Source organism: Leuciscus leuciscus, assembly GCF_965113295.1.
Source record: "Leuciscus leuciscus genome assembly, chromosome: 9".
Lineage (NCBI taxonomy): Eukaryota > Metazoa > Chordata > Actinopteri > Cypriniformes > Leuciscidae > Leuciscus > Leuciscus leuciscus.
In genome coordinates this window covers 8,734,985-8,879,163 of record NC_138733.1, presented here as the reverse complement: position 1 = coordinate 8,879,163, position 144,179 = coordinate 8,734,985, and the positions used below count along the sequence as shown (strand labels likewise).

The window sequence follows — 144,179 nt, the reverse complement described above, 5'->3', positions numbered from 1 at the left end:
TTTTGCATTATTACAAAATTAAGGATAATTTTTGGCTTCAATATCTCGCGGAAAAAGGATTTTCCCCTAGCGTAAGATATCTTACGCAGTACTCGGTCCCTCTTCTAGAGAGAACCGAGGTTGCGTTAGTAACCGAGTACGTTATTACCCATGTTAAGGGAACAGGTGGAACTAATATATGGAGCATGAGTTTTCCCCTGCTGAAAGTTACAAACCATTTTTCATTAATCAGTGATGTGGGGAAGGGTGCAGAACCTAGAACTATTGTTTTGCACTTTTTTTAGTGGTAGAGGCAGAGGATGGCGAGGTCTTACGCCCATGATCTCTACACGTCCAGCTCCAGAGGCCATACTGGAACTTGTGCACTGCTCGTGTAAAAAAACAAATTGTGTTAAGGGTAGATGCACATGTAAACTGCATGAGCTGCCATGTACAAACCTCTGTCAGTGTGTAAACTGTGACAATAAGTCACTTGAAGATGGCTAGGGCACATGTGTGCATGTATGAACACATGTGTGGAGTGGTGTTTGTGTGCTGGCTACTCCTGCAGAAGTAAATCTGTATGACATGTTTATGTACATTATAACTCTGCTCTGTTTGATAGCCTATGTTCTTTGATAGTTATACTTGTAACGGAGTTTAAATAATGCTGTTAAATTCATGCATTAATTGGGAAAACTCGACATTGGCTGTTGCGTCCCTTGCATTTGCGTGCGTGATATTAAGGGCGGAGCTACGTCACCACCAGCTAGTGATGGGCAGATCGAGGCTTCGTGAAGCAATGAAACAGTTGAACCAAATGGTCCATATTGTTTCGAGGCTTCGAAACAATCCGACACCCGTCTCAACGGTGACACCTAGTGGTCACTTGTAGGTGTTGATCTGAAACAACCTTGACGAGCCATTAAAAAAAAAAAATTTTTTTTTATTATTGTATTTTTCTAATCTGTGAAGCTTGTAACCTATAGGCTCCTCACTGTGCATAATGTTATTTTGGTCCTGCAAAATGAATATTAATAAAAGAAATCAAGCCACAATGTCTCACTTTTTTAGAGATTTTTATTAAAAAATATTAATTTCTCTGCTGTGGAAGGACTTAGCCTACTTCTTTTTTTACAGATAATTTCTACAGCCTTTGAAAAAATCCTCTCACAAGGGACACTTGTTGCTGGCATGCAAAGATATTTTTTAGCTAGGACATACAAATGAGGAAAGATTAGGCTACTGCTCTCTCTTTCCAGTAAGTTAGTGGATCATGAGTTCTGGGCAAATACAAAAATGTCAAATTCACAATACACACATCTCACTTTATTTGGGGTTTCTAAACGGAAATGCTCCCACACCACAGATGTACGGCATCTCTTCTGGGGAGCCTCCATTTTATCTATCTATCCAAATCTATCTATATGAATCTATCTATGTATCTAGATATATATCTATAATCTATGTATAGATATAATCTATCTATGTATCTATATATGTATCTATCTATAATCTATGTATTTATGTATCTATAATCTATCTATAGCCTATATGTATCTATCTATTAATCTAGCTGTCTATATATATTTATATCTATGTATTAATGTGTCACTATATGTATACTCTGTCTGTCTCTAGCCTATCAGTCAATGTGTTGTGTAAATTTAAATGTAAGCCTAAATAGCCTATAACTAATCAAATCGCACTGTCACTATATCACCAAAAATCCGCTATCTCAAAGTCAAACTCCTCTCACAAAAACCCACGAGGTCAATATGCGTTGATTTCACTTTTATACAGATGCGCGATTGTGTGGTCTGTTCCCGACCGTGTCAATCAAACGCTGATTCGGCGGACCACACCTGATGAAACACTTAGTGAAACACTTCGAGGCTTCGTTTGGCCATAGTCACGTGACATGGGTGTTTTGAATCACGCTTCGGATCAGTGTTTCGAAACATCTGCGCTTCGGGATCTCGCAAAGCTTCGGAACGACTGTTTCGCGTCAGCCATCCCGAACTCTCGGTCGGTGAGCAGCTGCTGCTTTCGTTGATTACTCGGTCAGACCTGGATTCTTTTATATCTGCCTGTTGAATTCTTAAATTTTGAGCGAATTTGAGTTGATATGTCAATGAAGAACAAAAGCGGGAATGTGAACGGAGGAAGGGGTCGTACGTGGTCTGTAAAAATACTGGCGATATCAGGTAAGAAAATTTTTTTCAGTCCTTAACAGTCTAACGTTAGGGACACGGGTTACGGTCATAGGCTTACTGCAACCTCATAAAATAAATAAGTTATCTCTGTGTGTGTTTTTGTACTGCTTCACCATTAGCATGTATTTCAATGTAAGTTAGTACCATCCGACATTGCTGTGTTTTGTTGTTGGTAACGTTAACTTATGTGTTTAATGTTGTCAACTAACGTTAGTTTAAAAACGCATGAGAGGTAAAAAAAGCGTGGGAATGAGTAAAGTGGTAAAACCGTCATTTATTCGTTAGAAGTTTACATAACCTCTTCAAACACTGATAACGATATTGAAAAGATATTTGTTTAATTTTTTTTTTTACATCAAGCATTGGAATAAAATATTTATCGGGGGAGAACACCCAACAGAAAGACCCATTCACCAACTACAGTATTAGCTGCTAAGTCAATTTTACCCACTGTTCGAAAACCTACACTGGGATTAATAGTAGCCTATTAAGTATGATTTTCATCTTTAAAGTAAGACATTTAACGTTACTGATAGAAAGTCTGAGTAACTTTTTGTCCATTTGTCTTTCTTCTGCTGAAGTGGCGCACTGAAAGTGGATTCATGTCACCTTCATCAGTCCTTTCTTTAATCACTGGAAACCATTAAGGGAAAGACCCTCAGACGTGTCATAATAGGATAAATGCGGCTGCAGGTAAAATTATTTGATGGTTTGATTTTGGTGTACCATTTGGCTTTTTTGTGTGTGCTTCCCTTGCTATGATACACATTTCTGATGGGATTGCCATGCTTTAAGTGTATGTTTACATTTTTAATCATGTAATACTAACAGTCTCAAAGATGACATTACTCAGTTCATGTTGTGTGAATGTTATTATTGCCATAGGCAAACGTTTTTACAATTTAAATCAATTTTAAGATTGTTTAAAGGAATGGATTTTTTTTTTTTTTAAATACTGCTTTTTAAGGACTTTTCATTGAATAATTTCTTCTTTCCTCCCTTCAGATTCTCCAAGGATCCAGCTGATTACTGGCAATTTGGTGGAGGATTATTCTTTAGCTGCTACATTGCACTATCACTTCTGGTACGGATTCATTGGCCTTTTGTGTTATTTTTTGTATTTTACTTGATTTAATAAATTACTTTTAATTAGTACAATGTATGGTTAGGATTCTGAATTAAAACAGTGTAATGTTCTCCACAAATATTATCAGAAATATATAATTGTTGAAACAATATAAACCTGCATTGAAAGATATAAAGAACAACAGACCTCAACCCTCTCAGCTCAACACCACAATTTGTTGATTTCTTCATCTGTTTTAAGGATGAAATCATGACCTTATGATTATAGTAACCGTAACTGACACATGGGAGTAATAGCCTATTACATTTTTTACAATTCCACCTTGGGGCTCTGAAGAATTTCTTGTGTAAATGTACATCTGAATACATAAAATATGTGTTTTAGAATGGATAGTGTTGTATACTTTGTTTTCTACCCGACAAATTTAACTGTAAAGTGAAAATCTTGTACATGATTTATTTTGTATTCAGTGTTTTCAGTTTTCAGTGTTTTTGCTTTTATTTATAGGATTGTAGCAGACAGCGGGCAAGAAGTGAAGAGGAAGTGATGGCATCGGAATGGACCTCGAGCTGGGACTCTGTCGGAGCACTGCACAAGACTCACATTTTATTGAGAATTTAAAAACTAAAATAGAAACTAAAATAAAATTCTTTAAAAAAGAATACTTTACATTTTAAATATTAAATGTTTAATTTAAGGGTTACTGTAATTGAACAAAAACTGTCTTTAAATATTCCATTTAGATGTTTACTTCTACAGGTTTTTAACATTACTTCGAAAACGCTGCAAGTATTTTTAGACTTGTTTTTTCAGAATAAAACTTGTTTTACAATCTTGAGCATGTGTTAACTCATTAATGTGTTTAATTAAGCCATTGCTGCCAGTCATTTGACAGTTAACAATTTTTAGTGTACAGTATGGACAGTTAATCACAAATTCAGTCAGCATTGTCATGACTCATGTTTCAACTGGAAACTAGGTTGTAATTGAATGTAGGGTAGACTGGGTACAGTTGAGACATAGGTACAGTTGAGACACCTTTAATAACTTGCGTTCGCAGCAAGCACAAGTTGTGATTTTTGCTGTGCACATGCGTATTAGTGTCCTCTTTGTTTGTGGGAAATTTGAACAGTGGACGCATCTCCGATCCGAAAATATCGGGTAAAGTTTTTTTTCTAAAGTAGGACGTTCACTTCACCATGCACTCTCCACAATGAATAGCTTATTATCCCTATATGACTGTTAAACATAACTGGTATCACCACAAACTTTATTCTGTGCCCTAAAAACTGGCATATTTCATGGTATTGTGTCATGCAAGGTAATTGCAAAATCTAGAGAAATGTGCGAGGTGGCCAGCGGGGTATAGTTGAGACACACGTGTACCAACTGTACCCCCGATAGAGCTCTATTAGGAAACACACTGTTTAATTGTTCAGTGTTATGATAACAGGTTAAAGGTCGTAATTAGCCAGCATAGGACGCAAATGAAAATAAAATTTGATATTTGTGATATTTAAACTGTGTATTATTAATAAATATTGTTTAATATCTTGTTCCTGCTTTATAAATTTTAACCAGTGCTAATTTAAATAAAATGAATGAATATAAATGGTTGAATAAACAAAAATGTTGCCCAATTGTTATTTTCTTTATTTGTCTTTATTTTTTATATTTACAATGAATGGTAAGTTATCTTTACATCATTAAAAATGGGTGTCTCAACTGTACCATGCACTGTCTCAACTGTACCACATATGGGTACAGTTGAGACAAGGTTGAGACAAAAAGCACCTTATTTTTATTAGGTAATTGTGGAAAATATAAACTACTTGTGGGTATTATTGATTGATAATATCTTTGTCTACAAGCTAATGAAATGTCATGTGGCATGCCATGTGGAAATTCACTTCTTTTCAGTATCTATTTTTTGTGTGAAAAATCAAAACGCAAAAAGTGTCTCAACTGTACCCAGTCTACCCTACAATTGTATTATCCCATGATGAAAGGTAAGACGGTGAAACAACGTCACGATATCAACGTTGCTTCAATTTGCTAAATCGAAAGGTAATTAAACGTTGATTCAACGTCGACAAAATACCATAACCCGAAAGGTAAGAGTGAAACGACGTCGCGATTTCAACGGTGAATCAACGTTGTTTCTTCCGCGGTGAAACGACGTCACAATATCAACGTTGATCCGTTTTGCAAAATCGAAAGGTAATTCACCGTTGATTCAACCATGGTACCTGACGTTGTTTCAACGGTGAATCAACGTTGAAATGCCGGCTGGATATGTTACTACAAATGATGGCTGTGAATAAAATATAATATTCAGAAGTAAACAGTGTAGCAGAGTACAGGGCCGCGGGAAGAGGTTTTAGGTTGGGGGTGCTGTTTTTTTTTTTTGGGGGGGAGTCACCACTTTTGAATAAGAAACAATATCAAGACTATAAAACTCCTCAAAAAACGCGCACACACTCAAACCTGACTGCACATCACATTTTTGACTCTATTGATTCATGCTTTTATTCCGGAGTCCCTTTTATTTTATTGCTCCGGAGTCGCATATCAGTCACAAAATGCGCCACGGGGAAGAAAAAAACATCTATAGCCTAAGTCGCACTGGACTAAGTCGCATTTTTTTAGAAATTTATTTCACAAAAAATAAATAAAAAAATGTTACAGACAGTTCTCCGTTACGGACGTGAGCGCTCTAAAGTGGCACTAAAATAATGTTTTAAAACTTTCACAGAGACCTCAAACTGAAAGCACAAAGTCTGTCTTTAAATTTAATTTCGTTTTGTATTAATTGTATCTTAATTTTAATCGATGTTTCATCAACAAATTGTCTGGATTTAATAAGAAGTAGCCTAAATATAGGCTATTAGAAAATAAATAATCAGGATACGGAGGCGCTGGCGAACCTGGAGCTCGTCTCATAATGAAACTCAGCGTTGGCCTATAAGGAGGTAGCCTATTGCCTCACAGACCTGAGACATATAGATAGCTTGAAATGTCTACTTTTAAGCAGAACAATTCAAAACGAAAGAAAACAGACTGCGCTGCTTATGCAATTCGTATGAAATGTGCATTTCTCTCTGGCGCTGCGAAGATCGCGAGTCGTCAACTTCATCTGTCTAGCCGACACTGACATAAAAAATAACTGTTTTATTAGTAAACAATTAAAATGTCTCCTGCTATATTTTACATATTTGCCTGTTCCTTACAAAACACTGACAGTGGGGTTTTTGACGTTTTTTTTTTTTTTTTTTTGAGCAGCTGCGGACAAATTCTTTCGAAACACAAACACACACAATATTACGTAACACTCAGCGCTTATGTTTTAAAAAGATAATTTAACATATAAATAACATTTTTTAAATAGCCCACTTAAAGTGTTTATTACAAATAAATGACTAAATGCTAAAAATTTATACATTTTAATGAACAAACATATGCGTTGCATTTACAATTCTGTGAAAACAGGGGGTGCTGCAGCACCCCCAGCACCCCCACTTCCCGCGGCCCTGGCAGAGTATGTCAGAATGTTTATTTTTAAACCACAACCTTCTTGGGGCTTCTTCCCAGCAAACACAGAACGTTCCCCTAACGTTCCCGTTTGGTTCCCATTTGGTTATTTTTTTGGGAACCAAACAAGAACGTTCTGGGAACGTTCCCTGTAGGTTATTTTTAGGATCTATGTTTATAACATTAAGGGAACGTTCCCAGAACGTTCCCTGTAGGTTATTTTTAGGTTTAAATTTATAACCTAAAGAGAACGTTCTGGGAACATTCCCTGTAGGTTATTTTTAGGATCTATTTTTATAACTTTAAGGGAACGTTCCCAGAACGTTCCCTGTAGGTTATTTTTAGGTTTAATTTTATAACCTAAAGAGAACGTTCTGGGAACGTTCCCTGTAGGTTATTTTTAGGTTCTATCTGCATAACTTTAAGAGAACGTTCCCAGAACGTTCCCTGTAGGTTATTTTTTAGGTTTAATTTTATAACCTAAAGAAAACGTTCTGGGAACGTTCCCTGCAGGTTATTTTTAAGTTCTATTTTTATAACTTTTTATAACCTCCAAATCCGAGACCATGGTCCTCAGTCGGAAAAGGGTGGTTTGCCCACTTCAGGTTGGTTCAGTTCCTGCCTCAAGTGGAGGAGTTTAAGTATCTTGGGGTCTTGTTCGCGAGTGAGGGAAGGATGGAACGGGAGATTGACAGACGGATCGGTGCAGCTTCTGCAGTAATGCGGTCGATGTACCGGTCTGTCGTGGTGACGTCCAACCAAGTTTTATAACTTTAAGGGAACGTTCCCAGAACATTCCCTGTAGGTTATTTTTAGGTTTAATTTATAACCTAAAGAGAACATTCCCTGTAAGTTATTTTTAGGTTCTATTTTTCTTAAACCAATTGAATGGTTTGCAATGTTTTGTGCTTTAACACCATTTATCAAATGCTTAATTACATGACCATTATCAGGCAGTAGATAATGCCTAAGTAATCAATAACTTTGCTCATTGGTAGGCAGTCTTTTTTAGTTAATTATTTTTAGGTTTTATTTGTATAACCTAAAGAGAACGTTCTGGGAACGTTCTCTGCAGGTTATTATTTTAATATCACTTAACAGGCAGATTACCAACTGACAACGTCGTCAGTACGGTCCCCTAAGGTTATAAGATAACCAACAACGTTCAGATCTATTCGCAATAACTTTTTATTAATGATATTTTAAATTATGTTATACATTTTAATTCTATATGTTTATTTAAATGCTGCGTGACTTTGAAGTGTTTTAATGCGCATGCGCGTAATCAAACACTGGAGCGCGCACGTGAGCTGCGCGAGAGCAGGTGGAAACCAGAAACGTCATCAACAACTGACAAACAACAAAACTCCCGTCTGTCGCTGTTGGTTTCACTGCTTTCAGGTAAGTTTAGTCAACAAAATCTCACAAATAATACACACAAACGTCCCTGACACATTTCCTACGTGTATTTGACACGCTTCTGTTGAATATTTACTTTAAAGAAATGGTTTTGTGTCTTTGAAAAAGTCCGTTAGCATCTAAGCTAACCGGTTTCAGAAGAGAACGTTAGGCCTAAGTTACGTTAAGTTAAGGTCTTATTTATGAAAGTTTGGGTTTTTAAACACATATTTAGTGTAGATAACAGTTTTTTATAGTTTTGCTGGTAATTTGTCAATGGGTGATTGGAAGTAAGCTAATTTATTTAACCTAAAAGAATGCACTGTATTGTTAACTTAATCAGTGACGTCACTTAGCAATATTGCTAAAATGTGATTTCAGAATAGCGAGAGAGAAAAAAAATCCTCTACAACAAGGGGTGAGTTATTGTTTAATCATGATAATAATTCCATATGCATTTATTTCACAATATATTATCTTAAGATTTTTATATATTTATCTTTTCTGCATTTCACCTCTGTTCTAGCTTGGTTCCTTTTATTAAACCAATCCCATGTAATATTGTTGGCTCTGTGACAAATAGCTTGTTATGTTCCTAGATCATCATGCTGAAGGCCTGCTGCACCCCCTGTCCAAGACAATCTCCATGGCTATGAACCATATGACTAGTAAGCAAAACCACCTCAAACATACAGTGCACTACTGTTCAAAGGTTTGGGGTCTGTAAGATTTATGCTTTTGAAATAAGTCTCACATTTTAAAATCATTAACCCCAGGGTTTTTCAGTGAGATTGTCCTTGAGAAGCCTGTAGGCTAAATAATCAGCTAAATAATAGGCGACTAATACAATATTATAATGGTCATAGTTATAATAATAATTCATTTAACTATTATGATAACATGATATCCAGATCATTAGTATATTTTATTTTATTTCTTTAGGTCTGTTTTGAATTATGTTGGCCAATGAGACTGACACCATACTGTCCAACTCAAAGGTATTTATGTATTTGTATGTTTTTTTTTATTGATCAATACTGAAATTCTTTGTACTTTTAAATGCTGAATGTGGTTCAGGGGGTCGACAACTTTAGGCAGTTATTTATCACAGATATCTTGGGCAGCTGTGGCTCATACTCTTAGCCTTTAAAAATGTTTGAATTGATATCCCCAATGCAATATCAGGGGGTAAATATATCATTAGAGTTCTTAAAGTTATGGCTTTGCTCTTGTTACCAGATGAGATATAATCCCTATTGTTTGGCCCTGTGATTCTTCAGGACAAGACCTTGATGCCATCCATAGTCAGTAGATGAAGAAGGTGAGTTTAGCCCATCTTGTCAAAATGCCCATCTTGGCGAGTTTCCTCGTAAACAGTCTTGTGTGTTTTAAACAGAAAGAAAACAGATGCGTGTCATTTATATTAGGTCTGCGCATTCGTCTTAAAGGGACAGTAGCCTAACGCAGTGGTTCCCAACCTTTTTTTGTCTGAGACCCCCTTTTTTCCAAGAAAATATTTTAGGGCCCCCCTTCACATTTAATGATATTTTCGCTCCTGTAAGCTTGCAGCAAGGATGACAAAATATGTTGTTTTCAAGCAAACGGTATGTTTACTATAAACAGATATGTTTATGCACAAATAATAGCCTATACTATTGAAAATACAATAACAAAAACATTAGTAGGCCCTTTGTAAGCCTATACTTGGAGTAGCCTATGAATTTGCCCTATTTTAAATGCAATAACAAAAATATCAGTATTCACACTTGTGTGTAGGTAAAAAAAGAATATATAGGCTATTACTACATGACTTCTGTCTGGGGCCTCAATACTTGCATGTTATTTGTGAGGCTTTATCAATGTGAGGCTTTATTTTTTAGGCTTTTGGCGCTATAGCGAGCGATAATAAACTTGCGTTTATTAACAGAATAATGCGTCTTTCGGAAGAACATTGTAGCCGGAACTACTTCTCTCTCTCTGTGTGCGTCTATGACGAGTCACGCAGGTAGTGGGCTACTCCGCAGCGGCAGCGATCCGAACCAGGGTAAAATAGTCCCAATGTAATCACTTGTTATAGGTGTACCATAGTGATTCAGGATAAGACAAAAACACGGTTTGGAAAATGGATTCATGATGAACTCGCTCATTATCAAAATTTTTTGCAGAAAAAAGTTAAGGACTTTTATTTAATGCAAATTGCTCAAAACTTTTCAAAATATGACGCGACCCCCCACAGAGCTCGCTGAGGCCCCCTTGTGGGCCGCGACCCCCCTGTTGGGAACCACTGGCCTAACGTAGCCGCAGCTGTTTGTGTCGCCAATGGTGATCAAACATCAAAAGAGAAAATGACTTGTAGCTTTAGCAAAGATACATTTAATTAATTTATAGTTATTTTATTTTTACAGTGAAGACTTATTTTACATTTTGATAATTCAATTTCTGTACCTGATGTTTTCAGATTTAACTGAAAAACATAATGCACTGCTTATTTCAACTGTATTTTTCTTCTATTGTATTTATCTATGCTTGTTATCTATTGTAATTTTCTATGCAGGTTCACTCCTCTACAAAGTCCCCCCAATAGGGGTTATGCGGAGCGCCCAGCGGTCGAACCGGAAAGAGGTTTAAGCATTTCCGCTTTTCACTTCTGTACACATCTGCAGCGGTAGGTGATCTCGGTTTACTGTTCATTTTCGCTTATTACACTAAAATTCTTATTTCTGTTTTAATTAAAATGTCTCGAATGCTAAAATATCAGAAAAGGGAACATCCGAACAGCAGTTTTTGTTGTGTGCCGATCTGCTCTATGTCGGGGAAAATGAGTAGTACAGAAGTACAAATAGGTTCTGTACTCATAAAGTGACATCAACATTTGCGTCAGCAGTAGCATTCGCCATCAGGCAAATGTTATTTAAATAAACTCCTGATGTACTTACAAACTTTCCAATGCCTCGTTTAATGAGTACAGAACCTATTTGTACTACTGTAGAAGTTTGGTACCATTCTGGGCATTATTAGTGGGGTAATTTATGAGATACAAACCTGGAGCCGCGCATGCACTAAACCATACGGCTGATATCTCTAAATAAACTCTAAATTTTTCAATATTGTGCAGCCCTAATATTGAGCATATCTTAAAGTGAACTTGGAATGATAATTTGTGTTACCAGATGAGATGTATGTATGATAGATTTTGAACTGTAATATATATTATTTTTATTTCAGGTTTTCTGGGATCCCAGCGGAAGGCATCAAGGCATCAGATGTTGGCCTGGACAGATATTCCTGTAAACTACACCGACCTTTGCTTTTGCATGGATGACTGATTATTACCATGTTCTGTGAGGGCATCATTATAGCAAAACTGAGCACCTGTGACAGTGGAATTTGTAGGTGTAAAGTCACAGAGATAAAAAAATAAATAAAATTGATAGTAGTTTCAAACTTTTTTTCTCTTTCTCTCTCATAAACAACACAGCAGTTACAGGTTTTCAAATTCTTCATTGGAGGTGAGACTTATACGTTATATGTAGAGCGAATTCGCAGGTCAGAGTTCACTAGACTTAAATATTATTTTCTCTGTTTTTTATTTGACTTCAGAGTTGAAAGTGGGCTTAAAGGGTACATAGGCTTAATGGGTATCCTTACTCCTATATAAAACATTCCTTTTTTGATTTGTAGTCTGAAATAATAAATAGTGCAATATAAATAAATGCAATGTAGTGTTTTCAAATATATAAATTTTTCTATACACATTGATGCTGAAATATCTGAATAAATACACGAGACCAGCAGTGCTCGTGCTCTCATATCTCCTACAGCTTGTGACACACAATCCCACCTCACTCTTTTCATTTGCTCAGGATGAATATTAATGCCATTACAGGGCTTGAATTTTGGCATGGGATTGTGTGTACATGTAACGTGTTGTCTTTTTATTTTCTTGTTAAATTTGCAGATGGTGTTGGGAGTTTAAATGTTTTGAGCAGAGTGAAGACTGGCACATTCATGTATATTGTATATAAATGAATACTTTTTCAACTTTTTAGCCAAAGTTATAGGCTACAGTTTGCAAAAAGATAGTTTTAATTAAAATGTTTGTGCAGTTTTATTTATTGAAATATTTTCATGTTTGAAATATTACATGTAAATTACTGTTCCTGAATACATTTTGCTAACGCTGTTTTTGATGACTTATTTTAGGTTGATAATTAAACAATGAATCAACAAAAACATGGATTGTGTGCTGATTTATTTAATACAAACTGATTGATTTACTTATTAATGATAGTTTCTGTAAATTCAATTTATTGTAATATATTCATAGGATTTTTAAGTGTTTGAACAATAAACAATGTAGAATATGTTGTTTGTAGACCTATAATTTGTGTACAGGCATATCAGGATGTGTAGACATTAGGAGAACGTTCCGAGAACCTTTCGGCAACGTTACGGGAACGTTCCCCTAACCTATAGGGAACGTTCTATTAATGTAAAGAAAACTTTCCTGGCTAACCAATAGGGAACGTTCTTGGCAACATTCTGGGAACGTTCCGAGAACCTTGCGGGAACCTTTCGGGAACGTTCTGGGAACCTTTCGGCAACGTTCCCCTAACCTATAGGGAACGTTATATTAACGTAAAGAAAACTTTCCTGGCTAACCAATAGGGAACGTTCTTGGGAACGTTCTGGGAACCAAAAACTAACGTTCCCAGAACGTTAAATTGTTAGCTGGGGAGCAAGTTAAACAGCGCTGTGTTACCTTACAAGTTGTGGTTCCCAAACTTTTTGAAAGCATGGCACCCCTTTGTAGTGGTTTTTTTTTTCACGGCACCCTAACCCAATTAAACTAAACGAACATATGTGCATACATACAATTATATCCAGATGAACAAACAACCAATGAAGCATAAACAGCAGCATGAATTTATTATGAATGCATTACAACAGACATAATATGAGGCGAAATAACCCCTTCAGATGAATCATCAGTCCATTAATAACTGGACACACGTCAACAGACTGATTTTAACCAATAAGGCTACTGTATGTGAGAATCATTGGAATAAAACAGATTTAAAGATACTTAACTCTTTAAATAATAATAAACAACTCCAAATATTTTTGCATATGTTGGTGTTTTGATATGATTTTAAAATATGCTGTAAACAGGGTTAGCCTATTATAGTTTTGCATTTTTTTCATTAGTTTTTATTTTTATTTCGTTTTGACTTTTTGTTTTCAAATTCAGTTTAGTTTTAATTAGTTTTTAAAGTGGGTTTGCTAGTTTAGTTTATTTTTTATTTTTTGAAAATGCTTACCGGTAGTTTTCGTTTAGTTTTTATTAGTTTTAGTGTTAGTTTTAGTTTTTTTTTTTTTTTGTAATTTGGGTTATTTGTCAGGGGCAAGATTCAAAAAGACATAATGACATAACATTATTTAATATTTGAATCACAGCTTATATAGTGTTTTGACATCGACAACCACAACCAAAAAGTGCATTTTTCCTCAAACTTGCGACTAGTTAACTTTCTAAAGAAGGCGCAATCGCTTCTCGGGTCGACAATAACACACTGACAAATTTATATTCAGAATTAAAAATATTTTTATACCACTTTTTAATGTGTGATTGTGTAAAGGTGTTCACGAGATAGAGAGACCAACCTTTCGCGAACTTGCTTTCAACGTTCTCATGGAGACGCGGTGTGCACGGAGGGGAGGAGCTGTGTGTGTGTGTGTGTGTGTGTGTGTGTGTGTGTGTGTGTGTGTGTGTGTGTGTGTGTGCGCGTGCGCATGTGAGAGACGCATGAGTGACAGAGAGAGCAGGGAAAGGAAATGCAGCTGAATGAATACGCTGCGTGTTTTAAATAGCGTTTTTTCCCACCTAGTTTTCGTTTTTTCGTTCGTTTTCATTAACGATTATAACCTTGGCTGTAAAAGGTTATTATATGGTACGATAGTTATTTTAGGCTGTTTAAATTGGAAAATAAAGCTGAGATTCTGCGGCACCCCTAGCCAGTTGTCACGGCACCCACTTTGGGAACCACTGGTCTAATACACTGACCTGTGTGAGCACTAATACAGCACTTGCGTTTGGTAGAATGAAATCTCCATTCCTTTATATCCGTGGGACTCGCGTGTGGCGCTGATATCATGATAAAAACATCAGTGTATTCACTCATCCATAAACATTATTAGATCCATCGGCTTGACGACAAGTTCCATAATTCCGCAGGAAATTTTGCGTCATCAATTTACGCCTTTGTTATTGTAAGAGGTTAGCGACCCCCAGCGGTGAAAATTTTTACATATTGTACCTTTAATATATTGCATAATACAGTTACATTAAATTATCGAAGTTGAAACATAGATCGATTGTATATATGAGTAATCAATCACAACGAATTATAATTCTTCATTCATATATCAATTGTCTTATTTCAGATCAATTATGAGATAACCCTTAATGGAAATTAATTTAGCTATGAACAATCTGTTTGTCCAGCAAACGGCCATAAGATTAACTTATCAACTTATCAACAAAGTTATCACTTCTTATAAACTCCAAGAAATATCAATTTTCTGGCCGTGAACATTAATTTTCCTGTGTTTATAAAATTAAACTACTCAACGTAGTAAATAATAAAAGCTTTTGTAGCTAGGATCAAAACATTTCATTGACTTTGTAATACGAGCATTTATTCAGAAGCAATCATGAAGATAATGGTTTTAATAACTGCAAAACTAATAATACATCGAACTACAATTCACACAGAGTAAATACATGCATTTACAACAGAAACAAACAAAACGAAAAACATTACAAACACGAATTAAAATGGGATGAGAAAATGAGAGAGAGTGAGAGGAATGAGCGAGCGAAAGTGAAAGCAAAATAGGGAGAGAGAGAGATCACAGTATGGCAAAAATCACAGACCAGGTAACCTTTGAGAGAGACAACAAGAAATCACATCAATCAAATCAAATCAATACTTGCTTATGGTTCTCTTTGTATTTGCTTGAGGAAAGAAGGCGCGTGTGTCGTTCTTTTGAGCAGCGTGCGTGTGTTTCCTTAAGAGCGGGGCGTGCTTTTCGTCTCTTCCGGGCGAGCGCGGTCGCGGGAATTTAAAGGTCCTTTGAAAGCGAAGTTAGGCCTACTAAAGAAATAATTCAGGCTAAGTTAATTTTCCCTCGTAGATGGAAATGAACAAAGGAGAATATGAAAATAAAACTTAGTAAAGTAAAGAAAATTCTCTCAGACGAAGCGCTCGTGCGTGTGTCCTTAAGGAAGAGGAGCGCGGTCGCGGGAATTTCAAAAGAGTCTTTTTCTTTGAGTTGAAGTTGCCGGCTACGTTCGCTTCACTGAACGTAGGGAGAGTCCGAAGACGAAAAATAAAGAAAAGACTTAAAGAAAAAGAAAAGAGAAACGGAGAACGCTCCCTAAACGGGAGCCATGGATCTTCTCACTGACGAAGTGGGTTCGTAAAAGTGCTCACTGAGAAACTTCGGTGTCAGTCTCTTATGGAGAAGATGGGTTCACGCCTACTTCGCGTACGTGAACCAATCACCTTCAGAGATTGAGGAGATGGGATTGAGCTGTTCGGCTTCCAGAAATATGAAAGGTGAAAAATAATGCACATTAATGCATTCTGCTATCGGAATTCGATTCCGTTAGATTTAGAGAATTACAGAGATATCAGACACGTCACATGAAGATTGTAGGAATACGGAGTTACATACGATATGCATATTACAAACATTTTAAATTGTGTGATTAACACACAATAAAATTGTCAGTACTTCCAGTATGGCATGTGAAGACATCTAAGCACAAAAAGGAATACATTTAAAACGTACTCGGTTACTAACGTAACCTCGGTTCTCTCTAGAGAGGGAACGAGTACTGCGTAATATCTTACGCTACGGGGAAATCTCTTTTCCGCGAGATACTGAAGCCAAAAATTATCCTTAATTTTGGAATAATGTAAAACGCGTTGCGGCAGCATGCAGACATAGGCGAAACAGCTTGCGCGCCTATTAGCTGCTCTGCGGCAACTGCAGCAGCCTATCGAAAGGCCCCGTTGTGACGTCAGCTCCAATGAGGGCGCTTCGCGCCCACTGCGTCACGTCCCGCCGAAACGGGCGTGGCCTTGGGCTATAAATGTAGCTCGAGAGGCTGGTATAGCTGATTTTCATCTCTTCAGCGGAGCTCACGCATCGCTGGATCCAGAGAGAAGAGGCGAACCATCGCCGGAGCGAACCAGAGCGTGTTGCAGGCACGGCAAGATACGCAGTACTCGTTCCCTCTCTAGAGAGAACCAAGGTTACGTTAGTAACCGAGTACGTTCTCTTACGAGAGGTTCTCTCGTACTGCGTAATATCTTACGCTATGGGGAACACAGTGTAAAACGCTGTGCGTGCTGAGATCCAGTACCAAAGTCCCAAGGGCAGGTGCCCGGGGCCTATATAGCACATGATCATCATGGGACTCACAGAGAGTCCAGGAAGAGGGGCTAGAATAGCATCATTCCTATAATAAATAGCATCCTATAAGGAGCAATTATATCAATAGTGTTTCACACACAGCCAGGGCGAAACTCGGCCTAGTCTGGTGAATGTTATGGGTCTTACACACTGCCCATAGAGCTGCACGATCGATCAGCGAGCGTTGCTCAAGCAGTTTCAGTATTCTGGGCCGAAAACATCGGGGCAGACAATACCGATTTAACAGACTGAAAGCAGCTTAGCCTGTAAAGCGGGAACCTCTAGGTTATAAAACCTTATAAATGTAGACGGGGAGGCCCAGCCTGCCGCCATACATATATCTTGTAAGGCAATCCCACTAGACCAAGCCCACGATGAGGCCATGCCTCTTGTGGAGTGCGCTCTAACACCTAACGGGCACTGCAGGCCCTTAGAGGCGTAAGTCAGCGCTATAGCGTCGACTATCCATCTGGATAGGCTCTGTTTCGACACGGCTAGTCCCTTAGAACGTCCGTAGAACCAGACAAAGAGCTGCTCTGTCTGTCTGAAGACAGATGAGCGAGACACATAAGCCCTTAATGCCCTGACCGGGCAAAGGAGGCTGGCGTCCTTCTCCTCAGGGAAATCACCTGAGACCTGAACGGTGTGTTGAGGGATTTAGGAACGTACCCGTGCCTCGATTTGAGTATGACTTTCGAGTCATTTGGCCCAAACTCCATACATGTCGCGCTCACTGAAAGCGCTTGCAAGTCCCCAATACGCTTCACTGAAGCGAGAGCCAGAGGAAATACTGTCTTGAAAGACAAGTGTTGACCACTGATTGGATCGGCTCGAATGGGGCACCTTTCATGGCCTCCAAGACCGTGGAAAGGTCCCATATGGGAACTGAGGGAGGTCTGGGAGGGTTTAGCCTCTTAGCTCCTCTAAGGAAGCGAATGACCAGATCGTTCCTTCCAAGTGACTGGCCAAGCGTTGGTTCAGTAAACGCTGCTATAGCCGCCACGTAAACTTTGAGCGTGGATGGGGTTCTGCCCTTGTCCAGTAGCTCTTGTAGGAAGGAAAGAACCTCCATCACCCCACAATCTGGGGGTGATATGCCACGGGCTGTGCACCAGCCAGAGAACACAGACCATTTCGAGGAATAGAGCCGTCTCGTAGAGGGGGCTCTAGCCTGCGTGATCGTGTTTAGCACTCCCTCCGGGAGGCTAGCGGGTACCCGTTGATGGCCCACACATGTAGGGACCAAAGCTCCGGGCGAGGATGCCAGATCGAGCCCCTGGCTTGAGAGAAGAGGTCCCTCCTCACCGGTATCGGCCATGGGGCAGTGCTTGTCAGCTGCATCAGAACTGGGAACCAGGCCTGGTTCGTCCAGAGCGGAGCTACTAGTAGCACTGAGCATCCGTTTTCCCTGATCCGCTCTAATACCTGAGGTAGGAGCGCGACGGGGGGAAAAGCATAGAGAGGGCAGCGGGGCCAGACGTGGGCCAGCGCGTCCATGCTCTTGGAGAAAAACTTCGGACAGTGAGCGTTTTCTTGAGACGCAAACAGGTCTACTTCCGCTCTGCCGAATGTCTCCCACAGCAGCTGGACTGTCTGTGGGTTTAACCCTAAAACCGTATTCTGGACAAATGTGGGCAAAATAATGTTGATTTATTTTAAAAAAATACTTCCCTTGATCTGAGCGGTACAAGACTTGGCCACTTTTCCTAAGTTTGCCTCCTGAACACACACAATTTTTTTTGACTCAATTCTACAATGTTAAGTGGGTGAAAAAAAAAAAATCCTTAATCTTGTATTTGGGTCAAAAATGGGCACCCATAGAAATGAATGGGAAAAAGTGAAAGTGAAAGTGAAAGTGACAGTGACAGTGAAGGTGAAAGTGAAAGTAATGTAATTTAGAGAAAAACTGTAATTTAGAGCATTCTTCTTGTTTTTTTGTAAAAATAAATCAATAGATCCAATACAATGCATATCTAACATACACACAAATGAAGGGCTGATCCTGTACAACATTCTCATCATGCCAAAAACTCACACTCAAAAAAATAAGCATAATTTACATAGAAAATATGGTACTTTTTGAAGTAAATAAATTCAAAAATACCCCCAAATAAAAAAAACACACCATAAATGGATAGACAAAATTTTATCGAAGACAGTGATATAACATTTATAATAAATAAAAAATAGGGTCACATCTGAGTCCTCTGTGCCCACATTGCGCTGAGCCCAGACCAGGAGGCGTTCCGTCAGCCTGTAAAGGTTTCAGGACCTGATACCTCCTTGGCGATTTATATAGGCCACCACTGACATGTTGTCCGAACGGACCAAGACGTGGTGTCCTGCTATCTGGGGACAAAAGCGCCTCAGCGCGTTGTCGACTGCTATCATTTCCAAGCAGTTTATGTGTAGAAGCTTTTCCCGTTCTGACCACTGACCAAAGAACGGCCTGCCCTCGAGCAGCGCTCCCCATCCCGAGGTGGAGGCGTCCGTAGACACCACCTTCACACTCAAGGAAGTCCCCAGGCTTACACCTGACTGGTACCAGTCGATCGCTTTCCAAGGTTTCAGGGCTGAGATGCATTTCTGATTGACCTTGAGGCGAAAAAGACCGGAGGTCCACGCTCGGCGCGGCACTCGCGCTTTTAACCAGAACTGTAGTTGGCGCATGCGAAGCAGACCCAGCTGGAGTACTGATGATGCTGAGGCCATGAGACCCAGCATCCTTTGAAACTTTCTGAGCGGGACTATAGCGCCGCAGCGGAAGGTTTCCGTCATGCGCTGAATGTCCAGTCTGCGCTGTGGCGATAGCTGAGCTGTCACAGACAGCGAGTCCAGTTCTGTGCCCAGAAAAGATATTCTCTGACTGGGAGACAGTGAACTCTTCGCCCAATTGACTTTGAGACCCAAGTTCTCGAGATGTTCGAGTAGCATGGTCCTGTGTTCTATGAGCTCTGAGTGAGTCTGAGCTAGAACCAGCCAATCGTCCAAATAGTTCAAAACTCGCATTCCCCGAAGTTTCAGGGGAGCGAGGGCCGCGTCCATGCACATCGTGAATGTACGGGGTGCTAGGGACAGGCCAAACGGTAGGACTGTGTACTGATATGCCTGGCCCTCGAAGGCGAATCTCAAAAATCGCCTGTGACGTGACGCTATTTGTATTTGAAAATACGCGTCCTTCAGATCTATTGACACAAACCAGTCCCCTTGGCGAATTTGCGAGAGGATTTTCCTGGTTGTGAGCATTTTGAACCGGCGCTTTGCAAGCGCTTTGTTCAGCTGTCTTAGATCTAGAATGGGTCTGAGACCCCCGTCTTTCTTCGGTACCAGAAAATATCTGCTGTACAAACCCCCTTCGCTCTGAGCTTGAGATAAAGGCTCTATGGCCCCTTTGCTCAACAGTTTTGCAATCTCAGTTCGAAGTAGATGTGCTACTTCCTTTTCCACCGTGGTTTCGATTCGCGCCGCGCAACTGCGGGGGCGTCGAGCGAACTGTAGCGAATAGCCTCTTTCTATAATGTTCAGCACTCATTCTGATACCCCGGGGAGCTTTGCCCATGCATTCGCACGAATAGCTAGGGGTTGAATGAGATCTGGGCTCTGGCCGCTACATAGTGGCGGCCATAGAGCTTCGGTATGCTGTAACATAGACGCCGCATCTGCAGCGCGTGAGGCGGGGGGCGCGCTGATCACAGCGGGCAGCCTGTCCGCGCTCGACTGTCCTTGGGCGGATAGCTGAGGGAGAACGAGCGGGGGGGACCCCGTGGGGCTTGTCATGTCTGTGAGTGAATGTGGGCGTATAACCGCGGGCACATTTACTGCACTGAAAACACCGTCGGCCTGAGCTGATTGTATGTGTGTTGGTTTCGTTTTTACAGAAACCGAAAGACATGCAGTGTGTAGTGTTTGTGGGCACTGGATCGTGGGCACGTTCACTAATGCACAACCGACATGAGTCGATTTTATGTGCGTGAGCCCTGTGGGGCGGGCTGTGTCTGTGTGTAGGAATGGGCACTGGGCAGCGGGCTTTATCTCAACCTTCTGCCGGGGCCCACGTGGGGGGCGGCGGCCGGCAGAGCGAGAGCGCGGTCTCGAGTCTCGGGCCTGTCGACGCTGTGAAGCGGCAGCGGTGGGCGGAGGCTGAGGCTGGGAGCTTCGAGCAGACGGCTGTTTAGAGCGGCCTGTTGCAGAGCTAGCGCGCTTCGGCAGGAAATGCTTCATGGCTTTGGAAGATCCAAAGAGACCGGCAGGAGAGATGGGGGCGTTGAGGAACGCAGCGCGCTCCGAGTCCGGCATCTCAGAGAGCGTCAACCATAAGTGTCTCTCAGCAACGGTGAGGAGGGGGTGTTTCGCAACATATTAATGGCAAAGGTATAATTACACTCTATTTAGCACAAACAGGGCTACCATAATATGTGAGCAACATGCATGTACATGTTTGTATTTTTGAGAGAATAATGTTTATGCATGGTTATTGAAAAAACTAAAAACTAAAGTTTCTGAAATAAGGCCACAAAACACATACTAAATACGTGACAATAAGACTTTTGACTAATTGATGTCTTTGCCTAGAGTTTTTTCTTCAAAATGATGTGAAAATCATCCTGCCCTTATCATTCACATAACACAATACATTGATTTAAATCTTGTAAAACACTTTTTGTTTGTAAAGGCAATATGCGCAAGGGGCGTCAACCATTCAACAGCATCATGCATATGTAGTGGTTCACACCTCAGGAGACAATGGGGCCCGCATACTTAATGAGCCATTCATTCAGGTGTGTCACCTATAGCCACAAGAAAGAATGCAAGAGCAATATATATACAGTATATATATATATATATATATATATATATATATATATATATATATATATATATTCTACCAAATTGGTTCACAGTTGGAAGCATGTCAATTTTTTTTTTTTTCACAAATTTTGCTTGCAAATTGTATAATATCCAAGGAAAACATGTCTATTAATTGTGCAGTTAATTCTCATACTGTATTTTCAGTTTTGGAATATGTATCCTCTCCCCAAATTTGTCAATAATAAAACACAATAAAAACTATTTAAAGAAAATGCTTATATTTACCTTTTAAAATTTGTTTACATCTACCTTGTAAATATATATTTTTTTATTAAAAAGGTTACAATTACAACAACAATTGAAGTGTAATCTTTCTTTGTAAAAACTAAAGTATACATTTTATCATACATATTTCAAACTTCGAATATAGCCTACATTGACAAAACATACTATATTTAACATATTAGCAAAAATTGGCAAACAAAAGCTTATTTGAGGTGGCAGATATTTTACAGTAAACATGTGTAATCTATCCAAAACTAATCAACGAAATGTTGTCTTTCATATGTCTGTAACATAGGTCTTTCGTTTTTATTATAAGGAATATAAATGTTAATTTGCAGTTTAATACGTTGCTTAAACAAATACATTTTATTTCAACATATTTCAATCGATTTTACTCAGTATAGCAAAATAGTTTGCTAAAAGCAGATCATTTATTCACACACAGAAACGCAATTCAAATTTAAACCGTCTTTTTGCGAGTTGTGGTAAACAGCGCATCTCTGCGTTCATTCATTTACACAGAAACGCGATTTACTTGAGAATGAAAAAAAAAACTTACTACATTATTCCATCCGTTGCTCCTCGAAATACCAGCACTTCTGAGGTAAGTTTTCCATTATTATTATTCCTCACAGCGCTGCGAGACAGTGTAGACGACTACACTTATCTGAATAAACTTGATGTGTTTTCTCGAGCTGATATGTGGGCGTTCACAGTTTGTATGGGATCGTCTCAGTCATTTGCGTTTGAATAGCGCGCGCTCTCCGTGGGCGTGGCCGATTATAACGTAATGAGATGAGATGAGCTCGACTGGAATCGCTCTCTTTTAATACAGATTTCACAAGATGAGGATATTTGTTTTTTATATAAATTACTTCATTTAAAAGACGAGAATTCAAGCTTCATGCCTGTGTCTTTGTATGCCTGTTTGACTGAGTATTCGCTCAGTTATTGTTCATTTTCGGACGCGTTTCAGAATGGACTTCACTGGCAGAGAGAAGGCAGAACTCGCTTCGTGTTTATTTTTCTTTATTTGGCAAAAAGCACAACACTTTGTTTTTATTGTGAGTATACACAAAAATAATACACATTTAACAGAATCGATTGATGTATGAAACTCCTATGGAAAATCAAAGTCAACAGAGTATTTATGAGTTTCTTTTACATTGATAAAAAAAAAGCGAGCTGGTATCGCCGGCGATACCGTAGACCTCAGGGGGTTAAAAGAAGAGAATTCAAGCTTCATGCCTGTGTGTCTGTATGCCTGTTTGACTGAGTATTCGCTGAGTTACAGTTCATTTTCGGACGCGTTTCAGAATGGACTACACTGACAGAGAGAAAGCAGAACTTAAAAATTGTGCCGTTTAAAAGGCTACTGATGTAGCCGAAAACACTTAAGATCAAAATTTTGTCTTCTCATATTATTTATATATATAATATATATATTATATTACATATTATATATTATAGACTTTTACAAAACAGAGAAAAATCTGACACTGAGCAGAAATATTTAACACACATAGTATAGCCTCATATAAATATACTTGATATACTTCATACTTGATATGCAAGATTTGCAGTTGGCATTAAAATACTAGACTTAGGCTACCCGAAGAGGAACACTGCAGCTGAACTTGAACTTTAGTCAAGAGGTTTTGGGTTCTAATCCGCATTCGTATTTATTTTTTATTTATTTATTTTTAAACCGATTATGCTCATCAGTGGTTGTTTATCAAGCAGGGACACTTTGTGTGCATTATATTTTGTGATTTCACCAGAACGAATAGATATGAGGCGCTGTCTAGGGCTTAAATCGAACTTCATTCACGCACACATAAAACGCTTGCATACACATATACTAAGTAATCACACATACATGTATACTGCTGAATGCTCCAACTATATGAAATGCACAACGTAACATCTCCAAAATGTTAAATACCCTTTGACTAGTAACCAAAAGTCCAAATCATAGTCTCTGCTGCACCAATTCAACTGATATAAATACTAGTGTAGAACATTGCATAGAAACCGTGTCTATTCCTCGTTTAGTGAGATCAAATAATAAATCTAATGCAGGATCTAGGAAAAATCTAATTGTTATTAAAACAGAAAATGTTGCTATTAGTAAACAAAAACTATTTCTAAAGCTAGGTCTTCTAAACATTAGATCACTCACACCTAAGGCAGTTATTGTAAATGAAATAGTCACAGATAATAGCTTCGATGTACTTTGCCTTACTGAAACCTGGCTTAAACCAAATGATTATTTCGGTATTAATGAGTCTACTCCTCCTGGATACTGTTATAAGCATGAGCCCCGTCTGATTGGCCGTGGCGGAGGTGTTGCAACCATTTATAAAGATATTCTAAATGTTACTCAGAAAACGGGTTATAAGTTTATTTCATTTGAAGTACTTGTACTAAATGTTACGCTCTTAGATGTTAGAAAAACATCCCTATTATCTCTAGCCTTGGCTACCGTATATAGACCGCCAGGGCCTTACGCTGATTTCCTAAAAGAGTTTGCAGATTTTCTCTCAGACCTATTAGTCAATGTCGATAAAGCATTAATTGTTGGAGATTTGTCCAATCCTCCCATCCACCATAGATAATTTCTCAAATTGCTTATCTAATCTGTCTCAGCTTCTGCCTGAACCCAAACAAACAGATGAACTAGAAGAACTAACTAGCACTATGAGCACCATTCTCTCTAGAACATTGGATGTGGTTGCACCTATTAAATTAAAAAAGGTCAGAGAGAAAAATAAAGCACCATGGTATAACAATACTACGCATGTTTTAAAGAGAGAAACCCGTATTTTAGAGCGTAAATGGAAACAAACTAATTTAGAGGTCTTTAGAATCGCGTGGAAAGACAGTATGTCACGTTATAAAAAGGCCCTAAAAGCTGCCAGGGCTGAGCACCTCCGCAAACTAATAGAAAACAACCAAAACAATCCAAGGTTTCTATTTAACACCGTGGCTAGACTAACAAATAAACAGACGTCACCCGAACAAAATATCCCGTTACAGTTCAGTAGTAATGATTTCATGAACTTCTTCACTGAGAAAATAGAAAGCATCAGAACCACAATTATAAACGTTCAATCTTCAATCGCGCCTTACAATTCAGCTTCAATTATCACCCCGAAAGAACAATTACAGTGCTTTACAACTATAGAACAAAAAGAGTTAAATAAACTTATCACTTCATCTAAAACAACAACATGTTTATTAGATCCTATACCAACTAAACTACTGAAAGAAGTGTTATCTGTAGTGGAAGAGCCTATCCTCAATATTATTAACTCGTCTTTATCTTTAGGTCATGTTCCAAGAACATTTAAACTGGCAGTTATAAAACCTCTCATTAAGAAACCACAATTAGATCATAATAATCTAGCAAATTATAGACCCATTTCAAATCTTCCATTTATGTCTAAAATATTAGAAAAAGTGGTGTCCGCTCAACTGGGCTCTTTCTTGCAACAAAATGATATCTATGAAAAGTTTCAGTCTGGATTCAGACCGCATCATAGCACTGAAACTGCGCTCGTTAAAATCACAAATGATTTACTTTTAGCTTCTGACCAAGGCTGTATCTCAATACTAGTTTTACTTGATCTTAGTGCTGCGTTCGATACTATAGATCACACAATACTCTTAGATCGACTACAAAATTATACTGGTGTTCAAGGACAAGCACTAAGCTGGTTCAAATCATACCTATCTGACCGCTACCATTTTGTCTATTTAAATGGAGAAAAATCGATCATAACTCCAGTAAACTATGGAGTGCCGCAGGGATCTGTATTAGGCCCTCTGTTATTTTCAATATATATGATGCCACTTGGAAATATTATAAGGAAACATGGAATTAGTTTCCATTGTTATGCTGATGACACTCAAATATATATTTCATCACGGCCGGATGAAAACGCTACATTTTCCAAATTGACAGAGTGTGTTAAAGATATAAAAGATTGGATGACGCGTAATTTTCTTTTATTAAATCCAGACAAGACAGAGGTAATACTTATCGGTTCAAAAAACCGCCCACAAAACCTCGCACAATACAACTTTAACATCATAGGATGTCCTGTTACTTTATCCTCTACAGTAAAAGACCTGGGTGTTATACTCGATTGCAACCTGTCTTTTGAAAATCATATTTCTTATGTTACAAAAACAGCCTTTTTCCACCTTAGAAACATTGCTAAGCTACGTAATATGCTATCAGTTTCTGATGCAGAAAAGTTAGTTCATGCATTCATGACCTCGAGACTGGATTACTGTAATGCTTTATTAGCTGGTTGTCCTGCATCCTCAATAAACAAGCTACAGTTAGTCCAAAATGCCGCCGCTAGAGTTCTTACGAGATCAAGAAAATATGATCATATAACACCGATTTTATCATCACTGCATTGGTTACCTATAAAGTTCCGTATTAATTACAAGGTATTGCTACTGACTTATAAAGCCCTAAACGGCTTAGCTCCAGTCTATTTAACGGATCTTCTATCGCCCTATAATCCATCGCGCTCTTTGAGATCACTAAATTCAAGGCTTTTGGTCATACCTAGGATATCCAGAACCACCAAAGGAGGGAGAGCATTTTCACATTTGGCTCCAAAACTCTGGAATAGTCTTCCTGATACTGTTCGTTGCTCAGACTCGCTCTCTCAGTTTAAAACTAGATTAAAGTCGCATCTCTTCAGCCAGGCATTCATATAATCCTACAGTTCAAACTACAATCCGGCCTCTATCCAATGCCAGAGGAGAACTGGCCCCCGACTGAGCCTGGGTTCTCCCAAGGTTTTTTTTTCTCCATTAAGGCACCTGATGGAGTTTTAGGACACCATTAGGTCACTTGATGGAGTTTTTCGGTTCCTTGCCACTGTTGCCTTTGGCTTGCTCAGTTGGGGATATTTTGGGGATATTTAATTTAATTTTATCAATCAATAAATTCCTATTGAAACAAACTTTGTTGTATTATTTTAATTTAATACTGTGAAGCTGCTTTGATGCAATCTGTATTGTGAAAAGCGCTATACAAATAAACTTGACTTGACTTGACTTGACATCTAAAGTCGCTCACGCACACACACGCAAACTCTACACACACGAGACGCGCGGAACTCTCCGCGCACATACTCATCTGAGACGCGAGCACACACACACAAACTCTCCGCGCACATACTCATCTGAGACGCGAGCACAAACACACACACACACACACACACAAACTCGCGCACATACTCATCTGAGACGCGAGCACGCACACACAAACTCTCCTCACACATACTCATATAGACGGCACCTCATAAATAGATCGATCTCTGCAACGTATTGAAGTGCGCGTCCGAGTGAAGAAAGTGCGGTGTGCGCGAGCCACAAGAGAAAACACTGTATCCGCACCACTGATCGAAGCGGCAACGAGCACTTTGATGACTTGATTTAAAAAACACAGTTCAGCGCTAGATCGTCTCTTATTTAACAAACGAACTAAATGAATGCTCTGCTGGTTAACTGGAGATGTTTTGTTATTGGATCATTCGTGCCGCGAGATGTTTTATAGGGGGCGGTGAAAAAAGTCAGGCACCGAAATCAGGCACCGAAAGTTTTGTTCTTATTCGGTCTCGTTACTACCGTTTACGTCGGAACCGGTTTCGGTACCCAACCCTATCACACACACACACGTCAGTGTGATCACTGTGTGTCTATGTGTCTTCAGTCTCTGTAGCGACTCTTTATTCACCATCAGCTGATCCTGAGGAAACTGAACTGACGTCTAAACACTGAGAGTCCTACAATAAAACACACAGACAGACACATATGAGTATGAGACATTCCTGAGTCACATCACATCTGGAGATCATTTCAGGAAAACACAGCCAGAGATATTAGTATATTCATATTACAGCCAGAGATATTAATTAAAAACTGGAAAAGATTAATAACAGCAAATGATAAACAACTGTCACTTTATCACGTACACACACACACACACACACCACGTTTACATGCAACCAAATAATCTGTAAGTAATCATTTTGACGGCTCGGACTGAAAAGCCTTCATTTAAAGACTTTAATTGAATGAGCTCGATCTGAATGAAATTTCGATCGGATTGGGTGGTTTATTCCTTTTCTAATCCGATCGAGAGGACATGTAAACACTTGATCAGATTGAAAACCCAATCTGGAAAGTACTGTGCATGTGCAATGACGTAATGACGTATGATGCGTACGAGCTGTTGTAGTTGTTGAATGAAGTGTCATGAATGACCAACACAATCTCAGACCTGTTACTGAAATGGGTCAATTTAAAGGCTTGAAATAAAAATATACTCACAGTAGAGTAATGTCTCCAGTTTATAATGTGGATCATCCTTCAGATCAGAGAGCAACTTCACTCCTGAATCTCCTATTTTATTCCCAGACAGATCCAGTAGTCTAAGGTGTTCAGGGTTTGATCTCAGAGCTGAAGCCAGAGCAGCAAAACCTTCATCTGTGATGCCACAATCACTCAACCTGTAGAGAACAATGACACACTTCACTCTCTCAGTTCAGATCAGATCAGTTTAGCAGTGAATCCATTATTAAAGAGAAAGTTCAAACTTAAAGCACAAATTAATATGTTTGATGGATCATTAGATTGAGATCCAAAATGTCACATAAAACATCATAAAACATCTAAAGTATCATTCAATCAGGAAAAATAATCTCTTATTTGCACTATATTCAAATCCAGTCTTGTGCAAAATCTGCTTCAATAAATGACACTATTCACAACATGGGCTAGTTTTACTGTTACTTACTAGATCTGTATGTAATATGTATGAAGTGTCAATTAGTGTGTGTGTGTCTGTGTGTTCATTTTATAAAATTAAAAACAATACTTTAGAAAGTGTCAATGCAGAAATATGAACATAATTAACAGTAATAATGAATCCAGCATGTTCTTCATTTCTCAGTTCTGACTGTGTTGAGCTCGAGTCTGTTTAAAGTCAAGAGACTGAAATGTTGAGTGTGTGTGAAAGTGTGTATTTCAGTGTGACTCTCAGTCCTGCAGTTTCATGTTATTGAGGATCAGCTCATGTGTTCAATCATTTACAGCTCAATAATCTGAACTCACAGCAGCAGAAAGAGGCTGAACACTTCAAATATACTTTACATTGTGATTCATGTGTGAGAGTCAAATATGATCTTACCACAGTATCTCCAGTTTACAGTGAGGATTCTGTAGTACATCAGACAGCAGATTCACTGATTCTCCTATTTTATTCCCAGACAGATCCAGTTCTCTCAGGTGTTCAGGGTTTGATCTCAGAGCTGAAGTCAGAGCAGCAAAACCTTCATCTGTGACGCCACAATCCCTCAACCTAAGATAATCAAACAGCATAATTTCAACACTATCAAATAGTTTTCCAACAAATGTCAATTTCAATATAATTTAACAATGTAAAATTCTTATCCGAGGTTCATGGTCAAATGTTTCCATTTACAAAGTGTTTTTGCAGCGGTAAGAAATGTAGCCAATCACAGACATGTTTGCTGATCTCTTTTTTGTTCAGTGCCGTGTTCTTCACGTTCGCGAATCCTCTCATTAACAAAAATACAGATTTTCTTTATGCAGTGTAGACAACTGTTGTTGTTTATAATGGAACTTTGTGAGATTGTGAACTGAGATGAGTGACAGCTTTATAATATTTGTAAAGGGAGCGCTCTTTCGAGACTATACATAATCCATTGAATAAAAGTTTAGTTTTTCTTGCTGCTGAGAGGACCGATGGCCAATTACACGATGCAAAACAGCATGTCAAAACAGATACGCACAACAGATTAATAGAAAAATATTCATATCAATATATTTTTTAAATTCCATTCCAAATATTTGTAAAAGTAATGACTTGTAAATAATCTTAAATGTCTCATTGTACATTGCTATTCTTGTTATGTAAGAGTCATTGCTACACATTAAATCTGCACTTACTAGAGAACCATCACTAATTTCACATACACAAATGTTTCATTTTAAGCTAAGCTAAACATCAAGTAAATGTTCTAATAGTCAAATTTAAATGTATGACTCTGCTATGTAAACCAACTAGTAAACCTGAATTATTTATTCATACACATATTTTCTGACTTTGTTTGAATGCCTTAAGGAATTTTACATTGTCACGGTTTAGGAAACACATCAAATACTGACCACTGAACTCTAGACAACATCTGCAGCACTGAAGATTTATGAACTTTTATTTTCCTGATGTTTTAACAGTGAACTGATTGTTCTGATTGATACTTACTGAACTGATCTGGATTCTTTAATCACAGGAAGAAGCTTCAGAAGAACCTTTAGTTTTTCAGTTTTATTGTCTCTTTCAACAAAATCATTAATATCAAACTTGTCCAGCTTCTCCTCTGATGTCAACAACACAAAGACTACAGCTGACCACTGAGATGAAGAGAGTTTGGCTTCCTTTATTCTTCCAAATTTCAGATAATGTTGTATATCCTCCACTAGTGAATGATCACCCAGTTCATTCAGACAGTGGAACAGATTGATGGATTTCTCTGGAGAGTCAATGGTCCTGATCTTCTTCTTGATGTACAAAACTGTTCTCTTATTGCTGTCAGATCTGCTTGTCTGTTTCATTAGTCTTTGTAGGAGAATCTGATGAGACTCCACTGACAGACCCAGAAGAAACCGCAGGAAAAGATCCAGATGTCCATTTTTACTCTGTAGAGCCTCATTCACAGCTCTCAGATGCAGCTCAGATAATGACACATGTTCTTCTGGTGAATTGAGCTGAAACCAATCCTTCATTTTAGACCACAAACTCTGTTTGGTGATTGAGTCAAACACATTTCTGTTGTTGTTTGTACAGGAGAGATGCACATATAGAGCCGCTAGATGTTCCTGAACGCTCAGATGAACAAAGCAGAAGACTTTCCCCTGATACCAACCAAACTCCTCTCTGAAGATCTGAGTGCACAATCCTGAGTAAACTGATGCTTCTGTCACATCAATGCCACACTCTCTCAGGTCTTCCTCATAGAAGATCACATTGCCTTTCACAAGTTGCTGAAAAGCCAGTTTCCCCAGTTTGAGGATCATGTCTTCATCAGTCACGTTCTTCTCATAGTCCTTCTCATGTTTGATGTTGGTCTGAAGGATCAGGAAGTGTGTGTACATCTGAGTGAGAGTCTTGGGAATCTCTCCAGTCTCTGCTTCGCTCAACATCTTCTCCAGAACAGTGGCTGAGATCCAGCAGAACACTGGGATGTGGCACATGATGTAGAGGCTCCTTGATGACTTCAGGTGTGTGATGATTGTATTGGCCAGACTCTGATCACTGATTCTCTTCCTGAAGTATTCCTCCTTCTGTGGATCATTGAAGCCTCGTACCTCTGTCACTCGATGAACACACTCAGAGGGGACGAGATCGGCTGCTGCTGGTCTGGAGGTGATCCAGATGAGAGCAGAGGGAAGCAGATTCCCCACAATGAGGTTCGTCAGCAGCACGTCCACTGAGGCTGATTCACTTACATCACACAACCTCACATCAATCTGAAAATCCAGAGACAGACGACACTCGTCCAGACCATCAAAGATGAACAAGACTTTATATTTGTCACTGGATATTTCCATTTCTTTAGTTTCAGGGAAAAAGACATGAAGAAGATCAGAAAGACTGAGTGTTTTGTCCTTCATCAGATTGATCTCTCTGAAAGGAAGTGGAAATATGAGCTGGACGTCCTGGTTCTCTTTCTCTTCAGCCCAGTCCAGGATGAACTTCTGCACAGAGACTGTTTTTCCAATGCCAGCGACTCCCTTTGTCAGCACAGTTCTGATGGGTTTGTCTTGTCCAGGTAAAGGTCTAAAGATGTCATTGCATTTGATCGGTGTGTCCTCTGTTGCTGCTCTCCTGGATTGTGTCTCAATCTGTCTTGCCTCATGTTCATTACTGATCTCTCCACTCTCACTCTCTGTGATGTAGAGCTCTGTGTAAATCTCATTCAGAAGTGTTGGGTTTTCCTGCTGTGCTGTTCCCTCATACAGACACTCAAACTTCTTCATCAGATTTGATCTAAACCTGTTGAGGACTTCATGGCTGTAAAATAAAATACCACAGTATTAACAAACACAATGTCTTTTTTTAATCATATATTTTGTTGAAATGTAATACCTGAGATCAGTCTGTGAATCTTCACTCTTAAAATCTACTGGCTGAATCATAGACGTGTCACTCCTCATAGACACACAGCTGGGCTCTGGTTCTGATCTCTTCTGATCAACGGAACTATAACAGAGTTCAAAGTTAAACATATTTGCCATATTCAACATATTACACATCCATTTATCAATAAAATAATCACTCTTCATGATTATTTAATTTACACTTATTACAAAAATTGTACATTGAAATGAATCTCTCTGTGTGAGCAACACTATACTGTATGCATTAAAATATTACATTAAAACATTCTTCTTGTACATTGTTTATATCTTGTAGAATATATTACTGATAATGATCTGATAATATAAAATTCCATACTATAATCATATTTTTATAGAAATGAAGTACCTGAGATCAGTCTGTGTATCTTCACTCTTAAAACGTAATGGCGGGTCCATAGACGCATCACTCCTCATAGACACACAGCTGGGCTCTGGCTCTGATCTCTTCTGATGAACTGGACTATAACATAAAAAATAAATAAAAAAATTAATGGTGATAAATCTGATCATATTTTCAAATAAGTTCTTAAAAGGTATTTTAATAATAAAAAAAACTGGCTGGTCTAATGGTTTTCAATTAAATTAAAGTAAACTTAATAAAAACATCATCTTGTCTATTATTTAAAGATAATTTAATCTGTAAATTTATTTCAAATACCTGCATCCTGGATAAAAATCTTCATCCCTGGATGTTTGAGTTTCATCCATGATGAAGCTGAACAGTTGAAACTGAATCTGATCTTCACCACTGACTCTGAATGGACATGACAAACAATAATTCAGCTAAACGGAACCTGAGATTCAGAGAAACAGGATCATGAGAAAAGTTCACTCGAATACTCAATGTTAGTCGTATATTAACACAAATGCTAAATAAACCACAGACAACACGAAACAATGAAAGCATGTTTTGCTCTAAAATGAAAAATATTAAACACATATAAAATAACGAATATGTCCTTTAGGGGAAATAGGCTAATATTGGTCTAAACGCGGAAGTCACCCGTAAAACGTCTCGAGGCCTGAACACTCACCTCGAAAAACGTTTGATCACATTCAGATTTACGAAATCCACCGCCGTTTCTATCAAGTAGTTACACGTAAATTCGTGTTTTAGCTTTTATGAAGGTGTCCATTACACACTGAATTTGATACTCAGTATGGAATCGATTCTGGCTGTTAAAATGGCGAAACATCAACTCATTTACTTTCACTTTTTATATGTTGCGCGCGCTCACAGTCCTGCACGTGAACGGCAAAGCCAGATATAGAGATCTCTATGAGAGCTGGTGCACGGGTTCTGTTCCACGACTCGGTGTCAGTCAGGTGTCGTGTCAGTGTGTCGCGAATCTCGCTGTAATGTCAGTGGCACATGAGTCATTCCACGAAACCGGTACGATTTGGACTTACACATTTTTGGATTTTTTACGTATTTTCTGAACACCCCACAACATTAATTACATATTTAACTTCCAGAAAAACATATTTTCCCACCTCAGGCATCAAATCCCTATTATTATTGGTAATTATTTTAAGATATGGGCACTATTAGTCCTCAATCCCGTTATGGACACTATGGGAGCTCTCTGAATATGATTATAAAATATATTTGTAATGAAATCAACATTTTCCTATTAATCATATGTCCTTCACACTAATTCAGTAATTGTAAATGTAAAATTTACATATAATTTTACACTTATGCTATACTAAAGCCTGAAATGGGCACTTTTTGTGACAGCAACCTCATCATTTTTGATCAAAGATGTGGCTTAACTTCAGAATTTGAACTAAAATCAGTATTATTATGATTGCTCTGAACATTTCTGAACAAACATTCAATTACTTATTCATAAACGTAAAAAAATAATTCATAAAAATGTAGGTGTGACGGGGTTGAGACTAAGGTAACAGGGTTGAAGTTGGTAACGGGGTTGAAGAGACAAATACAGCTTAAAGTAACAACATGTAACTTTTCAACCTTCATAATATATTTCCAAGACCCTTGTGATAGTACATCGACTTACAATAGGTTGAATGAGACGTCTGCCAGAGCCTGACGGGGTCTGTATCGCTTTTACTGGCACTATGTAACTTCGGGGTGCGGGTAGTAACCAGCGCTCAAAAAGAACTACAAAATTCGACTGCTTTACGGCATACGTCACTTCGCCCACCACTTCCTCAAATGTGGCCAACCAGCGCGTTTGGTTTCGTACGTCTGTTTTCGTCATGGCTGAAGCAGCAGCGAAACGTAAGAAGCCAAAGGTTTTGTCGGAGTAGAGTCGGAAGAGGAAAAGGGAGAGTGATAAACTGAAAGGCAGGACGAGGATCAATATTGGTCGAGCGTTTGCTCGCTGGCGTGAGCTTATGGAGGAGGAGAGTTACCAGACCGATGCTGACTTGGCCGTCATGCTGTTGAACTAGTAAGTAACTGTAAATTGCTTGCATACTATCTATAGTTTTTCTAATCTGTTGTCTGCCTGGCTACGTTACGGAAACTATCTGGTCCTCCATTTATTTATCTTCATGAATCAGCTAGTAGATGAGCGAATTATCAATCTGGTAGCTAGTAAACACTAACATGGTAGTTTTAGATGGTTAGGATGCTATCGCTATCATTCTCGTTCAGATTTGAGCATTGCAATCGACATGCAAATCGCAAATGTTTGAGTTAAAATGTTTAGTCTAATAAACATGTATAAATTATGAAAGGGGGAAGATTAATATTATCATTGCCCATATGAAAAAAACCTGCATGCTTCATATACAGTAACCGTAAATCATTTTACGACAGCGGTAATGGACAATTCCGCTTCCAACCTGTAGGGCGACCGCAGAGGAAAAGTTCCATGTTGTTGCTTTAACATATACATAGTTGTTTTTTATTCAAATTAACTGTAAGATTTTCTATGAGCACTGTATTTCATTATGTAACCAAGAAAAACAACAGGTATAAATTGCAATTGCAACTCAGTTTTATTAACCCGACTGCAGGAAAAACAACAATAACTTAGTATAGATTAGAACATTATAAACTGACTAAATAGGTCATCAAAATAAAACATATTACTTGTGTGCTTTTTTGATGTGTTTGTGTGTGTGTGCGCGAACATGTTTTTGTTTGTTTTATTGCATGTGCGCGCGCTTCATGGTAAAAAAGTGACGGGGTTGTGATTTTTTGCTCTAAATAAGTTTTAGTTCTAAAAGAAGGTGGTAACTTGCCTGTGTCTACACACAATGTTGTTCAGAAGACTTCTATGATGTTACTTGCTGTTATTGATGTCACATAAGGATCTGTATGGAGTCAATATAGGGCCATATATATCTGCAAAATAAAACAATGTTTTGCAAACAAAAAATATGTTTTGCAAATAACGTGGGGGGAGGGGTCAAGAGGTTGGGGTGTGTACAAGGGACGAAGGCGCGTCCCTCTCGTCGTAACGTCATCAGCGCGAGCCCCAGACAGAGTGGATCGATCGAAATGGCGGAGCAGAGACATGTGGTGCTGCGTTCCAGTCCAAAATTGTCATGCCCTTCACTCGCAAACTTCCCTCCGTTAGAAATGTGTCTGAGTGCGGTCCGCCTGGCTCTGATGTCATGCTGACCTATGTCAAAAATCTCTCGCGAGCGCAAGGTGCACGTGTCGGATTCTGCAGTCGAGCGCAGTTGCTCTCCACCGACTGCGCTGATCAAAAGCACGGCGGGAAACGACTTGCTGACGACACAGCTCATTGGTTTAAACAACTGTGATGTATTGTTCTCTTTTAAAATGTTTGATTTTAAAACTCTAATATCAGGTTTTATGTGTATATGTTATGTGTGAATATTCCCAAACTATCTGACAGTGCGATCTCTTTGGGTTATGCAATTTATTTTTTATAAAAAAATAAAATAAATAAAAACACATATGTCTGTATTAAAGAAAAAATTATTGATAAACATGTATTTGGAATGGAATTAAATAACAAGTAGCCTACTTTGGGTGTCTTGTTCATTTTATTTATTTTCGTATAAAAGCAACAGAACTTGAGCCCCATTGGAGCTCATCTGTATTGATTTCTGGTCTGCTGAAGATAGGAACAATAAATCTGTGGATGTCTTGGTAATTACGGATCATTTCACCAAGTTAGCTCACGCTTTTCCTTGCCGAAACCAATGTGCTAAAAGTGTTGCTAAGAAACTGTGGGATGGCTTCTTTTGTATCTATGGATTTCCCCAGCGTATCCATTCGGACCAGGGAGCAAAATTTTGAGAGTGAGCTGATAGCAGAGCTTCTTGATATTGCCGGTGTTGACAAGTCACGGACTTCCCCGTACCACCCAATGGGGAATGGTGGAACTGAAAGGTTTAACAGAACGTTAGGTAACATGTTGAGATCGCTTCCACCCGGATCTAAGCAAAAGTGGCCACAGTTGGTACAAACAATGACATTCATGTATAACTGCACTGCCCATGAAACAACTGGGTTTGCCCCTTTTTACCTGATGTTCGGGAGGGTGCCGAGATTACCTGTTGACCTTATGTTTCAAAGCGTGCTTTGTGATGAGTCAATCTGTGATTACAATGACTATGTTCAATCTCTTGTCAGTGATCTAAAGTCTGCTATGGCGCTGGCCCAAAAGAACTCTACTGCAGAACAAAAACATCAGTCTGATCAGTACAATAAGAGAGTCAAAGGATTGCCTCTGTCAGTTGGTGATCATGTTCTCATTGCCAACAAAGGCTGCAGAGGTAAACGGAAGCTTGCCGATAAATGGGAACCCACCATGTATTCCGTTGTTGCCTCCAAACCTTCACTGCACATTTACAAGATCCGTGACAAATCTGGTCATGAGAAAGTGGTACATCGGAATCTATTGTTGCCAGTTAACTTTCTTCCTTTGCCTTCAACTGAGTTTTCTGTTGGTGAAAGTGCTAGTGGTGGTCCTTGTTCCACACCTTCTCAATCTGTATGTGATGTGGTTGAGTCAACCTTACCTGTCACTGATGATTTGTCACATGCTGAGTCCATGTCTGTCATTTCTCACATTGCTGTTTGTGATGATGATCGTACTGCTTCTTGGGTCTCATCCCATTCTTCTCAAACTGTTTCTGAAGCACAAAATGAGTTTTCTGTTGACATTGACACTGTAGCTAGTGCCTTTTCTACTGTTCCTGTTCCTGACAGTTCACGTGATCCTTTGGTTGACCATAACTCTGACGATCGTTACACTACCAGGTTTGGTAGAGTACTTAGACCTGTTCGTAGGCTGATTGAGTCAATGGTTCAACTCGAAACCTTACTTGGTGTGGAGTCTGTATCTCCTGTTATTCATGTATAGGTTTGTGTATAATATTACACGATCTCTGGTAATACATCGCAACCAAAGTGTAATCTTCTCTATTTTGTGTATATCAATCCTGTTTATGTACCTGGTCTGAGTTTTTCAAAGTGTAATGGGCACTTTGTGTATGCCTACAAAATGTGTCGAAGTTTGGCCAACTTTCTCCATATTTGTATCCCTTTTGGTTGGGTAACTTCCTATGTGGTGTCTTCACTGTTTTTAAAGTGTGGACCATGTAATTCAAGTGACCAGTGTTTTATTTGTTATACTCTGAGAATTTTGTGTGAATTCTGGGGGGTGAGTGTAACAGGTACAGAAAGTGTTCTGTTAAAACATGTGTATTGATTGTTATAATTCTCACAAAATGGTTTTTCATATATCTGGTGTACCTGCCTGAATGAGCATCTTTCCCCTTTAATTGCTGTGATGTCATCATGAGCCTACATAATTTCCTGTTTTGCCGCCGCCTCTTCCTCTTGGCATTGTTAATGCATGGAAGAGGTGGGTTATTTTTGGCTCCTGCTAATCCTCATTAATCTTTATTTTAATCATTGCTTTTATGTCTATATCTTCATTGCAAATTATGTGTATTATGTTATTTTACTTACCTGTGTGGTTATTTTTGTCATTTTGCCCAATTTAAGTTATATTTGTGTCTTTGGCCTATATGTGGAGATGAAAAGCACATGGTAATTAAATCTACGTCACATTTGTTTTGTAGAGCAAAATAAGGGTGATTGTACTCAGAGGCTGCTTTTATTTGTTTTACATCAGGTATGTTTTCTCTGTATTTGGCTCTTGGCATTGTTAATGCATGGAAGAGAGCAAAATAAGGGTGATTGTACTCAGAGGCTGCTTTTATTTGTTTTACATCAGATCTCAGAGAGTAAAACCCAGTGAAACCGCCGCCTGTTGTCCCGTGTCTGTCTTCACAACGCAGAAAAGTGATTTTATAACTGGTGTCGCGAGCCACCGGTTACATGTAGTTAACAGTGAGTGGTGGTTTCAGACATTATTTTATTAAAGTGCATTTGTCAGTGCCGCACTCGTACTGACTCTTATTCTGCCTGACAGAAAGAAAAGCTTGTAGCTTACTGAAGGTGGAGTGGTTTGACCAATCAGATGAAAGGGGCGTTTCAGCGCCGCCCACGTGTGCAAATGAATCAGGGTATCTTCCGTCCATTTCATTTCCTATTTGAAATGAAATAAGCAGAAACGAGAAACGGCGCCTTTATTCGTTTTTTCGTTTTTTCCAAAAAACGAAAAAACGAGATTTCGGCTTGATTTTTCGTTTTTTTAGTTCACGGGCAAAAAACGAATAAATGACTTAAAAATTCGTTTTGCACATGTGGACGGTCATGAGGCGCCCCTGTCAGCCGATTGGTCAAGAAAATCTGAGCATGTGACGTCATCGGTAGTTCCCCAGGTTTATTCAACAAAATAATAGTCCTATGGCTCTGCGTACCGCATATTAAACTGTTCAGGGCAGGTCCTGGGCTTACTTATGTGCAACTTAACGCGTTTCAGAGAAATATTTATATATCAGAAATATTAAATATTAATCTGCACCCAGACGGTTTTATTAGCTGTGCGGAGTTAAATCTGTGTGGTGAAGCACATACGCAGCAGTCATAACTCTTCTTTTAGACAATACGCTCAGTTTTGGACAAGGGGTGGTTATTGCAAATACTGTAATGCAAAACTGCTGATGGTGGTGGGTACCGCGATGATGGTAAATAAAATTGTACTGTAACTGTAGCTAATCATAGCTGCGAGAGCGAGATGATTGACAGGACGATAGCGGAGGAAAAAGCGCAAGATTTTGTTAGTAAAGAAGTGAGTTTGTCTTTGAAAACAACAACAACAACAAAAAGTTTTAATAACAGTGTTAATTTTAAAGGGACATTTCCAAATATATTTTATTTATTTGTTAGCCTATGCTGTTGTTATTCTGTCTTAATCGTTTTGTTAATTCAAGTTTAATACTATGCCGGATTTTTTTTTTTTTTTTTTTTTGTAGCCTACTATTTTATTGTTGTTGTGTTTTCATTAAAAAATAACAATGAACCGCATTCGTTTGAAAGGTTAATCCATAGGTCTTTCATTTACTTGTGTTATCTCATCCGTCTTCTTCTCTTTGTTAATAACGAATAGGCTAATGTTAATTAAAATTGTTCAAAGAGTGGAGGAAGATGTTGTCAAACATTAAAAAAATCTAAAATAAGCGCTATATGCTGAACGTAGCCTACCCTCGTGCACTGTTCGATTTCCGTGTAGGCTACTTACGGAGCGGGTCCAATTGACAAATTTGGTCAAATTGTTTTTTTAACCATTTTTTAAAACCGTTTTCTTTTTATAAACAGTGTAGGCCTACTGACTTTTTTTGCATCCTTTTTTTTTTTTTACGTTTTCATTTTTTCTTATACATTATATTATACTGAACAATTCAATGTAGCTGTATGAAAATAATGTTGACTTTTCCTAAGTTAACTTTCCCTTTAGTTTCCTATAGACATAGTTCCCTAGTTTCATTCATTTTCTGTATCTTCAACAACATTTTCCTCAATCTCTGAAGCATCCTCTAACTCGGAAACATCTTCATCTGTATCAGTATCATCAAAAACCTGTGCAATTACTTATTTAAATGTCAATTTTTGGGAGCTCATTTTTCCTGCTGTCTATGTCAAAGTCTTGTGCCACACTAAGCAAAATTGTGGGAAAGCTCATTATTCACTCACATGGGAGTGAGAAACAAAACATAACAAAAACATACATCAAATAAATGTTTTTTATTCATTTATTGGCTCTGTAAAGCTGCCTTTGAAAATCATAAAAGGTTAAAAGCTAGGTATTTCAGATATCTTGAATATAGAAATGAGAGCTTATTTGTCTGACAAAGATTTTCATCTGTAATTTGCAATTAATTCTGAACAACGTGATTTAGCTTTTTCAAGTGTGTTTGGATAGGGTTAGATCACTTTTAGACACTTGCACTTTAGAACTGGAGTTGAAGTGCCCTGTCATACAAACACACGTGTCCGTACAGTTGCATTTTAATAGCTGAGGGACAAATTGACCCGGGCGGGAACATCACAAATGTAATAGTAATTTTGTTTGTATGTCAACACACATCAGCATGTAGAAACTTTGCATGCATGATCATGATGATAAATGAAAAAAAGTCACAAAATACCAACAAACAAAGGTTTAATATTATTTCAGGTAGATTGAAAAAATAAATGATGGCTCATTTTTACCATCTGTGGCTGACAAAATATTTTTCTGTATTAAAATAAGTGTGGAAAAGCTAATTTTAGCTTCATAAGGTTGTAAAAAAACAAACAAAATAACAAAATATAACCAAGCAATTTTATTATTTTGGGTCAGTACATTTACATTTACATTTAGTCATTTAGTCATTTAGCAGACGCCTTTATCCAAAGCGACTTACAAATTAGGACAAAATTCAGCGAGTCATCATAAAGAGGCAAAAACAACAACAACGCAAGAAGTGCTCAAAATACAAAGTTCAGGTATTATTCAGAGTTGCATTTTTTTTTTTTTTTTTTTTTCTATAAGGTTAAGTGCTCACGGAAGAGATTGGTTTTTAGCTGTCTTTTGAATGTTGTCAGGGATTCTGCATTCCGGATGAGGGTGGGGAGAGCGTTCCACCAGCATGGAACTGTGAATGAGAATGTTCTGGAAAGTGATTTTGTGGCTTTCTGTGATGGAACCACGAGACGTCGCTCGTTGACCGATCGTAGGTGTCTGGTAGGGATGTAGACTCGTAGGAGTGAGTGAAAGTAGGAGGGAGCTGAGCCTGTGATAGTTCTGTAAGCAAGCGTCAATGCCTTGAACTTGATGCGAGCAGCGAGAGGTAGCCAGTGCAGAGAGATGAACAGAGGAGTGACGTGGGCCCTCTTGGGCTCAGTAGCCTACAGTTGCATTAGAGTGTTAAAATGTTTGGGTCAAATTGGCCCGTGAACATCAGGAACGTAGCCTAGGCTACTATAGTAATTTTGTTTGTATAGGCTATGTCAAAACACATCAGCATGTTGAAACTTTGCATGTTCGTCATGATAAATGAGAAAGTCACAAAATATCAAGAAAAAAACCATAGGGTTAACAGTATTTCCAACAACTATGCCAATGTTATTTGCCCTATATATGCTACCACTAGGGTCTATTTTTCGCAAGTATGGTATTTCCTTTCACTTTTTTGCAGATGATACGCAAATTTATTTGCCTATGAGTAAAAACCTTAAATCATCATTGGATTCCCTTAAAGTATGCTTACAGGAGGTAAAAACTTGGTTGTCAAATAACTTTTTACACTTAAATGAAAGCAAAACTGAGCTTGTCTGGTTTGGAGGTCCTGCCTTGAGTGATCTTCCTATTTTAGGAGAACTGTACCCCTATTGTACACCAGTGGTAAAAGATCTTGGGGTAATGTTGGATTCCTCCTTAAAGTTTGAAAAACAGATAAACTCAGTGGTGAAATCTGCTTTCTTTCATTTAAGACTCGTGGCAAAGGTGAAGCCGTTCTTAACTAAAAAAGATTTAGAGGTGTTGATCCATGCTTTTGTGTTTTCAAGACTGGATTATTGTAATTCATTATACACTGGTGTCTCCCAAGCATCTTTACGTCGGCTGCAAGCGGTACAAAATGCTGCAGCCAGACTTTTGACAGGGACCCGTAAATATGATCATATCTCTCCTGTTTTGGCCTCCCTGGGCTGGTTGACCATTCGAGATAGAGTTGATTTTAAAATGCTAGTCTATGCCTATAAGAGCTTAAATGGACTAGCTCCATCATATCTTTCAGAACTTCTTGAGGTCCATAAGCCCTCTAGATCTTTAAGATCTGCTGAGAAAGGAACTGTGCTGTCTGTACCACGCACAAAATACAAGCAACGGGGTGATAGGGCCTTTGCTGTAGTCGCCCCTAAGCTATGGAATATGCTACCACTTTATATTAGGTCTGCTCCGACTATAGGCTCTTTTAAAAGCCTTTTGAAAATTCACTTATTTCATATGTCCTCTTTAGGTGTAGAGGGATGAGCTCTTGTGCATCTATGTTTTACTTTGTGGATTTTAGTGTGATGTTGTTTTATTGTGTATTTTATTTTTTATTTCTATTTTAGAATTGCTGTTCAGCACTTTGGTACAACTTATTGTTGTTGGAATAGTGCTTTATAAATAAATAAAGAAAGAACTAGAAAATCTAAGGGTTCTTACTTCTTTCACACCTGCCTCATTTAGTTCTGTTGAATCGCACTAGAGTTCGTTTTCCCCCTTGGTGCGGTTCGCTTGGGCAGGTGTGAATGCAGCAATCGCACTCGGGTGCGCACCAAAAGCGGTACGCTTTCAAACGAACTCTGGAGCGGTTCGTTTGTGGTGAGAACGTGATCCGACCTCGAACAGACCCAACTGCCAAAGAACAGGCTATGATTAGCTACAGTTACAGTGCAATTTTATTTACCATCATCGCGGTACCCACCACCATCAGCAGTTTTGCATTACAGTATTTGCAATAACCACCCCTTGTCCAAAACTGAGCGTATTGTCTAAAAGAAGAGTTATGACTGCTGCGTATGTGCTTCACCACACAGATTTAACTCCGCACAGCTAATAAAACCGTCTGGGTGCAGATTAATATTTAATATTTCTGATATATAAATATTTCTCTGAAACGCGTTAAGTTGCACATAAGTAAGCCCAGGACCTGCCCTGAACAGTTTAATATGCGGTACGCAGAGCCATAGGACTATTATTTTGTTGAATAAACCTGGGGAACTACCGATGACGTCACATGCTCAGGTTTTCTTGACCAATCGGCTGACAGGGGCGCCTCATGACCGTCCACATGTGCAAAACGAATTTTTAAGTCATTTATTCGTTTTTTGCCCGTGAACTAAAAAAACGAAAAATCAAGCCGAAATCTCGTTTTTTCGTTTTTTGGAAAAAACGAAAAAACGAATAAAGGCGCCGTTTCTCGTTTCTGCTTATTTCATTTCAAATAGGAAATGAAATGGACGGAAGATACCCTGAATCAGTGTATCATTCGTTCAGTCCTTTTTTGAATTAATATTGAATATAGAAAAATTAGAAAACGGTTCCTTTTTCGTTTTTTCATTTTTTACAAAAAAACGAAAAACAAGAATTCAGCTGGATTTCTCGTTTTTCGTTCCCATTTAGAAAAATTAATAAACAGCTTGAATATTCGATTTCTACACGTGGGCGGAAATTAAACTCCCCTTTCCTCTGATTTGTCAGCCATAGATCAAACTGTTCCGTCATCAGTTCTGCACAGCAGAATAAGAGTCCTCCGTTGTGCGGATTCTTAACGTATTTATTGCAACTACATTTAATATTTTTCTCATCAAACCACCAGACTAACGAATGTCTCGACACAACCCGTACCGGGGAATAGACTAGATAGGGCTTTCTTCTGTGTAAATATAAATTCACCTACGCTTTGCATCAGCTGGCTATATGGGCAGGGTAAATGACGGCTGTTAGCCTATCATTGTCGCCCTCGCCCAGTAATAAAAAAAAAAATTATATATATATATATATATATATATATATAAATTAAGATATAAATCAATATAATTAGTTGTAAATTAAATATTTTTAACTCTAATACAAAAAGAAAAGAATAATGCATTGACTATATAATTGGCCTATATTAACGTTAACGTATAAACTGTCATTCAGACTGACTAGCCTATCTAACAACTGGAGAAGTTTTATGATGTAGGCCTTGTGTTTTATTAAAATGTATTATTTATATCTCTAGGATGCGCGCTTGTGCGTGGCGCGCCGGGTCATGTTGAGAGGGAAACACGCGCGTCACATCGTTGTAAAAAAAAGCATATTCATAAATAGTGTAAAAGACCGGTAAATAAAATACAACATTAACATTATAAACACTATTAATAACATAATATGCGTATTTTAACGAGAAACTGAAACTGTACAGAACAGAGCAGACGTTGGTTTCGGGCATCTCTCATTCGTCCAGTAGCCTATCCATATTTGCAATGTAACATTTGGATGCTAATTAATAATGTAAAGAAGGCTTCGTAGGCTACTTCATTCGAGTCCCAATATAGGCCTACACGTAAATCAGCATCTTCATAGCAAGGGAAATTAGTTTGGAATGTCAACAGACCAATTAAGAAGAAGAACGTTTTATATGTTTGGTTGACTGTGTTTTATTTTAATAACGAACAGGCTGCGACAGTCCCGACATCACTTGGATGTGTTGCTCAACAGGGGATTACTGTCGTTTAATACTCTCATTCGAAACAGTAACATTTATATGTCTATTTGTGTACTTTCAAAATGACTACAACATATCATGCCTTTGAAATTATTATATAAGAATAATTATTATTATAAATGATTAGGCTATTATATTCTTTCTGGCGCACACCAAAAATTAACCAAAATAGCCTACAGCCAATAGCCTTCGTGGCGCGCCTATATATTTTTGAAGGTCAACATTAAGATTAATCACAGCGTGCTTCATGTTAAAAAAAACCCCCGTGACTTGACTTTACAATCCGGAAAATAGCTAATTATTTCACGGACCCCCTGGCACTTGAGAACTCCTGGTCTACACAGAAGAAAGCCCCATCTAGTATATTCCCCGGTACGGGTTGTGTCGAGACATTCGTTAGTCTGGTGGTTTGATGAGAAAAATATTAAATGTAGTTGCAATAAATGCGATCCGCACAACGGGACTCTTATTCTGCTGTGCAGAACTGATGACTGAACAGTTTGATCTTCGGCTGACAAATCGGAGGAAATGGGCGTTTAATTCCCGCCCACGTGTAGAAATCGAATATTCAAGCTGTTTATTCATTTTTCTAACTGAGAACGAAAAACGAAAAATCCAGCTGAATTCTTGTTTTTCGTTTTTTGCAAAAAATGAAAAAACGAAAAAGGAACCGTTTTCAAAATGTTCTACTTTCAGTATTAATTCAAAAAACGACTGAACGAATGATACACGGATTACCCTGATTCAAATGAAACATCGAACCCATAAACCGACTTGTAAACCATAAACGAAAAATGAAAAATCAAATTTTTCGTTTTTTAAACTAAACTAAAAAACGAATAAACGAGCAGGTTTTCATTTCTCGTTATTCCATTCCAAACAGGAAATGAAATGATCAAAAAGTACACGGACCCATTTGATGTCTTGATTTTGTTTTTGGGCTCTACAAGAATAGGTTTTCATGCTTTCATGTTCAAAAAACACATTCTTTTTCCATATTCTTCATTGTTGCAGCTCCTCTCTTCCCAGTTTGTCAGAAACGCTCCGTTTAGTTCGTGTCTATTAAGCCCCTCTTTCTGAAAAGAACACTGCTCTGATTGGTCAGCTGGATCAGTGTGTTGTGATTGGTCAAGCGCTTCGAGTGTGTTTGGGAAATGTCCCGCCCCTAACCGCCAGTTTCAACACATTACTAACTAACTCAACCAGGCTCCGCCCCTTTATTCTGCGTATTAATTATTTAAATGAGGATTATTGTGACGTGTTCATTCCCAGAAGAAACTCAAGACTACAATGGAGGCGTTTCAGGAGTTCAGAAACAGTGACACTGATATAGAGAAGAACTCAAACATGCTCAAACAGTAACATTACACACTAAAGAAAGATGAACATGGAAAAATCATAATAGGTCCTCTTTAAACTAGGAGTTTAGCTTATATCACCATAACATACAGAACAAATGTTCTTCTAACCTTCGAGCAGCCTCCATTTTTACACGCCGTCCCAATTTTGACCTCACTTCCTTCCTCTTCTGGATGTCAAAAAGATGCACATGTCAGGTTTTGCATGAAATGGTCAAGTAACTAAATAAAACGAGAATGAATCTAGAACCTCCTGCAAGTTTATGATGATGTAACGTCACCTTTCTCTTCGAGCTGAGCGGCGTCTGCGAGTCTGAGTTTCTCGAGCGTTTGGTTCAGAGACGGGGAGACTTTCCTCTGCAGCTCCACCAGCGGCTCCTCAGCGCTGAAACAACATTTATAAAGAGCTTTATACAATACAGATCCTTTCAAAGCAGCTTTAGCAGCCATTATAGCGATGATGATGATGAAGAGGAAGAAGAGTTACCTGGGTCTCTGGATGGACTCCAGTGGTTTGGGAGCCTGGATGATATACTCATTAAACCTGGGTTTCAGATCCTCCAACTCTTTCTTCTCTCCTGAGACCTTCACGTCTGGTTTCACGGGTTCAAGCGGCTTCTCGCTGTTATGAGGACCTTTAGTGCAGCCCTGACAGAGAACGAGACATAAAACAGGAAACATTTGCATTCATTTGCTTTATCTCAGTGACAGAATTCATGGATATCGAAGAGATAAAGGAATTTTACATGGTTGTGATATCGGTTAGCAACGGACAGTTTGAGAATTAAAGCACACCAATGCAAAACAGAAAATAGTTGTTCTCTCTCTTTTCTTCTGAAGAAGCATGAGGTGTTTAGACACCATCAAACACAAAAACACATTTATTTGCGTGTAAAATGATCTGCTGAGATCTGAGAATGAGACACTTACCGCAATACTAAGAAAATCCGAGAAGTCTGTTGTCCGTCTCTTACAACACGACCAACCCTGAAGAAAGCAAGAGATAAAGAAAGAAAGAGGGTTGATCCTCTGCTGATCCTGCAGCCAATGAGATCGCTTGCTCAACATTTAAATGGTCTGGTTGATTGTTTGCTGTAAGCTGGTCCTGAAGTTCCTCTGAACACCTCCACCTCCCCAGCTCCACCTGCCTAGATCTGCTACAGGATTTATGTATATTATTTATGCAGCAGCCGCATATCTTACATGATCTGTGTATCTATTAGTAGTAGCGAGTCCATACTTGCTCTGTAACAGTAATAATCAACAGCAGTGTAGCAGATCTAATCCGCCAAGACCAAATACATTAACATTACCATATTCAATAACATACTAAACCTATCTGAGAGTTGTCATGATTGAAATGATTTTACACTTAAAACACTTAGAATCACGTGTAACATTATTATCCAATCACTTATTTTAACATTTGTGAATGATATAATCATTAGTGTATTATTGTTATTTTTTTTACATTACTGTTTTTTTTAATTCATTAATTATTTTTAATATATAAAAATTATAATATATAAAATAATATATTCATTATTATTTTTTTCTTCAATATATTTTTCTTGAATCAGAGTAGCTGAACCTGAATGAGGGAGCAAAATCCAAGTAAAACAATGTTTCAAGGATTTTCTGTAAATTTTTTTCTTTTTCTCATGAAAGTTCAAGAAAAAGCTCTATTATAATTACATAAAACAATATTAACAAACATTACATGCATGTTTGTCAAGCAGTGTCAGCGTGGCATGTGATCACAAACATCAGTTTAATATATTAATCATTAGTATTTAATAATAATAATTAATATAATAAGTATGTATTGTTTCAGGAAAAAAAAATAAGGCAAATAATTAAGTTATGTGACATTTTCCTTTACAAATAAATGATTTTTATACATTAAATAATGTTTGGTGATGTTTTATTATAATGCAGTCCTTAAGGATAGCACATAATTCATTGAGCTCTAGTAGTGGATGCAGTGCTGTCCAGTTCACAATAACACATATACGTGACCCTGGACCACAAAACCGGTCACATTTTTTTGAAATTGAGATTTGTACATCATCTGAAAGCTGAATAAATAATTGATGCATGGTTTGTTTGGATAGGATAATATTTGGCTGAGATAAAACTAATTGAAAATCTGGAATCTGAGGGTGCAAAAAAATCAAAACATTGAGAAAATTGCCTTTAAATTGTCCATTTATTTCATTTCATTTTTATTTATCTCGAACAATCAGCAAAACAAAATTTTAAAACCACAAAATACAACCCAAACAGTCAGAAATTAATAACTATATATATATATATATATATATATATGGATTAGTTCGAGAAGGAGCAGGCGGAAGCAAATAGCTTATTTTAACCTGCCCCTTATTTCACAAAATAATATTATCACAACTTAAATAGATGTACAAATACCACATATAATCTTTCAGGTCTTACAATAAATTACAACAATACAACAATATACAACAATACCTTTAAATTACAATTCCATTCCTGAGTTTAGGTCTATTCATTTCTGTATTGGTCAAGTAATGATTTCTTTAATCTATTTTTGAATTGAATGATATTATGGCTCTGTTTGATTGTTCAATCCGTTCCATAAGGTGACCCGACAAACCGGAACACACATGCTTTTAACAGTAGTTCGCACACGAGGTTGTTTGAACACACAATGTCCTCTTAAATGATATCCCCCGTCTCTTTCATGAAATATCTCACGTATGTTACAAGGTAAGTTATTTTATTTAACTTTAAACATAAATTGTGCAGTTTTGAATGTAACAATGTCCATAAATTTCAACAAATGTGAATTAAAAAACAGATGATTGGTATGCTCATAATACCCGGTGTGGTTTATCCTAATTGCTCTTTTTTGCAATGTGCAATTTTTTTTTAAATTGCTTTTATAGGTATTTCCCCAAACTTCCACACAATACAACATATATGGAAAAATAAGTGTGCAGTTTAGAGTATGTAATGTATGTCGGTTCAAGATGTATCTGGTTTTGCTCAGTATACCAATACTCCTGGCCATCTTCATGCACAGATATTTTATGTGTGGCAGAGTTTATGGTCAAGTACAACACCCAGAAATGTATTTTCAATTGATTCGTTATCAATTACTATTTTAACATCTGTATTAATAGTGTGATTTCCAAATATCATGAATTAATGTTTGCGATTGTGCTGTATTCACTCACAAAAATAAATGTTTTATATATTTACGGTAGGAAATTTACTAAATATCTTCATGGAACATGATCTTTACTTAATATCCTAATGATTTTTAGCATAAAAGAAAAATCGATAATTTTGACCCATACAATGTATTGTTGGCTATTGCCATAAATATACCCGTGCGACTCGTGACTGGTTTTGTGATCCAGGGTCACATATTAGTAGTGTATAAAACAGCTCGAGGTTACTTATGTTTATGTACCCCAGAATATTATAAGGATACTGGTTACAGGGCACATGTTATATTATTATCTAAAGTTTAGATTTTAAACTAATCAGAAATCTAACATAAGATGACAGAAATCCATTTAATATGCAATATATAGACTGAATATCAGGGTCATATGCATTATATTCTAAAAAGAAAGCTTATTATTTCTATTAACAACACTGCATATTTCTGACTCAGTTGTGTTTCTTACAACACACAAGAAACCAGAGCCATGCATGCTCTCGTTTGGTCATTGAAACATATGAGTATGAAGGTAAATAATAGATAGCGCGGAATACAAATAATAAGTAACACTTTCGATCATGAATAAACTTTGTAACTAGATTAGTGTAACAAACACTCACCCTCCGGATTGATTTCTGGATCAAATCGCTGCCCGCACTCATATCACTGTTTCTTTGTTGTTGGTTTTAGAAATACTTGATACATCAAGAGGAATATGATCGAAATTAACATTGCATTAGTAATATAATATATAACATTAGAGTGTTTCACCATCTACATTGTAATCAATATCTGAAAATTTGAAACAATTCAAAGCTGCTATTTTCAGCACTCATTTTCATGAGCCATTACTATAAAACAAGAAACTGGTGTGAAGTCACACACACATCAGTGTGATCGCTGTGTGTCTCTGTGTCTTCAGTCTCTGTAGCGGCTCTTTATTCACCATCAGCTGATCCTGAGGAAACTGAACTGACGTCTAAACACTGAGAGTCCTACAATAAAACACACAGACAGACACATATGAGTATGAGACATTACTGAGTCACATCACATCTGGAGATCATTTCAGGAAAACACAGCCAGAGATATTAATGAAAAACTGGAATAGATTAATAACAATTAATTATTAATTAATTAATCAACAATTCTCACTTTATCACTCTCTCTCACACACACACACACACACACACACACACCACATGCAAACAAATAATCTTCTAGTAATCAGATTGATGACTCGGACTGAAAAGCCTTCATGTAAACACTTTAATCGTATGAGCTCGATCTGAATGAAATTTCGATCTGATTGAGTGGTTTATTCCTTTTCTAATCCGATCGAGAGGACATGTAAACACTTGATCGGATTGAAAACTGAATCTGGAAAGTACTGTGTGTGTGCAATGATGTAATGCCGTATGATGCGTACGAGCTGTTGTAGTTGTTGAATGAAGTGTCATGAATGACCAACACAATCTCTCGGCCTTCAGTCCTTCTTTCAGACTCTCATCCACAGGCTGTTTCGGGTGCAGGTACGGGTGTTTTTACTGCGGGATAAATATAAGCAGCACGGCACAACGGGTCATGTGCTCATTGTCTCCTAATTAGGACCCGACCCGTAATATATAAATATTAAGTCTGCGGTTTAAAACAAACAAACTGCTATTCATGCAGTGTGTGCATGTCAAAAACTCAATTCTGATTTGAAACTTGTGACATATAAACACACACATCAACCCGATAATTTTATTTATTGTTCATGTAAACACTACGTTTGGATTCATCAATCGGAATTAATTAATTCCAATTGAAACAAAAGTTGTGCATGTAAACATGTAAGGGATGAAAATATTCATATAGACCTAGCCTATTCATAGATCATATTCACATCTCAGAATTAAACTCTTATTAAAAACAATTTACAGAGACTAAAGTGGAGCTGAATTATTATCTTATGAGACCTGTTACTGAAATTGGGTCAATTTAAAGGCTTGAAATGAAGATATACTCACAGTAGAGTAATGTCTCCAGTTTATAATGTGGATCATCCTTCAGTTTAGAGAGCAACTTCACTCCTGAATGTCCTATTTTATTCCCAATCAGACTCAGTTCTCTCAGGTGTTCAGGGTTTGATCTCAGAGCTGAAGTCAGAGCAACAAAACCTTCATCTGTGAGATCACAATAACTCAACCTGTAGAGAACAATGACACACACGTCACTCTCTCAGTTCAGATCAGATCAGTTTAGCAGTGAATCCATTATTAAAGAGAAACTTAAAGCACAAATTAATATGTTTGATGGATAATTAGATTGAGATCTAAAATGTCACAAAACATGATCATAAAACATCTAAAATATCATTCAATCAGGAAAAATAACCTCTTATTTGATTAAAAGTCAGTCTTGTGTTCGGTCTGCTTTAATAAATGAGACTATTCACTACATAGGCTAGTTTTACTGTTTTAGATCTGTACTATGTAATATATATGGAGTGTCAATTAGTGTGTGTGCGTGTGTTTTCATTTTACAAAATTAAAAACAATCCTTTAGAAACCGTCAATGCAGAAAGATGAACATAATTAACAGTAAGTATGAATCCAGCATGTTCTTCATTTCTCAGTTCTGACTGTGAGCTCGAGTCTGTTTAAAGTCAAGAGACTGAAATGTTGATTGTGTGTGAGTGTGTATTTCAGTGTGACTCTCAGTCCTGCAGATTCATGTTATTGAGGATCAGCTCATGTGTTCAATCATTTACAGCTCAATAATCTGAACTCACAGCAGCAGAAAGAGGCTGAACACTTCAAATATACTTTACATTGTGATTCATGTGTGAGAGTCAAATATGATCTTACTCTAATTTCTCCAGTTTACAGTGAGGATTCTGTAGTACATCAGACAGCAGATTCACTGATTTTCCTATTTTATTCCCAGACAGACTCAGATCTCTCAGGTGTTCAGGGTTTGATCTCAGAGCTGAAGTCAGAGCAGCAAAACCTTTATCTGTGACGCCACAATCCCACAACCTGTAGAGAACAATGACACACACTTCACTCTCTCAGTTCAGATCAGATCAGTTTAGCAGTGAATCCATTATTAAAGACAAAGTTCAAACTTAAAGAACAAATGAATATGTTTGAGGAATCATAAGATTGAGATCTAAAATGTCACAAAACATGATCATAAAACATCTAAAGTATCATTCAATCAGGAAAAAAATCTCTTATTGGCACTATATTAAAAGTCAGTCTTGTGCAAAATCTGCTTTAATAAATGAGACTATTCACATCATAGGCTAGTTTTACTTAGCCTGACTACGTCAGACTTCGTACTTCCGCTCAATTTCATTTAGCTTCTGTACTCAGTCTGAGACAGCGTCATAGCTTTCCGTTTTCCTCCGGCCTGAAAGCAGCCGGGCCAATCAACGAACAGAGGGCGGGCTAAGAGCCGTGACGTAGACGCTGATTGTACCGTGGATGCGTAGATTTACTTCACATAATCTGCAGAAGTCGTTCACAGCCATGTTCACTCCGGTATTTCGCTCGATGGTTTTGTTTTCGCATCATACATGTGTTTACAGTGGAAGTTAGATGCGGCTGAGCATGCGCATAACACACGCCATAACCAAACGTTATGTGATTGGCTTACGGGTAACCAATGATTTTAAACTTCAGACAAGCGCCCAACACTTCAGACAACACACATCATTCCAGGAAATCGGTCCGTGTACGTTTTGATAGTTTGTTTTCCAATTTGAAATGAAATTTAGTTCACAGGCAAAAAAACGAATAAATGACTTCAAAATTAATTTTCCACATATGGGCGGTCATGAGACATCCCCTTCCGCCGATTGGTCAAGCAAATCTGAGCATGTGACACCATCAGTCGTCGCTCAGGTCTGTTCAACAAAATAATAGTCCTCTACTATGGCTACCACTTCTTAAACTGTACAGGGCAGGTCCTTGATTGGGCTTTCTTCTGTGCAACTTAATGCGTTTCACAGAAATATTTACATCAGAAATATTAAATATTAGTTTAATACAGCCTGTTTTATTAGTACAGCCTGTTTTATTTAGCTTTGCGGAGTTAAATCTGTGTGGTGAAGCTACGAGCGGGAGAGTCCAATACAGACCAATTATGTCAGCAGTCAGAACTTTTCTTTTAGACAGTATACGCTCCATTTTGGACACGGGATGGTCATTGCAAATACTGTAATGCCAATTGGCTGAGGGTGGGTACCGATGATGGTGAAATAATTTTTTACTGAAACTGTAATCATAGCCGTGACCCGCGAGAATGAGACCGATGATTGACAGGACGATAGCGGAGGCAATTAAAGGCACAAGATAACTTCTGTTAAAATAGAAAAAAAAAGAAAAAGTGTTTAATATAAATGTCTTTGTTTTATTGTTTTTGTAATAGTGAACCACAAACTGAGCCTTCATTTTAAAGGGCAATTTCCAAATATATTTTATTTATTTGTTATAATATGGGTATTTTATGTCACCCGTCTTATTAGTTTGTTAATAGTATACGCATATAAAAAAATATTTTTTTTCCTATTTTATTATTTTTTCATAAAAAAAAATATCATAACTTATAAAAATCTACAGAAGACATTAAATAACACTGGGGTTTTCATAAGTTAACTAATCAGTGGGAACATTTCCTCACCGGCACAACCCTATTCTTAATGTTGGCTACATGTTACAGATTTAATCTTGAGCACATAACTTTAAAGACTTCTTAACATACCATTACACTCGGTTGAAGAGTCAAGAAGGATGTGTTAATTTACTGTAGATTTCAATCTGTCCTTAGTTGGTGACCCAGTGTAATTATAATACAGCATAAATAAAAACAAACACACATAATATGTATGCCTATAGGCAAAACAAGACAAAAAAAAAAAAAAAAAAAAGTTTGTTTTGTTTTTGTGAACTTTTATCCCCCACCATATTTTTTCCTGGCCAGGGGTCACATTCAGCACCCCTACTTCTAATGGTACTAACTGTAATTTTCAGTTGCTTTTCCTCTAGATCACTTTACAGTGTGATGAATAAAACTTTCTTAAAGCGTGTTGTATATCACCACAGATTTATTGGCACCCTTCTGTCTGTGTTGTTGTCACGGATGGAACAGGAGTCAGACAGGTGGTAAGTGAAACGTAGCTTTATTAACAGAAACACAGAACCAGATGGAGATATGGTGAGTATGCAAGCAGATGATAATCAGACAGTAACTTAACTGAAAAAGAATCAGAGTCTCTGTTTCAGATGGCGGCTGGAAGATCTCAGGAAGAGGGCTGATGACTGAAGAAGGCAGACAGAGCTTCGGCTGTAGACAGAAGGCGGCTGAATCTCAGGTGAGTAGCGGGTAAGTCACATAAGAGAGTCTCAGTGTCTTGTAGAGACAAGACCAGACAATGAGTGTGAGATGAGGAGCTGAATATAAAGGGTGGTGGAATGATGAGATGCAGGTGATGATGATTAGTACTCCGGAGATGATGAGCGAGGAGGAGTGAGTGAACGAGTGGGAGGAGTGAGTGAATCTGGTGGAACCCTGACAGTTGTATACTGTAATAGACAATTGTCCTGCAAAATGATGAGGTTTTTGTAAGAAAAAACGTTGTTGTTTTTTATTTAATTCAACAACATAAGAGGCTTTAGGCTGTCTGATGAAATCTGTATGTAAGAATATTAATATTATTAATAAAGTAGGAATATTGATATAATTTCTTTCCCTATTTACTTGATGTGTCTCCCAAAATGCCTGATAAATATTTAAGTCCTGGTGTCCTCTACAGTGGACATGTAAAATCGATTTCCTGTTTCGTAACAAAGTCATGTGTTGATTTGAAACCCCATGACATTTTCCTGAAATGTTGATTTGACAAACAAGTCAGATGTAAATAACAAAATATCATATTTCTGTAAGGGTGTTAAATTTGATCACAAAATTAATGTTAGCCATTTTTAAGACCAAGGAGAGGGAGTGGTCAAAACATTTAGTATCTCTGAAAAGCCCTGATTTAAAACAGTAAGGTCTCAGAGAAATGAAAACTAAATGTAATGTCCTCCTCCTCATCCCCTGGTTTCAGTCTAAGACTTGCCTGTGAAACTGGGCCCAGCTGGAGGAGGAACTAGGCCTAATGTATAATAATGCAATGGGTCAATAGTTGTGGGTCCTGAGAATGCCAAATGTCTTGCGTTACAAGTAAAAAGTGTAATAATGCATAATAATGTATTTTCAACTTCAGAATCATGAATATTTTCATTCTGGTGTCACCATTGTCCTGATCATTACCAGCACTAAGCCCAAGCCTATTAATTTTGACCCCCAATATAATACTAAACTTAGCATTTTAATAACCAGTATGTTTTTTGTTGTTGTTTTGTTTACCTTTTACCAGATGTCTTTGAGTATCGCAATAATATTGTATTGTTAGTTAAGTATTGTTATATGTATTCCATCGTGACATGAGGGGATCATTACACTCCTAGTAACATTCATGTTTGACATCATAATCTGTAAGGGACACTGACTTCATCTGAAATGAGACGGTTCATACTGTATTAGATGAAGTACCTACTGCTTCATTGTTAAAACAGTACGTTCTTTATGGTATGTGTTGGTGCAGTAAGAATACATTAGACATGCTGCATCCGCCTTTTTTATTTCATTGTCATGTGACCCATATATAGGGGTGTGCGATATGATCTTTGACCGTGGGCGATTAAACTGTCTCCCACGATCTGCTTTTGAAGAAATATCATATTATCGTGCCACAGTGCTTTCTGCCAGATGCAATTCTGGCACCTCCATCTCAACATACTGTACAACGTGACACATTCACAGATGTTAAAGGGTTAGTTCACCCAATAATGAAAATTCTGTCAGTAATTTCTCACCCTCACCTTCGGAACACAAATTAAGATATTTTTGATGAAATCCGAGAGCTCTCACACTCCATAGGCTTCTATGTTATTGAAACTTGCCGGCCCAGAAAGTTAGTAAAGACAATGTTTGAAATAGTCCAAGTGACAAGGCCATTAGATGGTGATGAAACCCTTTAGACTGAACATGAATGTGCATGATGCCATTTTCAGAGTTTTATGTTTTTGTTTACACTGAGACTGCATGTTTTCAAAAATGTGTACATTCAAAACGGTTTTCAGGCACCCAAAATGCTGTTGCTGTGTAACGTAACGTGTGTAAACAGCAGCAGGTCAAGCCGGAGCCTGCTTTCATACCATGGCAGTGCTTCAAGCATATCAGGCTGACATATCAGGCTCGAAATTCGAAAGCTTCGTCGGGCCACAGATTTATCTCTCAGGACTACTAAGGAGACCGCCAGAGCAATTGGGCGGTCTATGGCAGCCCTTGTAGCCACTGAGAGACACCTCTGGCTTAATCTGGCAGATTTAAAGGAGAAAGATAGATCTTTTCTGCTGGATGCGCCTGTCGATCCTTCTGGCCTCTTCGGTGACGCTGTTGATTCAGTCGTCGAGAGGTTCCAGGAAACTAAAAAGCAGGCAGAGGTGTTCAAAAAATGTCTCCCTCGCCGTGTCCAACTCCCTGGGGCTGCTGGGCGTGAGCAGCCCCAGCCGTCTAGCTCCTCATATCGCTCACAGCAAAAAGAGAGTGTTGCGTCTCGTGCCCCTCCGCAAAAATACTGGAAACAGACGCAACACTCTCAGCCGAAGCCTTCTAAGCAGAAGACGGATCTGAGGGTTGTTCTTCAGGCTAAGAAGGCTTCGGCTCAAAAGAAAAAGTCCTGACGCCATGGGCGTCAGACCAGTGAGGGAAGCGCCAACTTCTCCAAAGTCTCCAGCGAGCTCCTGGCGCAGTGTCAACTGCGTTCCAAAAAAGGATGGAGGGTTGCGTCCCATACTAGATCTTCGTCGTTTGAATCGTACAGTTCAGAAACTCAAGTTCAAGATGCTGACACTCAAACAGATCGTGACTCAAATCAGATCCTAGGACTGGTTTGTCACGATAGATCTGAAAGACGCATACTTCCATGTCTCCATCCTCCCTCAGCACAGGAAGTTCCTGAAGTTTTCTTTCGGGGAAAAGAATACCAGTATCGGGTGCTTCCATTTGGTCTAGCTCTATCACCCCGCATATTCACGTAGTGCGTAGATGCAGCTCTGGCCCTGCTCAGGCTGCAGGGTATACGCATTCTGAATTACATAGACGACTGGCTGATTCTATCGGAGTCAGAACAGTTGGCGGTTTGGCATCGAGATGTCGTCCTCGCTCATATGCAGAAATTGGGGTTGAGGCTCAATGCCAAGAAGAGTGTGCTTTCTCCTGTACAGAGGACCACTTTTCTTGGTGTGGTCTGGGATTCGGTCACGATGCAAGCCGTTCTATCGCCCGTTTGAGTAGCTGCTATCCTCACAGCCACAAAAGAGCTAAAGCTAGGACAGTCACGCACTGTGAAACAGTTCGAGAGACTGTTGGGCCTCATGGCATCAGCGTCCAATGTGATACCCTTTGGCCTGCTGTACATGAGACCTTTGCAGTGGTGGCTCAGGACCAGAGGGTTCTCTCCGAGGGGAAACCCACTCCGTATGATCAAGATCACGCGGCGGTGTCTCCGCGCCTTGGTTATAATAATAATAATAATAATAACTTTATGTTGTATAGCGCTTTTAAAAGTCAATTCTCAGAGCACTTTACATAAGCATAATTAAGATAGATAAAATAGGCATAATAAACACAATACAAAAAAGTATTACAAACAATTTTACAAACCTAAAAACAATTTAAAAATAAGTATCCAAGACATTTAGTAAACCCATAAAATACATCACATAAACAACCACAAAAATCACATTTCACCCAAATGCTTCCTTAAAATAATAAGTTTTAAGGGATGATTTAAAAATTTTCAAGGATGGTGCATTTCTAATTTCGGAAGGCAGAGAATTCCATAACTTTGGGGCAACTGAAGAGAACACCCTATCACCCAATGTTTTTAGGTACGTTACCGGAACAACTAAAAGACCAGCATCGTCCGAGCGAAGATTACGTGTTGGAATGTAGGGTATTAAAAGCTCAGAAAGATATTGAGGAGCAAGTCCATTTAATGCCTTGTAGGTCAACATAAGAATCTTAAAATCAACACGAAATTTGACAGGTAGCCAGTGCAAGGTCTCTAAAATAGGTTTTATATGATCTCTATGTCTTGTCCTAGTCAGAATACGTGCAGCAGAGTTTTTATCTGGAGGAAACATTGGTTCCTGTCCCAGAGTCCGGTGTTGGGAGCTCTTTGCCATCGAGTTGCTATCTCGACAGATGCTTCCCTCGCCGGCTGGGGAGCGGTAATGGAAGGCCGTTCAGCTCAGGGTCTGTGGAGGAGTCATCATCTCTCTCGGCACATAAATTGCCTGGAGATGATGGCCGTCTTCAATGCATTGAGACATTTCCTCCCAGACCTGAGGGGCCATCATGTGCTCGTTCGAATGGACAATACATCGGTTGTCTCTTATATAAATCGTCAGGGGGGTCTGTGTTCGCGTCCAATATGCAAACTGGCGCACCAGATCCTCCTATGGTCCCAAGGGAAAATATTCTCTCTGAGGGCAGTGTATATTCCAGGGAACCAGAATGTAGGAGCAGACACCCTGTCGAGACAGGGGCTGAGGCCAGGGGACTGGAGACTCCACCCCGAGGTGGTGGAACAAATTTGGGAATTTTACGGAAACCGAGCAGAAGTGGATCTGTTTGCATCTCAGCACACAACGCACTGTCCACTTTGGTTCTCCCTTACTCACCCAGCCCTTCTGGGGCTGGATGCTTTGGTACAGACGTGGCCCCCTGTTTTCCCCCTGTTGCTCTGCTCCCAGGAGTTTTGGAGAGAGTTCGTCAGGATGGGATAAGTCTATTGCCTGTAGCACCATGCTGGCCGAGTCGAATTTGGTTTGAGGACCTAATTCATCTCCTAGACGGGCCTCCCTTGGAGATCCCGATTAAGAGAGACCTTCTGTCTCAGGCAGGGGGCACAATATTTCACCCCCGGCCAGAGATTTGGAAACTGTGGGTTTGGCCTCTGAGGGGGCCCAACTTATAGAGAGTGGTCTCTCAACCGAGGTTGTTGAGACCATTTTAAGCTCCAGAGCTCCTGCTACGAGGAAACTGTATGCACTAAAGTGGAGAGTTTTCACTTCTTGGTGTCACCAGCGTCAGTGGGATCCGGTTAACTGTTCAGTTAATACAGTACTTGAGTTTCTACAAGATTGCTTTGTATTAAGTTTATGTCCTTCCACACTTAAGATATACGTGGCGGCCATTGCGGCTTTCCTCGCCCCAGTGGGTAATACATCTTTGGGTCGAGACCCCCTGATCACTCGTTTCCTTCGTGGCACCTTGAGGCTGAGGCCCGCAATTTGCACTAGGGTGCCGGCTTGGGACCTTTCGATAGTTCTAGAAGGCTTATCTGGGGCTCCCTTTGAGCCCTTAGATTCGGTTTCATAAAAGTATCTTACATTCAAGACCATCTTTCTGCTAGCTATTTCATCCTTCAAAAGAGTCGGAGACCTTCAGGTCCTTTTGGTATCTCCCACCTGCCTTGAGTTTGCATCCGGGATGGTTAAGGCTTTCTTATACCCTAAACAGGGATATGTTCCTAAAGTACCTACCAATATTCAGAGGCCTATTGTGTTGCAGGCTTTCTGTCCTCCTCCATTTACCTCTTCGGACCAGGAAAAGCTGAACCTTTTGTGTCCAGTGCGAGCACCGGACACTTATGTTCATCGGACTTCTTCGTGGAGAAAATCTGATCAATTATTTGTCTGCTTTGGATCACCCAAAATAAGTCTTCCAGCTTCTAAGCAGACAGTTAGCAAGTGGATAGTTGAGGCTATTTCTCTTGCTTATGAGTCCTCTGACCAGCCGTGCCCTTTGGTGGTCAGAGCTCATTGCACTAGGAGTATAGCGGCCCCTAAAGCCCTATTATCTGGGGTTTCTCTCCAAGACGTTTGCGATGCGGCGGGTTGGTCCTCACCGCTCACATTCGTGAGGTTTTACAGCCTGGACCTGGATGCTGCCCCAGGGTCTCAGGTGCTTAGTGCTTAAGTGTTAGTTCTGACAACATGCTGACACTCAGGTATTTGTAAGTTTGGTGATTTAGGTATTCTCATTCCCAAAGCATCATCGACGCATCGCGAGTTCTCTCGAAAGGGAACGCCTCAATGTTACGACTGTAACCCTAGTTCCCTGAGTAGGAAACGAGACGATGCGTCGCCCTGCCATACTTCCTACATCCCTGTGATCGACTTGCTTCGGCAATTTCGAAGCTAATGCCGGTTGCACCGGATGCGCTTTTATCTCTTTGTGGTCATGACGTCACCCGCCCGTGACGTTCATTCTTTCCATTGGACTAGTTGACATAGATGCTTCAGACGCAATCACGCTGGGGGCGTTCCAAAAGCGTACGTCTCGTTCCCTACTCAGGGAACTAGGGTTACAGTCGCAACCATGAGACGTTTTCTACTTTCTAACCACGATTGAACCTGTGGTGAGCTGTTTTGGTGTCCATAATTCCTGGAAGAAAGTGAAATATACAGTGCAAAACATGAGCAACAGCATCACTGAGGTTGCGGGTGTCTCCAGTGGCCTGGACGCAATTAAAAATATGGTTTAATTTTCAATGCAGTGTCCTATTCTGTTCTTTGAAGGTTCGATATGAAAAATGCCAAAATGTTCGAGCTCATGCTTAATTGTTTGCCTTACTGTCCTCTGAAAACAAACAAAAAAACAACGTGTGTATACTAATAAGACGGGTGACATAAAATACCCATATTATAACAAATAAATAAAATATATTTGGAAATTGCCTTTGAAAAGGCTCAGTTTGTGGTTCACTATTACAAAAACAATAAAACAAAGACAAAGTCACTTATATTAAACACTTTTTTATTTGTATTTTTTTGTTAACAGAAGTTATCTTGCGCCTTTAATTGCCTCCGCTATCGTCCTGTCAATCATCTGTCTCATTCTCGCGGGTCGCGGCTATGATTACAGTTTCAGTAAAAAATTATTTCACCATCATCGGTACCCACCCTCAGCCGATTGGCTTTACAGTATTTGCAATGACCATCCTGTGTCCAAAACGGAGCGTATACTGTCTAAAAGAAAAGTTCTGACAGCTGACTGAATTGGTCTGTATTGGACTCTCCCGCTCGGCGCTGTCTAGCTTAGCTTCACCACAAAGATTTAACTCTGCAAAGCTAAATAAAACAGGCTGCTGGCAGACTAATATTTAATATTTCTGATGTAAATATTTCTATGAAACGCGTTAAGTTGCACAGAAGAAAGCCCAATCTAGCCCTGTACAGTTTAAGAAGCGGTAGCTATAGTAGAGGACTATTATTTTGTTGAACAGACCTGAGCGACGACTGATGACGTCACATGCTCAGATTTGCTTGACCAATCGGCGGAAGGGGGCCTCATGACAGCCCACATTTGGAAAATGAATTTTGAAGTCATTTATTAGTTTTTTGCCTGTGAACTAAAAAACGAAAAATCAATCCGAAATCTCGTTTTTTCTGGGTTTTTGAAAAAAGCCATTTTCTTCTTTCTGCTTATTTCATTTCAAATTGGAAAACAAACTATCAAAACGTACACGGACCGAAATCCCTATGGGCATCATACTATCTGTTGCTGAATAAACAGAAGATTGAAACGCTTTGATTTATTAAATGTTGTCTTTTGTTGGACAAGAGCAACAGCTGGATAAATGCTTCTCATGTTTGGAAAGATGTTTGATGAGTGTTGCTTTTTCAAATGCACATTAAAATCGACTCAAACTCACAGTGCTTTCAGATGGAGCAGCGTTTACTACTGATCAGAGCTGTATGTCACTGACAAGCTGCACATAATAAATAATCACAGCTTTTGCGATTTCACAATAGCGATAAGCAAAATCTGTTTAAGCGTTATTTCATGTTAATTGTGATTAATCGTGCAGCTCTATTTGATATGTTCACCGACAGCCGATTAATGACCGTTGCAATCAAATTTCACCTCCGACGAGATTCTGACAGTGTCTGAAGATTTGACTCTCAGTCCTGCAGTGTGACTTCTCCTACGACAACCGTCACATTGTCTTCGTTTTTCAAGACAAGCCATGACCAAAATAAACATTAGAGATTTCTGTAGCCACCATTTCAATCCCGCGTGTAACGCAGCTCACGTCACCGAACGTGTCATTGATTGATGATGTAAAACATGTTCAATCATTTACAGCTCAATAATCTGAACTCACAGCAGCAGAAAGAGGCTGAACACTTCAAATATACTTTACATTGTGATTCATGTGTGAGAGTCAAATATGATCTTACCACAGTTTCTCCAGTTTACAGTGAGGATTCTGTAGTACATCAGACAGCAGTTTCAGTGATTTTCCTATTTTATTCCCAGACAGATCCAGTTCTCTCAGGTGTTCAGGGTTTGATCTCAGAGCTGAAGTCAGAACAGCAAAACCTTCATCTGTGAGATCACAACTCCTCAACCTGTAGAGAACAATGACACACACTTCACTCTCTCAGTTCAGATCAGATCAGTTTAGCAGTGAATCCATTATTAAAGAGAAAGTTCAAACTTAAAGCACAAATTAATATGTTTGATGGATCATTAGATTGAGATCTAAAATGTCACAAAACATGATCATAAAACATCTAATTTGCACTATATTAAAATTCAGTCTTGTGTTCAGTCTGCTTTATTAAATGAGACTATTCACTACATAGGTTAGTTTTACTATTACTTAGATCTGTACTATGTAATATATATGGAGTGTCAATTAGTGTCTGCGTGTGTGTGTGTGTGTTTTCATTTTACAAAATTAAAAACAATCCTTTAGAAACCGTCAATGCAGAAAGATGAACATAATTAACAGTAAGAATGAATCCAGCATGTTCTTCATTTCTCAGTTCTGACTGTGTTGAGCTCGAGTCTGTTTAAAGTCAAGAGACTGAAATGTTGATTGTGTGTGAAAGTGTGTATTTCAGTGTGACTCTCAGTCCTGCAGGTTCATGTAATTGAGGATCAGCTCATGTGTTCAATCATTTACAGCTCAATAACCTGAACTCACAGCAGCAGAAAGAGGCTGAACACTTCAAATATACTTTACATTGTGATTCATGTGTGAGAGTCAAATATGATCTTACTCTAATTTCTCCAGTTTACAGTGAGGATTCTGTAGTACATCAGACAGCAGATTCACTGATTTTCTTATTTTATTCTTAGACAAACTCAGTTCTCTCAGGTATTCAGGGTTTAATTTCAGAGCTGAAGTCAGAGCAGCAAAACCTTCATCTGTGACGCCACAATTACTCAACCTGTAGAGAACAATGACACACACTTCACTCTCTCAGTTCAGATCAGATCAGTTTAGCAGTGAATCCATTATTAAAGACAAAGTTCAAACTTAAAGCACAAATTAATATGTTTGATGGATCATTAGATTGAGATCTAAAATGTCCCAAAAAATTATCATAAAACATCTAAAGTATCATTCAATCAGGAAAAATTATCTCTTATTTGCACTATATTAAAATTCAGTCTTGTGCAAAATCTGTTTTAATAAATGAGACTATTCACAACATAGGTTAGTTTTACTGTTAAGACGAGACACTGCAGGTGAATAGGGTACATTTTATATTACAATTTACAATTTAACTTCAATTCCATCCTACTTGAAATCCTCCACAATTATCCCCATACCAAAGAAATATAGCCACGGATAGCCTCAATGACTATCGCCCTTACACCGATCATCACAAAGTGCCTTGAGAGGCTGGTGTTGCACCACCTGAAAACCTGCCTCCCCTTCACCTTCGATGAACATCAGTTTGCTTATAGAGCTAACAGATCAACTGAGGATGCAATAGCCATAGCTCTCCACAATGCGCTTTTTATTGATTATAGCTCAGCCTTCAATACTATCATACCGGACATCCTCTTTAGCAAACTCACAGATCTGGGCTTTCCTTTACTCACCTGTAATTGGATCAGGAACTTCCTGACGGACCGCCCTCAGATTGTTAAACTCGGTCCCCATTTCTCTTCCACCCGCATGCTCAGCACTGGCTCCCCTCAAGGGTGCGTGCTGAGCCCAATTCTGTACTCTCTCTCTACGCATGACTGCCGCCCAGTCCATCACCAGAACAACATCATCAAATTCGCAGATGATACTACAGTGGTTGGACTAATTTCAAAGGGGGATGAGGCTGCCTATAGAAATGAGATCCTGAGATTGTCAGAGTGGTGTTCAGCCAATAACCTGATACTAAATACCACCAAAACAAAGGAAATCATCCTCGACTTTAGAAGGCACAGGGCAGACCCCGCTCCCCTCTACATCAATGGAGACTGCGTAGAGAGGGTTCAAACATTCAAATTCCTTGGCACAACCATCTCAGCAGACCTCAAATGGTCAGCCAATACTACAGCAATCATCAAGAAGGCACAGCAGCGCCTTCACTTCTTGAGAGTGTTAAAGAAGAACAATCTAAAGGAGAAGCTGCTGGAGACCTTCTATCGCTCTGCAGTGGAGAGCCTGCTGACATACTGTATTTCAGTATGGTACTGTAGCTGTACTGAGGCAGAGAGAAAGGGAATACAGCGGATCATTAACACCGCGCAGAGGATCATTGGCTGCCCTCTTCCCTCCCTGAAGGACGTTTACAACTCCCGCTGCCTCAGCAGAGCCTAGAACATTGGAAAAGACCACTCTCACCCTGGTTCCCACCTGTTCAAATTGCTGCCCTCTGGTAGGCGCTACAGATGCTTTAAGTCAAGGACCAATAGACTCAAGGACAGCTTTTTCCCCAGAGCTATAATTACACTGAACACACATATGCACTGAATACTCGGATGCACTGACATCTTACTCAGTACAATATGTGTATTTTATGTATTATATTTCTGTGCAATCTACATTTCTTTATACCTTCAGTCTAGAACAGTCTTGTGTTTCTGTGAAATATCTTCACTTTTTGTGCAAAGTTTTTTATATTCTCATTCAGAGCCAGAAGTCTACCTCATATTAGGGCATTAATAATTTTGACAAACTGTGGCTTATTATTATTATTACTCTTATACTGTATATATACAAGCAACTCTTTCTATGTTCTTTTTCTTTATTCTTTGTCTTAGCTTAAATATTTTAATTGTACATCACTTCGTATTATGTATATTTTTATTTATTTATTTTTATGTACCATGCACCTTATGCAGAAGCTCTGCAATTTCGTTGTATCTTGTGTACAATGACAATAAAGAAATTCTAATTCTAATTCTAAGATGAGAAAAAAATGTATTACAAGTTTTCTGTAATTTAATGTTTAAATATGCAAATTAGGCAATATCTAATTAAATATGCGCTAATTTGCATATATTTTGCATAAATCTGAGTATTGGATAAAGCCAGGTTAAAAAATATTTTTTCATTGTGTTCACATATTAGATGGGAAAACAATGACAGAGGGATTTATGGATATCTACTTTTGTTATCCTGTAAATCAGAATATACTGTCAATAGCCTTAAAAAATATATATTTTCGCCATGTTTTTTGGAATAAAATGTTAAATAAATCAGGCTAGGAATAATATATTTACAAATCCCTCTGTAAATGTCTTCATAATATAACTAGGTACAAGACTGGAGAGTTTGGTGTATATAGGTGCTACTGAAGTGGAGTTCCCTTTCGAAAGGGAACTCCCGCTGCATCCATACTCTACCCTTTTGTCTGAAGTCTGTAGTGGAACTATTCCAATCTTGATTGGTGCTCTGTCTTTCGTCACTCGTGACGTTGCATGTGACGGTGATCCGGAAGCTATAAAAGGACAACGGAACATAGCCGTGTCAGCTATCTGTCTTCAGCAAGCGTTCTGTGTGACTGTATTGTCTTATTTGATGTTGTCTGTCTATCTCAATATATATGGCAAATATGGAGAAACGACTCAGGCGGTGTGCATCCCCTTGCCCACGCTATTTGAGCGAGGATGACACGCACTCGTTCTGTGTTGTTTGTCTGGGAGTGGAGCATGCACGGGCAGTGCTCGAGGGCGCTGTCTGTGCAAACTGTTTTCAGCTACCTATGAAAAAGCGCCGCTCCCGTTTGAGCTTGTTCGATCAATTAGATCAGGCTCGCGTTCCCAGTGCATCAGGTCCCGCGTCTGTTGAGGCAGCGCGCCGCTTGTATGCATGGGATTCGCACGTGGGGCTGGCATATAATACTGAGACGGTTGCGACCCTTTCTCAGTGTTTATTAACCAGCTCCACTGGTCTCGCACACGGTTCGGAAGCCCGCGCTGTGGCTTCTTCCGACCGTGTTAAAGACACAGCGTTTGATTTATCTGGCTCCGAGGAGTTAGATATTATCAACACTGAATCACGTGGATATGGGGATTCGCCACCCCATATTCCCGTTATTGAGGAGTTGCTGGAGGTTGTAACCAGGGCAGTGGTTAAATTAAATGTTGAATGGCCATATAATAAGCAGAAAGCGACTAAGAAAAATAAAATGGATGAGCGCTTCCTGAAGACCCAGTCACAATCTTCGTGTCAGAGCCTTCCCTTTTTCACTGATCTCCATACTGAGGTATCGAGATCGTGGAAAAATCCATGTTCATCTCAATTATTTTCCCCCCATGTATATACTCATCCATTAGGGAATCTAATGAGAATGGTTATGAGGTGATGCCTCGTGTTGAGGAATATTTTGCGAAATATTTTCTCCCGACATTGCGTCACCCCTGATAGCTCAGTCACTTCCCTCCAAATCTCGTACATCGAATTTGTTAGGGAAAGCATATATGGTGGTGGGTTGAGCCGGTGCATGCCTACACACAATGGGGTTATTACAGGCATACCAGGCTGACCTCCTCAAAGAGGTGGATGATAACTGGGAGGTCTCACTCAACGGTATTACTGAATTTCGTAGAGTAGCTGACTTATCTCTCTGTATTATTAAAGAGACGGCCCGTGCTATTGGCCATTCTATGGCAGCACTAGTCGTCTCAGAGAGACATTTATGGCTTAATCGCTTGGGGATCGGGGAGAAAGACAGGGCTTTCCCTCTTGATTGCCCCCCTTTCGCCTTCTGGCCTCTTTGGTGACGCGGCAAGAACCGTTGTCGAGAGGTTTCAGGAGGCAGAGCGACAATCAGCTATCCCCAGTTGTCAATCCAGGTCTCATGGGGTTGCTGCCAGGGGGCAGCCTCATGGGACAGCCACCAGCTCCTCATATTTTGAGAAGGTTTCCTCTCGTGCCCTCCCATATAAGCCTTGGGGCCAGAAGAAACATTCTCGCATGAAGCCCTCTATACCGAAGACAGGTCTGAGGACTGTCTCTAGGGCTAAGATGGCTTCAACTAAGAGGTCTTGTCGTAACACGCGGACCCTTATGGGCGTTCCCCCAGGAGAGCGAGTACAGGAGTCTCGTCCCCTTATGCAGCCCTTAGGAAATCGATGTTTGCTTCCCGCCACCGATGGCGCTTCGGGACACATCGGCTTCCAGCGAACACAAATCGCAGTATCTTCCCGAAAACGTTGCGGCCCTGTCGAGTTCGCCGCCTCTCAGGAGGTCTGTAGAGAGCATATTTCGGTTAGTTCCTGCCAGTTAGCTGCTTCAGGTCACCGAAGCCATTTGGAAATGTATAGCCGAGGCCAGTTTCGAGGGACTGGTCCCCATAATGGCATATTTAGACACCCTGAGGGGTCTTCAAAATATAGCCTAGGGGGTCCTGCTTACAGTGGAGCTAATATACAAATATTATCTACTAAGTTCCTGCTCAGCTACCGTTCGGACGCTGTTGCTTACTGCTCCGCGCTTTGCTCTATCGCTTTTATATCTTCTATATTTTTATATTTTAGCTCCTTTTATCACCTAATTTTAACTTCAGCAAATCAGCACAGTGCTCAAACGACAAAGTTTGGAATACTACAAAAACGCAGAATTCTTCTACCCGACCAGCTTACATTCCGGGGAAAGGAAAACACAACTGCCTACAAGGATAAGAGAGAAAATGCCTCTTCTGGAATCTACTTGCTGCACTAACTGCCACAGACTTTTACAAAGGATTGCAGTTCTTGAAACAAAGTTACTTACGGGACCACCAAACCAGACGGAACACACAACAAAGCTTCGTCATGGACATCCTCAGCATATAGCCGGTGAGTCCCATGAAACTAGTGCTCCTCGACAGGTAGAGAAACAAGCCGATCGACTTACAAATCGATGGCACAAACAGGGAGCAAGACCCAAAGGCACTCGAGACATCAGATTGTCACGAGCCTCACATATTGCCGCAGTAGCATCCTCTACCCCAGATACAGCTCTGACAAGGATTGCAAACACTGGTCTCCTACCAACACCTATACATCTTGAGAACAGATTTGAAGTACTAATGAATGTAAATGAGGAATCCCCAAACATGATGAATATGATCGAACCCAGACTGAATCAGCCTGTAGCTAACACTGATGCTAACTGGCGCTCAAGGCTGAGCAGACAGCGGCACTCAGCTCAGAGCGCAGCCGAGCCCAGGACTCTGATAGTGGGGGACTCTATAATCAGAAACATTAGCAGCAGGGATACAACTACATGCTGCCTTCCACAAGCAACAACTTCTGATATAAACAGGGAACTTCAGAACATTCTGATGAAACATAAGACTGCAAATCAACTCATCATTCATGTGGGGAAGAATGATATTCGTAAAGAGCAGTCAGAACTCCTTAAGAAGGATTTCAATGAACTTTTTGAAACACTTAAAAGACTGAAAGTTCAAACATTCATCAGTGGACCACTCCCAGCAAGAGGAACAAACAGGTTTTCACGGCTGCTTGGGCTTAATACATGGCTGCAAAAAACCTGCAATATAAAAGGAGTAAACTTCATTGACAACTTCAATCTTTTCTGCAGTCAGAGACAACTATTTCATCGGGATGGCCATCACCCAAACAAACTTGGTTCAAGAGTGTTAAAGGACAATATCTACTTCTCCCTCAATCATACTTCTGCAGTGTGTGTCAATCTGAACGACACACACACACCTGGAAACAGTATGAATGACCACGGGACTTCACTTCAGCAGCAAAATGGACATGCGGTTGACATATCACACAAGGACAATGATAACACCACTCAGCCACAACAACCTCTGCTCACGGACTCAATCTCAGCTGAGCCCTGCCCACAGAGCTCACCACAGACAGACACATTAGAACTGCTCCAAGATTCAGCACCCAAGGACGACTTCCTGGAAAAAAGCCAGGGAAGCCAGGACAGCATATTACAGCCTCCGATAACACCTGAGCAACAGCCCCTCTCACCAGACACGTTATCCCTCTCTCCAACATCCCCACTTCTGTGTTTCTCACAGAAAATGGAAGAACTGGTGCATGCTGGAACCAGACTATCCCACTCTTTTGCTGCAAGCCCCCAGATACCAAACAAAAAACGGCAGGCACCTCAAACACCAAGGCCTGCGCGCCGAGCTTGCCCACCCCCTCCTCCTGTGAGAGCTCTTCGGCCTCTTCGACCAAAACGCCAGGGCCCACACCCTCCTCCATCTGCTCGAGGTGAACCAAAAACAACTGATACCAGCTCTCAGTGATATGTGTCGGGTCACTGCTATGATAACAGTAACTTTCTCAAATGTTTACAGAACAAGCGGGAACCCAGTGTGCCTGTATCTTTCTCTATTGCTGTTCTATTACAAGATAGAAAGTCTAAGGCCTTCAATAGCCGTACAGCAAACCCAACTAATATGGTGCCTATTACATGTCAAACTAAGATTGCTGTGGGGACAAAAAGTAAGACTGTTAAGTTAGCACTCACTTTTAAACATTCGCTCACTTAAAAATAAATCACTTCTAGTCAACGACTTAATAACCACAAACAACCTGGACTTTATGTTTCTAAATGAAACCTGGCTAGAAGACAGCTGCAGTGCAACAATCCTCAATGAAACAGCCCCTCCTAACTTTACTTTCATTAGTGCCTGCAGAGCTGTTAAGAGAGGTGGGGGTCTAACTGCTCTTTTTAAAGATATCTATCAATGTAAGCAAATATAATTTGGGAACTACCCGTCTTTTGAATATCTGGGTACTGTGTTAAAAGGTGCTCCACGCATTTTACTTATCATTATTTACAGGCCTCCAAAATACTCTCCAGCCTTTGCTGAGGACTTTACAGAACTGTTATCAACAATTACCTCAGAGTTTGACTGTTTTGCCATTGCTGGATATTTTAACATTCACATAGATAGTGCAGAAAACAATATGGCAAAAGAAATCAAAACTGTTTTAAAAACTTTTGATCTGACTCAGCATGTACATGGACCCACACACAATCATGGACACACTCTAGATTTACTTATCAGTAAGGGTCTAAACATTTCATCGATTGTTGTAAAGGATGTAGCACTGTCTGATCATTTCTGTATTTTCTTTGATATATTGATCTCTCCTGCCACTGAAGCTAAATCTGTGTCTGTCAAGAAGAGATGCTTAAATGAGAACACTAGTGTACTATTTATGAAGGCTATATCCTTAACACCAAGCATATCTGCTGACTCTGTTGATTTTCTCCTTGATTCTTTTAACTCAAAAGTAAAAAATGTAATTGATGATATTGCTCCTGTTAATTAAAGTCAGGAAGAAGAGTGGCAGACAAAAAGCACCTTGGAGAAACTCAACAGCAGTGCAAATTATGAAAAGACAATGCAGAAAAGCAGAGCGCATGTGGCGGAAGACAAAACTTGTAGTCCATTATAACATCTACAAAGACAGCCTGCATGCTTTCAATATGGAACTAGGCAAAGCTAGACAGACTTTCTTCTCAAATATTATAAACAGCAATTTAAACAACACACGCACTCTTTTTGCTACTGTAGAGAGACTGACAAACCCCCCAAGCCAGATTCCCAGTGAAATGCTCTCAGACAACAAGTGCAGTGAGTTTGCTTCTTTCTTCTCTGAGAAAATCAATAATATCAGAAAGGTGATCAGCACATCCTTGAGTTGCGCTGGGGTCAGACAGATCAGACCATGTTCGTCCGACTGTTTGTACTGTACTGTATTTTATTTTATTTTATTTTTCTAAACTGTTTTAATTATTCTTATTTCTTTTAATTATTTAAATTTCTCCAATGTAAAGCACTTTGAATTGCCATTGTGTATGAAATGTGCTATATAAATAAACTTGCCTTGCCTAAGGGTGGTTCACATGTCGGCCAGCCCCGAGCAGGGTCGGTTCTTGGAACAGGAAGTCTAGTCCCTCTTAATACAGGAAACCTCAAAGTGGGCTCTTCCTTGGTTACGGGAGCCCGGGTTCTACAGCCGGTACTTCATAGTTCCTGTGAGGGGAGGGGAGTTAGGCCTTGTTTCGGATCTCATGGTACTGGATCAACCTCCGAGGGGGTTCAGATTCAAGATACCGACTGTCAGTCAGACCAGCTCCGAGGACTGGTCTGTTGTGATAGATCCACAAGCTCCTTAACTCCTCATTCCCTTTTAACCCCATCACAGGAAGTTTCCGAGATCCGCTTTTGGGGGAAAAGCACATCAGTTCTGGATTCTTCCATTCGGCCTAGTATTGTATCCCCGCACCTCCTCGGAATGCATGGTCACTGTCCTAGCTCCATGGAGTCTTCAGGGCATCCTCATTCCCGTCCATTGACTACTAGAGCAGACGGTTCAACACCGAGGTGTTGTTCTGAGTTTCGTGAGGTGCTCGGGAATATGGCTCAGAGTCTAGGAAAAATCACTAGTGCCTCTTCAGAGAAACCGATTCCTGGGGGCGGTGTAGGTTATAGTCACGATGCAGGCACAATTGTCTCCAGCTCGGACATTCACCTTCCTGACCATAGTCATGAATATCAAGCTAGGCCAGGCCACCACTATATTATCTTATCAAAGAGTGGGCTCGCTGGCAGCAGTGTTCAACATACTATCCTTTGGCCTGCTGTACGTGGGGGCCCTGTAGTAGTGGCTCAGGACCAATGGGTTTTTTCCTGAGAGGGAACCCACTCCGCATGACCAGAGTTACGCGCATATGCCCTCGTTTTCTGATCATGGGGAAGTTATGGTTTCTGCTAACAGAACCTGTGTTGGAAACACAGGGTCTGAGGAAATTTCAGAGAGGCCATCAGGTTCTATTTTTGACAGACAATACGTCGGTGGTCTCTCTTATCAAAGAGGGGGCAGTCATCCTGTCGAGGCAGGGGCTGCAGCCCGGGGATTTCAAACTCCACCCCAAGTTGGCTTTAGCCGGGATGGAGGTCGGTGTGTCGCGGATGTGCTCCTTCTGCGCCACCTCTCCCGTGCTCTTCCAGCTCCGCTGGGTCTGGATATCATGATACAGACATGGTTGAGGCCACGTCTGTGTATGTTTTCCCCGATTGTTCTGCCCCCGGGGGTTCTAGAGTACAAAAGGGTTCGGCAGTACGGATCAGCTTACTCTTAGTAGCCCCGTACTGACTGGCCCGAATATGGCTTCCAAACATCTGGGCTCTCCTGGCAGGCCTTCTGCGGTAAATCCAGATCAGGATGGTCCTCCCTCCTCGGTCCGAGGTCATGATATTTCACCTTTGGCTGAAGCCCAAGAAGCTGCTGGATTGACCCCTGAGGGGGACCAATTCACAAATTCTGGTCTCTCAACCGAGGTTGTTGAGACCATTCTAAACTCTAGAGCCCCCTCCACGAGGAAACTTTATGCATTTAAATGGAAAATTTTCATTTCATGGTGCAGAGAACGTCAGTTGGACCCAGTTAACTGCCCAGTGGCTTCAGTACTGGAGTTCCTCCAGAATCGTTTCTCTGACGGGCTATCCGTTATCAGGTTATCCCTGGCACCCTTCGAACCCCTAGATAAGGTGTCTGAGAAATTTTTATCCTTTAAGGTAGCCTTCCTGCTCGCTATTACTTCCCTGAAACGAGTTGGCGACCTGCAGGCGCTATCTGTGGCTCCCTCTTGCCTCGAGTTCGCTCCTGGCAGAGTGAGAGCCATTCTCCACCCTAGACCTGGCTACGTGCCTAAGGTGCCCACGAATGTGGCACGGTCTATAATCCTTCAGGCCTTTCATCCTCCACCGCATGTGTCGGCTGATCAAGCTAAATTACACTTGTTATGCCCGGTCTGGGCTCTTGAGGCCTATGTACATAGGACCTCGGGCTGGAGGAAGTCGGACCAGCTGTTTGTGTGTTTTGGGTTATCCAAAAAGGGCTCCCCGGTCTCCAAACAGACTATTAGCAAGTGGATAGTAGAGGCTATTTCTTCAGGTTACAAGGTGCGCAATCTGCCTTCACCTCTCCTGATAAAAGCTCACTCAACTAGAGGAGTGGCATCCTCTAGAGCCTTGCTAGCAGGGGTTTCTCTTCAAGAGGTCTGTGATGTCGCTGGCTGGGCCTCCCCACACACCTTCATAAAACATTACAGTCTGGATCTGCCCTCTACACCAGGTTCACAAGTTCTCATGTCTTGAGTGTGCCAGATTGCTTCACACCAGGGCGGGGTCTCTCAGTGTGGCGGCGTGGGTATTCGTTCCCCAAAGCGTCGAGTATCGATGCAGCGGGAGTTCCCTTATGAAAGGGAACGTCTCGGGTTACGCTGCATCCCTCGGCCACACTTTTCGCGCTCCTGAGAACGACTTGCTTCGACCCTTTAAAAGCTGACGCGGCTATGTTCCGTTGTCCTTTTATAGCTTCCGGATCACCGTCACATGCAACGTCACGAGTGACGAAAGAGACAGCACCAATCAAGATTGGAATAGTTCCACTACAGACTTCAGACGCATTATGCCGAAGGCATTCCCCAAAGCGCTGAGTATCGATGCAGCGTCTCGTTCCCTACTCAGGGAACGAGGGTTACAACAGTAACCCGAGACGATTTCGGATGAGAGAAGTCATTTTGAGAAAACGGGCTTTAAATATTTATCATCAGCCAATGAGATTGCGCATTCAGCCCTTTTATTTTCACGATTGGTTGCTGATAAAAAGGAAATGACCATATTTGGATCCGACAGCATTGTACAGGTGAGAGAGAGCTTTCCAGCGGTGCATGTGATGACAGGGAGCAGGCAGCGATCGCGGAGCAGCAGGATGATTAAGAACGCCAACTTTTGTTGAATTTATGAGAAATCTACAGACGCAAACAGACAAAGTGTAGTAAAATAAAGACCTAAATGTGTATTTTGGACTTGTTTTCACCAAAAGTCTGAAAGAAGACATGTTATTGAAGACAAATATCCCAAAAATCTCAAAACTGACCAGTAAAAAAAACCCGATGTTTTTGCCTGCCATGTCTCGCCTTAAGCCGACTGCACACTGTGCGATTTTGGCCACGATTTGGCCATCTGAGACAAACTGAGCAAATCCTAAAAGTTTCCTCTGATCTTTGGCCAAAACCTGAAGTGTTTGATCGTTAGTTTGATATTAGGGCTGCACGACTGATTGAAACGAAACCACACGCGATCTGGTAAAGGCTGTGATTATTTCATGCGCAGTTTGTCAGTGAAGTACGGCTCAGTGATCGGTAGTAAATGCTGCTCGATCTGAAAGCCAGAGGGCGTCACACACACACAGACACACACACACACACACACACACACACACAAGCACACTAAATATGCCTCACCGCAGAAGCACGATAACACACAATATTCCAGGAAATCCATATGGGCATCATACTATCTGTAGCTGAATAAACAGAAGATTGAAATGCTTTGATTTATTAAATGTTGTCTTTTGTTGGACAAGAGGTTCATAAATGCTTCGCATGTTTGGAAAGATGTTTGGTAAGTGTTGCTTTTTCAAATGCACATTAAAAGCGACTCAAACTCACAGTGCTTTCAGATAGATCAGCGTTTAAGTCAAGTCAAGTCAAGTTTATTTGTATAGCGCTTTTCACAATACAGATTGCATCAAAGCAGCTTCACAGTATTAAATTAAAATAATACAACAAAGTTTGTTTCAAGAGGAATTTATTGATTGATAAAATTAAATTAAATATCCCCAAAATATCCCCAAAATATCCCCACTGATTCGTTTACTACTGATCAGAGCCGTACATCACTGACAAGCTACACATAATAAATAATCTCAGCTTTTGCAATTTCATAATAGCGATAAGCTAAATCTGTTTAAGCGTGATTTCATGTTAATTATGATTAATCGTGCAGCTCTATTTGATATGTTCACCGACAGCCGATTGATGACCGTTGCAATCCAATTTTCCCTCCGACGAGATTCTGGCAGTGTCTGAAGATTTGACTCTCAGTCCTGCAGTGTGACTTCTCCTTCGACAACCGTCACATTGTCTTCGTTTTTCAAGACAAGCCATGACCAAAATAAACATTAGAGATTTCTGTAGCCACAATTTCAATCCCGCATGAAACGCAGCTCACGTCACCAAACGTGTCATTGATTGATGATGTAAAACATGTGTTCAATCATTTACAGCTCAATAATCTGAACTCACAGCAGCAGAAAGAGGCAAAACACTTAAAATATACTTTACATTGTGATTCATGTGTGAGAGTCAAATATGATCTTACTCTAATTTCTCCAGTTTACATTGAGGATTCTGTAGTACATCAGACAGCAGATTCACTGATTTTCCTATTTTATTCCCAGACAGATCCAGTTTTCTCAGGTGTTCAGGGTTTGATCTCAGAGCTGAAATCAGAGCAGCACAACCTTCATCTGTGACGCCACAATCACTGAACCTGTAGAGAACAATGACACACACTTCACTCTCTCAGTTCAGATCAGATCAGTTTAGTAGTGAATCCATTAATAAAGAGAAAGTTCAAACTTAAAGCACAAATTAATATGTTTGAGGAATCATAAGATTGAGAACTAAAATGTCACAAAACATGATCATAAAACATCTAAAGTATCATTCAATCAGGAAAAATAATCTCTTATTTGCACTTTATTAAAATTCAGTCTTGTGCAAAATCTGATTTCATAAATGATAGTTTTCACAACATAGGTTAGTTTTACTGTTAAGCCGACTGCACACTGTGCGATTTTGGCAATGATTTGGCCATCTGAGACATATTTAGCAAATCCTAAAAGTTTCCTCTGATCTTAGGCCAAAACCTGAAGGTGTTTGATCGTTAGTTTGTCTTTTTGTTTGGAAAGATGTTTGATGTGTGTTTCTTTTTCAAATGCACATTAAAAGCAACTCAGACTCGCAGTGCTTTCAGATGGAGCAGCGTTTACTACTGATCAGAGCCGTATGTCACTGACAAGCTGCACATAATAAATAATCGCAGCTTTTGCGATTTCATTATAGCGATTAGCAAAATCGATTTCATGTTAATTGCGATTAATCGTGCAGCTCTATTTGATATGTTCACCGACAGCCGATTAATGACCGTTGCGATACAATTTTACCTCCGACGAGATTCTGACAGTGTCTGAAGATTTGACTCTCAGTCCTGCAGTGTGACTTCTCCTACGACAACCGTCACATTGTCTTCGTTTTTCAAGACAAGCCATGACCAAAATAAACATTAGAGATTTCTGTAGCCACCATTTCAATCCCGCGTGTAACGCAGCTCACGTCACCGAACGTGTCATTGATTGATGATGTAAAACATGTTCAATCATTTACAGCTCAATAATCTGAACTCACAGCAGCAGAAAGAGGCTGAACACTTCAAATATACTTTACATTGTGATTCATGTGTGAGAGTCAAATATGATCTTACACTAATTTCTCCAGTTTACAGTGAGGATTCTTTAGTACATCAGACAGCAGATTCACTGATTCTCCTATTAGATTAAATGACAGATCCAGATCTATCAGGTGTTCAGGGTTTGATCTCAGAGCTGAAGTCAGAGCAGCAAAACCTTCATCTGTGACGCCACACTTACTCAACCTGTAGAGAACAATGACACACACTTCACTCTCTCAGTTCAGATCAGTTTAGCAGTGAATCCATTATTAAAGACAAAGTTCAAACTTAAAGCACAAATTAATATGTTTGATGGATCATTAGATTGAGATCTAAAATGTCACAAAACATGATCATAAAACATCTAAAGTATTATTCAATCAGGAAAAAATATATTTTATTTGCACAACATTAAAAGTCAGTCTTGTGCAAAATATGCTTTAATAAATGACACTATTCAAAACATAGGCTAGTTGTACTATGTAACTTACTTAGATCTTTACTATGTAATATGTATGGAGTGTCAATTAGTGTGTGTGTGTGTGTGTGTGTGTGTGTGTGTGTGTGTGTGTGTGTGTGTGTGTGTGTGTGTGTGTGTGTGTGTGTGTGTGTGTGTGTGTGTGTGTGTGTGTGTGTGTGTGTGTGTGTGTGTGTGTGTGTGTGTGTGTGTGTGTGTGTTTTTTCATTTCACAATACTAAAAACAATCCTTTAGAAACCGTCAATGCAGAAAGATGAACATAATTAACAGTAAGAATGAATCCAGCATGATCTTCATTTCTCAGTTCTGACTGTGTTGAGCTCGAGTCTGTTTAAAGTCAAGAGACTGAAATGTTGATTGTGTGTGAAAGTGTGTATTTCAGTGTGACTCTCAGTCCTGCAGTTTCATGTTATTGAGGATCAGCTCATGTGTTCAATCATTTACAGCTCAATAATCTGAACTCACAGCAGCAGAAAGAAGCTGAACACTTCAAATTTACTTTACACTGTGATTCATGTGTGAGAGTCAAATATGATCTTACCACAATTTCTCCAGTTTACAGTGAGGATTCTGTAGTACATCAGACAGCAGATTCACTGATTTTCCTATTTTATTCCATGACAGACTCAGTTCTCTCAGGTGTTCAGGGTTTGATCTCAGAGCTGAAGTCAGAGCAGCAAAACCTTTATCTGTGACGCCACAATTAGTCAACCTGTAGAAAACAATGACACACACTTCACTCTCTCAGTTCAGATCAAATCAGTTTAGCAGTGAATCCATTATTAAAGAGAAAGTTCAAAATTAAAGCACAAATTAATATTTTTGATGGATCATTAGACTGAGATCTAAAATGTCACAAAACATGATCATAAAACATCTAAAGTATCATTCAATCAGGAAAAATAATCTCTTATTTGCACCATATTAAAATTCAGTCTTGTGCAAAATCTGCTTTAATAAATGACAGTATTCACAACATAGGCTAGTTTTACTGTGTTACTTACTAGATCTGTACTATGTAGTATGTATGGAGTGGCAATTACTGTGTGTGTGTGTGTGTGTGTGTGTGTGTGTGTGTGTGTGTGTGTGTGTGTGTGTGTGTGTGTTTTCATTTTACAAAATTAAAAACAATCCTTTAAAAAAGTGTTAATGCAGAAAGATGAACATAATTAACAGTAAGAATGAATCCAGCATGTTCTTCATTTCTCAGTTCTGACTGTGTTTAGCTTGAGTTTAGAGTTAGTGCTGGGCGGTATGACCAAAAATGATATCACAGTATTTTTCAAAATGATACCGGTTTCACGGTATATGACTGTATTTCTTTTTTTTAAAGCATGACTGTGTTAACCACATTTTCTACTGACTGAGAGAGGAAATACTGCAGTAAATTGACTTAGAATGTCCTATTTTACTGTCATGAGTGAATACTGTAGAAAGATTCCACACAGGTATTAATACAGGTTTCCACAAAATTTCATTTGGTCCTCACTGCAGAGCAAATGGGTGGAGCTTACGTTTAGCTCCTCCTCGTTTAAAGTCCCTGTAAAGGCAATAAAAAAAAAATCTAAACACATTAGAAATGTTAGAAATGTATTGCTAAAACACATCACAAAGACTGTGCATTGTGAAGTACTGAATTGTGGAGTTAGACCGTTAAACAGTTTTTCACCGTTGCTTTGTTCAGGATTTTTTGGGCGGGGCTAAAACGGTGTCTCGATTGCCCCGCCCCTACTGTCGAGGACGCACTGGAGTCACAGAGTCTGCCCCCTCCCCTATTAGTTCGGCGTTCAATCGCGAGTTACAGTCAGTATTATTTACTACAGCCTACAGTTTGCTAGCTAGCTATGCCTTCGTCACAGAAATGTGTATTACCTGGATGCGATCACTTACAAAACAGATCGGTGTCTTTATTTAAATTTCCAAACAACGATCATATCAATAAGAGGTGGATTCATTTTGTGAAGAGCCACCTTGATGGAGAGCCGAGGATCACCACCAACACCCGCCTCTGTAGTGATCATTTTACACAGGATAGTTTTATAAACTTTTGTCGGAGACAACTGGGATTCACTGATAATCCGCTGTTACTGGTGAATGGGGCCAAACCAACTATCTCCCGCCTCGGCCTTCATCCTCCCGTCGCGCCGACTGGTGCCATCATCGGCAGTGCGTGCCCGCGAGTCAACTTTCCCGCGAGTGGGCGTGGTTTCAGCACAGCCAGCGGACACGCCCCCCAGCGTTTGAGAGCAGAGACCACGGCACATTTTCCTCAATACTTTTTTTTTTGTAAAACTTTTTTTCTTTTGCGATACTTTATTCTTTTGCAAAACTATGTGGCATCATATTGACTCCATAGATAGCTTATTTTATTTACTTGGCTGCTTTTTTTTTATCATTCATTTGGCTGGGTGGCTTAAAACACATTTTTCTGTGGTGTGACAAACTCAGTACACATAGGCCTACTTAATTTTGACTTTACAGCAGGGCCGGCTTTGCCGACAGGCGACACAGGCGGCCGCCTGGGGCGCCATCTGCTGGACGGGGCGCAAAATTGCAGAATAAAAAAATAAAAAAAAGGTAATTAAATGTAGCCTATGTATCATATTATGAAAGCTGCGCACACGCTGTACACTTTTACTGTGCACTGTCCACACACTGCTTGTATTTGTCCATTTTTTTTACTAGATTATACAATCCTAAAAAACGACTGAGTCACTCTGACAGGCCAACTCACGCGCGTTGCTCAGCAACCGGGAGTGGCGCGAAAACATCTGACAGCTGGTTTTAGCGCTTTAAATGATGGGGTAAAAGTTGAACATGGACAGGTTACCACGGTAAAACTAAACTTTTTGTAGTTCTAAACTTTTCCTGGTTTAGATGAACACTATCTAAGGCTGCATCGAAAGGTAACTTTGCGTCTGCTGCCATGTTATATCCATAGATATAAACAAACTGCTTCGGTGTGTCGCATAAAAAAATAATAAAAAAAACTCTCGCCTTGGGCACCAAACCTAGAGCCGGCCCTGCTTTACAGGGACTCTAGCAAGGAGGAGCTACGCTTCCAGTGAGGAGGAGCCAGCACGTAAGCGCCACTCATTTCGCCACCTAGTGGCTATTAATGTAATGAAGCTCTTCGTCAGATCGAAATTTTTACTTTAATGGGGACATTTTTTGTATTATTGTTGATGAGCAGAGATTAGGTCAAAGTAACGATAAGACTTGCATAGAACTGGAGATGCTGGCATAACCATTGGCTTATTTTGCCTAACATTTTTCACTTTGTTCTGTGACAAACGGCATGACTAGGCTATCTGTGCACCTCTGCTTTCTTCTCTCAATGTATTTTTTCCCACATGTCTAGTACAATTATGTGGTTTGTTTTAATAATACAGTGTATACATTTTTCCCTATATACCCCGAAAGAATGGAAGTGAATGTGACAACATGCCCCAAAGGTGGGGTACATTGTAACATGTGAAGGGCACATTGTAACATGCCCATATGACAACTTAAAATGTTATCTGATCTAACTAAAATAATATACAAGACAAACTAAAATATTTTCTCAATAAAATACAATTATTAACATTTAATATAAAATAATGGCATTTTTTAATCATTAAAAATAAACTAATTTTTGAGTTTGACAACAAACACACCGGAAAATACAGCTACACAGCATAGTTCAAAACATAATAATAATTTATAATTTCTGAACATTGACGCTCAGTTTTTATAAACAGTTTTCTCATGTTTTCTTAGTAAAATAAAATCCTTGTTTGCAGCATCATCCTGTGAGTTGGGATGAGAATCATGGCAAACCATAGTTATTGTGATTTTTTTTATTGTATTATGCTTAATGTTTTTACATTTTGTATTTCTGCATGGTTTCTTTTTATGCTTTCTTGTTATATGCTCATTGTTTTACTGTACAGCACTTTTGTGCAACTCTGTTTTTAAATGAGCTATAGAAATAAAAACATTTTCTTAATTAATTCATAAAATAAAAATACATTTGACTTGACTTGTGTACAGCACAAACAATTCAGATAGCAAATCATTGTTATATGTGTTCACCACATATTTTAAAGTATACTAACAGTATAATAATAATAAAAAAATGTCCTCATTAAAGCCGAGTTCAGACTGCACGATTTTCAAAGTAGTCGGGTCACTGTTCTTTTCACACTGCGTGACTATCTGGGGTAACATTCAGTTGCTGGTGTGTTCACACTGCACGATGCATCGGTGACAGGAGGTTTCACACTGCATGACTTTCAGGAGGAAGAATCGCCGACAACTTCTGTCTGGTCCGCAAACTACGTTTCACAACCAAACACACGCAAGAAGTGATAAGGAAATAGCGCAAAATCCCGCGTGCGTAGACCGCAGTTCTCGCGCGAGACTGAAATTGTTATTAAAAATTATAGCCTGCAAGAAGCTATCCAAATTGTCTGTGCACTGATTTGCAGCGAAAAGGAGACAAAGAAAAACATATTATGCATGAAGAAATGGCTGGGAAGACAAGGGGAGCAAGGACTGTGTGTTCTGCAAAGAGAGTTGGGGGTAAATAAATAATTTTGCAATGTGCTGCTATTGCTGCTGGTCAAGCAAATGTTTGTGCTTTGTTTCTGTTTGATATAATTTTAAATATATCTATTAAAATACTGATATTCTGGTCTATAACTCCTCCCCGAACTCCCCGCTGCTCTGTATCTTGCTCTCTCATTGGCTGTCGGTCATCGCCGATGTAGTTTTCAGTCAGAACACTTTCACACAGCAGGATTTTGAATCGCAGACAGGTCCAGATATTTAGCATGCCAAATATCTCACGGGCGTCGGCGATTCTCTCAGATCGCGTCTTTGCTCTTTCACACTGTGTGATTGTCACTCGCGTGAACGAGCACCGATTTGCCTGTGATTTCGGGCATTTGTCGGCGATTTCTCAAAACCTGTCGGCGAGCCAAAATCGGGGCTAAATCGTGCAGTCTGAACTCGGCATTAGTTATAATCGGACAAAGAGCTTCATTACATTAATAGCCACTAGGTGGCGAAATGAGTGGCGCTTACGTGCTGGCTCCTCCTCGCTGGAGGCGTAGCTCCTCTTTGCTAGAGCGCAAATATACTTTACATTGTGATTAATGTGTGAGAGTCAAATATGATCTTACTCTAATTTCTCCAGTTTACAGTGAGGATTCTGTAGTACATCAGACAGCAGATTCACTGATTTTCCTATTTTATTAAATGACAGATTCAGTTTTCTCAGGTGTTCAGGGTTTGATCTCAGAGCTGAAGTCAGAGCAGCAAAACCTTCATCTGTGACGCCACAACAACTCAACCTGTAGAGAGATGTAAATCAAATAGCATAATTTAATTAGCTTTAATTTAATTCCAATATAATTTAACAATGTAAAATTCTTATCCAAGGTTCATGGTCATTGTAGCAAAGTTAGATGTTATGGGAAGAGGGGGGAACATTCAAAATATTTTTATAAAATAAATAAAACGAAAGTAAAGACAGCAGTCCCTCACAGTCGACTGCCACACAGAGGCTAATAAAACACAACATCAAATAAAATAGTTCAGGTCTGGACCTCTCTCGCTCTTCACTGTTGTCACTCCTCCTTTTATGCTTCCACTCCTTGTCAGAGACCGGTGCATCACTCATCATTAATCATACATTGTAGCCTAATTAATTGCTCTCTCACGGCCCTCGGCCTCGTCCTGCTCGCCACAGTCATGTTTCTATATACAACGTGTTTTTGCAGCGGTAAGAAATGTAGCCAATCACAGACATTTTTGCTGATCTCTTTTTTGTTCAGTTCCGAGTTCTTCACGCTCGCGAATCCTCTCATTAACTAAAGACAGATTTTCTTTATGCAGTGTAGACAACTTTATTGATTATGATGGAACTTTGTGAGATTGTGAACTGAGATGAGTGACAGCTTAATAATGATTGTAAAGGGAGCGCTCTTTCGAGGCTATACATAATCCATTGAATAAAAATTTAGTTTTTCTTGCTGCTGAGAGGACTGATGGCCAATTACACGCTGCAGAACGGCATGTCAAAATAGATACTCACAACAGATTAATAGATAAATAGAAAAATATTCATATCAATATATTTTTGAAATTCCATTCCAAATATTTGCAAAAGTAATGACTTGTAAATAATCTTAAATGTCTCATTGTACATTGCTATTCTTCTTATGTAAGATTTGTTGCTACACATTAAATCTGCACTTTACTAGAGAACCATCACTAATTTCAGATACTCAGTGATTTTATTCTTAATTGTCAATCTCACAGTAAAATAAAAATGTGAAGTTTTAGTAAACTTTAAGCTAAACATTAAGTAATGTGGCTCTTGAGAGTTCTGATATTGTACTTAAACTTATTAGTGGTGCTTGCCAAAGGCAAGGCATCACTAGTGTTCTCTTGGATACTTATTATTATTAAGTTGGCTTGAAAGAGCGAACTTACTGAAATCCTATTTAAACTTATTAAGTTGGCTTACGAGAGACAACTTACTAAAATCCTATTTAAACTTATTAAGTTGGCTTGAGAGAGCCAACTTACTGATATTGTATTTAAACTTACTATTATTAGTGGTGCTTACCAAAGGCAAGGCATCACTAGTGTTCCCTTTCATGGTCACTACGAGTTATGTCAGTGACGACGAAATGGGGGTTTCGCTTAGAAGCCTATCACCTTCGAGTATTACAAAACGAGCCAATGGCAGTGGAAATGCCATGGGTCTGCAGAATTTGCATGCGTAACTCTGCCCTACCTCGTGGGTATATAAGGAAGTACGCCGTAACATGCAGACATGTTTTTGCTTCGGAGCCACGAGGTCCTCTTCACTCCTGTAGCCTGCATTCTCTGAATCATCGAGTGTTCTTCGAGACGAGCTACTTTCCAGCCTGTGTTGGTGTCATAGGCGATTCCAGCTAGTTTCACATTCCTGCCTGCTGATCTGTGCAGTGGTCTGCATCCAGCCTGTGTGTTTCTCCCTGGCCGTCTCGGCGCAGATTGCAAAGTTTCCTCTCACAAAAGGCTTGCACGGGCACGTCTTTTTAAAGATGTCTCGCCCGTGTGTTTCTGGGTGCAGTCGTTCCGTTCCTTCTTCTGATGGGCATGATCGCTGCATTTTGTGTTTGGGCTTAGAACACGCAAAGGCAGCTTTCATGGATGAGTCATTTTCTCACTGTGGGAACATGACCATCGCTGAGCCGAGATTGAGACTCCGTGACCTGTCTAAAGGTAGAGTCCCCTCTGCCACACCCCGATCTGTCCCCTCCACGAGAAGTGACACTTTGGCTGGTGGCCAGGGTGATCTGAGGGTTACGGTGTGGAACACTGCCCCGATGATGCTTCCTCGGGCCACACCCCCCTCTGCAGCTCAGCAACCCGCGAGTGTTTCAAATGTTGCCGCAGGGCCGTCTACGGATGTGCCTCGTATCGCATTTGGCGCTCCAGAGGAAGAATCGATGTCGATCGCCGCATCACAAGGCGAGCTGGATTTTTCTGGAGATGATGATTCGGCTGTGCTGCCGCCCTCTGGGGTCCCAGCACCGTCCAAGTTGGATCCAGAACTGACGGCTATGCTTTCCCGGGCCACCGTGAGCACCGGGTTAGCGCGGAACCCTCCGCCTTCTCTGCCCTTCATGAGGCCGCGGTCCACGGGTACACTGGGGTTCCCCCCGTTGAACGCTTTGTTGCGATGCAACTGTGTCCGCAGAGTGCTTCGACGTGGCGTGGTGACCCAAAGCACCACTCTCATCCACTCTCGTGGCGAGGTCCTACAGAGCTGCGGGGCAGGGCGCCGCCTCGCTGCATGTCATGGCCATCCTCCAGGTCTATCAGGCCAGGATGCTCAAGGACATGCACGAGGGCAGAGCTGACCAAGGGCTCCTTGATGAGCTGCGTGCCGCCACCGAACTCGCTCTCTGGGCGACGAAGGTGACCACACGCTCCCTTGGTCAGGTGATGTCCACTAGTGTGGTCCAGGAACGACACCTGTGGCTTAACCTGGCGGATATGCGAGATGCCGAGCGGACTCGTCTGCTCGACTCTCCTATCTCCCAGGCAGGCCTTTTCGGCGGCGCAGTCGAGGACGTCACCCAAAAGTTCTCGGCTGCCCAGAAACAGACTGAGGCTATTAAGCACATACTGCCCCGGCGACAAGCTGCTGCCTCCACCCAGTCGCCGTCTGTTCGCCACCGAGGGCGCCCTCCTGTGACTCCCGCAGACCCCAGTGGAACGCACGTCCTTCCCTGGTCTCCTCTGTCAGGAGGTCTCCTGGTCTCACAGTCTATGACTGTGCCCCCACACCGGGACGCTCCGCCTCCCCAGTCCGGGCCAGTCATACCGCTTCGCTGCCCAACAGTACAGGGTACAGTTTTTCGGAGCCTGGCTTCAGCTTCCCAACCTGTCCCGCTGGGTTGCCAAGACCATCAGGCTCGGCTATGCGATTCAGTTCACACAATCTCCTCCCCGTTTCAGGGGAGTCCGCTACACTATGGTCGGTGGCAATACCCCTGCCATGCGTGCGGAAATCGCCACCTTATCCCACCAAGGATCCCACCAATCCTGGATTTGCGAGTTTTGAATCAGTCCCTCTACAGGATCCCGTTCAAGATGCTCACGGCCAAACGCATTTTCAAATGCATCCAGCCGCAGGATTGGTTCGCAGCGATCGACCTGAAGGACGCCTACTTCCATGTCTCCATTCTTCCTCGACACAGACCGTTTCTTCGGTTTGCTTTCGAGGGACAGGCATACCAGTACGCTGTTCTCCCATTTGGGCTAGCCCTGTCTCCTCGCGTCTTTACGAAGGTCGTCGAGGTAGCCCTTGTGCCGCTTCGGCTACACAGGGTGCGCATCCTGAATTATCTCGACGACTGGCTGATCCTAGCTCACTCTCGAGATCAGGTTTGCGAGCACAGGGACCTAGTGCTCCGGCACCTAGCTCGTCTGGGCCTTCGGGTCAACTGGGAGAAGAGCCCCGTGCAGAGGATCTCTTTTATCGGTATGGAAATCGACTCGGTCGCCATGTGCGTGCAGCTTTCGAGCGAGCGCGCGTGTGCAGTCACTGCTTCCATTCTGAATGTCTTAGAGGCATGGGAGTTGGTTTATATCATTCATACTGACAAGCAGCCTTTGGAGTTTCATGATTAGCAGCTGCCAAGCCACTCCCTAGCAACCAAACAGAGTACCCTAGCAACCATTTTACAAGACCTATATCTCTGCATCAGAACATCATATAGAGATGGGGGTTGGGAGTACAGAAAAACTAAGAACTCCAATAGTAACCATCTGTGACAACTACAAACCACCTAGTAACACCATAGCAACCACCCAGAATACCTTAGCAACCACCCTGAACACCATAGCAACCACCTAAAAACGCCATAGCAACCACCCCAAATACCCTAGCAACCGCCTAGCAACGCCCTACCAACCACCCAGAATACCCTAACAACCACCTAGCAAAACCATAGCAACCACCCAGAACACCCTAGCAGCGCTCTAGCAACCAACCAGAATACCCTAGCAACTGCCTAGCAACACCATAGCAACCACCCAAACCACCCTAGCAATGCCCTAGCAACCACCAATAATACCCTAGCCTAGCATCCACTTAGCAACCACCCAGAACACCTTAGCAACTGCCTAGCAACCACCCAGAACTCCTTAGCAACTGCTTAGCAACCACCCAGAACACCCTAGCAGACGCCTAGCAACCACCCAAATTACCCTAGCAACCACCCAGAATACTCTAGTAACCAACCAGAACACCTTAGCAACCCACTAGAAACACCCTAGCCTAACCATGCCGAATTTTGCCACTGCAAGCACCACTCACATTTGCTTCAGGAAATGTACATTAATAATTTTAGTTATTATTATTCTTCTGACCCAAAATTTCGGACTCAAACTCCTCCTAGAGCTTTAACTCTACCTACTCCAAACTCGGCTCAGACCTTCAGACTGTTCTGACTTAGTGCTATATCTTTTCTAACTGATCGGACTTCCAGTTTTCCTAAAAATGACGATCAAAACTCAGAAAAACTCCCATTGACTTAACATTGCGGAATGTTCAGATTTTCAAACTCTCCAACTGTCAAAAATTCCAATCTAAACTCCTTCAAACCCTAGACTCAATCAAACTGCCATTCTATATTCTATGAGCCATTTACACTCATTTAAACTAATAAACTCAATCTACTTTAATTTAATTTATTCTTCAAATAAAATCTATCTACTTTAAACTAATTTAAACTTCAAACTACTACATTTACTTCATTTAAACTTATAAACTGTAAACTCATACACTTATAAAGTCATGAATTCATGCACTTATTAACTCATACACTTATAAAATCATGAATTCATACACTTATGAACTCTTATGCTGATTCTTACGCAAATAGAGTGTGATTTCCATGTTAAGTCAATGTAAAGACACGGCCCTGCGGCACGAATGAGACGTTTAGCACGGTGCGGTAGACACGAATTGAGCGTCTAGCGCAAGTGATTTTATTTGGTGCTTTTTGTGCATTCACGCGTTTGAAGCGAATTCGCGTCTGACGCCCGAGTTGAAAAATCTGAACTTTTACCTCTGTTCGCGCCGCGCCGCGGAGCCTGCTTGCTGCTGTCACATGGTGAAGTAAAATCAATGCAAATCTTTTATCACATAAAAACTTGATTTCAATATATGAGACATATTCATTTTGTATTGAATGCTATTTATTCCATATCTAAATCCAGATTATATGAAACATTATTATTCTAATGAAAAGACAGCCAACATACTTTAGTGTATAAGAACATAGTTCGTGTCTGGACAGTGTTGTGTGAGAAACAAAAAAAATCACAGGACAGGTTAATTACTTTTGGAGGCTGGCTCCATTTATCATCAAAACAAAAATAAATTACGGATTATGTGGGTGAGGGCGAGGGTGATCCTCGCTCTGATTCGGGACAACAGGTCATCAAACTGGGCGCGGTACAGGCGGAAGTACCGCTGAAAGCTGCCGTCATTCAGGCGCAGCTCCTGGAGCAAGTGGTGAAACTCGCCAAACTGGGTACGCCTCTGGAGGGTCTGGTGGACCCAAGTACGGCGACGATGACCCCTACGCCGCTGTTCTGCTCTCCAGAGCAAATACGAGCAGTGACTCTCTCGATGAATGCTCGATCAACATCAGCCATCTTGCAAACAGACAACTGCCTAGCACTTGCCCCTCCCACAAGAAGCGGATTTCGCCTCGGACACGCGTCAATTTCGCTTCAAACACTCGCTTTATACCTGCGTCCTATTCGCTTTGAACGCGCGAATGGATGCAAAATGTTCAAGCGTCCAACTGATGCGCTATTCGCGTTTGGTGTGAACGCAGCATTAAACTCATAAATTAATAAACTCTGAACTCATAGACTCATTTAAACTTATAAACTCTAAAATCATAAACTCATGAATGCATACACTTATAAACTCATGAATACATACACTTATAAACTCATACATTTATAAACTCATGAATTCATAGACTTATTATTAATTCTTAAACTCATAAATTAATAAACTTCAATTAAGTATCTACCTATCTATCCATCTCATAGCAACCACCCAGAACACCCTGGCAACCACATAGTAACCACCCAGAGTACCCTAGCAACACCATAGCAACGACCCTAGCAACTGCCTAGCAACCACCCAAAATACCTTAGCAACTGCCTAGCAACCGCCCAGAACACCATAGCAACCGCCTAGTAACATCATAGCAACCACCCAGAACACCATAGCAACCGCCTAGCAACACCCTCACAACCACCCAGAATACTCTAGCAACCCATAGAACAACACATTAGCAACTACCCAGAACTCCTTAACAACCCACTAGAAGCAACTTTAAATTAATTTAAACTATTTTTAAACTTTAAACAATTTTAAACTACTTTAAGCTTCAAACTAATTTAAACTTTAAACTACTCTAAACTAATTTAATCTTTAAACCAATTTAAACTTCAAACTACTTTAAACTTCAAACTACTTTAAACTTCTTCAAACTTTATGGTCCAAACTTTCTCAAGCCAAATTAAAGTTTGTCTCGACAAACTTTTTAATCTAGTTGTTCATCTAATAGTAAAATTTAAATGTATTACTGCTATGTAAACCATACATCAAATGTTTTTTCGGAGATCTGAGCATAAATAAGCTGTTTCTCCAGTTGTTTGCTTGGTATTAATTTATTTTATTATTTATTTTAAATATTTAAATTCCTTCTTAATGTACAAGAACATTCAACTAGTAAACCTGAATTATTTATTCATACACAAATTTTCTGACTTTGTTTCAATGCAAGAAGGAATTTTACATTGTCACGGTTTAATTAAGAAACACATCAAATACTGACCACTGAACTCTAGACAACATCTGCAGCACTGAAGATTTATGAACTTTTATTTTCTTAATATTTTAACAGTGAACTGATTGTTCTAATTGATACTTACTGAACTGATCTGGAATCTTTAATCACAGGAAGCAGCTTCTGAAGAACCTTTAGTATTTCAGTTTTATTGTCTCTTCCAACAAAATAACTTAAATTAAACGTGTCCAGCTTGTTATGTAATGTCAATAACACAAAGACTACAGCTGACCACTGAGATGAGGAGAGTTTGGCTTCCTTTATTCTTCCAGATTGCAGATACTGTTGTATTTCCTCCACTAGTGAATGATCACCCAGTTCATTCAGACAGTGGAACAGATTTATGGATTTCTCTGGAGAGTCTCTGGTCCTGATCTTCTTCTTGATGTACTCAACTGTTCCCTCATTGCTGTCAGATCTGCTTGTCATTTTCATTAGTCTTTGTAGGAGAATCTGATGAGACTCCACTGACAGACCAAGAAGAAAGCGCAGGAAAAGATCCAGATGTCCATTTTTACTCTGTAGAGCCTCATCCACAGCTCTCTGATGCAGCGCAGATAATGACACATGTTCTTCTGGTGAATTGAGTTGAAACCAGTCCTTAAACTTAGACCGCAAGCTCTGTTTGGGGATTGTGTCAAACACATTTCTATTGTTGTATGTACAGGAGAGATGCACATATAGAGCCGCTAGATGTTCCTGAACACTCAGATGAACAAAGCAGAAGACTTTCCCCTGATACCAGCCAAACTCCTCTCTGAAGATCTGAGTGCACAATCCTGAGTAAACTGATGCTTCTGTCACATCAATGCCACACTCTCTCAGGTCTTCCTCATAGAAGATCACATTGCCTTTCACAAGCTGCTGAAAAGCCAGTTTCCCCAGTTTGAGGATCATGTCTTCATCTTTCACGTTCTTCTCATAGTCCTTCTCATGTTTGATGTTGGTCTGAAGGATCAGGAAGTGTGTGTACATCTGAGTGAGAGTCTTGGGAATCTCTCCTCTCTCCACTTTGCTCAACCTCATCCCTAGAACAGTGGCTGAGATCCAGCAGAACACTGGGATGTGGCACATGATGTAAAGGCTCCTTGATAACTTAAGGTATGTGATGATTGTATTGGCCAGACTCTGATCACTGATTCTCTTCCTGAAGTATTCCTCCTTCTGTGGATCATTGAAGCCTCGTACCTCTGTCACTCGATGGACACACTCAGAGGGGACGAGATCGGCTGCTGCTGGTCTGGAGGTGATCCAGATGAGAGCAGAGGGAAGCAGATTCCCCACAATAAGGTTCGTCAACAACATTTCCAGTGATTTCTTTTTGTTTGCATCTCGTAAAGTCTCCTTCTTTTTAAAATGTAAGGGAAGACGACACTCATCCAGACCATCAAAGATGAACAATACTTTATATTTGTCTTTGGATATTTCCATTTCTTTAGTTTCAGGGAAAAAGACATGAAGAAGATCTGAAAGACTGAGTGTTTTGTCCTTTATCAGATTGATCTCTCTGAAAGGAAGTGGAAATATGAGCTGGACGTCCTGATTCTCTTTCTCTTCAGCCCAGTCCAGGATGAACTTCTGCACAGAGACTGTTTTTCCAATGCCAGCGACTCCCTTTGTCAGCACAGTTCTGATGGGTTTGTCTTGTCCAGGTAAAGGTCTAAAGATGTCATTGCATTTGATCGGTGTGTCCTCTGTTGCTGCTCTCCTGGATTGTGTCTCAATCTGTCTCACCTCATGTTCATTACTGATCTCTCCACTCTCACTCTCTGTGATGTAGAGCTCTGTGTAAATCTCATTCAGGAGTGTTGGGTTTCCCTGCTGTGCTGTTCCCTCATACAGACACTCAAACTTCTTCATCAGATTTGATCTAAACCTGTTGAGGACTTCATGGCTGTAAAATTAAAATACCACAGTATTAATAAACACAATGAATTTTTTTTTATCTTAAATTTAGTTGAAATGTAATACCTGAGATCAGTCTGTGTATCTCCACTCTTAAAATGTACTGGATGACCCATAGACGCGTCACTCCTCATAGACACACAGCTGGGCTCTGGTTCTGATCTCTTCTGATGAACTGAACTATAACATATGTAACGACTGAGACAAATCAGACCCAAGTATTTGTTATAGTTTAACAAATGATAATGAACAAATGAAATGAACAAAAGACCTCACTCTGGGATCTGTGGCCCCATCCCCCCAAACAGGACAAGAAGGTCTTAGTTACCATGACCACGATCAGATAAGTTGGTTTTATGACTCTTACCAATGTGAACAGGGTACTTTATTATAGAACCAACAGTCAACGTAACCTCACGCATACCATGTTTGTTCTCTATAAACTGGTACTTTGAAGATCGAAATGATTGTGTACATGATATGCCGATAGCTGTTCAACATATTAGTATTACAAGAATCTTTCTTAGTTTCGTCATCAGACACCAATCCAGCGTGCCATTGCAAATGACCACGCTTAGAACAGAGACTCATAAATCCTCCCCACAGAGGAAACTCCCGCTCAGAAATTTTCCTCTTTCTTATTGGTTGAGCCAGCCCTGCAAGGTGTGACCTTTGTCAAGCTTTAAAAGGCCTCTTCGCTAGCCCTTCCCTCTCTTCTCTCCTGGCCTCAACTGCTGCTTCTTCAAGTTGATACTTGGGATCCCCCCCAAGGGTGGCCATGAAAGATACGCTTTTCTTAGAATAAATTAATAATCAAAAGAGTTTGTTGGAACTGATTAATTGACTGTAATATTAATTTAGCTACCTCAAGTTAATCCAATTAACTGGTCCAAATATTAATAATTAATCATAATTGATAATTATGAGTTAGTGTTAATATTTCCCCTTTGAGCTAATTTGTTACACATAATATTAAAGTTAATACATTGAATTACTGTATTCAAAAATCACATATTCATTTATCCTTAAAGAATTTATTTTCACAATGTTGATAAAAAAAAGTGTAAAATGAACTAAGTGCTCTCATATATGTCTCTCGTGTGTGAGTAACACTACATACATTAAAGGGGTCATATAATGCCATTTTTGTACAAGCTAATATGATTCTTTAGGGTCTAAATTAAAAGTTTGTAATATACTTTAATTAAAAATTCTCATTAGTATTGTAAGAAAACACTAATTTTACCTGGTCAAAAACAGCTCTGTTTTCAGCACGCCGTTTCAGTGCATGTGTCTTTAAATGATAATGAGCTTTGCTCACCCCGCCCCTCTGTTCTGTGCGTACACCGTTTGTAACACAATAACCACGCGTTGTTCATTATAAACGTGGGATTATGAATTATATTGAGAACGTCGTACATAGAAAACATGCTGTAATGTACCCTGAGTGTAAACCTTAGATGCATTCATCTGAAGCCTGCAGCAAGGTTTGCAAATTTCGCAAAGATTAATATAAATACTAATATAAAGGTTAATAAAACATTACACTCACATCTTCTGGAGGTTCAGCAGTAACACGTTGGTACCGATCCGTTTTTTCTCGTTTGTAAAGCTGTCTGGTGTGAAATGATTGCAAACATGAAAGCGGGAATCCCCGTGAGGGAATCCCCGCGTCAATCCTTTGGGCATATCGCTTCAAAAACAAAACTCAGCCACTGCATCTATAACGGCTCAGATTTAGGAACATCCAAATGACTGCTGTGTTCCTTATTACATCTAAGAACAGAACACCACAATCGTGTAGACGCCATTCTACTCCAGCATATCAACAATGGCGGACTACTATGACGACGGCTGTCACAGCTTGCTCAGGGCGGGTCTTGTGTTGAAGCACGGCTGTCAATCACAATCGCGGGAGGGGCGTACGATCTTATGACGTCACAATATCGAACGGCTTGATTTCATAGATGGTCAAACATATAAAGAGATTAAAACAAAACCACTGGATGGATTTTAATCATGATAGGATGGTTGTGTACAGGCACTGCCAACAGACATTTCAGTGCAATCAACTTGTAAAAGTGCATGTACCATTATATGACCCCTTTAAAATATTAGCTACACATAAAAATAACTGTAAGCAATGTCCAAACAGAATTTCTCATATCTTGTAGAATATATTACTGATAATGTTCTGATAATATAAAATGCCATACTATAATCATATTTTTATAGAAATGTAATACCTGAGATCATGTTGTGTATCTTCACTCTTAAAATGTACTGGATGACCCATAGACGCGTCACTCCTCATAGACACACAGCTGGGCTCTGGTTCCGATCTCTTCTGATGAACTGAACTATAACAGAGTTTAAAGTTAAACATATTTGCCATATTCAACATATTACATATCCATTTATCAATAAAACAATCACTCTTCATGATTATTTAATTTACACTGCTATTACAAAAATTGTACATTGAAATGAGTTCTTTCACAGATGTCTCTCTGTGTGAGCAACACTATACTGTATGCATTAAAATATTACATTAAAACATTCTTCTTGTACATTGTTTATATCTTATAGAATATTGTCAGGGTTCTGTCACTTCTGTCTAGTTCAATTCTTGGTTTTGTGACAGAGGTCTGACACAAAACTCCCGGTTTTGTCTCGTCTTTGTCTGAGTGCACGGTTGCTCGAGCCGTGCACTCACTTGTCTACGTGCCTTGTTACATGTGCGGGGCATGGTGTTTGGATCCCGGCACGTCGATCTAGTTTGGTTTTCGGTTCTGTGTCGGGATTCAGACATCCATGCTTTGCGTGTTTGTTTTCTGTAGTGAGCGCACAGGATGAGCTTACGCTCGTTTTTGTGCGCTCTGTCTTGTCATGTGAGCGTGCGGTTTCGAGTTCGCTCGGGCCGTACGCTCTTGTCCACGTGTTTTGTGTAGCACGCGATTCGTGTTTTTTATCGGCCGCGTGCTTTCATGTCATGTTGTGTCTCATGCTGTGTAGCACACAGCTTGTGTTTTACACTAGCTGTGTGCTTTCTTGTTGTCATGTTTTGTGTGAACACGTGGCTTATGAGTTTTCATTAGCTGCGTGTTCATGTCTCGTTTTGTGCTTGTGTTTTTGTCAAGTTTGGTGTGAGCACATGGCTTGTCATGTTTCCTTGTGCCATGTGCTCTCCTGTTTATTGTCTAGCCCCACCTACCTTTTTACCTGATTATTGGTTCATTTGCCCCACCTGTCCTCCCTCGTTACCTGCCTTGTTTGCTCCCTATTTATTCTCCCTGTGTTTGCAGTCCTGTGCTGGTTCGTTGTCATTTCTACGTCGTATGTACACAGCGTGTTTCCCTGCTGTGTGGTCAAATCCTCCCCCTCGGGGTAGTTTTTGTTTGTATTTTGTTTTATTTTTATTAAAATAAAGCCCATCAACTCTGCACTTGAGTCCTCGCTTCATCCCTCACCCACAATCCTGACAGAATATATTACTGATAATGTTCTGATAATATAAAATACCATACTGTAATCATATTTTTATAGAAATGTAATACCTGAGATCATGTTGTGTATCTTCACTCTTAAAATGTACTGGATGACCCATAGACGCGTCACTCCTCATAGACACACAACTGGGCTCTGATTCTGATCTCTTCTGATGAACTGAACTATAACCGAGTTTAAAGTTAAACATATTTGTCATATTCAACATATTACATATCCATTTATCAATAAAACAATCACTCTTCATGATTATTTAATTTACACTGTTATTACAAAAATTGTACATTGAAATGAGTTATTTCACAGATTTCTCTCTGTGTGAGCAACACTATACTGTATGCATTAAAATATAACATTAAAACATTCTTCTTGTACATTGTTTATATCTTATAGAATATATTACTGATAATGTTCTGATAATATAAAATGCCATACTGTAATCATATTTTTATAGAAATGTAATACCTGAGATCATGTTGTGTATCTTCAATCTTAAAATGTACTGGATGAATCATAGACGCGTCACTCCTCATAGACACACAGCTGGGCTCTGGTTCTGATCTCTTCTGATGAACTGAACTATAACATAAAAAAAAAGTATATATATATATATATATATATATATATATATATATATATATATATATATATATATATATGTACAGTGGGTATGGAAAGTATTCAGACCCCCTTACATTTTTCACTCTTTGTTATATTGCAGCCATTTGCTAAAATCATTTAAGTTCTTTTTTTTTCCTCATTATTGTACACACAGCACCCCATATTGACAGAAAAACACAGAATTGTTGACATTTTTGCACATTTATTAAAAAAGAAAAACTGAAATATCACATGGTCCTAAGTATTCAAACCCTTTGCTGTGACACTCATAAATATAAATATAACTCAGGTGCTGTCCATTTCTTCTGATCATCCTTGAGATGGTTCTACACCCTCATTTGAGTCCAGCTGTGTTTGATTATACTGATTGGACTTGATTAGGAAAGCCACACACCTGTCTATATAAGACCTTACAGCTCACAGTGCATGTCAGAGCCAATGAGAATCATGAGGTCAAAGGACCTGCCTGAAGAGCTCAGAGACAGAATTGTGGCAAGGCACAGATTTCTGCTGCACTTAAGGTTCCTAAGAGCACAGTGGCCTCCATAATCCTTAAATGGAAGACGTTTTGGACGACCAGAACTAGTGATGGCAAAATGAGGCCTCCTGAACCACTGAAACCTCGCAGCCCATTGCTTCAGCCAAAGGTTCATTACTCGAAGCTTCATTCAGCATTGCTCACTAGTGACACCTAGCTACTGTGCAAAGAAATAGCAGACAAATTAATTCATTCTGAACCAGTACAATGACAATGATAGTTATCTAACTCTCTGACTCTCTGACACTACGACAACTGCTTCTACTACTCCTGATAACACCCACAAGGTGGCGCGAGTTTCAAACCGCCTTTTATCCGGAAGCGACACTCGGACCGAACCGATGACATATCCACACAAACCGAGGCCTCGTTTGTCATTAGTCACGTGATTTTCACGTTAACAACACAAGCCTCGAATCGCGGCTTCATCTGGCACGCCCATTTTTTCTCGACACAAGCTCCGATGCCTCGGTTCAAATGTCACATCACTAACCAGAACCCTTCCTAGAGCTGGCCGTCCGGCCAAACTGAGCTATCGGGGGAGAAGAGCCTTGGTGAGAGAGGTAAAGAAGAACCCAAAGATCACTGTGGCTGAGCTCCAGAGACGCAGTCGGGAGATAGGAGAAAGTTGTAAGTCAACCATCACTGCAGCCATCCACCAGTCGGGGCTTTATGGCAGAGTGGCCCGACGGAAGCCTCTCCTCAGTGCAAGACACATGAAAGCCCGCATGGAGTTTAAGATGGTGACAAATAAGATTCTCTGGTCTGATGAGACCAAGATAGAACTTTTGGGCCTTAATTCTAAGTGGTATGTGTGGAGAAAACCAGGCACTGCTCATCACCTGTCCAATACAGTCTCAACAGTGAAGCATGGTGGTGGCAGCATCATGCTGTGGGGGTGTTTTTCAGCTGCAGGGACAGGACGACTGGTTGCAATCGAGGGAAAGATGAATGCGGCCAAGTACAGAGATATCCTGGACGAAAACCTTCTCCAGAGTGCTCTGGACCTCAGACTGGGCCGAAGGTTCACCTTCCAACAAGACAATGACCCTAAGCACACAGCTAAAATAACGAAGGAGTGGCTTCACAACAACTCCGTGACTGTTCTTGAATGGCCCAGCCAGAGCCCTGACTGAAACGTACTCGGTTACTAACGTAACCTCGGTTCTCTCTAGAAGAGGGAACGAGTACTGCGTAATATCTTACGCTATGGGGAAATCTCTTTTCCGCGAGATACTGAAGCCAAAAATTATCCTTAATTTTGGAATAATGTAAAACGCATTGTGGCAGCACGCAGACATAGGCGAAACAGCTCGCGCGCCTATTGGCTGCTCTGCGGCAACTGCAGCAGCCTATCGAAAGGCCCCGTCGTGACATCAGCTCCAATGAGGGCGCTTCGCACCCACTGCGTCACGTCCCGCCGAAACGGGCGTGGCCTTGGGCTATAAATATAGCTTGAGAGGCTGGTATAGCTGGTTTTCATCCCCGGAGCGAACCAGAGTGTGTTGCAGGCACGGCAAGATACGCAGTACTCGTTCCCTCTTCTAGAGAGAACCGAGGTTACGTTAGTAACCGAGTACGTTCTCTTACGAGAGGTTCTCTCGTACTGCGTAATATATTACGCTATGGGGAACACAGTGTAAAACGCTGTGCGTGCTGAGATCCAGTACCAAAGTCCCAAGGGCAGGTGCCCGGGGCCCATATAGCACATGATCATAATGGGACTCACAGAGAGTCCAGGAAGAGGGGCTAGAATAGCATCATTCCTATAATAAATAGCATCCTATAAGGAGCAATTATATAGATAGTGTTTCACACACAGCCAGGGCGAAACTCGGCCTAGTCTGGTGAATATTATGGGTCTTACACACTGCCCATAGAGCTGCATGATCGATCAGCGAGCGTTGCTCAAGCAGTTTCAGTATTCTGGGCCGAAAACATCGGGGCAGACAATACCGATTTATCAGACCGAAAGCAGCTTAGCCTGTAAAGTGGGAACCTCTAGGTTATAAAACCTTATAAATGTTGACGGGGAGGCCCAGCCTGCCGCCATACATATATCTTGTAAGGCAATCCCACTAGACCAAGCCCACGATGAGGCCATGCCTCTTGTGGAGTGCGCTCTAACACCTAACGGGCACTGCAGGCCCTTAGAGGTGTAAGCCAGCGCTATAGCATCGACTATCCATCTGGATAGGCTCTGTTTCGACACGGCTAGTCCCTTAGAACGTCCGTAGAACGAGACAAAGAGCTGCTCTGTCTGTCTGAAGACAGATGAGCGAGACACATAAGCCCTTAATGCCCTGACCGGGCAAAGGAAGCTGGCGTCCTTCTCCTCGTTAAAGACCGGCAGGGCTGACAGGGAAATCACCTGAGACCTGAACGGTGTGTTGAAGGATTTAGGAACATACCCGTGCCTCGGTTTGAGTATGACTTTCGAGTCATTTGGCCCAAACTCCATACATGTCGCGTTCACTGAGACCGCTTGCAAGTCCCCAATACGCTTCACTGAAGCGAGAGCCAGAAGAAATACTGTCTTGAAAGACAAGTGTTTGATATCCACTGATTGGATTGGCTCGAATGGGGCACCTTTCATGGCCTCCAAGACCGTGGAAAGGTCCTATATGGGAACTGAGGGAGGTCTGGGAGGATTTAGCCTCTTAGCTCCTCTAAGGAAGCGAATGACCAGATTGTTCCTTCCAAGTGACTGGCCAAGCGTTGGTTCAGTAAACGCTGCTATAGCCGCCACGTAAACTTTGAGCGTGGATGGGGTCCTTGTAGGAAGGAAAGAACCTCCATCACCCCACAATCTGGGGGTGATATGCCACGGGCTGTGCACCAGCCAGAGAACACAGACCATTTCGAGGAATAGAGCCGTCTCGTAGACGGGGGCTCTACAGCATCATGCTGTGGGGGTGTTTTTCAGCTGCAGGGACAGGACGACTGGTTGCAATCGAGGGAAAGATGAATGCGGCCAAGTACAGAGATATCCTGGACGAAAACCTTCTCCAGAGTGCTCTGGACCTCAGACTGGGCCGAAGGTTCACCTTCCAACAAGACAATGACCCTAAGCACACAGCTAAAATAACGAAGGAGTGGCTTCACAACAACTCCGTGACTGTTCTTGAATGGCCCAGCCAGAGCCCTGACTGAAACGTACTCGGTTACTAACGTAACCTCGGTTCTCTCTAGAAGAGGGAACGAGTACTGCGTAATATCTTACGCTATGGGGAAATCTCTTTTCCGCGAGATACTGAAGCCAACTATACCAGCTGTTAGCTATACCAGCTGAGATACTGAAGCCAACTATACCAGCTGTCCAGCTATACCAGCCGCAGAGGCCGTAGAGCTTCGGTATGCTGTAACATAGACGCCGCATCTGCAGCGTTTGAGGCGGGGGGCGCGCTGATCACAGCGGGCAGCCTGTCCGTGCTCGACTCTCCTTGGGCGGATAGCTGAGGGCCGTGGTACCGGCTTGTTTACTGCATAATACACTGGAACAGTCGCATTTTCTGGAACTGAACGAGCGAGAAGTTTTGGTGGAAGTCTGGCCGCAGCGGGACTTGAACACCGTCGTTTTCCTAGGCGGGCTAGGAAAACTTTGAGGCCTCGGGCTTTATCACAACCTTCTGCCGGGGCCCACGTGGGGGGCGGCGGCCGGCAAAGCGAGAGCGCGGTCTCGAGTCTCGGGCCTGTCGACGCTGTGAAGCGGCGGTGGTGGGCTGCGGCTTCGGCTGGGAGCTTCGAGCAGACGGCTGTTTAGAGTGGCCTGTTGCAGAGCTAGCGCGCTTCGGCAGGAAATGCTTCATGGCTTGTGACGTTTTCTGCACCTCAGCGAATCTGTCCGCGAAATCTTTGACGGAAGATCCAAAGAGACCGGCAGGAGAGATGGGGGCGTCGAGGAACGCAGCGCGCTCCGAGTCCGGCATCTCAGAGAGCGTCAACCATAAGTGTCTCTCAGCAACGGTGAGAGAGGCCATGTTCCGCCCTATGGCCTGTGCAGCGGATTTAGTGGCGCGGAGTGCAAGATCCGTAGCGCTTCTTAAATCCGGCACGCTGATAGCTTCCGGCCCTTCCTCATCCAGCTTTCGGAGAAGGTTGGCTTGGAAGATCTGCAATGTGGCCATTGTGTGCAACGCAGATGCAGCCTGTCCAGCGGCGGTGTAAGTGCGGCTGTGCATGGCTGAAGTAGTGCGGCAGGCTTTAGATGGAAGCGCCGTCTTTGCGCCGTCTTTGCACGCCGTCCAGCAGAGGGCGGGCAAAGATGGGCAGCTACCGCTTCTTCCACCGGAGGAAGAGAATGGTATCCTCTGCTTTTAGCACCGTCCACCACAGAGAATGCTGCTGAGGCAGAGGTACACACCCTGGCTGAGAAGGGGGCACACCAGGACTTCGCGAGTTCTTCATGAAGCTCAGGAAGAAACGGCGCGGGTCTAGAAGGTGGCGAAACGCGGTCTCCTAGCAGGAAACAACCATCCAGCTGGTTGTGCGCAGGCTCCGCGGGCGTCGACCACTCGAGGCCGAGGCTCTCCACGGCCTGTGTGAGAAGGCGCGTTAGCTCTGCTTCAATGCTCGCTCTTTTCCCGGAAGACTCGCGAGCAGAGGGGGCGAGATCCACAGAGCTCGACCAATCCTCACTGCCCGACGCCAGGATAGAGCAGCTGTCCTCCTCTACAATCGCCACTTCTTCAGTGTCATCCACAACGGAAGCGGCGGCAGACGGCGGCCGTTGTCCGGGAGTGATAGACTCAGGTGAAGCGGGCGGTGAAGCTGGCGGGCGAACCGGCGAGCTTGTAACGGTTGGAGGAGGCTCCGGGACCCGCTGAGCACGGCGCTTTTTACAGCACGGTACCGCAGCGGGCGGGAGTGCAGTCTCGTGGAAGAATGCCAGGCAAGTCCTCAGAGTCACCATAGGCAGTAGCTCGCAGTGAGGGCATCCACCGTCAGCGAGAGCGAGAGCTGCATGTCCTTCACCCAGGCCGGAAACGCAGATGACATGGCGGTCCCCGTCGCTGAGTGGGGCTCGGCACGAGCCACAGAAGGTGCGAGACATCTTAAGAAAGACGCTCGATCTCTTTTAGAGAGAGAGTGTGTGTCGCGGCGGCGAACACACACTAGTATGTAAAGGATATAGTGCGCCGGATAGCGCAGCAGGAACAGCGGCAGAAGGCGGCTCGGCCAGCGGCTTCGATGCAAGGCTCGTCCCGCTGAAAGGCTTTCTCGACGGCGCGGCTTCTTCTCTCTGGATCCAGCGATGCGTGAGCTCCGCTGAAGAGATGAAAATCAGCTATACCAGCCTCTCGAGCTATATTTATAGCCCAAGGCCACGCCCGACGGGGCCTTTCGATAGGCTGCTGCAGTTGCCGTAGAGCAGCCAATAAGCGCGCAAGCTGTTTCGCCTATGTCTGCGTGCTGCCGCAACGCGTTTTACATTATTCCAAAATTAAGGATAATTTTTGGCTTCAGTATCTCGCGGAAAAGAGATTTCCCCATAGCGTAAGATATTACGCAGTACGAGAGAACCTCTCGTAAGAGAACCCAATTGAGCATCTCTGGAGAGACCTGAAAATGGCTGTCCACCAACGTTTACCATCCAACCTGACAGAACTGGAGAGGATCTGCAAGGAGGAATGGCAGAGGATACCCAAATCCAGGTGTGAAAAACTTGTTGCATCTTTCCCAAAAAGACTCGTGGCTGTATTAGATCAAAAGGGTGCTTCTACTAAATACTGAGCAAAGGGTCTGAATACTTAGGACCATGTGATATTTCAGTTTTTCTTTTTTAATAAATGTGCAAAAATGTCAACAATTCTGTGTTTTTCTGTCAATATGGGGTGCTGTGTGTACAATAAAGAGGAAAAAAAAATACTTAAATGATTTTAGCAAATGGCTGCAATATAACAAAGAGTGAAAAATTTAAGGGGGTCTGAATACTTTCCGTACCCACTGTATATATATATATATTTTTTTTTATTATATTTATTTTATATTTTAATATAAGTTCAAAGTTTATTCAAAATACCTGCAACCTGGATACAAATCTTCATCTCTGGATGTTTGAGTTTCATCCATGATGAAACGGAACAGTTGAAACAGAATCTGATCTTCACCACTGACTCTGAATGGAAATGACAAACAATAATTCAGCTGAACGGAACCTGAGATTCAGAGAAACAGGATCATGAGACGCGGCGTTCACTCAAATACACAATGTTAGTCGTATATTTACACAAATGCAAACTAAACCACAGACAACACAAAACAATGAAACCATGTTTTGCTCTAAAATGAAAAATATCAAACACATATAAAATAACTAATATGTCCTTTTGGGGAAATAGGCTAATATTGGCCTAAATGCGAGTCACCTGTAAAACGTTTCGAGACCTGAACACTCACCTTGATCAACGTTTGATCACATTCAGATTCACAAAATCCACCGCCGTTTCTATCAAGTAGGCTAACACGTAAATTCGTGTCTTAGCTTTTGTGAAGGTTTCCATTAAACACTTTGCATTTGATACTCAGCATAGAATCGATTCTGGCTGTTAAATGTCGAAACATCAACTCTGATCATTTACTTTCATTTTTAATTTTTTTCCGCGCAAAGTGTTGTCCGGTTCGTGAACGAATCGTTCTTTTGAACCGGTTCTTTTTAGTGAACCGGTCGAACCAGTATGCTACATCAAATCGGACTGAATCGTTCGAAACAGTACGCGTCTTGGGTCAGCGCTGATCCACAAGTTACTAAAGTTACTCACTTTCGGACATGCCTTACTGTCCTTCCGACTCGAAATAAAACAATATCCCGGAGTATATTTTACTCCAGTAACTCCAACAGTTCACTGAACTGAGACATGTTGTCCTGAGAGAACTGATGAGCACGAGCAGCTGATACTGCGCATGCGTGTACTACCGAACTACAGGTACAGCGGTTCTCAATCACCAGTACAGAACCGAAAACTGTTTCTTTCGGACATGTTCGACACACTCAGAACCGATGATGAGCTGATAGCTGAGTATGCGTGTAATTTTTTTCAGAGGGACGAAATGCATGTTTCTTAAGTATTTTGTTGAACATCAGTAAGTGTAACAAAATAAAACATGTTGGAAACATGTTTAGGCCTATCACATAATCACTGTTGTATCACTGGATTATTTTAAAGATTGGGAAAGACAATGAATGGATTGTAAAACTGTCAAACTAAACATTTATTATTATACTAAAGCATTATTATTATTATTATTTATTTCAGACCCATGGGTCCATATCAAAAGGGAAAAAGAAAAATACATACAAACATACATTTTGACAAACAACAAACATAATTTAAAAGACATACAATCTTTCATTCCAATGCTTCCAGAAACAGGGAAAATGCCTTGTATCATACATAATATTATTTAAGACCATTATGATACTATTTTTGAATCACTCAACCGACATATGAAATTATACATACACTTCCTTAAGACAGCATGCAAAGTGGGTACATTATTAGATACAAACATTTGGCTTGCACTTGTCCACCTTGGGAGCTTAAGCAAAATTCTTAGCGCATCATTAAATGCCACCTGAAGCTTTTTCATTTTAGCTTTAGTATATTGTGGACTGTATAAGTACAGTAGGCCTATGCCCTGAATAGAGCTATTTTAACATCATCTGTACACATAAAATTTACGAGCCAGCATATTAGCTTGCCCATTCAACTTACAGCACTGGCACTGCACATCATCGTCATCATTTAAATCATTTCTAATGATGTGACCCAAGTATTTTACTTTATTTACCACATTTAAAACTTGGTAATCTATATAGAAAGAAGGAAAATTTTGCTTAAGGTCCTCTTTGGTTTTAACAATCATGACCACACTCTTTTTAATATTAAATTTAATATCATGCTGCACACCATAACTTGAACATACTCGAATCAGCTGTTGTAATCCTGCACTATAAGGAGACATAATAACTATATCATCAGCATACATCAAATGGTTAATGAGACTATCACCTATTACACATCCAGTCTTACAATTATTTAACTCTATAGAAAGACCATCCATGTACAGGTTAAAAAGAAGAGGTGACAAATCTCCCCCCTTGCCGAACCCCATTTGTCATATAAAACGGTTCCGATACATTCTTACCCCATTGAACTTTTAAGGTTTGATGTATATACCAAAAATGTAAAATTCTTATCAGATATGGGGAAACCCCTCTTTCTTGCAATTTTATAAATAACTAAATAACCTCAGATGCATCTAAAAAACACACGAAAACTGTGGAATTATATACATTATACTTACTAGCTACTTCTTTTAATGAATATATGCATAGATCAGTGCCATGCTTACTTTTGAAGCCGAATTGATTATCCGTAGTTATTAAATATTCTTTGAGCCTATCAATGAGGATTCGCTCAAATACTTTTGAGATAGTTTTCTGTCCCAGTTATTTTACCCGTTTTATCTTTAATTACTGGCATTAGTAAAACTGTTATCATGGAATCAGTTAGCACACCATGGAATAAAAATCCTGTAAAACTCAAAGCAAGTAACACTGTGATCCTTGAACTAGCGTGCTTCAAATGTTCAGCTGTTATTCGATCTGGACCACATGCTTTATTCTCAGCCAGTTTCTCAATTGCGTACTTGACCTCATCAGGTGTAATACTCATACCTTCATCATTCACCAACTTTAAATTCCTTCCTCTCAACACAATTAAAAATATCTCCATAATATTTTCTCCACAAGTTAACAATATTCTCAGCCCCAACAACCCCATCAATACTAGTTGGCTGTGGTATTTTACTATTATTGATAGTCTTAACTTCATTCCAAAATTCATAGACATTATTTTGCTGAAAGTTCTTGGCCATTGAGTTTGCTCTCATGGACAGCTCATTTCTTTTTATATAACGTACAGCATATTTAAATTTAGCATTTGCCAATTTCTTTTCCTCAAATTCTGGGCCATACCTAGCTTTACCCATTAAAACCCAGTTTTTAAATGCTTCTCTGGCCTGCAAATGCAGTTCAGAAACATATTCATTCCATCCAGCCCTAAAATTAAAATTTTAACCCTTTTTTGACAGAAAGGTCTACTAGAATTATCTAAACAGTCCAGTATTTCATCATACATCACACATACAGTAGATCATATATGCTTAGAATTCTTACAATCGACATTATCACACACAATTGACTCAGTTGGCACATCTATATTGCTCAACCTCTTCTCTGTCAATAGTTTATATCCCCAAAGATCTTGCTGTGAGTCTTGCCCAGTCTAATTTTCTACTTTGTTCAGAATTTTGATAAAAAAAATTAAAAAAAGTCTCGTGAATGTCCGCATTCCCCAAGAGTTTGTCAATAACAATCCGTTGTGCTTTATCACCAACATTCCGACCCAAGCGCTAACCCTCGGGAGATATATGACACGACAACTCTTAGATTCATAAATCATGTTCATAACTTCATTACAGCAGACGCATGCGCCTCAGATGCCGACACACTTCTTAAACTATAGGTGTTACTACGGGCGTGCATTTGCTCTGGGTTTGCGTGCCTCAAAAAATCGGCGTACAAATACTCCATGTGGTCAGATCTGTGGCTCATTTACATCGTCCACCTTATCACATTCGACAGTTAGCCTATACTTTAAAGGACCTGTATCGATTGACATGTCCTTTATAAAGCTAGTCGGATTGGGAGAACAAACCAGCTAGGTTTTAGGCTTCTAATTAGGTTAGTTGAAGTAGTTTATTATCAGCGGCGATGTTTAAACATTTGTCACTGCGAAGAGGAATGCGTAAAATGTAGCGCGAGGACTTCATGGATGAATGGAGCGAGTTGGTGAATCATTTTCACTCAAAGGAACCGATTCGCTGCAATGAACTTTTAAACGTAAGCCAACCAAGACCCGCCTACATTTCTCTCCTCTCATCTCCTCTCTTCTCCTGCTCGCAGTTCTAGTTCTCCAGCTTTCAACAAGTTATGTGCGGCGCTTAGTCAAATGTGATCTGAGGATAAAATAATCAGCTGGATCTGCCGGTTAACGGTTATTACAGCTTTCTTCTTGATTGGATTTATTATTGGTGAGTTTCTCTACCTTAATACGTATTTTTGATTATGTGCAATGCCTCTCGCGAGACAGGTTGTTTTTTTTAGCAGTGGCGGCGCCAGGGAGGAGCTATGGTGCTGTAGCTCCTCCTATAATAGCCATAGCACCTGCATGCCCAGCACCCCCAATAATTGTCTGTAATTTTTTATATTTATATTTTAATGTCATGTTTGAATAGTCTTTTTCATGTTGTTAAAAATAGGAATTAAATAATAATTTAAAAATCGCGAGCGGGCGCGGGCGCCGTGAGCGCTGCCCAGCAAACATGCCAGTGTGGGCCCACTGTGGGTAAGTGTGGGTTTTCTGTGGGACAGTGTGGGCAAGGGCAAACCCTTTCGGGCCCCATATGGGCTTTCTGTGGGCAAGCCCACAGTGGGCTTGCCCAAAGAAAACCCACACGGGCCCCTAGTGGGTTAGCCCATGTGGGGCCCATAGCAGTTTTGCCCATTTGGGCCCCCATTAGGATTTACTGTGGGCAGCCCACTGTGGGACTGCCCACAGAAAACCCACACGGGCCCCCAGTGGGTTAACCCATGCGGGGCCCATAGCAGTTTTACCCATTTGGGCCCCCATTAGGATTTTCTGTGGGCAACCCACTGTGGGACTGCCCACAGAAAAACCCACACGGGCCCCTAGCGGGTTAGCCCATGCGGGGCCCATAGCAGTTTTACCCATTTGGGCCCCCATTAGGATTTACTGTGGGCAGCCCACTGTGGGACTGCCCACAGAAAACCCACACGGGCCCCCAGTGGGTTAACCCATGCGGGGCCCATAGCAGTTTTACCCATTTGGGCCCCCATTAGGATTTTCTGTGGGCAACCCACTGTGGGACTGCCCACAGAAAAACCCACACGGGCCCCTAGCGGGTTAGCCCATGCGGGGCCCATAGCAGTTTTACCCATTTGGGCCCCCATTAGGATTTACTGTGGGCAGCCCACTGTGGGACTGCCCACAGAAAACCCACACGGGCCCCCAGTGGGTTAACCCATGCGGGGCCCATAGCAGTTTTACCCATTTGGGCCCCCATTAGGATTTACTGTGGGCCCATAGCTGTTTTTCACTGTGGGGCCACCATGAGGGTTTACTGTGGGCAACCCACCATAACAGTACAGTTAAATAATTGTTTTAAGATTAGAAGCTCAGGGTTAATCAAACTATTTTAACGATCCTGTAAAATGTCATAAATGTTATTTCATTCAACAGTCCATCCCATACTTAACTAAAACTGCACACAGTCAACAAGATACCAAGACAAGTACTATCTTTACCTGTTTGCTTGTTGCAGCTGTTCCCAGACAGACTGATAAAGTCAGACAGACCACCCAGTTAACACAGAACATTCCCCTAACGTTAGTTTTTGGTTCCTGTTTGGTTATTTTTTGGGGAACCAAATACTAACATTAGGGGAACATTCTTTTTGGTTTTATTTTTATGTAACCATAAAATAACGTTCCCAGAACGTTGCTGGGTGGTTACTTTTAAATAACCTAAAAAAAAACTTATAGAGAACGTTTCCTAATGGTTATTTTTAAGTTATTATTTTGCAACCATAAAATTACGTTCCCAGAACGTTGCAGGGTGGTTATTTTTTGAATAACCTAAAAGTAACTTATAGAGAACGTTCCCTAATGGATATTTTTAAGTTATTATATTGCATAATTGATCTCACTGAGGTTATACTTAAACAGGTTTTATTAAAATAGGAACAAATGGAACAAACCAAAGTTCAAGATATTTTATCTGATTATCAAATAATTCCCTCCATCAATTCTATGTTTATGTAAATGCTGCGTGACTTTTACGTGTTTTAATAATGGGCGCTCGCGCTGAACATTCGAGCCGCATTTGAACTGGAGCGGAGGCCGTTACCATGGAAACGGGACGACAGCTCAACTGACACAAGCAGTAACTCCGTCTCTCACTGTTGTTTTCACTACTTTCAGGTAAGTTTAGTCCCCAAACTTACACAAATAGTACATACAAATGCTTCTGACACATTCTTTAATGTAAATGACACGCTTCCGTTGAATATTTACTTTATAGAAATGATTTAGTGTCTTCAGGAAAAGTCCGGTAGCATCTCAACCGTTAAGTTAACAGTAGCAGCTAACTGTTACTAGCTAGAGGCAGGTTAACTTGAGCTGTAATTTAGGCTTTTAATCACATTGTATGTGTACAGTATATGAGAGATTTTGATAGTATTGTAAAGGTTTTGCTGGCAATTTCCAAATGTGTGAATGAAAGTAAACTAATTTATTTAACGTAAAAATATCACTGGACGGTTAATTCATTGATTTCACGTGACGTCACATGACTCACACCATTATAGGAACGCCCATCTGGAGGGCAAATGAAAGGAGTGCTATAATGCCATTTGTGCCTAGTGTTAACATGAATACAGTAGCCTAGTTTGAACCAGTTTAAGATTCCTATTAATTAATGTTATACTAGTATGGCCGACTCTCTCATTATTAATAAATGGTAACACTTTATAATAAGGTTTCATTTTGTTAGCTTTAGTTAACATGAACCAACAATTAGGGAACAATTACTTCTACAGCATTTATTCATCTTAAAGTTAAGATCAACATTAAATACTGTATTTGAAATGTTGTTTGTCCTCTCTCTTTTCAGTATTTATTGCAGTCTAATCCTGATTGCAGAATTGAGCTCCAACCCCAGTTAAGCAGACCTGAACCAGTTGATCGAGGTCTTCAGGATCAGCAGACACTACAGACAGGCTGGAGCTAAACTCCTCCATGACCAGGACTGGACACCACTGCTGTAAGTGATCCATCTAGTCATGTTCAGAACATTTTGCAGGGGACCTCAGCTCTGGCCCTTGAGGACCACTGTCCTGCAGACTTTAGCACCAACCCTGGTCCAGCACGCCTGGACAAGCTAATCAAGCTCTTTTGGTTAAAAGAGCAAGTGAGATTGATCAGGTCTGGACATAAACTGCAAGACAGTGCACTTCGAGGACCAGAGATGAGAACTCCTGACATATTAATTAGTCAATAATCACTGATGAAAAAATAATCATTTTTATTTGTATAGATTTATGTAATATTTGACTAATATTCAGTTGTCTTCTCTCTTTTTTCCTTAATTGTGATGTGTCAAACAGCTAAATAATAAACCCAAAAGAGCCACTCAGGCACAGGTCACTCTTTTTCTGTGCAAGTACATTTTTGACTGTCGGACACATTCCCTCTATTTTTTTAAATAAAAATGACATATTCAGGCTGCAAGTTAAAGGTAGGGTAGGTAATCCTGTTCAGAAACACTTTTTTTTATACTGGGTGAAATGGTCCTTCCATCCTGATAGTAGTCAATACATTATGTGTTTAGAAAAAGGAATGAAAAAAATCAGACCTCTGTAGCAGCTGCAGGACAGTAAAAACTCTGACCAATCACTGCCATTCGGTGCGAATGTAAAGAACCAATCAGATGCCTTCATGTCTCGTGCCCGAGCCCCACTGCGCGCGCTGCCCGGCGTGCACTCATCACATGTCACCGTTCCCGGAAATATTCAGCTCAAAGCACCTGCATATGCAGTCAGCGAAGGCAAACAAGGCAAAAACTACTTCCTCGGACCCTGCCCGCGCTCTTGAACGACCTCCTCTGCTTCGCCCTCAACCCCGGACCTGTCCTCGAGCCGACGATGCGGTACTTTTCTCGGAGTGTACGTTAACGTTAGTCTTCATTAGAGTCAACAATGTTTTCATCATGGAAACTCTTACATGCAAAACACCGTATATGTTATGAATCTTACACGAAATTCATCTTCATCACAGTGTAACTGATGGTAATGGAAAAACGTGTATCAATGCAACCTGTTTTTAGTTTTGCCTTATAAATATAGCTCGTTACCGAATGAAACTTTACCATTATCGATATGCTAGCTTGATAGTGAGTACTAAAAGAAATCTCATTTGTTTATATTCATAGTGATAAAGTTAGGTATTTTATTACATGTGATTCTGACATGATGTCACTGTATGTACTGCGCTCCTTCCTCTCCACTCGTCTCACGTAATAAATGCGTCTTGTTCCAGCCTGAGCGTTTGGCGTCGCGCGTTCATGTGTTTTGGGGGCGTGGCTTTGGAAGGAGCTCAGAAGGGAGGGGGTGGAGTGAATGGAAATAATGAGCTGTGTTTATTGCAGATTAAAAGGTCTACAGTCACTCGATTTTTTAATTTTCTTTTTCAGAGTACTTACATTTTAATTATGTATTGGTATATAAAGACAGTTTAAACAAATTTGGAATGTTTTTTTTTTTAGAAAAATGATTACCTACCCTACCTTTAAAGCTATCAATGATTTATTGATAAAGACATTAAAAGGATTGTTCTTCATGTTGTTCCAAACATGTATTTACTTTTTTCTGTGGAATGCAAAAGAAGATATTTTGAATTATGTTTAATCTGTTTTGTTCATACAATGAAAATCCCATTGGATCCCATTTACTTTTTATTGAGTCATTTTTCAAAATATCATCTTCCACAGAAGAAATCATGCAGGTTTGGAATGACATGAGTGTGAGTACAAGTTGACAAAATTATTCTTTACGTTGTGTTGATAATTTTAGTAAACTGTTCTCATGCTCTTATTTCATCATGCCCTCAATTGGTTCACTTTCTGTATGTTTCTCCTTCAACAACACCGCCTAAATTAGTTTTTTAATAATAATAAACACCTGTAACTATTTTTCCGGAACTCTAATTATTTTCAGGTTTCTCCAGTCATATATAAATTACACTTGGAACAACCCTTGTTTTTGTTTTGTTTTTGTAAAAAATTTTATGTTAACATTTCAATTGTTGTTGTTTTTTTCTCACTTTAGAGAAAAAACTGACACAAAAAACAGCCAGGCCGCAGCATCCGAAGGGGTTGATCCTGATCCTGTTAAATCATAATGCAAGAGACTGGGATGGTGGAAGGAGCAGAAGAACCAGAAGACTTGAGATCTGGCAAAGATCTTCTGGTATCCGAGGGGATTGATTTATTGTATTAGAGGATTCATAATCCAATTTTTTTTTGTTTTACTCAAAATCTATTTAAAATAAATGCTGCTCTTTTGACAGTTCTGTTCAAACGTTCCTGATTTGTTTTCACGATTTACATGCTGACGACTGGATGCTGGCTACTGTAATAAATTATTAACATAAATTTTTAACATCCCAGGAATAATTACTTTGTAAAATAGATTAAACCAGAAAACAGTTATCTTAAGTTGCAACAATATTTCAGAATATTACTCTTTTTAATGTATTTATTAAATACATGCAGCTTTGATGAGATGAAGGGATTTCTTTCAAAAGTATTTTAAAAAATGTACTGACCCCAAACTTTTGAACGGTAATGTATTGTGTATATATATATATTTTACATGACTGTGAATAAATGAAATTATTTGAAACATATGACTTCTAATGTACTACTTTGACTTTCACCAAGTGCAATTATTTTGCATGTATTGTGGCAAATGCAAAGTACAACCAAACTAATCTTGTTGTTTAAGGCCACAGGTATATTACAATACATCTTTGCATTGTCCGCAGTGTGCCCACACTTTTCCCAGTGTACCCACAGTATGCCCACACAGTGTACCCACAGTATGCCCACACTTAACCCAATGTACCCACAGTATACCCACACTTTGCCCATAGCGTGGGCTTGCTGTGGGCCCACAACTGGCCCCAATGGGGGCTCACTCTACACTCTACTCTACCGATGGGGCCCTACCTGGGGCCCACATGTGCCCCGCATTTCACGCTGGTATCTGGGCCCACAGTGGTCCCACACAGGTCCCTAAGGGGTTTGCTGTGGGCCCACAACTGGCCCCAATGGTTAGTGTGGGCTAGCCCACAGTCAGCCCACACTTTGGGCTGTCCCGATGGGGCCCCACCTGAGCCCCATAGTGTGGGGCCCACATGTGCCCCGCATTTCACGCCGGTATCTGGGCCCACAGTGGGCTGCCCGCAAGGGCCCCATTCGGGCCCCAAAGGAGCATGTTTGCTGGGTGAGCAAGCAGGAACGAGTAACGTTAGTGAGTTGTCGTCGAAAAAGATGGATAAAGCAAAAAAGCTGTCGGGGACTAAAAATAGAAAAAGAAAGAGGGAAAAGGAGATGGCATGTCAATTGATGCGACAGCAGCTAATTAAGTGGATGGTAAAAGGCTACAGGTAGGATTTTGTGTGACATCCAGGCATGTAGGCTACTGGCCATCGGGACTACCGGGAGATTCCCGGTGGGCCGACGTTCTTTTTGGGCCGATACATCTCTTTTTTTTTTTTTTTTTTTTTTTTGTCTTAACGGCCCATAAACGACGCCGTACTTCGGCGGCCCATTCGTTTTGTTTAGTTTAATTGGCGGCGCATGGGTTAGTGCCGGTGTTACAATATATTCAGTTCCTGAAATATTTGGTTCCAATGGGTGGAGCTACCATGAATATTTACGAGACCATAGCGTGGGCGGGGCGACAAATACAAGCGAGTGGAACGGAAATTATTAGCGTGAGCGCCTGCTCGTTTTGTTTTATGGATTATTTATTTCAAACAGGTAATAAAGATGAACGAAGTTAATCTTAAACTACTCGTATATATTTTATAAATAATTCATCGTTTTGTAGCATGTGTTTCAGTACTCTGAGTTTACCTGAACTGAACTAATCCTCTAGAAAGCGTTGCAAGACCTACAATAAAGGCATATTTCTCCAAATTTTCCCAGATTAGTTGTTGCTGACATTATAGAACTGTTCGTTTCTCTTGAATTACTGAGATTAGGATTTTTAAAGGTGTGTGATTGCTGGTTAAATAAATATTTACAAATATATTCTTGTGTCTTTATTCTGTCTTCCAAAGTTGTCTGCATATTATTAAAATAGCCTTTAAATTATAGGCTGATAGCTCAAGACGACATAAGAACTTGGAGTTGCATGTTGCATGCTTTGGATGTTGCTTTATACTGACTCAACTGAAAATCTTTTTGATACACAACCTTTACTTTATCAAAGGTTATCATAAATGTTAAGCTTCAGATGCATTAACAGTTGTTTTCTCTAGCAATGCTTTAGAACAGTGGTCAAATTAATTGATAATAATGACTAACCATTAATCATAAAAATTAGGCCTACATCTTATCAGTTTAGTAATGTTATCATTCTTATGTAATCTTTTTGTAAACAAGTGAACAGAAAAACACACTGGTGTAGAAGGCATGGGTATACCAAAATATTAAGGAAAGGTATATTTATAAATACATATTTGAATAATATAGTAAACATTTTATTAGTCCTGCTGTATTAATTTTCTCTTGTCTAACATTCTTGTTTTTATAGCTGAATTAGAATAAAATATGTAATTTTAAGACACTGTATCTTACTATAAAAATAATTTCGAGTTAATGAATGAATGCTTTAAAAAAAACTCAATAAATGCTTTAAAAAAAACTCAATAATTTTTTCACAGAAATATGTTGAGGCAGATGTTTTTGTTTATCAATTTTAAACAGTCTAGATCATATTTAGGATAGGTAGATAACTTTATGCATATAGTTTTATATTATAAAAATTATATGTATTATATTCTTTAACTGAGAATACTTTTTAATTATATGTCCATATCCCACCACACCTGAGAAACTGACCTCTATTTCTGACCTCTATGTCTGTGCAATTTACTATTGTACACAGCTTTGGCCAATAAATAATTGGTTCAGTACATATAGTTTGTGAAGCATTCAACATCCAGTTAGCTATGGTGATGTTTTAAAATAATAACGAGTCTCAACCACAATTCATATAAATAACCTACCCATCTTTGTTGAATTTGTCACTTGGGCTGTCAATATAAGGAAATGTTTAAAACCTTGTATGAATTGAAAGAAAATCTGGAAAGGTTCCTCATGGTGTTTCTAAAAATTTTTTAAAATATGTCCTTCTTAGAAGGGCACATAACTTCACAATGAGAGGTGAGTTAAGTAACACTTAGTGATTTCTGTCTCTTCATGATCAAAACATACTACTTTTAGATGAAGTCTTAATCTATAGTATACAGTGAGGTTTTTATTTGCCCTAGATGCAAACACCCTTAATGTTGTACTCCCATGCATGATATCAGTGAAAGAAAATTTGAAATTTGGCATTGCCAAATAAAAAACTACATTAAATGAATCAATTTGCTAGAGTTTTGTCTCTGTTTTATTACAATTAAGTGCACTTACCTTTGGAATGGTAGTGATTCAAAACTACAAATTGCACAAACTGAGTATAAAATTACTTTAGTTGGACCTTGCTATGTATACATCAATACAATTGAAATAATTATCACTTAATTTGACCAATGTTCTAAAGCATTAAAACAACAGCAACTGAAGCTTAACATTTATGATAACCTTTGACAGTTGTGTATCAAAAAGATTTTCAGTTGAGTGTAAAGCAACATTCAAAGCATGCAACAACATGCAACTCCAAGTTGCCTATGTTGTCTTGAGCTATATCATCCTATAAAAGCTATTTCAATAATAGCCTATACAGACAACTTTGGGAGACAGAATCAAAACACAAGAATATATTTGTAAATATTTATTTAAACATGCAATAATAGACATTTAAAAAGCTTAATCTCAGTCATTCGTGAGAAACGAACAGTTATGAGTAGTTTAAGACAAAACGCGATCTGAGGCGCTCACGCTAATAATTTCTGTTCCACTCGCTTGTATACGCCCCGCCCATGCACGCTATGGTCTCGTGAATATTCATGGTAGCTCCACCCATTGGAACCAAATATTTCAGGAACCGAATATATTGTAACACCGGTGTAATGCATTGGTCAAAAAAAGTCAGCGTTAGTTTTTTTTCCTGACACCCCATGAAACACGTAGATCAGCGGCCCATTGGTTCTTTTCTTGATTGACACTGGGCTGGCCCAATCACATCTTTAATGTGAAGTAGAAATACTCTCTCAAGTATAGAAATTAGTACAAAACTAATTATGAAAGTTTCATTTATTTTTCAGTGCATTTGTTTTGCAATATATGGCTATACTATCATGGGATTAATATTATAACTATTATTATGTAGTAGTGTAATGTAGACTGACACTGTAACTAAAAGAGGTTTACATTTTTCTTTCTTTAATTTGCACACTGAATATGGGTTGGAGCTTTTAATTTTTAACTCTCAAAGTGCACCAGATTGATGATTGCCAAAATTGTTGCTGCATACCCCTCTGACACTGGGTAGTTGCGTCCCTGTCTATAGCCCTTGCGTCGAATACTTTTACATATATATACAGTATATATCTGCTTATAGTCGTGGAACGAGTATAGTTAATGCGTGCGTGTACGCATTTGTAGGCCTATACCAAGGGTGGTCCGATGCTAACTCCATAATGAAACGCCCCACAATTCAAAGCACCTTCTCTTAAGTGTTGAGCATCCCCATAGCACCTGCAACAGAAAATCTCTGGAGCCGCCACTGTTTTTTAGACTGTCCTTTGTGCATCATTTTGCCATAAAAACATGTTGATACAAAGTGGCCAAATATAGGGTTCGTTAGAAATAGCAACTCAAATGTTTATTAATTTTTCGTTGCTTATGGTCAAAATCAAATTGAGGTGTTTGATACCTGTTGGTCTCACCTGTCCAGATCTCCTGTGCTGCATTCCTCAGGTCTTGAATGTCTGGATTTAGGACAGGTGTGACTATACTGAGACCCCATAGATCTTTATTTAAATGCAGGTGTTTAAATACCTTTTATTTGGATAAATATGTTTACAGATAAACACAGTCTTGAAGAAATGTTCAAGGGTCCCACAACCATGAAATATCAGAGAATTTAAAGATCTGGGAAACTCATGGAAATAAATCAGTGATGTAGCCTATATTTATTTTCTGAATGCATTTTTGTGTGTGTGTAATTATGTTCAGCTCTAAATATTGCATTAGCTATAAATTGCTCTCTGTGAGTTAGATTCTTTCATAAACATGCTAAACCAAATCTACATGGAAAAAAAGTCATGAAAATCCATCAAATGGTGTGTGAACCCCGGATGTTTTGCTCACTTTGTTTATTGTTGCTTTCAATGATACATTACACAAAATAAAGGTTATTTTTGTAGAATTGGTGGTTCCATGAAGAATCTTTAACATTAATGGAACCTTTCCATTGTATAAAACATTCTTTAGATTCTTAAAATGTTCCTTACACTCGTTTCTTTGAAGAACCGTTCACTGAAAGGTTCTCTGGGGAACTCAAACTGGTTCTTCTATAGTTTTTCTGTGAAAAACCCCTTTAGGAACCTTTATTTTTAAGAGTGAGTGCATTCATGATGTTTAATTTTGAACAGACCTTCATCAAAAATTCCTCTTATGCACATTAAACAGAGGAATTGCTAATATTTCTCAGACCTGGTTTGGTGTAACGTGTGTGTTTCTCATCATCTTAGGCTGGTTTGCTCGACCTACTACTGTCAATCATGGACACGCGTCGAAAAGCTTCCTGCAAGACTTTCTGGATGAGATGCAAGCAGAGAATATTAAACACCATCTAGTCCTGATATTATTGAATGATATTAAGTGCATCTAAAACATAAGCTGGTGATACAACTGCATGTATTGTTGGCGGATTAAAGGTCATATAAATATAGGAGTTGCATCCTTTTTAGGTAATTTATGAACTAAAAGTGTTTATCTTTTTATTTTGTTTATTTAATAATAGTGTTTTTATTTAGTTAAGGGAAGAATGTTTTAATGTGGAATGAATATTAATGTTGTAATGTGAATGATGGATATTTTTGGTGGGTTGATGTTGCAGCAGTTTTCTCATCCAAGACAAAGTTCTCCTGCGGGAGACATTATAAGTACTTTGACACACAGCCTGTTAGCCTAGTTGTCCTTCTCATTTGGAGATGAGCCAGTCTAGATTATGTTTGTCTCATGTTTGTCATATATAGGAAGTTCACCAGGCTTCCACACCTGGCAGGAACGCAGCAGAATCTGGATCTGGCGGAGCAGATTGGAGCCGAGTGGATGGACCCGTATCTACAACGTGATTGGCTGGATCCGAGGAGCCAGGTGACATTACATTATCTGGTTTATTTTGGGGGTCTACTCTGTTTGAGAGTTTACGTAGCTTTATTTTATACTATCTAGTTGAGTTTGGTTGTGTGTGTTCAGACCGGTACGTGATTCTGGGCGGCCATCGTGACGCTTGGGTTTTCGGAGGGATTGATCCCGTGTCAGGAGCCGCTGTGGTGCACGAGAACGTCAGAGCGGCTGGAAAACTCATGAAAAGAGGTGTGTGTCATCTCACCGTCTAGTTTAAGGCCCGTTTAAACAGGACACCATTATTGTGTTCTCAGTTTCTTTGGTGATGACCATGTGTTTGTGTCTCTGTGTGTGTGTGTGTGTGTGTCAGGTTGGAGGCCGAGGAGAACGCTGATCTTTGCCAGTTGGGATGCAGAAGAGTTTGGTCTGCTGGGATCCACAGAATGGGCAGAGGTACGAGTAAATAAATGAAAGAAGGAACAAATGAGTGACTGAATACATGAATCAATGTATTTTGATTGATTGAATGTAACTAATGATGAAATGAATGATTGATTTGATTGATTTAATGAGACAATGCCTGAATGAATCATTGAATATATGAAAAAATTGCACAAAAGAATGAACTGTAAGGCCCGCTATATTGGCCCAATCTGCCGGTTCGCCAATACACGGGGAAGGTTGTCACGTGTTCTGTCCTCACTCATGCAAAGTATTTGTTGGTTAAATTTGCAATACATTAATCATGTACTCATTCGTTAATTCATCTGACTCCATAAATGAAAGGTTTTAATAATATCTGTGCCTCACTAAAAGTGAGCGAATGTTTGACTATTCCTTTTAACCATTAAATAAACAATGTCAAACCCAGTTGGAATAATCACATTGTAGCAATTTAATATTTCAGATATCAGAGATCAATTCCACAATCAATTCAAATATCTAGAACATGGTTATACATTGGTTACACCAAAGAATCTTACCCAGCTTGTACCTGAGATAGAGAGAGAGAGAGAGAAAGGGAAAGAGAGAGAGAGAGAGAGAGAGAGACCACAATAGGGTTTCAGCACTTCGTGCTTGAACCCCTAAAAATCAGCACAATTACAATAGGGTTTCAGCACTTATATTTTAATATTTTTTATAATATTTTTTATAATTTAATATTTCAGATATCAGAGATCAATTCCACAATCAATTCAAATATCTAGAACATGGTTATACATTGGTTACACCAAAGAATCTTACCCAGCTTGTACCTGAGATAGAGAGAGAGAAAGGGAAAGAGAGAGAGAGAGAGAGAGAGAGAGAGAGAGAGAGAGAGAGAGAGAGAGAGAGAGAGAGAGAGAGAGAGAGAGAGAGAGAGAGAGAGAGACCACAATAGGGTTTCAGCACTTCGTGCTTGAACCCCTAAAAATCAGCACAATTACAATAGGGTTTCAGCACTTCGTGCTTGAACCCCTAATAATAAAAATCAGTACAATTACAATAGGGTTTCAGCACTTCGTGCTTGAACCCCTAATAATAAAAATCTTTACAAATACAATAGGTGTTCAGCACTTCGTGCTTGAACCCCTAATTAACAAGTCAATGAACAAAGAAAGTTAAAGCAAGTGCAAAAAGAGCACAACAAGTAGTAAGTATAAACCTGAGAAACGTAGCTCATCTGAACATACTGAGAGAAAGTCCTTCCGTCAAGACATGACAACTGGTTGCCGAAAGAAAGTAACATAATATTATGTGAACAAAAAACACAAGCCGTAATAATACAGACGCATCATCCGTAGAAGTGATGGTGACTGGTAATCGAAAACTTCGATAAAGATTGTAAAGTTCGTCGACGATAAACTGGTCCGCTAAAGGGAGTTATGATCGTAAAAGAAAGTCCGAGTCTTCTTTTTTTAAATTAATTTTTCAGCAGACGCAGGCAAACAGATCTTAGTACCATTAATGAGAATCCTCAGGCGCGTGCACCGACGTAGTAGGAAGCTTTTCCAGCTGCGTGTGCTTCTTCTACCATAGGCCACAACTTCTTCCATCTTTCTCTGTCCAGTGGAGTAAGGTCTTCCATAAACCGCATCCCATTGTCCTTTAGATAAGCCGAAGACTTCGCTGCCTTCCACACAGCATCCCTGATAATGCGTGAGGTAAACTGCACTATTACAGCACGAGGGACAGACTTGTTGCCAATTTCATTTGGCTTTTTCCCCAATCTGTGAACTGAGTCTATAGCAAAGGAGAATGTGCCCTTCCCTTCAGGATATGTTTGTTCACATATGCGGATGACTTCATCCCTGATGTTCTCCTTTTCTAGAACCCCTCTCAGCCGAAGATTCCAGCGCCTCGAATATCTCTCCATGTCTGCTAAACGAGTTTCACACGTCTCAATTCGCTGCTCGCCGCGTTGCAACCGAGAAGCTAGGTGGTCAACCTTCACTTTCATATCTTTGACTTCAGCAGAGACAAAGTCCACAGTCTTTTTCAAGCCCTCAATTTTCATAGCATTGTTACTCACCAACTTTTCAAGAGAATCAGAGCGCTCGTTGATCAGTGATGAAATGGATGATAGCATCGCGACCACATCTTCCAAAGTTTCCATTTTTCCTTTCTTAGAAACAGGCTTAGTTGACGTGTCGGGAAGATGAGTTAAGCAAAGAGTATCCAGAGTATGTCCAGGACCGGGATCAGTAACGGCAGAAAGTGCGTAATCGTGCATATCTACGGATACATCCATCATACTTTTCGCCCGTTCTTTACGTTTTCCAGCACTTTTTGGCATAATTATTCCACAATTACATCATTAATAAAACACACAATGGATGTGTAAGGTAAGGTAAGGTTTACATGAGTTATAATAGTTTTTTGTCAGCAGAGCGACTAATAGTTATCTTAACATGCCGCCATCTTGGATCGGATCCCTCAGGCTGCAGTTTCAGGCATAGATATACATAATAAAGGCACATCCTCTGTCCTAACCCTAACCCAAAGAGTATCCGATTGTTAAGTCTGACGTCACGCGTGACGTTTAGCCTTTTCCGGGTCCGAGCGCTCCTCTCGTCCAGAAATAACAATGGTGGAACCTGTAAATTTATTTACGACCACGTCCTTCTTAGTGAGGCACCCTTGGCGGTCAAAAAGGGTTTAAATTCCTTTAACACCAACAGAGTGGTTAGTGTAGCTCATCATTAATTAAGGGTAGAGTCCAGGCATCAATGAAAAAGAAGATTTACGAGGTTGAAGTGAGTTAGCTCGGGACACGGGACACAGCACTGCGGCATTGTAAAAACACTCAATAATAACCAAAACACTAGCGAAAGCGGTAGGTAGGTAGAGAGGACCTGGACTTTGGACCCGGAAAGAGTATTATCGGAGAGTGGTTACGTCACGACTTAACAACCGAATAGAAGCCCAAGAGGCGAAACTCTGTTGTGTTATGGGTAACAGTCTGTAGATGGCGCTGCGGAGGCGCGTCCGCCATTATGGACTGAAAGCTGCTGAAATCGTTAGCGCCAGTCAATGGCAAAATCAATGCCTCTTCTCTCACAAAAAGAAAAAAATACAAAAAAACGTCTCATACACAAATGCACACACAATAGATGGTGGTGTCTGATTAATTACTGAGATCTTGGCACCACTTACATTTTAGTACTGTTTATAGTTCATGTGTGCACTTCCTAGATTGCACATCTTTTTTGTACCTTTCCGCCTGTAATAGGACATTCATAGATTGTTTTTGTTCTTGCCATTGAAACGTTCACTGTGTGCACTTTCACTGAAGAGGTTGAAAAAACAAGTTGTTAATATTTTTGTGATATTCTATGTAAAAGATTAAATGTCTTTAGAAATGTTCATTTATAATTTTATTTATTTATTTATTTACTTATTTATTTTTCCAAATCATATATATGGTGATGTTCACTCATTTCAAAATCAACATTTGAATAAATATCTTATTACTGTGTGTCTGCCTATATATTATTTCATGAATTTCTGTTATTCATATAACAAGGAAAATGCATAATAGAACATAAATATTGATAGATTAAAGGTTTGCAGTAATTTTATAATTGTATCTTTGCAAACCGTAAGTGGTAGCTAGGCTAATGAAGCCGATTCGGTGGGGGACATACCCTTACGAAAAAGTACTATAGGAATCTTATAGTATTTTGGGACAAAATATTATAGTAATCTTATAGGAATACGAGCCGCTTTAGTAATTCTATAGTAGTCTTATAGTCCTTCTATAGTAATATTTTGTCCCAAAATACTATTTTCCTAAGGGTAATTAGGCCATGCATAACCAACACATAAACGTAACATTTTCTGTCATTTAACGTCGGTCATCCTCATTAATGTATTTTAAATTGTTTTCATATTTAGATATGACGGCCAGAAAAAATTAAGTTATGTTAAGTTTTTGTTATGGTAAGTTTTTCAGTGCCATTGACTATTTTTCTGCGTTTTCCTTCAGTTTTCAGTCCATAATGGCGGCCGCGCCGTCACGTCATGGGGGCAACTGTTGCTATGGAGCGTTCTATTGAGTTTCGCCTCTTGGGCTTCTATACTCTTTGCCTAACCCTAACCCTTTATTATGTATATCTATGGTTTCAGAACCCCAGTTCCAGGACCAGACCTACCGAATTGGATGTTATGGCGGCTGCAGTTCTAGACCCAGTGGTTTAGTTACTTTGTACATAGTATCAAGATATTTAAACTCAGGAGTATTTTTTTTATAAATGTGATTTTTGATTCAAAATGCATCAGAGGTTAATTACAAAGTGTGTACACAAAGTGAGTCACAATTTTAAATTTAAACAAATTAATTTACACAAAATATAAATGAAAAATGTATATCAATCTTTAAACAACTGAAAAGTGGAGTAAGTCTTAGCTTCTTGAATTATACTGTATATTGATTAACCTCCTTAAGTTGAACTAATTAGATCATTATCAGGTAAAGTAAAGATGGAATTAGCATATGCAGTCACTAAATTACAGCCAGATATTGTAAAGGTTGTAGAGAGGCAAGACTAGACTCAAGAATTATTCAAAAATGTATATTTATTTATATGTCATTTTTGCAATAACAACAACACCAAAAAGACCTCCTTTTCATCCGTCGCTGCACAGACAGAAGGGCTTCAACTCTGAGAGAGAGAATTAAATAAGAGACATTTGTTTAACATGTTCAACTGAAATATAAATCTCTGATGTAACACTTGTGCACTGTTGCAGTTGTAGAGAGAAAGCCGAACAGAATATTCATGTTACTGATGTCTAATTCCAAACTATATAAGAGCAATACCCACCAACTGAATGGTCTCACTTCTTTCCTCAATTGTTTGTACATTTTTCTGTTAAATTCTTCCACTTCACTGAAATAGTCATCAGAGAACAATCACGGTTGTGCTCACATAAATATCAGTAACAAAAGGTGCACTGGGCACTGTGCCGAAATAATATATAATCTGCTCTGACCTGTAATGATGATCCGGCCCAGAGAGGAAGATCCCGGAGGACAGCCAGGGCACACATGATGGCCTATGGAAAGGGTTAATATAAATATACTATTACACCACTACTGAACAGCAAGCCAGTACACATGTGTCCATACACGAGTACGCTAGCATGCAGGAGCAGGACACACATCACATCACATGGTTCAGCATTCCTCTGGACAAAGAACACCACAGATGAACTGCACTTCATACTTAAGTATACATTTTATACTTAACTAATATGGTAAAACAATGAGTATTAAGCAAGTTTCACACTAATACAGTAAGCTACAGGTACATCTTACACACATCTTTTTAAGTTTAATTAATGTGCTGGCTAGATTTACTTATTATAGTCATTAAAACTCAACAAGGATTCATTAAATCATGGCCACGGATTAAGAACGTCGTAGTAATTAATAAAGCTAGCGCATGAATTCTAAATTTGTGGGAATTAATGATTAATTGATAGTTAGCAGCTCTCACTTTGGCTATATAAACTTTGCTTCGTTTAAACATTATAAAATAAAACTTAATTGAATATCGGTACTCACAGTCTGATTGGTGTCCATGTGGTCCATCTTAAATGAGTGTGTTTGGTTGGGTAGGCACAGGTCCTTCATCAGATCTGGAGTGTGTGTGTGTGTGTGTGTCCAGGCGCAGGTCCTTCATCAGATCTGGATATGGCCTGGATCCGACGGACTGCGGTAAACCTCGGGATAAACAGAGAGACTAATATTAGCGTAGACGCCATTCTTCTTATGATGTAACGAATACATCAGGATTTATGGGAAGTGTTCCCAGTTCTGGCTGACCTAATCTATCTAGTCTATAATGTGTTATGTGTATGCTACTGTAGGTCAAAGAGATGTGTCTTTAGTCTAGCTTTGAACTGACAGTGTGTGTCTGCTTCCCGGACAATGTTAGGAAGACTGTTCCAAAGTTTTGGTGCTAAATAGGAAAAGGATCTACCGCCAGCAGTCGATTTAGATATTCTAGGTATTATCAACTGGCCGGAATTTTGAGATCGCAATAGACGTGAAGGACTATAATGCGTTAAGAGCTCGCTCAAGCACCGCGGAGCTAAACCATTTAGTGCTTTGTAAGTAATCAGCAATATTTAAAAATGTACACGATGTTTAATAGGGAGCCAGTGCAGTGTTGACAGAACTAGGCTAATATGGTCATACTTCCTGGTTCTGGTAAGAACTCGAGCTGCTGCGTTTTGGACCAGCTGTAGTTTGTTTATTAAGCGTGCAGGGCAACCACCCAGTAGAGCATTACAATAATCTAGCCTTGAGGTCATGAACGCATGAACTAATTGTTCCGCATTTGTCAATGAGAGCATATGACGTAATTTAGATATATTTTCAAGATGGAAAAATGCGGTTTTACAGATACTAGACACGTGACTTTCAAATGAAAGATTGGTATCAAAGAGCTCACCCAGGTTCCTAACCGACGACGAAGACTTAAAGGGATAGTTCACTTTGAAATTAATTTTTGATATGTTTTAGCTTACCTCAAGGGCATCCAAGATGTAGGTGTCTTTTTTTCCGCAGTAGTTTCAATTTTGATATTTTTAGGTCAAACCGTTCTTGTCTGTCAGTCATATAATGCAGGTCTATGGTCACTGTCTCAAAGAGCATGCACAGAGTCCAAATTAAAACAATTCCCCATCGTCCAAATTAAACAATTCCCCATCGTAAGTACACATTGATGGCCCAAGACACGAAACGAGCGGTTTGTGTGAGAAAACGAACAGTATTTATATAGTTTTTACCACTTATACACAGACATTTCCAAGTGATCTGATCTGACGTGTACGCAGACTGGTGCATAGATATATACACTAGATGTCGCCTTAAAGACATTCGTTCCAATGAACTGCTGTAGACAAGGCGACATCTAGTGTGTATCTATGCACCAGTCTGCGTACACGTCAGATCAGATCACTTGGACGTGGCTGTGTATAAGTGGTAAAAACTATATAAATACTGTTCGTTTTCTCACACAAACCGCTCGTTTCGTGTCTTAGGCCATCAATGTGTACTTACAATGGGGAATTGTTTAATTTGGACGACGGGGAATTGTTTTAATTTGGACTCTGTGCATGCTCTTTGAGACAGTGACCATCGACCTGCATTATATGACTGACAGACAAGAACGGTTTGACCTAAAAATATCAAAATTGAAACTACTGCGGAAAAAAAGACACCTACATCTTGGATGCCCTTGAGGTAAGCTAAAACATACCAAAAATTTATTTCAAAGTGAACTATCCCTTTAACAGAGCAGCCATCAAGTGTTAGACAGTATTCTGGGTTATTACGTGAGGACGTTTTTTGTCCAATAATTAGAATCTCTGTTTTTTCAGTATTAAGTAGTAGGAAATTACGAGTCATCCAATTTTTTATATCAGCTATACATTCCATTAATTTTGTGAATTGCTAAGTTTCGTCAGGGCGTGAAGAAATATACAGCTGAGTATCATCAGCATAACAGTGAAAACTAATGCCATGCTTCCTAATGATATCTCCTAAGGGTAGCATGTACAGAGTGAACAGCAACGGTCCTAGTACTGAGCCTTGTGGTACACCATACTGAACTTGTGATCAATGAGACATCTCTTCATTTACTGCTACAAACTGATAACGGTCAGATAAGTATGATTTAAACCATGCTAGTGCAATTCCACTAATGCCAACATAAATTTTGAGTCTATTTAAAAGAATGTTGTGGTCAATGATGTCAAATGCAGCACTAAGATCGAGTAACACTAATAGCGAGATACAACCACGATCGGATGATAAGAGCAAATCATGTGTGACTCTAATGAGAGCAGTCTCAGTACTATGGTACGGTCTAAATCCAGACTGAAAATCCTTGCAGATATCATTTCTTTCTAAAAAGGAACATAGTCCATGAGCCAGGGGGGTTGATCGGTATCATCGGGGGGGCAAATGCTATCGTTGTTTTTTGGCAAGGTATACACCCCTAGTACTAGAAAAATCATGATAGCAGTGCAGGGGTGGTAGCGAAATCACTTTTTTCAGCTCATGAAGTTACTAACCCCCTAAAATAAATTCCGTTTTTGAAATCTGGTGTATATCTGGTTTAGGCTCATGCCAGGGATATTGTCAATAATCTATAATATGGTGCTTGGTATCGTTGGAAAGGGGACCTTTTAGGCTTTCATTTAAGCCCAGTACTGAATCTGTCTGACAAACACAGAGGTCACATGACTTTTCAAAGAGTTTCACGTCTTTGTAAACGAAAGTTTAATGCGCTTTAGGAAGGATTGTTCCAGTGCACATATGCAGCCATTCTGGAGGTGGGGGGGGAAGCGAAAGAAACCTACAATTCTCGGGACAGCAGCATGTGTCCAAATTTTAATCTTAACCGTTCTATTTCATCAGAAATAATCTGTAAACAGGGCTTTAAGTGTAAAATACCGAACTTGTCCTTTAAAGGGATAGTTCACTTTGAAATTAAATTTTGGTATGTTTTAGCTTACCTCAAGGGCATCCAAGATGTAGGTGTCTTTTTTTCCGCAGTAGTTTCAATTTAGATATTTTTAGGTCAAACCGTTCTTGTCTGTCAGTCATATAATGCAGGTCGATGGTCACTTGTCTCAAACAGCATGCACAGAGTCCAAATTAAACAATTCCCCATCGTCCAAATTAAACAATTCCCCATCGTAAGTACACATTGATGGCCTAAGACACGAAACGAGCGGTTTGTGTGAGAAAACGAACAGTTTTTATATCGTTTTTACCTCTTGAACTCAGCCACGTCCAAGTGATCTGAGAGCGCGGGCGGGTATAGATATATACAATAGATGTCGCCTTGGCAACGGTTTCGCAGTAGCCAAGGCGACATCTAGTGTATATTTCTATACCCGCCCGCTCTCTCAGATCACTTGGAAATGTCTGTGTATAAGTGGTAAAAACTATATAAATACTGTTCGTTTTCTCACACAAACCGCTCGTTTCGTGTCTTGGGCCATCAATGTGTACTTACGATGGGGAATTGTTTAATTTGGACGATGGGGAATTGTTTTAATTTGGACTCTGTGCATGCTCTTTGAGACAGTGACCATAGACCTGCATTATATGACTGACAGACAAGAACGGTTTGACCTAAAAATATCAAAATTGAAACTACTGCGGAAAAAAAGACACCTACATCTTGGATGCCCTTGAGGTAAGCTAAAACATACCAAAATTTAATTTCAAAGTGAACTATCCCTTTAAGAGAGCAGCCAGAAAAATAGAGCGCAACTGGAAGAAAACAAAACTAGACATATTTCGCGTTTCATGGAAATAGAGCCTGATTGCATACAGAGAGGCCTTAAAAGCTGCTAGATCTGCTTATTTTTCAACCCTATTACAAGAAAATAAACAAAACCCTAGGTATTTATTTGAAACAGTGGCTAAACTAATGAAAAATAAAGCTTCAAGCCCAGAAGTTTCCAAGCAGCACAGCAGTAATGACTTTATGAACTTCTTCACTTATAAGATTGATCATATCAGGGAGAAAATTATAACATCGTATCGCATCAGGCAGTGCATTGTAGTCTCCCTAAGGAAAAATTTTATTCATTCATTGCTATAGAAGAGGAAGAATTCGTTAAATTCATTAAATCATCTAAATCGACAACATGTATGTTAGACCCTATACCGACTAAGCTACTGAAAGAGATGCTTCTTAATATCATTAATTCATCTTTGTCATTAGGATACGTTCCAAAAAACCTTTAAGCTGGTTATGATTAAACCGCTTGTTAAAAAAACGCAACTTGATCCTACAGAATTAGTCAATTACAGGCCGATCTCGAATCTACCTTTTCTGTCAAAGATACTAGAACAGGCGGTATCCTCACAACTATGTTAGTCCATGAGCCAGGGCCCCAAATTTGGTCCATCGGTATCATCTGGGGGGACAAAGTCTCATAGTGATTTTTGGCAAGGTATACACCCCTAGTACTAGAAAAATCACGATAGCAGTGCAGGGGTGGTAGCGAAATCACTTTTTTCAGCTAAAATAAATTCCGTTTTTGAAATCTGGTGTATATCTGGTTTAGGCTCATGCCAGGGATATTGTCAATATTCTATAATATGGTGCTTGGTATCGTTGGAAAGGGGACCTTTTAGGCTTTCATTTAAGCCCAGTACTGAATCTGTCTGACAAACACAGAGGTCACATGACTTCTTTAAACCAGAAATAACACCATTTTTTCACAATTTCCGCCTAAACTGTATGCTTTCTTTTATCCCTGTGGCATGAAAGAACACCAGGGACACAAAACTCAACAACTTCAATACTCAAGGCACTCTGATGACTCAGAAAATGTATAATATACCCATACTATTTATTTGTGAGAGCCTTAAATTAGACTTGTGCAGCCAGCACAAGTCTTCAAAATAGAATAGAGCCAATAGAATGGACAAATAGAATACCCTATTAGTCCAGGGCCAAATGGCCTATTTATTCATGTACAGTTGTAATAAAAAGTAATTGTTTCAATAGTGTTGTCAACATAACACTTGTAAGTGGTTTAACAAAATGTTTCTATCATGTATTTTGATATTCACCCACTTTCAGTTAGGATGTCAGAAAGTGGCTCATGCACAGTTCATATGGATTTTTGGCCTCCAATAGTCCATATTGGACCCAAGAAACATATTTCTGGCCAAAGAGTCCTCGATCTTAGGCTTTCTATACATACTCATATACTCCTTCTGATGCTTCATAAGCCATATAGTCTGAACATTAACGCACAGACCACGGACGGCGCGCTGCGTGGAACTGTTGGTTCAGTTGACTGGTTATAACAACACTACCAACTATGCCATCTTCAATCAACTTCCATTGAGTTCCAGGGGTATTAAATGTAAGTACAAAATACTTTTTCTCTTGTGAATTGGTGGGGAATAGTAGCAGTAGCTAATGTAAGCTTGGTGTTTTTAGCAGGCTAGCTATCTTGCAGGTTAAACAGTGTAACAGTAACTGCTACAGTGCAGTCAGGGCTCTCAAGTGTCACGTGACAGTCATTCATATCGGTCTTTTGTCACGCCCGCTCGCCACACATTGTATTTCTCACGCGGAAAAACTATTTATAATATATTTAATATGCCGCAGCGCCCAAAATGTCTCTGGCCGCGCCAGTCTCATTATGGAACCGGCAGGAATCAATCGCTGTAAAAATAGAGAGATGAGCAGAGCAACTGAACCAACAATCTTTTCACAAAACTGACAAAACCTTGTCAAACTGTCAAAATCCATCAACATTCCGTGCATGAGCATATTTGGGTCCAATATGGACTTCTGTATGGCTGATGTAACATCAGAAAGAGTCAACGAGTATTTATGGAAAGGTCAAGTTTCAAGTACTCCTTGGTCAGAAAAAAATTCAGTATGTCAAATATGGACTTTTGTCAGGATGATATAACATCCGAATATATCAATCTGAATGTATAGTGTAATTCTTTTAGGGCTCTTTGGCCAGAAATATGTTCAGTAGGTCAAAAGGGGACCTCTGAATAGCTGATTTATCATCAGAAAGAGTCGATAACTTTATATCGTTTTAAAACTTTTGAGGACCCTTTGACCAGAAATAAGTTCAAAACGTCAGATATGGACATCTATATGGTTTATGTAGCATTAGAAGGAGTCTATGAGTATGTATAGAAAGCCCAAGATCGAGGACTCTTTGGCTAGAAATATGTATCTTGGGTCAAGAAAAAAATTCAGTGTGCACCACCACATTGCACACCAGAGCTAACTCCTTCCCATGTTCATTAAAGAGATAACATGTTGCATTGCATTGCACAAACGATCTAACGTTGTGCACTGAGGTTATGCACTTCTTGCATTTACATAATCATTTACTTATTCTGATGTTTTATCAGCCAGACAGCAGTCCATATTTGACCAAAATGTGCAATGCAATGCAACATGTTATCTCTTTAAAGGGATAGTTCACTTTGAAATGTAATTTTGGTATGTTTTAGCTTACCTCAAGGGCGTCCAAGATGTAGATGTCTTTTTTTCCGCAGTAGTTTCATTTTTAGGTCAAACCGTTCTTGTCTGTCAGTCATATAATGCAGGTCGATGGTCACTTGTCTCAAAGAGCATGCACAGAGTCCAAATTAAAACAAAACGACGGGGAATTGTTTAATTTGGACTCTGTGCATGCTCTTTGAGACAGTGACCATAGACCTGCATTATATGACTGACAGACAAGAATGGTTTGACCTAAAAATATCAAAATTGAAACTACTGCGGAAAAAAAGACACCTACATCTTGGATGCCCTTGAGGTAAGCTAAAACATACCAAAATTACATTTCAAAGTGAACTATCCCTTTAAAGAGATAACATGTTGCATTGCATTGCACATTTTGGTCAAATATGGACTGCTGTCTGGCTGATAAAACATCAGAATAAGTAAATGATTATGTAAATGCAAGAAGTGCATAACCTCAGTGCACAACGTTAGATCGTTTGTGCAATGCAATGCAACATGTTATCTCTTTAATGAACATGGGAAGGAGTTAGCTCTGGTGTGCAATGTGGTGGTGCACACTGAATTTTTTTCTTGACCCAAGATACATATTTCTAGCCAAAGAGTCCTCGATCTTGGGCTTTCTATACATACTCATAGACTCCTTCTGATGCTTCATAAACCATATAGATGTCCATATCTGACGTTTTGAACTTATTTCTGGTCAAAGGGTCCTCAAAAGTTTTAAAACGATATAAAGTTATCGACTCTTTCTGATGATAAATCAGCTATTCAGAGGTCCCCTTTTGACCTACTGAACATATTTCTGGCCAAAGAGCCCTAAAAGAATTACACTATACATTCAGATTGATATATTCGGATGTTATATCATCCTGACAAAAGTCCATATTTGACATACTGAATTTTTTTCTGACCAAGGAGTACTTGAAACTTGACCTTTCCATAAATACTCGTTGACTCTTTCTGATGTTACATCAGCCATACAGAAGTCCATATTGGACCCAAATATGCTCATGCACGGAATGTTGATGGATTTTGACAGTTTGACAAGGTTTTGTCAGTTTTGTGAAAAGATTGTTGGTTCAGTTGCTCTGCTCATCTCTCTATTTTTACAGCGATTGATTCCTGCCGGTTCCATAATGAGACTGGCGCGGCCAGAGACATTTTGGGCGCTGCGGCATATTAAATATATTATAAATAGTTTTTCCGCGTGAGAAATACAATGTGTGGCGAGCGGGCGTGACAAAAGACCGATATGAATGACTGTCACGTGACACTTGAGAGCCCTGACTGCACTGTAGCAGTTACTGTTACACTGTTTAACCTGCAAGATAGCTAGCCTGCTAAAAACACCAAGCTTACATTAGCTACTGCTACTATTCCCCACCAATTCACAAGAGAAAAAGTATTTTGTACTTACATTTAATACCCCTGGAACTCAATGGAAGTTGATTGAAGATGGCATAGTTGGTAGTGTTGTTATAACCAGTCAACTGAACCAACAGTTCCACGCAGCGCGCCGTCCGTGGTCTGTGCGTTAATGTTCAGACTATATGGCTTATGAAGCATCAGAAGGAGTATATGAGTATGTATAGAAAGCCTAAGATCGAGGACTCTTTGGCCAGAAATATGTTTCTTGGGTCCAATATGGACTATTGGAGCCCAAAAATCCATATGAACTGTGCATGAGCCACTTTCTGACATCCTAACTGAAAGTGGGTGAATATCAAAATACATGATAGAAACATTTTGTTAAACCACTTACAAGTGTTATGTTGACAACACTATTGAAACAATTACTTTTTATTACAACTGTACATGAATAAATAGGCCATTTGGCCCTGGACTAATAGGGTATTCTATTTGTCCATTCTATTGGCTCTATTCTATTTTGAAGACTTGTGCTGGCTGCACAAGTCTAATTTAAGGCTCTCACAAATAAATAGTATGGGTATATTATACATTTTCTGAGTCATCAGAGTGCCTTGAGTATTGAAGTTGTTGAGTTTTGTGTCCCTGGTGTTCTTTCATGCCACAGGGATAAAAGAAAGCATACAGTTTAGGCGGAAATTGTGAAAAAATTTTGTTATTTCTGGTTTAAAGAAGTCATGTGACCTCTGTGTTTGTCAGACAGATTCAGTACTGGGCTTAAATGAAAGCCTAAAAGGTCCCCTTTCCAACGATACCAAGCACCATATTATAGAATATTGACAATATCCCTGGCATGAGCCTAAACCAGATATACACCAGATTTCAAAAACGGAATTTATTTTAGCTGAAAAAAGTGATTTCGCTACCACCCCTGCACTGCTATCGTGATTTTTCTAGTACTAGGGGTGTATACCTTGCCAAAAATCACTATGAGACTTTGTCCCCCCAGATGATACCGATGGACCAAATTTGGGGCCCTGGCTCATGGACTAACATAGTTGTGAGGATACCGCCTGTTCTAGTATCTTTGACAGAAAAGGTAGATTCGAGATCGGCCTGTAATTGACTAATTCTGTAGGATCAAGTTGCGTTTTTTTAACAAGCGGTTTAATCATAACCAGCTTAAAGGTTTTTGGAACGTATCCTAATGACAAAGATGAATTAATGATATTAAGAAGCATCTCTTTCAGTAGCTTAGTCGGTATAGGGTCTAACATACATGTTGTCGATTTAGATGATTTAATGAATTTAACGAATTCTTCCTCTTCTATAGCAATGAATGAATCAAATTTTTCCTTAGGGAGACTACAATGCACTGCCTGATGCGATACGATGTTATAATTTTCTCCCTGATATGATCAATCTTATAAGTGAAGAAGTTCATAAAGTCATTACTGCTGTGCTGCTTGGAAACTTCTGGGCTTGAAGCTTTATTTTTCATTAGTTTAGCCACTGTTTCAAATAAATACCTAGGGTTTTGTTTATTTTCTTGTAATAGGGTTGAAAAATAAGCAGATCTAGCAGCTTTTAAGGCCTCTCTGTATGCAATCAGGCTCTATTTCCATGAAACGCGAAAATATGTCTAGTTTTGTTTTCTTCCATTTGCGCTCTATTTTTCCGGCTGCTCTCTTAAAGGACAAGTTCGGTATTTTACACTTAAAGCCCTGTTTACAGATTATTTCTGATGAAATAGAACGGTTAAGATTAAAATTTGGACACATGCTGCTGTCCCGAGAATTGTAGGTTTCTTTCGCTTCCCCCCCTCCCCCTCCCCCTCCCCCTCACCCTCCAGAATGGTTGCATATGTGCATTGGAACAATCCTTCCTAAAGCGCATTAAACTTTCGTTTACAAAGACATGAAACTCACCGAGTGGTCAGGGGTGTTCACTGATATGCTCACACAAAAATCGCTGCAAAAGATGCTTTCCAACAGGTTTTATCATAGTTTTTGTCCATCTCCATTGACTTGTATTGGATGTGCTGTGAGGTACGGTATTACTCCGCCGCCAGAAACTGGGCTGGAGTGTCTATTATTCAAGCTCTCAACGGAACAATGTACGGGTGTGAGGCGTTTGGAAAAATAGGTCCACAGTTTTACAACGAATGGTAAAACACCTGTTGGAAAGAATCTTTTGCAGCGATTTTTGTGTGAGCATATCAGTGAACACCCCTGACCACTCGGTGAGTTTCACGTCTCCAGCTCTCGGAGACGGCCAGGTGTTCTCGTCTCCTCCGCTGGAAGTTCTGCTGATCCCGCTGGACCGCCTGCTCTTCTCTGCGAGACCTTTCAGCCAAGAACTCTCTGTCTGCGGCTCTGCTGGCGTTCAGCTTCATGCGCTTCAGCTCGACCTGAGACTCCGCCAGCATCAGAGCGCTCTATAAAACAAGAGGATCGTTTACTAACACTTCACCACAGAAGAAGATTTGTGATCTAATACCGTAAGACACACACATGGAAGCCTTTCACTCTGTCGGTCTGGAAGAACTGCTGGGTTTGTGCTCTCTCGATGGCCTCCTCTCGTGTCTGGGCCCGGTATTCCGCTTCTTCCAGGTCCAGCTGTTTCCTCTTCTCCTCGGCCATCGCCTCTAGCTTTTTACGCCATTGTCCCTGTAAGGATGAAATCAGATTTGTTTGTTGTACTTTGTTACTGTACACATCAAGTCTCATATTAACCCTCAGAGACACAGGTATTGTTTTTTTTGTTTAGTTTTTTTTTAAATGAAGAAAAACTAAAATATCACATCAAGATGACATTCAAATTATAATTTAACATTATACCAAATCGTAACTTAATATTATAATAGAGGCACAGACACAAAAAGAAAATTAGACAGCGAAAAGTATAAACAAGGCTATATAAATAAATAAATAAATAAAAGTATCTGCACATGCTCAAAAGAATAAATAATGGTAACATTTGTTTGTATTGTGTATGTTCTTTTTAGGGTTAGTTTGTGTTTTAGTTCTGTTCCCGTTCTCCCGTGTGCCAGTATAGTCTGAGTGTAATGATCCTGTGTCTCCTGCATGTTCCCATTGGTGATTAAAGCACTCTTAGTTTATCTCTGACTCGAGCGTGTGGAACTACATGTGACAGTCGTATAGTAAGTTCACCATTAGTTAAGTACGACGGTTAACAGGAACTAACAATGAAAAATAATTCTAAAACATTTATTGATCTTAGTTAAAGTTCATTTTATTAATACATTTTTTAAATCAACAGTTGTTAGTCTGTTAATATTTAATAGACCTGAGCTAACATGAACTAACAATAAACAGCTGTATTTGAATGATTAACATTAACAAGCATTTAAGATACTGTAACTGTTCATTTTTCTCAAGAAAAAACAAACCTCAGCTAATGCTGTGAACACACAGAGAGCCCTGTCAGCTGGTGGTATTATTTAAGGTTAAAAATAACTCAAATTAAATATAATGCGTTTTTTTTTATAATAACAACTTTATTTAATGATACAAGTAAAAATATAATAAATATGTAATATAGTACACATATTTAGCAAAATACTCTAGCCACTCTTTTTTCTAGCCAACTAACGTGCTATAGCCTATATTATGGTCATTAAATGGCTTTCCTGAGGTAAATGTGACATAATTGTTCTCCAGCTGTTACTGACCTCTTCACGCGGATGAAAAACACTGATTGATCGATATTATGTATGAGGGATATACATTTTGGTAAGTTGTACTGTATCTTTCAACAGTGTTCGTGTTTTTTTTACTATTAGCTAGTAGAGATGATCGGGTCACGTGCGCTAGGGATCTGTCACGTCACATTTACAAAACGGTATTTATTGTTTGACTTGCGTATTCAAATTGACAGAATCTGAGAGCTGAGATTTTTTTATATATCATAAGTAACTACTCTGTCTAGTCTGTCGGTATCAGTGTCCTCTTTGCTTCGCGATTTCTCTGTGCGTGATAAAATGGATGTGTGTGAGAGCGTGTGGAAAGTGTCAGTCGCGCGAGTCTCACGGTGAATGCGTGAGTTGGCAGCTATGGTGAATAAGAGAGCTACACATGCAGTAACGTTATCAAGGCTGAGACCACAATCGAGCTGTTCAATTACATAGGTTTTACTGACACCAATAACAATTTTATGACAGCTAATCTTTTGTCCAAATTACAATCTTTGTAGATGTGGTTGTACTAGTTATTTGCTGGCTAATAACAAGAAGCTGTGAGTGAGTAGCAGCTAATGTTACAGTTTAGCAGCTACCCAGCAATTTTACATCAGTGGGAAAGGCAGAATTGCTCTTTCTTTTATTTACTTTCAAGCCTAGAAAATGGCCCAACCCTGAAGAAGTTAAAATAAACATGTAATAATTCAAATTATTTTATTATAATAGTAATATTCATATTATAAAAGTGTGTGTGTGTATATATATATATATATATATATATATATATGTGTATTTTATATATATATATATATATATATATATATATATATATGTGTATTATATATATATATATAAACCAAAATTTCAACGTCTATTGGTCATTGAATTGAATTCAGAAAGTTAGTGATGTTTCTCAAACATCAGACTTCACTACATAAACATATATATATATATATATGTTTTTAAATGGTGTTTAAAACTATTTTTTTTTACTGCATATTAGAGGAGCCAACAGCAGTAGAGAAGGAAAAATGAAGACTAACACCAGAAACATCAGGGGCCGGTTTCACACAGATAGACTTTGACTATGGCTTAGATATAGTAGATAGTCAGACTTCAGATAGACATCTAAATCAGACCGTTGCACAAAGCACTTAAGACTCTGACTATCTTAAGTAGGACTACACTGCAATGCATTCTGGGTAAAATAACACACTTTTTGGATCGAGTAAGCATATTCAACCGCTCAGTGCAGTTTACCCCAGCGGAACATATGTGTTTGTTGGAGGAGTATAACAGTTACAAGGACATTTTACTTGGGAAATTTAGCAGAGAATGTAGTAACAAGAAGAAATGTTTAAATTATGAGCCATTTTCCCTTTTCTTTTGGCTGTTTGTAATGTAACTGATTATTACTGCTGGTTGCCAAGGTAACATAGAGTCTTAGACCTAAGTTAGCCTGGGGGTAAGGTGCCTGGGGGTAAGTTAGCCTGGGGGTAAGGTGTCTGGGGGTAAGTTAGCCTGGGGGTAAGGTGTCTGGGGGTAAGTTAGCCTGGGGGTAAGGTGTCTGGGGGTAAGTTAGCCTGGGGATAAGGTGCCTGGGGGTAAGGTGTCTGGGGGTAAGTTAGCCTGGGGGTAAGGTGTCTGGGGGTAAGTTAGCCTGGGGATAAGGTGCCTGGGGGTAAGGTGTCTGGGGGTAAGGTGCCTGGGGATAAGGTGCCTGGGGGTAAGGTGTCTGGGGGTACGGTGCCTGGGGGTAAGGTGTCTGGGGGTAAGTTAGCCTGGGGGTAAGGTGTCTAATTTTTTTGGTCTAAATTAAGTCAGTCTTTATTTTTGTGAAACAGTCTAACTTGCATTAGACTAGTCTATGAGCACATTTTAGACTTGTCTAACACTATAGACCGGTCTAAAATAGTTTTGTGAAACCGGCCCCAGGCTGAAATGGCCATGAATCAGGGTGGTAATAACTGGAGACTCACCATCTGTCGGCTCGGACTCAAGCGCATCTGTGCCGGCTTGCGGCTCTACGCTGGATGTGTCTGGATGAACCTGTGATTCCTGCTCAGCCACAAGAGGACACACTTTGGCTCGGGATCACGCTTAGGGAGTCTGTCATCATTGGTGTGCGAGCTTTGCATCCACGCTCCGCCCTGCAGCGCGGGTATAAATACGGAAGTGGATGCACGCACCACTTGTCTTTCTCTTCGGAGCCGATCGGTCTTCATGACGGTGTCTCTGAAGAGTGTTGATTCATTGAACGAGTGAGTGTGTCGGTGCTTCTTCTGGAAGTCTCTCCCGGAGCTGGTGGTTCTACAGCGTGAGTGCAGCGGTGGTCCCAAGCCTTCTGACCTCTCAACTGCTGTCAACAGCACTCCTGTTTGTGTTTGAGGATCTCTTATTCCGGTATGGAGATGGATTCGGTCCAACACATCTCCTGAGAAGAGCATGCTTTGGTCGGTGCCGTTAAGAAGTGAGAAAGGGTCCCACTGAAACCTTTCAGAGGCTCCTGGGGCGTATGGCAGACGCAGCTGCAATAGAACGGCTTCCTCCACATGAAGACCGCTTCAGCACTGGCTTCACGGCCGAGTCCCAAGGTGGCCGTGGCCGAGCGGCACGCTCCGAGTGACAATCACCCTGGCCTGCCGCCAAACCCTCAGCCCGTGATCAGACCTTTTGTTCCTCCGGGCCAGCCGCCCCTAGAACAAGTGTCCACCAACACCAGCTGGCCCCTCAGCTGGTGTTGGTGGACACTTGTTCTAGGGGCGGCTAGAACAAGTGTCCACCAACACCAGCTGGCCCCTAGGGGCGGCTGGCCCGGAGGAACAAAAGGTCTGATCACGGGCTGAGGGTTTGGCGGCAGGCCAGGGTGATTGTCACTCGGAGCGTGCCGCTCGGCCACGGCCACCTTGGGACTCGGCCGTGAAGCCAGTGCTGAAGCGGTCTTCATGTGGAGGAAGCCGTTCTATTGCAGCTGCGTCTGCCATACGCCCCAGGAGCCTCTGAAAGGTTTCAGTGGGACCCTTTCTCACTTCTTAATGGCACCGACCAAAGCATGCTCTTCTCAGGAGATGTGTAGGACCGAATCCATCTCCATACCGGAATAAGAGATCCTCAAACACAAACAGGAGTGCTGTTGACAGCAGTTGAGAGGTCAGAAGGCTTGCGACCACCGCTGCACTCACGCTGTAGAACCACCAGCTCCGGGAGAGACTTCCAGAAGAAGCACCGACACACTCACTCGTTCAATGAATCAACACTCTTCAGAGACACCGTCATGAAGACCGATCGGCTCCGAAGAGAAAGACAAGTGGTGCGTGCATCCACTTCCGTATTTATACCCGCGCTGCAGGGCGGAGCGTGGATGCAAAGCTCGCACACCAATGATGACAGACTCCCTAAGCGTGATCCCGATCAGTCGACTACGTCTCCATTCCCTCCTTCAGGGAACGAGGATTACATACGTAACCAAGACGTTTTGAGGGTTTGGATGGACTGTGTGACAGCCTTCAATCCTCTCCTGAAGATGTTCTTCCCTTTTGCCTGTTTTTCTGTAAACAACAAATATTGATTAGAAACATGTGTTTTATTAGCACAGATTACAGCTCAATGATTCACTAGTTCATGTTCCAAGAACACTAGAGAAATGGGCTAGCTGCATATGGCCGCCATGTTGGATTTCTGATCGAGCGAGTTTGTGCAGACGCCAGTGCAGAGAGCCGGAGAAACCAGAGAATGATCTTTAATAGTTGTTTAAAGAAAATGATACATCACTTAAAATAATACTAAGATCTATATTACTATTCCATGAGTAAATGACATTTAAATGTACGCACATAAAAGAAGATGTGTTTTTATCTCAAAATATCTTAAAGAACAGTTGAGTATTGCAATAAGGGAGATATAATCATCACTCATCTTTAAATTAGGGCTGGACCCGAATATTCGAATATTCGATTATTCGTTCGGTGGGTTGGTATTCGATGTGAAAATTTGACATTCGAATATTGGGATCCTGGGATCCCCCGCGAAACGGTTCTACTTGCATTAGACTAGTCTATGAGCACATTTTAGACTTGTCTAACACTATAGACCGGTCTAAAATAGTTTTGTGAAACCGGCCCCAGGCTGAAATGGCCATGAATCAGGGTGGTAATAACTGGAGACTCACCATCTGTCGGCTCGGACTCGAGCGCATCTGTGCCGGCTGGCGGCTCTACGCTGGATGTGTCTGGATGAACCTGTGATTCCTGCTCAGCCACAAGAGGACACACTTTGGCTCGGGATCACGCTTAGGGAGTCTGTCATCATTGGTGTGCGAGCTTTGCATCCACGCTCCGCCCTGCAGCGCGGGTATAAATACGGAAGTGGATGCACGCACCACTTGTCTTTCTCTTCTGAGCCGATCGGTCTTCATGACGGTGTCTCTGAAGAGTGTTGATTCATTGAACGAGTGAGTGTGTCGGTGCTTCTTCTGGAAGTCTCTCCCGGAGCTGGTGGTTCTACAGCGTGAGTGCAGCGGTGGTCCCAAGCCTTCTGACCTCTCAACTGCTGTCAACAGCACTCCTGTTTGTGTTTGAGGATCTCTTATTCCGGTATGGAGATGGATTCGGTCCAACACATCTCCTGAGAAGAGCATGCTTTGGTCGGTGCCGTTAAGAAGTGAGAAAGGGTCCCACTGAAACCTTTCAGAGGCTCCTGGGGCGTATGGCAGACGCAGCTGCAATAGAACGGCTTCCTCCACATGAAGACCGCTTCAGCACTGGCTTCACGGCCGAGTCCCAAGGTGGCCGTGGCCGAGCGGCACGCTCCGAGTGACAATCACCCTGGCCTGCCGCCAAACCCTCAGCCCGTGATCAGACCTTTTGTTCCTCCGGGCCAGCCGCCCCTAGAACAAGTGTCCACCAACACCAGCTGGCCCCTCAGCTGGTGTTGGTGGACACTTGTTCTAGGGGCGGCTAGAACAAGTGTCCACCAACACCAGCTGACCCCTAGGGGCGGCTGGCCCGGAGGAACAAAAGGTCTGATCACGGGCTGAGGGTTTGGCGGCAGGCCAGGGTGATTGTCACTCGGAGCGTGCCGCTCGGCCACGGCCACCTTGGGACTCGGCCGTGAAGCCAGTGCTGAAGCGGTCTTCATGTGGAGGAAGCCGTTCTATTGCAGCTGCGTCTGCCATACGCCCCAGAAGCCTCTGAAAGGTTTCAGTGGGACCCTTTCTCACTTCTTAACGGCACCGACCAAAGCATGCTCTTCTCAGGAGATGTGTTGGACCGAATCCATCTCCATACCGGAATAAGAGATCCTCAAACACAAACAGGAGTGCTGTTGACAGCAGTTGAGAGGTCAGAAGGCTTGCGACCACCGCTGCACTCACGCTGTAGAACCACCAGCTCCGGGAGAGACTTCCAGAAGAAGCACCGACACACTCACTCGTTCAATGAATCAACACTCTTCAGAGACACCGTCATGAAGACCGATCGGCTCCGAAGAGAAAGACAAGTGGTGCGTGCATCCACTTCCGTATTTATACCCGCGCTGCAGGGCGGAGCGTGGATGCAAAGCTCGCACACCAATGATGACAGACTCCCTAAGCGTGATCCCGATCAGTCGACTACGTCTCCATTCCCTCCTTCAGGGAACGAGGATTACATACGTAACCAAGACGTTTTGAGGGTTTGGATGGACTGTGTGACAGCCTTCAATCCTCTCCTGAAGATGTTCTTCCCTTTTGCCTGTTTTTCTGTAAACAACAAATATTGATTAGAAACATGTGTTTTATTAGCACAGATTACAGCTCAATGATTCACTAGTTCATGTTCCAAGAACACTAGAGAAATGGGCTAGCTGCATATGGCCGCCATGTTGGATTTCTGATCGAGCGAGTTTGTGCAGACGCCAGTGCAGAGAGCCGGAGAAACCAGAGAATGATCTTTAATAGTTGTTTAAAGAAAATGATACATCACTTAAAATAATACTAAGATCTATATTACTATTCCATGAGTAAATGACATTTAAATGCACGCACATAAAAGAAGATGTGTTTTTATCTCAAAATATCTTAAAGAACAGTTGAGTATTGCAATAAGGGAGATATAATCATCACTCATCTTTAAATTAGGGCTGGACCCGAATATTCGAATATTCGATTATTCGTTCGGTGGGTTGGTATTCGATGTGAAAATTTGACATTCGAATTTTGGGATCCTGGGATCCCCCGCGAAACGGTTCTCATTCGCGTTTAAATAAGGCCGGCGACACACTGGCTGCGTGGCGTGTCCGTTTTTATTTCGGCTCCCATGTTAACAGGTTGGAGTTTGCACACTGCCTGCGTGAGACACGCGTCTCAGGCGCGGCTCGAGCCACGCGGAAAACGCGTGCATGCTAGAAATAGAAGAGCGCAGAACAGCAGCGTTTTTATGGACCGAAGTGCATGCCTGAGCTTGCGTTTTGGGTTAAGCTGAGTTGCTTTGACATTGTGGAAAATAGAATAATAGAAACAAAATGTATTAGCCTTTTTACCCGTTATTATCAATCTAAATTAATCTTGTTTTTAATTTAACTTAATTTCGTTTTTTCTTTATTTAAATTTCGTTTTTCTTTATTTAAATTTCGTTTTTATTTATTTAAATTTCGTTTTTTCTTTATTTAAATTTCGTTTTTATTTATTTAAATTTCGTTTTTTTATTTATTTAAATTTCGTTTTTCTTTATTTAAATTTCGTTTTTCTTTATTTAAAATCTACCCTTTACTGTGTCAGTAATTTGTTAGTCAGAAAAATATTAGACTACCTTAAAAGTATTGCTTAATTTAACAGACCTGTTTGTGTTTTATATCACTAGTGCAGTGTCCGTTCTAAGCCCTGCCCGTGTGAGGTGCGCCGCTTCCCGCTCGCACTGTTCTGTATGTGTTGCGTCTCGCGTGTCCATCTATATTGCACCAAATGCGACGCTGCACTCCCTTGTGAAGTCGATTGAATGAACGGTTCTCGAAATAATCAAAATGCAAACGGACATACCGACACATAGAGATTCCTGCTCTTATTAGGGAGAAGAATATGTTCAGACCCCTCTCTCCGAAGCTTCGAATATTCGATGTTCATTACTACCGAAGCTTCGAAGCTCAAAAAATGGTATTTGGTCCAGCCCTACTTAAAATGGTGTGATTTTCAGCAGTTTTGAAAGGATGACAACAAAGCTTGTCTCGTATTTATTGTAAATGTCCAACAAGCAGGGACTGATCAACGCACGGGCATGTCGGGCGGGCACAGGGTGTTTTCCGACCTGGGGTTCACGACCCCCACTTGGGGTTGCTAAAGATTTACAAGGGGTTTCCAAGCTCACTCTTGTTTGAGGGTGTTACCAGTTTGACGATAAAGCCTACATTTGTTTCAGTTCTAAATTTGTACTGTAATTTCAGTTTTGGGATTATGAATTTGTTTAACTGCAATGTTTCACTTGAATTTGATCTGCTACCAGTTCTCAACGAACCGCTTCAGATTACGCAATAGAGAGAATAAACTAAGACTTTTCAAAGTCTGTGATTGTAGCGCCTCTTAGCGGTAAAAGTATTATTCTGGTTAAGTACCTACTGTATGAACGGGTCATAGAACTACAAAATGAGTTTTAAATTCATGATTTAATATTAATGAGATTTTTATTCATGTAATGTTCTAATTCTAGTTGTTTATGTTTGTAAATGCTGCGTGACTGTGACGTGTTTTAACAGTCGAGTCGTATTTAAAAACTAAAGCGGAGCGGATCTCCTGTCGGAGAACATCTTTTAAGTAAAGCCTCAAACATACACTAATATTCAAAAGTTTGGTGTTGCTGTAATTTTGTATGTTTTGAAAGAAGCCTCTTCAATAAATGCTCACCAAGACTGCACGTATTTGATTAAAAATACAGTAAAAACAATAAAATTGTGAAATAATATTAAAATAGCTGTTTTCTGTGTGAATATATTGTAAAGTGTAATTTATTCCTGTGATCAAAGCTGAATATTCAGCATCATTACTCCAGTCTTCAGTGTCACATGATCCTTCAGAAATCGTTCTATTATGATGAGTTGATGCTCAAGAAACATTTATGATTATTATCAGTGTTGAAAACAGTTGTGCTGCTGTTTTATTTCCAGGATTCTTTGATGAACAAAGTAAAAAACACACAAAAAAACTGCATTTGTTCGAAACAGAAATCTTTACTCTAAGTAATGGTCAATTTAATGCATCCTCCTTGCTGAATAAAAATATGAATTTCTCAAAAGAAAATTCTTATTGACCACATTTACTATCGTTTGGTCTGGGGTCTATTCCTGGAAAAAAAGAACAACTGTTTAAACTGTTAAAGCGCTTTACACAAAAATACTCATCAGCAAAACTGTTTTCAACACTGATAATAATCATAAATGTTCCTTGATCATCAAATCATCATATTAGAATGATTTGTGAAGGATCATATGACACTGAAGACTGGAGTAATGATGCTGAAAATGCAGCTTTGATCACAGGAATAAATTCAATTTTAAAATAAATTAAAATAGAAAAGTTATTTTTAAATGTTAATATTATTTCACAATATTATTGTTTTACTGTATTTTTTTTTATCAAATAAATGCAGTCTTGGTGAGCATTTATTGAAGAGATTTCTTTCAAAAACAAAATCGTACGACCCCAAACTTTTGAACGTTAGTGTCAAGCCATTCTTACTCCCGAGGCGTCAGAAACTGAAGCATGGTCCAGTGCCGTTCGCGTCACAATTAAGACGCTAAAGGGACCCCTAGGAACAGGGAACTTACAATGAGAACCTTTGGCGTCATACATGGGAATGTTATATCATCATTATTAAATTATCTTTTGGGGTCATAATTCCATTATTTATAAAAATCATAATTTTGAAATGTTGGGTTGTGATTCTCAGTTTAATCCGCCAGCATAATTTGATTACACGATTTAGACACGTTTGAACATGTAACCCAACCCCACCCCACCCCACCCCTAAAGCTACCCA

The 144,179-nt window shown here is 40.2% G+C and overlaps 4 protein-coding genes and 6 long non-coding RNA genes across 13 annotated transcripts; 5 read left to right on the top strand and 5 right to left on the bottom strand.

The window, feature by feature from the left end:
• Positions 1-6,874: 6,874 nt before the first annotated feature.
• On the top strand, positions 6,875-11,990 carry LOC309506448. 2 transcript variants are annotated; one of them, XR_014208750.1, is made up of 4 exons: positions 6,875-8,214; positions 8,593-9,532; positions 10,766-10,876; positions 11,437-11,990. It is a non-coding gene; the product is annotated as an uncharacterized lncRNA (long non-coding RNA). The 2 variants fall into 2 exon arrangements; XR_014208751.1 differs by lacking the exons at positions 10,766-10,876; positions 11,437-11,990 and having other exon boundaries at positions 8,593-8,879; positions 8,988-9,672.
• An 11,277-nt stretch (positions 11,991-23,267) lies between these two features.
• On the bottom strand, positions 23,268-32,085 carry LOC309506259 (NLR family CARD domain-containing protein 3-like). The gene is made up of 4 exons (XM_082180018.1): positions 30,107-32,085; positions 29,009-29,179; positions 28,150-28,328; positions 23,268-27,602 (listed from the first exon to the last, which is right to left on the bottom strand). Coding segments are annotated over exons 1-4 (2,127 nt in total). The 5' UTR covers positions 31,882-32,085; the 3' UTR covers positions 23,268-27,600.
• Positions 32,086-46,070: 13,985 nt separating this feature from the next.
• On the bottom strand, positions 46,071-49,933 carry LOC309506416 (cysteine and histidine-rich domain-containing protein 1-like). Its single transcript, XM_082180354.1, has 5 exons — positions 49,845-49,933; positions 46,944-47,000; positions 46,501-46,661; positions 46,295-46,398; positions 46,071-46,183 (listed from the first exon to the last, which is right to left on the bottom strand). Exons 1-5 carry the CDS (start codon positions 49,884-49,886, stop codon positions 46,086-46,088), a joined length of 462 nt encoding a protein of 153 aa, XP_082036480.1. The 5' UTR covers positions 49,887-49,933; the 3' UTR covers positions 46,071-46,085.
• Positions 48,325-92,036, bottom strand: LOC309505875 (NACHT, LRR and PYD domains-containing protein 3-like; the record flags this gene model as incomplete). Its single annotated transcript, XM_082179338.1, has 8 exons — positions 48,325-50,219; positions 51,237-51,415; positions 52,077-52,247; positions 62,574-62,744; positions 82,576-82,746; positions 89,921-91,729; positions 91,807-91,920; positions 92,017-92,036. Coding segments are annotated over 8 exons (2,637 nt in total). The 3' UTR covers positions 48,325-50,217.
• Positions 92,037-100,159: 8,123 nt separating this feature from the next.
• LOC309506519 lies at positions 100,160-101,702 on the top strand. The gene is made up of 2 exons (XR_014208829.1): positions 100,160-100,438; positions 100,679-101,702. It is a non-coding gene; the product is annotated as an uncharacterized lncRNA (long non-coding RNA).
• A 4,558-nt stretch (positions 101,703-106,260) lies between these two features.
• LOC309506461 lies at positions 106,261-117,596 on the top strand. Its single transcript, XR_014208765.1, has 3 exons — positions 106,261-106,504; positions 116,982-117,200; positions 117,489-117,596. It is a non-coding gene; the product is annotated as an uncharacterized lncRNA (long non-coding RNA).
• On the top strand, positions 108,190-111,862 carry LOC309506458. 2 transcript variants are annotated; one of them, XR_014208761.1, is made up of 4 exons: positions 108,190-108,473; positions 109,165-109,788; positions 110,844-111,071; positions 111,377-111,862. It is a non-coding gene; the product is annotated as an uncharacterized lncRNA (long non-coding RNA). The 2 variants fall into 2 exon arrangements; XR_014208762.1 differs by lacking the exon at positions 111,377-111,862 and having other exon boundaries at positions 110,844-111,346.
• Positions 117,597-117,686: 90 nt separating the features above from the next.
• Positions 117,687-122,369, top strand: LOC309506459. Its single transcript, XR_014208763.1, has 3 exons — positions 117,687-117,831; positions 117,953-118,035; positions 122,191-122,369. It is a non-coding gene; the product is annotated as an uncharacterized lncRNA (long non-coding RNA).
• A 253-nt stretch (positions 122,370-122,622) lies between these two features.
• Positions 122,623-127,669, bottom strand: LOC309506447. Its single transcript, XR_014208749.1, has 4 exons — positions 123,632-127,669; positions 123,058-123,120; positions 122,889-122,954; positions 122,623-122,726 (listed from the first exon to the last, which is right to left on the bottom strand). It is a non-coding gene; the product is annotated as an uncharacterized lncRNA (long non-coding RNA).
• A 5,672-nt stretch (positions 127,670-133,341) lies between these two features.
• LOC309506425 (cilia- and flagella- associated protein 210-like) lies at positions 133,342-139,566 on the bottom strand. 2 transcript variants are annotated; one of them, XM_082180368.1, is made up of 3 exons: positions 139,346-139,566; positions 133,991-134,146; positions 133,342-133,914 (listed from the first exon to the last, which is right to left on the bottom strand). In XM_082180368.1, the coding sequence occupies exons 1-3, from the start codon at positions 139,370-139,372 to the stop codon at positions 133,696-133,698; spliced, it is 402 nt and encodes a 133-aa protein (XP_082036494.1). In that variant the 5' UTR covers positions 139,373-139,566; the 3' UTR covers positions 133,342-133,695. The 2 variants fall into 2 exon arrangements, with proteins under 2 accessions (XP_082036494.1, XP_082036495.1); XM_082180369.1 differs by lacking the exon at positions 139,346-139,566 and adding an exon at positions 137,157-137,887.
• Positions 139,567-144,179: the final 4,613 nt, after the last annotated feature.

Bases quoted from the DNA above. Each gene is read 5' to 3' on its own strand.
- LOC309506259 (XM_082180018.1), bottom strand. From the start codon at position 31,881: ATGAAGAAGTTTGAGTGTCTGTATGAGGGAACAGCACAGCAGGAAAAC. The intron at 29,180-30,106 runs GTAAGTATCAAT...TGATTATCTTAG, and splicing joins AAAGAATCCAGATCAGTTCA to GTTGAGGGATTGTGGCGTCA. The intron at 28,329-29,008 runs GTAAGATCATAT...TGTTCTCTACAG, and splicing joins TGTAAACTGGAGATACTGTG to GTTGAGTGATTGTGGCATCA.
- LOC309506416 (XM_082180354.1), bottom strand. From the start codon at position 49,886: ATGAGTGCGGGCAGCGATTTGATCCAGAAATCAATCCGGAGG. The intron at 47,001-49,844 runs GTGAGTGTTTGT...TGCTTTCTTCAG, and splicing joins TCCAGAAATCAATCCGGAGG to GGTTGGTCGTGTTGTAAGAG. The intron at 46,662-46,943 runs GTAAGTGTCTCA...GTTCTCTGTCAG, and splicing joins CGGATTTTCTTAGTATTGCG to GGCTGCACTAAAGGTCCTCA.
- LOC309506425 (XM_082180368.1), bottom strand. From the start codon at position 139,372: ATGCGCTCGAGTCCGAGCCGACAGATG. The intron at 134,147-139,345 runs GTGAGTCTCCAG...TCATCCTTACAG, and splicing joins CGAGTCCGAGCCGACAGATG to GGACAATGGCGTAAAAAGCT. The intron at 133,915-133,990 runs GTGTGTGTCTTA...CTTGTTTTATAG, and splicing joins ACAGAGTGAAAGGCTTCCAT to AGCGCTCTGATGCTGGCGGA.